The 115,161-nt window shown below is 38.6% G+C and overlaps 4 protein-coding genes across 17 annotated transcripts in view; 1 reads left to right on the plus strand and 3 right to left on the minus strand.

The window, feature by feature from the left end:
- The window catches only part of btbd10b (BTB (POZ) domain containing 10b), a 7,405-nt gene extending 1,615 nt beyond the window's left edge, over nucleotides 1–5,790 (plus strand). For 4 of the 7 annotated variants that reach the window (XM_042486896.1, XM_042487336.1, XM_042486962.1 and 1 more), the window contains 7 exons: nucleotides 690–886; nucleotides 1,349–1,664; nucleotides 1,861–1,963; nucleotides 2,663–2,783; nucleotides 3,100–3,297; nucleotides 3,388–3,498; nucleotides 4,733–5,790. In XM_042486896.1, coding sequence (XP_042342830.1) covers nucleotides 690–886; nucleotides 1,349–1,664; nucleotides 1,861–1,963; nucleotides 2,663–2,783; nucleotides 3,100–3,297; nucleotides 3,388–3,498; nucleotides 4,733–5,064 — 1,378 coding nt within the window. In that variant the 3' untranslated portion in view covers nucleotides 5,065–5,790. The remainder of the gene's footprint in view (nucleotides 1–689; nucleotides 887–1,348; nucleotides 1,665–1,860; nucleotides 1,964–2,662; nucleotides 2,784–3,099; nucleotides 3,298–3,387; nucleotides 3,499–4,732) is intronic. The other 3 variants (XM_042487025.1, XM_042487181.1, XM_042487105.1) reach the window with 1 other exon arrangement.
- Nucleotides 5,791–6,732: 942 nt separating this feature from the next.
- On the minus strand, nucleotides 6,733–13,043 carry arntl1b (aryl hydrocarbon receptor nuclear translocator-like 1b). The gene is made up of 11 exons (XM_042487443.1): nucleotides 12,923–13,043; nucleotides 12,166–12,204; nucleotides 11,924–12,081; nucleotides 11,749–11,831; nucleotides 9,771–9,863; nucleotides 9,531–9,648; nucleotides 8,769–8,909; nucleotides 8,408–8,651; nucleotides 8,189–8,295; nucleotides 7,812–7,962; nucleotides 6,733–7,402 (listed from the first exon to the last, which is right to left on the minus strand). Exons 3-11 carry the CDS (start codon nucleotides 12,075–12,077, stop codon nucleotides 7,195–7,197), a joined length of 1,299 nt encoding a protein of 432 aa, XP_042343377.1. The 5' UTR covers nucleotides 12,078–12,081; nucleotides 12,166–12,204; nucleotides 12,923–13,043; the 3' UTR covers nucleotides 6,733–7,194.
- A 22,782-nt stretch (nucleotides 13,044–35,825) lies between these two features.
- Nucleotides 35,826–37,271, minus strand: rassf10b (Ras association domain family member 10b). The gene has a single exon (XM_042490783.1). The coding sequence runs from the start codon at nucleotides 37,269–37,271 to the stop codon at nucleotides 35,937–35,939; it is 1,335 nt and encodes a 444-aa protein (XP_042346717.1). The 3' UTR covers nucleotides 35,826–35,936.
- A 10,419-nt stretch (nucleotides 37,272–47,690) lies between these two features.
- tead1b (TEA domain family member 1b) lies at nucleotides 47,691–114,035 on the minus strand. 8 transcript variants are annotated; one of them, XM_042487684.1, is made up of 15 exons: nucleotides 113,861–114,035; nucleotides 113,238–113,380; nucleotides 94,215–94,467; nucleotides 67,542–67,606; nucleotides 64,285–64,347; nucleotides 64,132–64,194; nucleotides 61,277–61,288; nucleotides 59,024–59,155; nucleotides 58,688–58,734; nucleotides 58,518–58,576; nucleotides 57,119–57,243; nucleotides 54,749–54,922; nucleotides 53,217–53,357; nucleotides 52,913–53,065; nucleotides 47,691–50,984 (listed from the first exon to the last, which is right to left on the minus strand). In XM_042487684.1, the coding sequence occupies exons 3-15, from the start codon at nucleotides 94,369–94,371 to the stop codon at nucleotides 50,871–50,873; spliced, it is 1,305 nt and encodes a 434-aa protein (XP_042343618.1). In that variant the 5' UTR covers nucleotides 94,372–94,467; nucleotides 113,238–113,380; nucleotides 113,861–114,035; the 3' UTR covers nucleotides 47,691–50,870. The 8 variants fall into 8 exon arrangements, with proteins under 8 accessions (XP_042343618.1, XP_042343771.1, XP_042343852.1 ...); XM_042487837.1 differs by lacking the exon at nucleotides 64,285–64,347; XM_042487918.1 differs by lacking the exon at nucleotides 64,132–64,194.
- Nucleotides 114,036–115,161: the final 1,126 nt, after the last annotated feature.

The raw sequence follows: 115,161 nt of genomic DNA on the forward strand, positions 1-115,161 counted from the left end.
TTAAATTAATTTACACTAAACAGAAAAGTTAATTTTGGTGCTAAAAGTATTTTACTTAACTCCTGCTAACTTATGTTATACCTGATCTAATTTATGGCGTTGGCTCCTCCTTCACACCCCGTTAGATTCCTTTCCTTTATCATTTTTGTATTGTTAGTTTTTCCTGCTGAAGGAACAATAGAAAGGCGGATATGATGACAGAATAGAGAAGGCAGGAAGAGTTGAGACTTGTCGGTTTGGTTTCAGGCCAAGGGGGGTGTGTCCTGTACTTATGATGTTTGCCTGTTGTGAGTGGATGGGTTTCTACTGACTACACTTTATTACCCTGCAGCTGCGCCTATCACTTTCCTTTTGTTACTTTTATGAAATTAATAATTTGTATACTGATCTTTTTTTTCTGTAAACAGATTTGACCTGGAACTAATCTTAAATGAAGAGTTACATAGTGTACTATCCTCTGTCTTCTGGTGCTTTTACAATTTTTTGCCCTTGACTTCATGTGTACTTTTTCTGTCTAACTGTAATTACAAGGTTTGATAAGACATCTTGTGTGATTCAAAGCTCAGGAATGTCTGAAATTTCTTTTGTGTCAGATGTTAGGCATCAAAGATGAGAGCAAAACGACTTTGCTCCTCTGGCATTGAGAAAGAAAGAGAGAGGAATGTTAAGTATGCTTTTGTTTTGAAAAGCAGAAGTCAGGCCCGAACAACTCGATTGGAGGCAGAACAGAGGAAGATGAGCATGCATGGTGCCAGTGGAGGCTGTGACCGCTCACGTGACCGCCGCCGCTCCAGCGATCGCTCTAGGGACTCCTCACATGAGAGAGAAGGCCAGCTCACCCCCTGCATTCGCAACGTCACCTCACCCACCCGCCAACACAACAGTGGTGAGTGTGCGTGGAAAGAACAGAGGGCTTATATGGATATCATATTAGAGGCCTACAGCTTTTGGCAGCTACTGTTGAGAATAGCTAACTGCATTTATCAACGTGCAGCTCAGACATGATTTATAGTCAGCAGTAAATCACCTGTTTGTGTTTAGGCCAAGACAGCTTGTAGTCTAATTGTCTAGATTGAAGACACACATGTTCTGGTCCTTTTCAGTCTGGTTGTTTTAGATCACATATTACTACCATCAGACCACTGTTAAAATGGATGCAAAAGATGGTAACATATCATGATGCTCATTAATGAGAAAATACAAAAGCCTCTTAATCGAGCTGCAAAATGATAGAAAATGCATGTCAGTAATGAAGTAGTTGTATGTTTCTAATGGGATGTTTGCTTTGTCCTAAGTTAAAATGGAAAACTGTCCTTTGTGAGTCATTCCGCTGCCTTTCTGTGCGTAGACCGTGAACGAGATGGTGGCCCGTCATCAAGGCCCAGTAGTCCACGGCCTCAAAGAGTCTCTCCCAGTGGCTCCAGCAGCAGCGGCGTGGTGAGCAGTCGCAACAGCAGCCTGTCCAGTACCGAAGGCACCTTCAAGAGCTTGGGAGTTGGAGAAATGGTTTTTGTCTACGAGAATCCCAAGGAGGGAGGAGTTGGTGCGACTGTGGGAAACCGCAACATAAGAACCTCAGAAAGAGTCACTCTGATTGTTGATAACACACGCTTTGTAGTAGATCCTTCCATCTTCACTGCACAACCCAATACCATGTTGGGCAGGTACAGTATACCTTCACCATCATTCTTATCTGTCATTATTCATTATCGCCACAACTAAATGAAAGTATTTAACTAATTGTCAGTGTATAAATTCAGTATATATATGCATTTAAATGTAGGTATGAAAGTGCTATGGATTTTTTTTATTTCTGTTGTATGTCTTCAAGAGAATAAACCAAAATTATCTTTATTTCAGAATGTTTGGATCTGGAAGAGAACATAATTTCACTCGGCCCAACGAGAAGGGGGAGTATGAGGTGGCCGAGGGCATTAGCTCAACAGTTTTCCGAGCAATTCTGGTCAGTCCCTCTCTGAAATTCACTGTTTTTATCAATGATGATAGACTGAAAATGAAACACCTCACAGTGTAACACAGTACAGTCCGACACCACCACAAACTACAGCCTCCAAAATGATCCTAAAGCAACACCCCTCTAAGATAGTGTCAACAAAAACTGAAATGAAACTGGGATTTGTAGCAGGGCTGTTATATGGTTCCCTGCATTCTATTTAGCTAGGTGCATCAAAGAAGCTGACAACTGATTGTTAGAACTCTTATTTTGAATAAATGCAGGAAATGTAGTTTTACTTTGTGATACAGTAAGTGAGTGATGGCTTGGCATTAAGTATCAGGCATACATACAACAAATTAACAGTCTTAAAGCAGATAACTCGTTCATCCTGTTTCCTGACTAACTGCGTGTCACCCTCAGTCTACTGAGAACTCATCTCGTTACAGTTTAACAGATTGACTAATGAATGAGAAAAGTCTAACCTGTGGTGCTCAAAACCTTATATTAGATGCCAAAAGTATTCACCTAAGTAATGTAGTAATATGTAGTTTTTAAATGAAAACTTTGAGATTTAATCTGGTCACTTCATTACTTTATATATATGTCATACATGAGTTAACAGATTAACCCTATTTTACACAGTCTACAGGATTAACACAGTGTTTTAAATGATGCCCTTCTGTGTGATTTCTGTCTAATTGACAGGATTACTACAAATCTGGGATAATCCGCTGTCCTGATGGAATCTCCATCCCTGAGTTGCGGGAGGCGTGTGACTATCTATGCATCTCCTTTGACTACAGCACCATTAAATGCAGAGACCTTAGTGAGTATTTCCTCTTGGGCACTGACGCTGTTAGTGTTACACATTAACGGTGGCAGTTTGCGTCAGTGTGAATAAGAGACACAGCAAAGCTGCTTTTATGGGTCTACAATCTTATACAACACAAAACATGTCAAGCAGCAAGGGAAATGCATAATCACAAATGTATTCTATTTTTTTTTGTTTGTTTGTTTGTTTTTTTAAGGTTTTTATATATGGCCTCTAAGGCTTTACGCAAGTTTAACTCATGGTTCAAGTTCTGAAGGCCAGTATGAATCTGTTCACATCTTTTAAGCAGTACAATCTGTCTTGTTATCAGGTGCCCTGATGCATGAGCTGTCCAATGATGGAGCTCGGCGGCAGTTTGAGTTTTACCTGGAGGAAATGGTTCTGCCTTTAATGGTGGCCAGTGCCCAGAGTGGAGAGAGGGAATGTCACATTGTAGTCCTTACTGACGATGATGTGGTCGACTGGGATGAAGAATATCCACCACAAATGGGAGAAGAGTATTCACAGAGTAAGTACACACTAATACAGACACACAGGTCTGTGCACATACAGAAGACAGACATCTGACCAAGAAATGTTGTTTTGGTTCTCTTCACAGTTATCTACAGCACTAAACTGTACAGATTTTTCAAGTACATTGAAAACCGAGATGTTGCCAAATCAGTTTTAAAGGAGAGAGGATTAAAGAAAATAAGACTGGGCATTGAAGGTAAGTTTACCTTTCAAATAATAAAGTGACACATTTTTTTAATCCCTTGTCAGCAAAGCCAGCTTTCAGTGAAATGCATATTACAGACACAGAAATCAAAGATATCAAGAATAGCAGCGCATAATGTATGAACAGAAAACTACACTGAATGTTGTACTAATTTGGGGCTGAGGGCTTTCATCCAGACAATCCAAAAAACACAGTAATAAAGAAAAAGGGAAAACAAAAACACTCGACAGACCTGTTAGTTTGTTGCAGATTGGATATAGAAGGAAAAAAAGCTCCAATTAGTTAATGTCTCACCTGACTGACTAAAGGACAGGGATATGGAAGGACCGAAACATTCACATTGATGGTATACTGTGTGACTGAAAACAAAAGAAGCAGAAGTTGTATGATAGAGAAGATACAGATAAGAGGGGATTATTTTGACATTACTGAGAACAATGTCTGCTTAGATGCAAGCTTGTTTTAATTTACTTGTGTGATAGTGCGATTGGTTTTAACATGCCACTTATTATGTGCATTCTATTAACAACAGAAGTGCCAAAACGTTGGTCCAGGCCCCAGACAAAACAAAATAGCTTCATGTATTGCAACATTGAAGGAATTAAGTTTTCAAGGACATTGAAAGCACATTACCAATTCATTGGTCTGGCTCTGCCCCTGTTTTCTGTGCATGTGTGTAATATATTAATAGACAAAATGTTTAGGAAAATGCTTTTAAGTCTTTGCTTATTGGATGTTTACCCATCTGTTTAACCAGTTTCTTCATTTATCAGATTAATGATGTGAAACTGATCAGTGAAAGAAGATTTTCACTGCCAGAAAGATGGTCTTTTACTAAAAATAGGATGTCTATGCAGTAGAGAGATGCAAATACTTTTGAAAGTGGTGCCTCATGACCAGAGAAAAGGGGCCTTGGCATCCGCATTTGCTCAAGAGATAAAAAACCTACAACTACCAGAATGCACTACACCACACTCGATCAATAAATGCTCCTAATGGTAGATGACGTAATGTGAGTTTTCCATTCAGAATCTATATGACAGCTGACTGGTTACAAATGATGTCGTATTACAGTTAAGCACTGAAACATCATTAGTGTGTTTAGTACTTCACCTAATGGGTTTTTAGCTCTCTTCCCATCATTGTGGTGTTTTTGTAATCTATCCGAGGATGACTTGTTAACAAAAACCGAGCTAATGATTTGTCCACATTTCTCCTTTGCCAGGCTACCCCACATATAAAGAGAAGGTCAAAAAACGACCAGGAGGTCGTCCAGAGGTCATTTACAACTATGTACAGAGGCCCTTCATCCGCATGTCCTGGGAAAAGGAAGAGGGTAAAAGCCGCCATGTGGACTTCCAATGTGTCAAGTCTAAGTCCATCACTAACCTGGCGGCAGCAGCAGCAGACATCCCCCAGGACCAGCTGGTGGTGATGCACCCTGGACCCCAAGTGGATGAACTGGACATCCTACCTAATCACCCACCTAGTGGGAATCACTACAGCAACAACTACAGCAACGAGCCTGACCCTGATGCACCTTCACCTGCTGTCTGAGGACACACGAGTCCTCGTTCAATGCCTCTGCCCCTCTCCTACTCCTCTAGTCCCTCTCCCAGCATGCTGCAGCATGGAGCGCCAGGGGCACCATAACCATATTGCCTTGACACCTCCTTTGCAGCCTTAGAGCCTCAAGAACCTGGTTGACTGTAGAAAACGAGACTCGAGTGACATAAGACTGGTGAAAGGAAGAGTTCACTATTATTTTAATTTTGTTTTTTACTTGACCAAAGCAATTTATTTTTCTGTTTGGAAAAAAATCAGTAAAACACTTATTATGATTAACATTATTATTTACAATGTTATTGTACCTTAATTTGATGGGTTTGGCCGAGCACTCTTGTGGTGTCACTGTTTTCTCACAGGTTTTATTTCACTGATAATTTTGATTTTGATTCTCTTGGGTGGCCTAACTACTAAATGTGCTTTGTGGGGAAGAATACAAGACTTGATAAGGAGAAAATATGACTTGCTGGTCATGGAGAAAATCAGTAATCACCGCATCGTGTCATGATCTCCAGTTGAACTCCTCTCGGATGTCTTTGAATCTTGTAATTGGGTATGTAGTCATTGGCTGGATCTGATATGTGATGTTATGCTCCTCCCGCAGCCGAGATATTAAGCAGAGCACAGGCTGTTGTGGTCAGAATCTTTTTGTGCAAAGCTTAAAATTGTTGTTAAAAAAATAAAACGTAAGATCATCAAATAAAGACATCAAAATAACGATTTTTTGTATATTCGCTCCTTAATCATTAAACCTGTTAATATTTTCATAAGCTGTCTCACAGGAACATTGAACGTTGATGTTCACTGAAGGGTGACATCTTACACAGAATGAATCAGGAGCTTTCAGTTATCTTTTTACAATGAATAAAAGATCAAGAGATACAGCAGGAATATTTTAAGCAGCATTTAAATCATACAAGAATAAACCAGAGAGGTCTTTGTAGACATCGTGCACATTTTTAGAGCAGATTCTCAAGTAAAAAAAAAAAGGGCACCCGACTCATAATTATTTATAAAAAATAAAGTTACATAGATTAGTGCATCTTTTACTTATTTAGTTAAATATCTGTTAATTCCAATACCCACAAACCCCTGCAGTAGTTGTGGTTTCATTTCACAACAGTGACAAACGTTGCCACGGCTGAGGGCAAACACTGTCGTTACCTGACTGGCTGTCTTCAATGAAAGCAGGTCAGGAAGATGTGGAATGCTGCTCTGCAGGGCGCGTCATTCCTGTGCGTTACCTGCGGTGGCTGTGACAACTGAAGTCAAAGAGGGAGGGACAGGAGCTCGCAGTCTCCCAGAGTTAGAACTCAAATGCACTGATCAGGCTTTACAACATGCTTTTAGCTGAGTATTGATACCATGGATCAAATGTACAAAAACTAAAATATAGCCTTATCACAATGACTACTTTTGGAACTATACAGTATATAATACAAATAATATGATAATATAAACAAGATTACTGTCATTTTAAGACTACTTTTTTTGCCACTGATATAATAATATAAAAGCAAAACAATGCAAGTATACCCTTTCAGAGAGAAATGACCTTTAATTTCTTAAGAATATCCAGACATTGGAATTAGAATGTGAAACATTTTTTCAAATATCCTAAATAAATAAAACATAAATAACAGCTTTTTTTATTCTGGCATCATATTGGTTAAAATGTTTTCATGACCTTGATCATTTTTGCTGACCTGGAAGTCAATAATGTAGTTATTGTGACATATCTACTGAAATATAAAATTAGGGAAAAAAAGTCTTGCAAAAAGGGCACAACAAATCAAGTTTATTGTTTTTTTTGCTGTTGTTGTTACTCCTTTTCCTTCTTTTATAGCGCTTTATTATGGGATATCCCAATATCTCAGAGCACACAACTATCAAAGATTGATAAGTGACTTTGTCGACATATGAGAGGAGAACAGCTGATCACTACATGGTGCTGGGTTGGATCAGGGTGGTGAGGAAAGTCAGTGTTCATGTCCTCTGTTGCAATGAAAACACTTCCATCCGCCTTTGAGCCATGTCCTTCACTCTTAGGCCTCTTCATCCTCTACTCCAGGTGTGTGTGCAGGTATGGCAGACATGCAGTCGACCTAATCAGACCAATTTCTAGTGTTGATCTCCTTCAGCTCGTCCTTGAGACTGAGGCGTAGAGCCCTTTAGTGCTTCAAAAACACCTTCGTCCTCACCTGATGTTGCAACCTCCTGCCTCTTACCTCTGTCCTTCTCCACCTCTCCCCCCACCATGCTCCCATGAGCTGCAGATGAAACAACCTCTTCAGACCCTTTCTGACCCTCTGAGATCTCAGCGTCCATCCTTTTGTGAAAGTAAGCAAAAATTGTTTTGTTGTTTCATGTTCTACTTGGAGTTACGTTTAAAAATAACTACTGTGCAATATTATTGTTCTCACTTTTTTTATGCACGTCATTGTAAGCATTTTAAGCATACTTCATAGCACTGAGTAAAAGTACTAGAGCATGACTGTACGCTCTTTGTGTTGCTTAACCATAAAGTCTAAATCCATAAAAATACAATAAAAACATATTAAAACATAAAATAATACAGCTATATTATAAAATAATGTCAGCCTGAATATTGATCTAGTGATTAAAAATGATCGTAAATAATGACACTAGAAACAGAAAATATACTTCGAATAATATCATATAATAGATGATACACCATAATATTATATTGTAAGCTCAAAAAGGACAATTTTACCTACGTGACAACAGTATTGGTCGAAACAATGTACTCCACTTCTTTGGTCCAGGGGTTCTTAAAACTGAACCAGCAGCTCCTTAGTGTGATGAATGAGCCATCTTTTATTTTTAACTTGTAGCAGTTTGTATTGATCTTCTCTCTCATCTGCAGCACTTACAGCAGACAGCGACAAAGGGGGACAAGGACAGATAACGGATGAACCGTCCACAGGTAAGATGAACTACAACACTATTTTCACCTATTGCAGGACCGAACTGTAATTCCACCACAGAAGATCAGACTGTACCAGTGTTACAACTATTAATAGACAGCAGACAGAAAGGCATATGCTGTATATGTGTAATATGTCAGTCAATCAAGAGTCTGTAAGATGCATACCTTGTCTGTGACATTCTGCTAAATGAGCAATATCATCTTCATGACAGTACTCAAAAAATGACGTTCCCAGCAGCTCTTGAGGTAAATAAGCCAAAATGGCAGTTGCCCTTTAAAAGGAAAACAGCATATTCACTTTGTTTTTCAGTATAATTTAGTGATATTAGACAATGCATTGATCAAGAAATGAAATCAGCTGTATTGATATGAAACCAGACTCACCCTCCATCTACAAAGACAAACTTTCCGTCAATGGCATGACGTGACACAAACTCCACGGGTTTGACCTTGACATGATGCTGCACCGGCCGAGAAATAGTGTTTTGATGCAACCGACCAACAGCCACCAGACAGCTTAAGTAACATTTATCATTGTCAACCTTATTATTTTCATCCAGATCCACCTGAGTGGGGGGGCAGCTTTTGAGGTAACCGGTGCTGTGAATGGTGCAGAAACCTTTAAGATCTGCCATGAATAAACCAAAAGGGTTAAGGTGTATTCTTTTTAATATAATTCTAATATTGTAAATTGATAAGTAATACTAATGTGTGAGCATCATCACACTCTCATTAATAAGCAGACCATTTTTTTTCAAGCAGCTGGAGGAAAAATCTTCATATTCCATGTTTCGATTGCACTTCATCCTGCAGAAAAATGAACGTCTCAGCCCAGAAAAAAGCCATAAAGAACATGGATTCTTATTTGTTCTTAAGAAAAGACCACCTGAAAAACAAGCAATTACAAAGATGTAACAGCGGAGATGGCAGCCTGTAAATTACAATGTAATTTTATGGTATTGTATTACATCAAACAGGACAGGCAAGGCATGTTTAACCTATTTATGTTTGTAAAGTACATCATTTATGTTCAAACTGTGTTTAAAGTACACACACTATACTTCATAAATTGAGGATATTCTGAGTTGTAATGACAAATACAATACAATATATACATGCCATGTGTTTTAAAGCATCACTTTACTCATTAATATAAGTTAAACATTCATGAAAATTAGATGAACTCAAGATTTTTGTTGAAAAAAGGTCTGTTAAGATTGTTTATTGTCATTTTTACTATTAGGTGGATTCTGCATTCAAAGTCTACGTCAATTGGAATGGGCAGAAAAAATAACATAATGAAATATGACTTATGAGTACATTTATAGAACAAATTAATTAACACAATATTTTTGTGTTTGAAACATTATTGGGTTCTGAACCTGTTAAAGTAAATGCTATGTAAAATGTTTGGATGTATTGTTCCGGGTTTTTTTTTTTTTTTTTGCCATAAATATGAAGTGAAATTATTAAAGACCCTCTTGAAATTATCTTACTGTACTATTACTTTTTGCATTGGTGAGTCCCTCTTGTGGTGCGGTAACCTCTGAGAACAGCTGCTCCTTGACTTTGGAAATATCTTTAGGATGCAGGTGATCAAACAGACTCTGGCCCATCAGGTCATTCTGGAGACAAAGAGATGAAACGCAAAAGGAGCACTGAGGGCCATATTACTCAAACCAATGTCCACAATATGCCATTTGGTCTCAGAATGTACACTAGTAAAGTCAAAATGATCTGCACCTACCTGGCTATAGTTTAGGATCTTGTACACTGATTCTGAAACAAACAAGATTTTCCCTTGACTGCAGTCGACAACAAACAGAAAGTTATCAGCAGCCTGGGGACAACAGAGGAGGTAATGCAGTGAACTGGAGGAGAAGTTTACAGTTTATAATTTTTAATTCATTTGATCTAAAAAGCAGTATTTGTGGTGCGAACACACCTGAACTCTCTATCCACTGATTCTCTTGCTTCTTATTGATGTCAGCATAGTAGTTCGGGAACTTTTTCTTTGTGGACACTTTCCTTCTATTAAAACAGATGCCCTTAAACCTGCATTGATTGATTTTTGGCCACTTGAGGCAACAAACAAAACGTGCATGGACCTATCTCGCAGAAGACTTTCATTAAAGGAAAAGCACAGGTGTTACTAATATAAGTAATGATGTCGCTCCTCTATTTAACATGTGCAGAGTCTGGATCCTGAAATCGAAGCAGCCAAATAAAATTCAGCCATCGTTGAAAAGGCCTGTTATCCCCTATGAGTTGATATAGTGAACATCTATAATATGGAGTCATGATTGTGGCCACCTGATAAATGCAAGTCCAATATTCAGAGTCTTAGTAGCTCTGTTTTACTCTACACCAATTGCTATTTCGGTCACAGAGACAGTTGAAACTGAAAATAGCTGCCTGCTGTGGTTAAAAGAAAACTCTATAAAAGCACTGTGAGTGAACAAAAACAAAAAGGTTGCTGGATGTTAAAATACAACAATGAACTGCAGTCAGGTGATAATTCCACATAGGGTTTTCAGAGCACTATAGGCATGTGTTCTGTTAATATAAAACATATTGATTCCTGCAGCTGACTTATCAGCCTGTTTCCTGGGAGAGAACCAGATCCTCAGACCCCGTCTCCCCTACAAATCACCCCACCAAACATATCAGTCCAGTGGTGGCTCAAATTTACCATTAAGTTTATCTGAAAATGAAAAATACCGCACAAATAATCAATCAGTGACGTGGCATTCATCAGTGGTTGTGGCCCTTACTGACCTTACAGACTGTTTGATCTATGGGTGAATACTGATATTCATTAAATGGCACTATGAACAGAAAAATAACAGTAATGTTGCACTTCTGGTTCCCTTACCTTAAAGTTAGACCTTTTTTTATATATGTTTTTGTTTAGATGCCTGAAATAAGGTCTGTGGTTAACACAAGCTCAAGAGACTTTCAGGTTTTGTTCTATGATGTCAATAAATACCTAATTTGAATTTTTTGTAGCTTTAATGTATTTTTAAAAAGGCTGTTGCTTACAAGGGTCTAAATCAAAACTACACAGCGTCATCACGCTGAACACTGTTTTATAGCTTTGTTGTGGTGGCAACTTTAAGTTGTGCAATCGTGGTGTAGTTCATTTATAGTAACGTTAGCTTTTTACTTCTTACGCCTACATTTATGCTTCAAAATTCATTAAATTGTTTTTTTTATCTGTGAAGATTGTCCTGCTGCATAGAACATGTGTCTGAAACATTTAACTGATGAAGAGCTTAATTTCTGCAATAGTCCAAAATCTTTAAATTTTAAAGGAAGGATTTAAAGGAACTACAGTGACGCTAACTTCTGCATCTGCCTACAAAAAAGTGGCATCCCTGCAGTACTATGTATCTGTACATATCAACTCTGTGCAGGCAAAGCAATACTGACAGAAAATATATTGCAATACTGCAACAAATAGAAACTGGCAGGAATGTAAATACAACAATTAGCCTTATTCATCACCCTTTATTGTCTTAGTCTCAACTCAAATAAAACATTCAAATTAAAAAGGGGACTTGGGCATATTTGCTCCTGTAACTGGCAGTATAGTGGGTGTTTACCTCAACAAAGCTGTTTTTAAGGCTTATTGTAGTAAAACTTGATTTGCATTAATTTGCAACTACTGTAAAAGTGTAAGCAATGCATTCATTTTTCATTTTGTTTAGAAATTGTAGACCTACCCTCAGTATTGAGTGTTTTAGGACCTGATCTGATAAGAACGCAGGTTTTGAATTCACCTCTCTGTATCGGTTGACAGCAGAACCTGATTTTTAGAGACAGAAAATCGGTCAGTTGTTTGAATATATATTAAAATATATACCCTAATTCTTTAACTTTCAAGATCATCATTCTCACCTTGTAATGTTTTCATGTGTTGGACCGCCATTCGCAGGACTGAGAGTTTGTCCAGTTTGCATGATTTAGCATTGCATGTAGGCACTAATGATGCCAGCTCATCTATGAAGCTGTTCATCTTGTCCCTGCGTCTCTTCTCCACCTGACTGTGCATCCTCCTGCAGCACAAAACAGTAAAGAGATTGTTGCCATTCTTGCTTTCCTGTTATATAGTGGTTCATATGAAAAGCATCTGTGGTCACCTTGCATTCTTAGTGAGGAGCTGCTGGTCCCCACAGGCCCTGCACAAATAATAAAGCATGTTAGACCACACTTTGTCCACATTACAAACTAAATAAAACAAAAAAAGTTGGCAAGTTGTTGTTACCTTGGTACCAAAATCTATAAAGAAAAAGTAGCTTCTTTATCTAATTTTGTGCTCAAACATCAGACCTCCCAACAGAAGTCTGAGTTAATTAGTTTTATATAAATTATTAATGTTTATTATTAATTGGGCCTTGGCCTTCTGTTATTTTGAAGAAGTGACCCTAGGCTAAGCCAGGTGAGTATTTCTTATTTAGAAGAATAAAACCATACTATTAAAACCACAAATGTAGTAAACATCATTTTTTTTGTTCAACAAATAATTAAGGTAACAAAATGCTTTTATTTTTCTTTTCCTAATCTTTTCTAAATCTAAATTTATTTATTTTTTAAATAAAAAAAAAATAAAACCCACACACAATCCAATCCAATCAATTGCAATGTGAAATCATAAAAACAAACCCCAGGACCACATGCTATAAGAACTTGGATTTATTTATGAAGAGCATCAATGTTAATATAAGATGTTCAAATTTAATATTGATATATAAATATTAAAATAAATTTAATTCCAAACAATGAATAAACATTCAAACAAACCAGGATATTTTGACATAAAGAAGCCAACAGAAAGGAAACAAACGCAACACATTTTGCTGCAGTGTGCAGTAGGAGTATGTTTATAGACTGACTTACAGGTTTACAGTGGAGCTTCTTATCCTCTTGTTAGAGAATTGGTTGTGCCAGCAGAGCAGCTGATCGGGTTGGCTGTGTTGCGACTGTGGACGTACCCCCTGAAGATTCCCTGGTGTCTTCGTTCGCTGAGCTCCCAGTGCTCCCCTGTCTCTCTTTCTCTCTGTTTATGTTTTGTTTGTGTCCGTGTGGGCGTGGTCTCCCTCCCTCATTCTCCTTGGTTCATCGCCTCTCTCAGCCTGCTTGTCTTCCTTTCCTCAGCTTGCAGTGTATCTACCCCAGCTCCTCAACCATTCTTCATTAGATAGTTGATTGTTAATTCAATTCACTGTGGTTGTTTCGCTTCTGGGTCAACTTAGTTTATATTTCTACATAGTGACTCATTTTCTTCATCTTTTTATCACCCTTATATCCCAGAATCATCACCCACCTGCATGTCTTCATACCTTTCTGCCAAGAGCCTTGCAGGCTACCCCTGCCTGCCTCGCTTTCCTCCTATTTCACACTCACAGATTCCTTTTTCCTGCCATCAGCAACTCACCGTGTGTGTTTTTTACCGTTTTACCATTTACCGAAACTTTTTGTAACCTGGCTGCCATGTTGGATGGATTCAGTTAAATGGGACTACAAAGCCTCGCCCACCAGCTATACTAACTGTCTTATACAGCTACAAGTGCACTAAAATTTGTGTCGGAAACATTTGAGCCGAGGAATAGGCAATGTAGTAACATAATCTTGATTTATAATCAGTGCTGCCTAGTCTGACAGTTTGACCACAGCTCATGAACATTGATTGACATGATTGACAGCTGCATGAGAGACTCCTCTGCTTTTAATTTGGTTGTTTTCTGTCATTTGGAGTAAGGCCATCAGAAGTGCTGCAAGGTTACAGATTAGACAGAAAAGAACTATTTTTGTCACTGATAATCAGTTTCATTTAGAAATAAAGTGAAAGTTTTAGCAAATATGAAAAGGTCAGTGTAGGTTCAAGGCAGCATGATTGACAACAGCTTTAACAGCTGGTGATTACAGCATATGAGACTCAGAGGATTACACTGAGACACAATGTCACATTTAATTTATAGTCAGTACACACCCGAACAAGGCAAGGAACAACAAGGCTAAGAATAGTTTATGGCATATATAATCTACAGTACCTGTGGAACCTGAGATTCAATCAAGATATGGTAAAACCCTTTAAGCTGAGCAATCTTAACTTTGGGATTGAATAACCGACTCAAAAACATGATTTAAGAGGATGTGTGTGTGTGTGTTTCTTAACTGTAGATCAAAATCATCTTGCATAAGACAGGAAACATTTAATACTAAACAGGAACTGATGTAACTGTCCTGTAAAAGGATCCTTGTTGAAGCTGATTACATAAAAGGCTTCATCTCTGCAGCTCAAGTTACAAGTTTTAATTCTGTGATTGATTATTTTATACTTAGAAACTATTTGTTCCCTTAAAGAGGGAACAAAATAGTTTAATCTAAAAACTCAGGCTTTGCAATTTTTCTAACAATAGATTTTTAGCTAAATCCAAAAATAAAGAGATGGCTCAAAGTCAGCCCAAAACTAAAAGTTGAACAGAGTGAACAGATGGCAGGAGTAATCACATTATCAAAGTCGGTAATATAAGCTTTTTGTTGGCTCTGGGGATTAAAGCATCATTTTGTCCTTCTAGTTTCCAACGCAACATCCTCATATTACTAAACATCATAATCCCTGTTTTTTTTTTAGTCCCAAGACAACACTGTTATTAGCCTGTTTCACAGCATTTGCTGTTAACAGCCAGTGGTTTATCAGATAAAACTGAATGTTTCTATAGTATGATTAAATGTTATGGTATTGTTTTTCTTTTGGTGTAGGCTATTTCTAAATAACTCATGCATCAGGAAAGAACTTGACTGTAACTGCTTAAAATTCTTCCAATCAACCATTTGACTGCATGTGGATGAGAGGGCTCAAGAGGTCATGTTGCAAATACATAAATAAAATACAAGCAAAGTCAGAAAAATGTCAGTCAATATATATATATATATATATATATATATATATATATATATATATATTTGGAAGGAATAATAAAAATCCTTTATAAGAAAACTCAAAGCTAGTGAAACAGTAACTAACTAAAGGAAGTGATGGTACCTTAATATTCTGGATCTCTCAACGAACTGAAGATTAAAGGGATAGTTTGGTTTTTTAAGGAGGGGTTGTGTGGGGTACGTATTAATAGAAAGTACATGGCATATAGAAGATGTCAGTTGAACGCTCCCAGTTTGGAGAAGCATGCCTTAGTCTGACACGGAAGCTAAACAATCTACTGCTGTGGGCGCTCTCTTCAAAGCCAGACGCCATTGAGAAAAGCATTGATCTAACATCGCTAAACACATGAGCTGCCGATCTATCGCTGCCTCAATCAGTTATTATGTTTGTGTTATTGTGTGACTCTGGTGTTTAAAAGGGTTAGTTCAGATTTACCAAAGTCACACAGTTACACAAACTAACAAACTGACTGAAGCAGCAGTATCTCAGCAGCTCCTGTCTGCAGCAAGCTAAAATTACTATTTTTGTCAATGGAGTCTGGTGGCTTTGAAGAGAGCATAGACAGACCTGTCTAAGACTTGTCAGAACGGGGGAAAAGGGGAAAAGTTAAACCAGTGAAAATACCTAAACTTTATTGATTTTTGTAAGTGGGACTGTTTCAGGTGGATAAAATCCGTTTTGCTGCTCCCCATCCACAGCAATGCATTGCTCAGCCTCTGTGTTGGACTCCTGCCTGCGTCTCCAAACTGGAGGTTTGCCGATTGACATCTGCTTGAGGTAATATACTGTCCATGGATAAGTACCTCATACAACCCCATTTCAAAAAATCTGAACTATCCCGCTAAACACCAAGGGTAAGTGGGATAAACAATTTCCAGTTATACCTGCTTACAGTGTGAGGATGCGACACAGACTTGGGTTCTTCGCAGTAAAGACAATTCAAAATGGAGACAATGATACATGGATATTGTGAATGTGTGAAACTAGAACAATAAGGGCCTTTCTCAGAAAATATATCTGTTGATATATCACTGCTAGGAGACTTGTACACTCTGCCTTTTGACAAGAGACACAAGACAGGGTTTATTAAAATTGTATTGATGAAAAATAAATGTCCCAGAAGAATGAACCGCCTCCCGCTACTTTCATTTGACTCAAGGAAATTGCTTCTTTAATGGCATTTGAGAAAAATAATCAATTTCAAAAGAAAGCAGTCCATCTTTCATAGTGCGATAAACATTACTTTTTAATCTGCTTTGCACTCTTGCTTTTAATAACATATGGAACTATTGATATGTTTTTGTGAGAGTCTAATGGGTGTGAATGCTGATGATGTTACATATACAAAAATCAGCGTATAATTAAGGTCACATTTCAGATGTGTGACCTTGGAGTTGTTAACAGCTTCACCAAATAGTGATTTTTCCCTTTTAACATAACACAAATAATTGTGCGTCCCCTCATCCCCTCCCTTCCATCCCGACAGCAGACGTTAACAGGAATAACCAGTACTTCTACTTAAAACCTTTAACTACATTTTGCTGCTAATACTTACATACAGTCTTACTTACTTCCGTCTTCCACTGCATAGAAGTAGGCTTATACCAGTAGAAGTTGGTGTTTTTGTTGTTCTGTTGCTGTGAGAAGAAAAGGGGATAAAATAAACAATAGTACAAATATTCAGCACCCTAATAATCAAAGTTACATTAGAAAGTAACTCAAGAATTGTTGTCCTCCAAACTCCAAACATGTATTGACCTCATGAAAAGCAACTATTTCTTCAGCAGAGACTTTTGGGCCATCACCTCATCTCACCACATGCTGGCAGCAGAACGCAACAGACAGACAAAAAAAAAAAAACCTCACACTAACTATCATACTGTAGAGTCAATTTATCTCTCAGGTTTTGAATGTGTCTCAGAATAAGCTAAAGTAAACCATGAATCAAGTTACTGTAATTAAAACTGTTAATTATCAGAAATGATACTTCACAATTAGTATTTGAATAGCAAGGTAACATATTAGGAGAATGATTAATTCTAATTTGAATTTCATTGCACATAGTTTCAGAGAGACTGTTTTGGTATCTGTTACGATCTAAGGATACAATATATTTAAGGTGGAATCTTTAGGCCGAACGATAATTGTTCTGTTCAGAAGATGCTGGAAAAAACATGTTTATAAGTTGTCAATAAATGTCTGTTTCCCCTCTGAGATCAGGGGTTCAAACTGACAAATTCTGTAGCTCTGCCGGCTTAAAAATAGAGTATCAAGCACACATCTATTGCAAGCTGCAGACACACACACACACACACACTTACACATACATATTAACACTGACCTGAGCTCACACCACAGGTCAGGTGGTTAATTTTCATGAGATATTATACAAACGGTTGTATGAGGACACGTTGTACTCATGGCACATCTGCAGATGCATATGACCCTGTATTCTTAACATTTCGTTTCTGTCATTTTATGCATAGTGATATATACACTTAACAATTCTGACAATGCAAAAAGGATTTAGCTACATGTTCAACTGTGTGATGCAAATGATTCAGAAGGAACTAATTTTCAAATGAAATGTCCTCATCTGCTACACAGTTCTGTTATAGGCTTTCCCATTAAAGACAGCAGAGAAAACACTGGCTCAATTTCCCTGTGGCTTTAAACCTGTCCTTTGCTGTTATTGCGTATGTTGCAGTGAGTCCACTGAGGTCTCTGTGCAAAAGCACATGTTGAAGGCCAGTGTCACTGTTGACTTTAGCCAGTCCAGGCTCACTACAGTTTCCTGACACAACCATTGCAACCTGTACAATAAATTTACTTGCTTTTGTGCATGCAATCATCTGATTTATACTGTAGATTCACTTCCTCCCTCTTGTTTGATTTAAAAGATAACAGATAAAGATTTCCTGACTTGGTTGAGTCAGAACTTCACAAGATGTATGAACATGAGTACCGAAAAGAAAACGGATTTTAGACAGGGCAACCTGACAAGACAAAAATCTTTAAATGGACACAGAGTTGATGCCATTAGCACTTTTTTCATATAATATACAAACAGTTGGGAGCATCTGAGACTATGGATTTGTTTTTTAATAACATGGGAAAATACATAACAGACATGCATAACAAAAAATATTCTCATGAAGAGTCAGTTGAATATTTAAATCATCACCATGAACAATCAGTATAAAATGGTAACCAGTCTTTTAGATTAGGCAAAAATATAAAGCTGCAGTTCAGAATATAAGCAACAGATACAGAAGTGACACAAGCTAATTGTTTGGTTTTGCGGCTGTTTTCACCCGTTTTTAACAGCTGGCCGAGGACAGGCTGTGATTTTTCCTAATTTAATATAATCCAGGCAGAAAGATGTGAACATGCAACATTATACCTTATTTGACTCCAGCCCAATCCAACCATCTGCTCCTCCTGTGGGATAAAGTGTCAGTATACCACATTTTGACGTGTGTAAAATCAAATGAAAATGTGTGGTCCTTCTTTAGTGCAGCATTTTCAGAATCCTTAAAATAAGAGGCTTCTGTCATATAAGAACACTGACATGTTGTTATTTATAGTGTTTCCCACAATAAACTGCATTATTCTTGCTTTCATTTCACACGTTATACTCCAGGATGAAGAAGAATATGATCCTGTTAAATCAGTTTAGATTTGCTCAGCAGATGAAACTTGCGTAGGGGGAAATAACAAGAGCAGAACAAATTTAGATACAAAATGCCTAATAATAGCCTTGAGAGTTTGCTCAGCTGTTCATTTTCTCTAAAGTCGTAGACAAGACAAAATAATAATTAATACTTCTGCAGATCAGGGCACACAGTCATGGGCAGATTATTAGACAGTGGGCCCCTAGGCAAAGATATGCAAAAGGCCCTACTACCTCTAGTACATATAGGAGAACGGCTGAATGACATTTTGCAAGGTACAGCATCATTTATTCAGCTCTCCTGTCAGCTTACTGCAACCAAAACATTGCAAAAAACCCCTTTCTATTCTTGTTAAAAAACAAAACAAAAACATAGCAACACAATGTGAAACCAGAGACAAGATAACAACACAAAAGGACTGAGTCAGACAAAAGTAATCTGAGACTAAATGTGTTAATGGGGGATTGTGGGGGGGGGGAGTGTATGAGAATGCCTATCAAATGTAGGCTTGATACCCTGCTGCAGAGGAATATAATTGTGTAAATGTGTTTATAATGTCAGTTTTATACATTAGGTGCATTTTAGCTGTGTGGCGTGTGTGTCTCATAATTATTGCCTCAGTGAAGCACACATACATTTCAAGAAAAGGAATCAGACTCTAGATGTAAAGCTAACAGTGTAAATTCATCATGTGATTACAAGCTGAGCTACATTAAAGGAAGACACTAAATTGTCTTACTTGGTTTTCACTTCCAAACCTGCTCATAAGTATAGTGCTTTGGTGAAAACTCTCTGTCCAGCCCTAAAAAGACTGTAACCACTCCATCTGTCAGGAGTGAGTCTTAAGTCAAAAAAGAAAAAAAGAGAAAAGAAAGTTTTAGTCATGCAGGGGCATGTTGGCATGTTGGGATGTTTGGGTTTCATGTCTCAAAAAGACTTTTGGGGATGAGATGATGACCAAACTTCTGTTGTTGTCTGCTCAGGTCACGCTGGTGAAATCTGTGTCTCTGACGAATTAAATAGATTGGCTCACATGATTTATCTGATCCAAAACTAGTCAAAACACCAATCTAATGACTACATGCTATTGTCTACAGCTACATACTTTTAGTCATCTCACAATTTCCTTATTTATCATCCGACTTGACACATTTGATTCCTTATTTTTGCTCAGATATTTGTTACAATGTTTTCTTTGAAAATGATGATATTTGATGTATGAACATTTTATGTGTATGCCCTGTGCTGGTAATCCAAAGCATGATCAGTGCGCAATTACGCACAAGGAGCAGCGCGTAACTTCTCCAATTTGCCAAATCCGTCATGTAAATAGCGGCGCGCCAGCTGCAAGTAAACCTCCAAAAACGTCTATGATGAATTGGGACCCAGATTTAACCCTTTAAAACCTGGGTTCACGTCAGTTTTGTTGTGCTGCATTCAGACGCCTTTCACAAGCATTTAAACCTCTGAACCGTGAGCTGGTTGGTGCAATTTCTCTCAAAAACAGGAAAAATTGCAACTTGGCAAGAGAGAAAGAGAAAATAATTAGAAAATCATCAAATAATAAGGGGGGATATCAAGAAAACTACATTCAGACAAATTGTACATTTGAATTTAGTTTGAAGACTTTTTTTTTAATCTATAGCACTTTTTAAGTATATTTTCTGTTTCTGTTTACTTCTTTCAGAGAATTTTCGTTTTTTACTAATTTCTTGCTAATATCTGAGGAATTTCTTCTGAAGTTGCCTTTCCATGTTATAAAGAAACCAAACCAATTCGCTCAGATTTCAAAGGGTTAACTATCAAAGCGGAGTGGGACACTCCGTAAGAGCGCATGCGCAGTGCACCTCATACCATGGACCCAGGTGAATCCAGGTGAGACCGATCAAACAGCAGTTATCACACAGTTATGGTCACTGTCATGACGGCGTGAACGGACCGGACTGAAACTGTCGAGTGAATTGTGGCACTTTCCGCTCAGAAACTGAATTTCCGGAGTAACCAACAACTTTTCACTGAAACGAGCCGGCTAGCGTTAGCTGTTTGAAATACCTGTTAGCTAGCCAAGATGGAGTAAGGAGACAGCGCAACATGTGCAGTGGGACTGAAATGTTGGGGACACATTAACTCTGTGAAGAAAAGGAAAGTGGTCTTGGCATCAAATAAGGTGAGTGAGATACACACGTCTGTCTCTGCCATGATGCTTTAGTCTCTTTGTGGCTTCATGTGTTTAACTCTGTTTGTTCACGTTGGTGTTTGGATAATTTAGCCTATTGTGTACTGAGGCCTGTTTGTCTGTACACTGAAGCTGCCCTGTTATTGCTGATGTTTATAAATATTAAGTAAAATGGAAGTTTACATTGGCCTAAACAGCACTTGTTGGTTGTTCGGTCGGCTAGTGATGGTCAGTGATTTGTGAATGAGTGTGTGCAGAAGGCCTGCCAGTTGGTTGTATTTATTTTCAGAATACTGTAATTTAGCTACACCTTGTAAGCTGCCTTTATTTGTCATGCCTAGAGATGAAGGAGTTTAAGTCATGCATCTGATACATACATTAATGACTTTTAAACTAAAATCTGTGAATGATCTCAGTGTTCAATCCTAATTCAGTACCGATCTGCACTTGTATTAGAGTAAAGGCTTGGGCCTACTCTAGGCTATATAACCGACTAACCGACTTCTGTATGGAGCTGGAGGGATTAATCAACCAACACAATAGAAATCAGAAACTTTTCTGATAACTGATCGGTGGCCAAATATTGCTCTTATATTCTAGCAGCTGACGTACTGCAAAGATTTCCTGGTATTTTTTGTGATAAATAGGTGCATAATAGTAATTATTTTAGGGCTTTTGACAGCTGGCCAGTAAGGCTGCTAAATTATTTTTTATAATTGATTAATCTGAAGATTATTTTCACGACTTAAATGTTTTTTCTATGAAATAAAAAAGGTGTTAAATGCTCATCACTGTTTCGCAGAGCTCACAGTGACGTCTTCACGTTACATTTGTCCAACCAACAGGCCAAAACCAAAGATTCTTCATTTACTATCAGAAATAAAAAAGAAAAGCATCAAATTCTCACATGTAAGAAGCTATTCTGGAAGTGGCAAATGTTTGACACTTTTGCTTGTAAATGGACTGAAACAATTAATTGATTCTTATCAAAATAGTATCAATATTAATTGTCTTTCGTTTATTTATTCTGTGGTTTAAATGTGCAACACGGGTTCTTCCCCGGATATGCCCTAAAAGAAAGAATTACAGTACACTTCCAGTGGATAGCATTCTATGAAAATGGAGAACTCATGAATTAATTTAATATTTATTCTTATCAACTGTCTCCCTTTAGCATCTTTAGACTCCAGTCCAGTCTGTGTTTGGGTTCCCACAGATGTCCAGCTGACTGGTTTCCATGACAACTCTCCTTTCACCTCAGAGTAGGCCCCACCTTTTATTGTATCATGGAGGTTTGCACTTGAGTGCCGAGAGCGCTCTCCTGCCTGCATGTATTGATCTGACAGAAACACCTTACTCCTTATTTGCACCCTGAGTAGAATGAGGACCAGTCCTCCAGCATTCAGATTTTGGTTCTTGAAGCAGCAACCTTTGTCTAAACTTTCATTTTAAGTTTTATTCTTTTTATGTGTCTTAAAGTGATCCTGCAAGAAAATGGATATTTGCCTTTTTCATGTACAAACAAAGAATGACCTCAGGAAAAAAAAAAAAAAGGAAACTGAGAGTGTGGCTGCAGTTCTGTATTCACAGCTGTATGTCTCACCAGAGAGCTTGAGAGTTGAGACGTTGCTCCAGAGTCTGGACATGTGATCTTTGATGATGTGTCTTTGATCAGCATCGTCTCAGGAGGTGTTTGCAGAGTGACCTAAAAGGGGGAAAGCTGAGTTGCTGTATATGGCTGTATAGATGGTGTAGCTCCTGAGATAGAGTCAAATTATTTCTGTGCTTCTCTTTTTCTGGAGTAGTGTCCAGCAGCATTACACTCACCTGGGAAAGGCTTGTGGTTAGATTGAGGAAGGAGAGGACTTTGAAAGAAAATTGCTTTTCGGAGTTTTATCCACAAGACTTCATCTGTCTCTTTATGTGCCTAATTTAAGTCACTTTGTAAGACTTTTCTGTAAAGGCCATTGATATAAAGTTTTAAAAATATATACATTGACACTATGCTCATGTTTTTTATTCCCAACGCTTTGCTGCTCATTTTACCATAATATGTGGTTTGCTTGCTGATGGAAATGTTTACTGTTGCTGTGGTGCTAATCCTTCAGGCTTTAAGGCTGTTATTGGGATTGCTGTGGCCTTTAAAACCTGATTTTATGGCACCTAAAAAATTGCAATTTATGCTGCAATTTTTATAGACATGGGTTGTTGTTTTTTTTTTTTTTTGCAATGACATTGCAGGAACAACTGAAAATTGCAAAAATAGTTCAAGTTTAAAAAAAAAAAAATCTATTAAATAGATGGAAACTTGTTCCAGTGAGACTAGGTGCGCTCAATTCAGTGCGCTACCGCTCAGCACATAAATGGCAACGGCCGGGAGAGCTGTTTAAATGGAGTGTAATCTGTCAGCCAGCGGCAGCAAACACATAATAAGACAAACAACAATGTTGGATTACAGGACAAAAACCATGGTAGCTGAGCTCTCCTATTTGACAGATAATTGTCCACATGGACAGTAATGTTCCCAATATCATTTTATTTAAGCCTGACTGCCATTCAGCAGTTCAAACAGTTGTTTTATCTCCCTTTATTTGTTTGTGTTTGTAATGGACGTGTTGTTGTGGTAATGCATACGCTTGTCTCGCTGCTCAGATTTAGATGCGGATCCGGCGTATCTGCCGGCTATGATACCCATCGAATGGTGTGCAGACTGTGCCTATTCAGTGCACCACAGGCATATTGCAGCAGGGAAATGGTGCAGACCCAGCAAAAGTGAACTGCTTGGAGTTGTTATTCTTAGTACTCTTATGTTGCCACTAACCCTGCATATTTCACACATCCTGGTTCTTTAAGCACGTGCAATAGTTCTGTATGCAACCGCCTCTGTCATGGGGATTTGTCTTGTCAAATGTCAGTGCATTTCCTCCATTCTCCGTTTGTTTGGTGGAAAAGTTTTTGTCAATGGAAGACTTTTGTTTGTGTTTCAATTACAATGTTACATGCAGCACGAAACAGTTTCCCCCCACCTTTGTGCAGAACATCATTGAATTTCCTTGGATGGTCTTTCGCAGTTAAATTTGAGACGGTCCTACCACACGTCTGCATCTTCTCAACAAGTTAGTTTTGTGACGTTGATGAAATGCCATTATTGATGAAACTCACAGAAAACTACAACAATTAGTCAAATTTGCAGAAACATTGCAGTAATTAGAAAAAAATGCACGGTCATGTAGATTTCAGTGGGATTTATGAATCCCACTTTCTTGTGGGGCCGGGTAACGCATTGTAACAACACTAGCCTAAACAATCACCGACTGTGTCCTGTCCAGAAAAACATCACTCATCAGTTTCTGATTTTGAAGCCTGAAGAGACCTGTCACCTGTGTTACTGTTATCATGTGTGTCTGAAGCATCCCGTCTACTCACAGACTGAATTGGTTTATGATAGACCACATTTTTTCCTGACCTTATTATGAGATGTGTTTCTAATGGTCAAATGTGTTGTTTGTGAAGGCAGCACCAAACAATATATTCAATCTTTGAGGACTTGTTGAACAATCAGTAATCAGTAATTTGGAAATTCAGAACTTCAGAGATGAGTGATGCAGCAGATGTGTTGTTGTAAATGTGACCTTTCGAGGTCACATATCAATGTCAGTGTCCCCCTTAGTCCGTGCAGATAAAATGTCAAAAGAAATGCATCATTTTTAGGAATTAAACTTGAACTTGTTGGTCAGTTCAAGAATGAACATTACGCATTTCATTTTAAGCAACGATTTTGAGTAAATTCTAAAATAAAGATAAGTGTCCGTGGCTCTCAGGAATGGGTTTGTACAATTTAGGAAGCAAACTGAAAAATAAGCTGATGGGATTTCACGAAATCATTCATGAGAGGAACAAACCAAAATAAATCACATTTGTGTTATTGTTTTTTTTTAGGTGAAATTGATATTATAACAGCCAGTAATTATTGAGTTGATCCACGTGAATCTCATTTAGCATCTATAACTGCAAAAATACCATAAAGCCTATAAATGTACATACAAATTGAAATATGATACTGGGACAAATAAAGTGAAAGCACAAACAAAAATGCTTTACATTTTTGGTGTTAGCTTACAGCAGTTGTTTGTGTTCAGCAATTATTCTTAATGAGCAACCTGCAGCTCCATTTTTTCCCAGCTAGTTAATTCAGGAGGAGAGCGGCTCTGGGATTATGAGGAGAGGCCAAGAAAGAGCACATATGTTCATTATACCCACTAATAAGGGACAAGAGGCCTGGAGCCTCCCAGACATGCAGTATACACTTTAGATGTGACCCTGCTGCTGCTGGAGAGCTTGTTTCTTTAAGACTACACTCAGTTGTGGGCTCCTGTCATCTGTGTCTAAATGCTAATCAGCATGCACGTTATTCAGGCCAGACCATCTGTGGAGCTCCACCAATCACAGCATAATACTTTTTGCCTCTTTGACTATTTTGATGAGGCAGTTGGTACAAAAGAAATTCATAAAGCTCAAGACAAAAAGCTTTAGTCCAAGAGAAATTGCTTTTTACCATCTGTGTTAGAGCTTTCAGCCTCTCAGCGTTACCATGATAATTCATGTGAAGTTTTATCTTGAACCTGAGCTTGAAATTTTGCAATTACAGCAGTTGGCCCGAATAGTTTGTCAGTCTGCACAAAGTTAGTGGGCATTATCTTTAGTGAATATCTGTACTGTCTGAAGAAAGCTATGTGCTGCCTCAATGACGCCAAAGACGAGGATGAGCAGATAAGCAATGATAGAGCTCATGGTGACTTAACTGACTGATAACCTTTAAACTTTCCTGGTGAGTGAGTGTTTGATCAGTGATAAACAGTGCCTCTGTAACAGCATGAGGGTTGCATCAAAGCCAAACAAATTTATGATGATAAAAAACTTGAATACATTATATTTGATCCTGAGTTTATTGGGATAATTGAGAGTGATAAAGGTCATTGAAAACTGTCAGTTCACTTCATTAAATCTTTTACAAGTTGGATTTTTTTTGCATCCAGGCATCTTATAAACCACAAAAGCACACACAAAACCCCCAAAACAATATAGGACATGTAAACCATACACTCAGAATAGAGAATATAGTAAAAAGAAATTGGTACAAGCATGAGGATCTTAGCCTGAGGAAGAGAGTGCAGATAATGTATATATATGATGAACAGATTGGCCGTGTAAATATGAGAGGTACTTTGTGGCGTATTTGAGTTGAGTTTGTAAATTTCACTTGGACTAAACAAGGATGGTCCAGGTTGGCTCACATGGATTTTGTTTTTTGTGTGATTTTGCCGGCCTAAAGTTTCTGACAGAGGAAGGTTGCTGCTTATCAACAATTTTACAATGATGTAACTTCATGAAGATTTCTGTTTGACTACAGAATCAGGACTCCTGCATCTGTTATCTGAACGTGTAAACTGTTAAGATTAAGTGTTCTGTGTCACGTGAGTGAACTATACTGACTGTAAACAGTTTCCAAAGATGTGTAAAGACTTTTTATTGAGCTTAGTGCACCATGGTGCCAAGTGTTAAATATTTTGTTTAGAGATATCTGACAGAAAGGAAGTTCTAGCCAATGGAAAAAGTGGGTGTTGTGACTTCACTTCAGTATATTAGCAAACAAAACCACACATTTATTTGGCTTTGGGTCTTTTTTCCTTTTTTTTTTTTGAGTATGTAAGATTTCAGAGGTTATGGTTAAAAGACTGTACAAGAAGCCCCCCTCCATTTTTAAGCTTTTTGGGATATACTGAGTATTGGCATAACATGTATTGTAATGTAAAGTATGATTTATTACCTTTTTTCAACTGCAAATTAAGGAAAAACTTTGTTAATGTCTGTTTTATCCAATAAAATAAAAATAAGAGTCTGCTTATCTCATTCCAGTCTTTTTTAATGCAGCAAAATAGTAGATTTAAAAGTATCTGCAGTATTACTAATTTATATTTTAAAAAATCTATATTTGGCCATTGTTAAAATATCCCGATTCTATGCTGTATCGATTTTTCCCCGTCGTGCCTAATAGTGAGTGATTGCAGTCACTGCCCTGGTGTGCACACATAACATTGGTTTGGCTTGATTGTCAATGAGCTGTGTAAAAGGAAGGACTTGACTGCTATGTAGCCTTGCATGTAAATGTAGTCGTTAATGTTCTTAGTTACACCTGTGCTTTACCTGCTGTCACATTACAAAATGCTGTATTAGAATAAGGTCTATACGTGTTATTTCAAGGCTTTTTGTTGGGATTTCTTCAGTGATTTAACAGATTTAAGATAATTTAAGCTTTTTCTGAGATTTGAAACCTTTTGTATACTGGCAATCTGAATGATAATGTGCAAATGTACATAAAGTATAAGATAAAAGGTTAAATATAGCTAATGAAATATGGAGATTAATGACTGCTTCCTTGATGTTTAAGTGCCCCTCTCATTAAACGGGAGCAACAAAGTCAGAAACTTGCTGTCTTGATCTTATTCCAGTCTCTGTACACTGTGTATGTGGTTTAAAGGAGAAATGGTGTGACCCACAAAAGTACTGCAACCAAATCCATTCCCATTGTATGTGAAACCAAACATTCCCATTAAGTGATGGGGGGTGTTTTACAGCAATTGTTCTGCAGAAAAGATCTTGGGATTTTTGCCTGGAGCAGAAACCATTCACTTTAACAGAGAGAAAGATAATTCAGTGAATTTCAGAAACACCCAGACATCTTCATGAGTTTCTCTGTAACTGATACACCAAACACACCCATGACGTCCTCTGTTCTGCACGATAAGAGAATGTCTGTGTTGTTGGAGGAGATAACTGTAATATACGAACAGGTTTCTTTTCATTACTGTGGGCGTGGTACCTTTGTGCCACAGACGACCTGAAGCTGTTAAACACTTGTAAGATGTAATGCAGCGTATTATTGTCCAGAACCCTGATACACTTTAATTAAAACTGAACACAGTGCCACCAAGGCAAGTGTAACAAGAGCTGCCGCGGTCAACTGCATACCCACTGACTTAAGTCCAGATTAACATATCAAGACTGTTGGATGGACTGATGAGACATTTTGCATAGAGATACATGGTCTCTTCATGAAGAATGTCAATGACTTTGGTGATCATCTGACTTTTCATCTTGTGCTGTCATCAGGTCATACAATAGCAAACGGACAGTCCTGCCAGCTGCAGCTTTTCTTTACATTGAGCTCAACCATGTTAGCATGCTGAAGTTAACTCTTGGCTGAAAGCACTGCTATCCCTACAGTAAGTGCTTCCTCGCAGAGTCACCAACATGGCTAAACACTCTTGTCATGTTAAAAAGAAGTTTCTTCATGTTGCTTTTTTGCCCAATGCAGATGCATCGCTGCACGCTGTGGTTCAATATTGCAAATGTAGTGATGTGATGATAAAAACTTCCAATGCATGTATTTAACTAAAGATTTCTGGTTCTCGTACAAAATTTTCTTTTCTTTTTGCACAACTATGACATAGAAAACATGGTTTGCAGACTACCTAGTAAATATTTTTCTCCTTACAATCTATGTACCCCTTCAAATTAAAGCTGTTCATTTGTTCTGTTAAAGGAAAGGACAACCAGCCTATTTGAAGAACAAATACTCCAAAGTGAATTACACTTAAAAATAGCTGATTCGTTGTGAAAAACTTTGACTGGCTTATTCTGATTAGATACATAAAGTGACGCCAGTCATGATTTGGTTTTATGAAGTTTGGCTGAGTTGCATAAAATTGCCCCACACACTCCATCCCTCCACAATTTGTGATTTAGCTCCTCTGAAGGAGGTTATTGGAGGGTAATGAGCCTTTTGCTGACAGATTTGGGCTGCGTCAGCTCCTACAGGAGGTGACAGGCCTTGAAGATGCTCGGAAAGAGGTTGTACAGTATCCCACAGGCAAGGTCCCGGGGTCAGCACCCGGCCTTACAGGATTAACACACCTGCCACCAGCACAAAGAGGTCTAATGAGCGCACACTGGCAGCTCCGGTCTCTCAGCAGCAGGCCAAGTGCTCTCTGAGTGGCTCACACCTCCGCGCTGGTATTGAAGTCCTGGCTGAAGTCCTGGCTCTCGAGTCAATACCTTCATTAGTGACTTCATGGCAGATCACTCTATGAGGCTGAACAAAGGCACAACAGGAACACAAAGTGACACATTCCTGGGATTAGAGAACTCCGGCAGGTTGCACCATTAAAAGAAGTTTTTTGTTTTTTTTTCTTGATGTGCAAGGAATTTCCTTTGACAACAGCAAAACTAATAAATTTTAGTGTAATTAATTTGATGAGTTTGATGGAGTTTGAAGTAGCATTGACAGATTTCAACATTTCAGAGACATTTTGTGGCCAACACCTTAAAAGCAGTCTTAAAAGTTGAAAGTTCACATAAAACTGGCAGAAAATGGGAGATTTGCTTTGCTTGCTTTGAATATACTTTTGCAGTTTCTCCAGCACATTGTGCTTTGCTTACAACTATGTTCCCTTCCACAGCAGCGGGTCAGAGGCGTCAGCTAGTCATGTGACTTATAAATCACCATAAACTCTAGATATACTTACAAATTATTCTTAATAGATAAAAATGTTGCAGAAAAACAGGCCCATGATTTAACCTAATTGCTAACCCTTAGTATATATTATGCGTGTAACCACTAGGCTGTCACAATGCCCACACAGTACTGGCACCATAGACTGTAACATGATTGCAACACCCGCAGTGTTCTTCTGTCATTGCAAGCCATGTCTCTGGGTTATTTTTTATTATTATTATTTTTTAGTCCTCCACACAGGCAGTAGCCATGGCCAGAGATAGAGGGTTTACGGGTTCCCTGTTCATCCATCCCATTCTCATGATCGTGATTTTTTTCGAGAACACCTTGAGGGAATTTCTTTAAATTTGGCACAAACGTCCAATTGGACTCAACAGTGAAATGATTGGATGTTTTTCCGGTCATAGGCCACAGGTCAAGGTCACTGTGACCTGTGAGTATTTCAAGAACAGCTTGTGAATTTTTTCAAATTCAGTACAAATGTTCACATGAATTCAATAATGACGTGATTAGATTTTGGTGGTTAAAGGTCTCTGTGACCTCGTCTGTCTCATTGTTGCTAAAAAAAAAATATATATATAGATATATATTTTAAAGGTCTCATATTGTGCCCCTATTTGACAATGTGTATAGGTCAAAGAGGCCCTGAAAACATGCCTGTGAAGTTGTTTTTGTTGAAAACACCACTCGGATCATATGCTTCAGCATACGCCGCTCTGTTTGTGTTGTCGTCTTATAGTGCTGTTTCTGTGCTTGGAGCTTTAAATGCAAATGAGCTGTGGCTGGTCACAGCCTTCTTGGGCAGTAGATTTGACTGCCTGCCTGAGTCAAGCCATGCGTTGATGCATATAGTGCATTTACATAGTGGCCGGAAGTGGAATTACACCGTTTGAGTCGGACACGTGATGCACACTGGCCCAGAAAGACTTTTCCCCATTGACTAACATTGGGAAAGAGATGTCTCTAAACCAGTAAATAATTTTTTGTGAGCATCAAAAATCCAGCGAAACGTCTTCTATTCCTGTCTGGATGTGAACCATCCGGTTAGATAACATTTGGAAAGTCTAAAAGAGCCGCAAGATTACATTTTTTTTTTAGATCGCCATTCAAGCTAGCCAAGGTGCGAATCAATAAGTTAGTCGCTCTGCCGGCAGGAGCTAACCACTCAGCTGCAGACAGCAGCAGACGCCCGCGCTTTGCAGTGTTCGGCTGCCGTTAATCTCTACAACGCATGCTCTATGGGCCAGTAGATCCGGGTATTTTACAAATTTTTAAACCCGGAAAAAGAGCTTTTTCTGCTTCGTGTGCCATTGAGCAGCTCTCATAGGAATGAGCAAGGCCTCGCTTCCATGGCTGTATCCAGCTTTCACTATAATACATCCATGGCCTGAGTCATGTCCCTTTGTTTACAGTAAGCAGACATGGCCGACGTTACCATACCCCCGTAATTCAGCCACAACTTTGTGATCAATATACCAAGCTTACTATTGTCTTTTTTGGCTAAGAGGAATAGAACAGTAAGTTTTTCTTTTTCATTTTCATAACTGTAGTCTTTATGGCTACATGCAATAGTATTTATGAAAATAAATGTAAGATTGGCTGAACTTAAGTGTGCATAGTATTGCAATGGTCACAACACACCAAGAATTACTGTGCATGTTAAACATGAATTCACAGGGGAGAATTTTTACTGATACAATAAAGCATTTGTTGACATCAGTCAATCAAGTTTTTAGTTAAAAAAAAAAAATCAAGGATTTACTGAATCCATTTTTCTTTTTAAAATGTTTGACACACATCAGAGATCAGTGTTTATAAGTCTAAGCTTGTTAACTGAACATCTTTTCTTACTATTTCAGCTGTTCTTCTAGTCTATAGAGGTTTGTGAGCTGGTGCTCGGGCTTCCATGGACAGAGAATTCGAGTCATTGTTCCAGCCTGTGTGGTTGTTCAGATTCGAACAGTTTCTTGACGCCCAGGGCCGCTTTGTAGGATTCAAACCGCCCCTTGGTTGAACTAAGACACATAGTTGGCAAAGACCTGTTCCTTGTCTGGCTGGTCGCGCACTGAGGTCCTCTGGAATGGGGATCTTCAGTACCTCGTCCATGTATGCTGCTGGGTCCATCAGGTCAGCTACAGACCCTGTGTATAACATGGCAGTGTGAAGTAACAAAAAGTGACATGAAAAACAGTTACCTGCATCTAATTTAAGTTATCAATCCATTTAATTATTTGGGTTCAGATACGGCTTAACATCCACAGAGATTGTCTTGACTGACTCTCAATAATAGAACGTTATATAGAGGTTACCATAGCGCCTGAGCCTACAATAGAGGCTACCCATATTAACCATGATGCTAATGCCAGGTTGAACTGGCTAAATACACAGTAAAGCAGCTTAAACATGGCAAAATCTACCGGCCCTGGGACTGAAGTTGAGTCTTGGAGAGTTGGTACTGATCCATTCTTGAGCGCCAGTTTTGAAGTGAAGAGGTGGTGTGGCTTCTCCCCTTCCTGTGTCACAAAGGGACCAAAAAATGACTGTTGCTTCTGGCCAGACAATTTCTGAAAGGTGGAGCAAGCAAGACAGGGAGAGGATATCATTTTCTCATTTTTAGGGGGTGTTCACAACCGGGGGACACATATTTTCATTGGAAAACCATAAAAAAGTGTATTTTGCATAATATAGGACGTGTAAGTGGCACAAATGCTGGGGTAAGAAAGCCTTAGCAGTTATGGTTCGGCAACAAAAGTACTTGGTTAAGGTTAGGAAAACATCTCAGATGTCACTGGAAAGCACCTGGCATTGAGTAGCACTAACCTGGGTGGAAAAACAGTGTCGCTAAAAAAAACATCTGGCTTTTTGTGGCACAAATGCTACAAACGATGTTTTTTGATGTCTCTGTCAATGTCTGGAGTTTGTTGGATTTATCCACCTCCTTTCCCAACCATTCAAAGCAGACCTTAACACTTTTTTTTGTCTCACTTTGTTATAAACTTAGTTATTCTAAAGCCTGTGCGCCTCACAAAGACACTAAAAGGTGCACCAAGCAGTGTATTTCCACGCCTTGGAAGTGAGCGCACACAAATACAAAATTGCATTAAGAAACTCAAGATTTCTTTAGATTTCGATAAATCTGTGCCGAGCAGTAACCCCGGTCTCTTACAGTGCTTCCTTTGATTTTGACCTGCTGCTAACTAAGATAACTCATTGGAGTATTGCACTAATCAGAATGTGATTGAATTAGCAGCATTTGTGCAAACACACCACCTGCTGACATGCAAAAGTCTCTTCTTCAGTATTCTTCAGGATGTCATTTGCTCATTTAGATGGAGTTGAGGCATGGAGAGAGTTCCACAGCTCATAATGGAGATAACTGAGCTGACATAATGATTTAGTGGCCATGCAGAGACCTCTGGTCTCCTGCTCGTACCACCAGATGAAACTCTCTTCCCCGTCCACGAAGAGCCAGAGTTGGGAAGTCTTTCTGCTTAAAGTGTGCTTCCCTCACTGGCTCCTACCTCCCTACTGCTCACCTTCATGACCTCCCAGCAGAAAGAGTCAGATGGCAGCAATGCCTCAGTAACTTTAACCTCTGATAAGCTGACCTGTGAACTCTGCGAGGACCCTAGAACAAAGACTGTGACATTTTCTTTGTTAAGGTCTGGCATGTTTTTGTAAGCGTGCACAGGGAATTTTATGCATATGCCGGGGAACTGAAGTGAAAGGCCAACATTTGGATATACTTGTGTGATAACAGAGACAGAGGCTATCAGACAGCTCTCTCTGTAGAGAGAAACATGTTCAAATCATGACTGACATTTCTCAAAACCTTTTGTCTCTTTAATTATGCCAGCTCAGCGACAAGCTTTAGAGAGTGACACTTCAGATTTCTCTCAAGTGGCTCTGGAGTTCTGGGGGACCCTTTTCCATAAAATCAAAAGTCGACCTTTGTGCAACCCCCCACTCTGCAATGTGGGAAACACGGCGGACTTCACCACAGCTCTGAAACAAAAGACACGGAATGCACTCGTGTTTTCCTCTGAGAGTGCTGTGCGTTGTATTACATTTGCACTTGTCACATATGTGACATAAAGGGCTTTTTTCTTCTATCAGGTCAGGCTAATTTATGTTCTTCTGTTTAACAAAGTGGCAAATGAAAGGAGAGCCACATGAGAGAGGAGAGTGCTGCTGTGTGTCAAGAGGCAGGAAGGCTGCCATTCACAGGGCATGTAATACAGTACTTCCCTTGTTTGACAATGATGCTGTCCTAAATTCAAAGGACAAAGACACTTGAGATGGCTTGTGTCTGTGTGTGTGTCTCTGTGTGTGTGTGTGTGTGTGTGTGCGTGCGCGCGCACTGTGTGTTCATGTTCATTGTATTTCTATCTTTGTGAGGACCAATTTGAGTTTCAGACCCTGACTGTGAGGACATTTTTGGAAAACTGGGGATGTTTGGGTCCCACACATGCAGTTTCAATACTTTTAAGTTATGGATGGCAGATTCAGTGTGTCATTCAGTCTCAAGGTGCCTTACTTTTTAACAACATCTAGTCACTAGGAAAAAACGTTGGCGTATGTTTTTGCAAACCATGGATGAGGTACATTTGCATGTTATTGTGTAGTTAGTACATTTCAGCAACACTGTGGTGGTTAGGTTTAGGCCAATAACCACTTGGTTATGGTTATAAAAAGATCATGTTTTGGCTTAAAATGCCCTATTTGTTGCACAATCCCATCTGTCTTGATAAAAACTGCTTTTTGTGGCACTACTTCTGCCACCGGGTCACTGCAAAACACCCACATTTGAAGCATAAAACCTGCTTGAAAAACACTGACAGGTCGCTACACAATGCCCATGTTTTGAGCCTAAAAAGCTGTAGGGGAAACCATCAGTTGGTCAACACCCTTGTTTTGTGCCTAAAAAACTGCTGGAAACATAACAATGACTCGCTGCAACACAGTTTTGTCCCCTCCAGATTCAAAAATCTTTCTAATTGCTTGTCGAAAGGGATTTAGAAAAGAGATTTACCTTTGTTTGATCTGTCAAAACTCCACTTTGACAGTAGGTGGTTACAAACTGGATGGAGAGATGTGCCTCGCCTTGGAGGTAGTAATGTAATTCCTACTGTGTGGAGCTGTTGGGTTTCTGTCGGTCACAGCTGCTGCTCTGTAGCAGATTAACACAGCGGGTTGTTTGGTCTGTGAGTTATGGACAGTTTCTGTGTCCTTTTGTGAAAACTAAAGACCAAGTTGACAGAGGGAGGCTGCAGAGCATCTTAGAGAATATGCTCAGTAATTTCAAAACATGCATTGTTGCTAAAACCTGAAAGTGAAACTTATCTATGTGCTCTTCAACGCCAGACTCCAATACTGAGGTTTTTAGTGAAAATGCATGCTTTTCAGAAATACTAAGTATCCGACTGGATAAATGAGACTTGGATTATACTGCAGGGTTTGTTTGAAAGTTTATAAACAGATATGTTGATATTTGCTTCTGTTGAATGTGGTCAATGTGGTTAACCTAATTAATCAATAAATTAATGTATGATCGATTGATGAGCAAATTATCATTTTATGGCTGAGGTACTCTCTTAATGTTTTGTTTTGCTAATAACTTTAAAAGGAACTGGAAACACATGACAGGATTGACAGGAAGAAGCTGCCTATCGATACCTTGATGATCAGAAAGTCTCTTGGGAGTGCCAGATTGAAAATTGTGATACTGAACAATGTCAAACCCATGTTGCTGTGTAACACGGTACTCTGGGAGGACAGACTTTAATCCAAATGATCCTCTAGTATTCACTTCTATATAACAGTTATGTAACAGTGTCATTGCTCAGTCATTGTATATACTGAGAAAATACCTTCAACATCTTTTATTCTTCCTATGTTTTTGAATAATTTAATACACCTTTTATGAAGTAGGCACACAATTCCTGGGACACAGGTAGAAATGTATCCTTCAGTGTTATCTTATGTGTCACTGTGTATTCAAATATAATGCAGCACATGGGCGGGTTTATCAAGGGACGAAACTCAATACTGTTTGTAATCCTGTTTTAATGTTTTGTACTCTCTAGCACCAAGCCTAGAAACGTCTTTGGGTGGTATATAAATTCATGAAAAAGCAGTAGTATCATATTTTCTGCGTAAACCCCAGACAGAAGGTGTTTTTCAGAGGCTGCGGCAGAGATGTCACATACTGTACCTCACTGAATATAAACAGAGCATTTGTGTTTATGTGAAAAAAGGCCTTAGACGATGTTTCAAAGCTAATAAGGACAAATAAGGACTTAAGAGTTCTTAAACCAGTTTAAGAAGGTCATCATAGAAATATAGGATTATGTGAGGACTGTTGTGATGCATACAAAGCTTCTTTTAAAAAAGCACAACTTCAGTTTATCATCAGTGTGGAAATATTATTGTGAACTTAAGTTTACTTCAGAGTAATTATGAGCCCTGAGATTGTATAAATGTGTTCTTTTTCTGGTTGAAAAATGATCAACAGTCAGATAAGTGACTTCCAGATAAAATCCCTAAACCAGTGACTCCCACACAGGGTGGCCGTCTGACTCCTGACTGTGCAGAGAACTTAAGCCAGTGTCTGAGTCGTCGTCGTTCAGGCTGTGAGCTTTGGACAGACCCCTGGCCTGCTCCACCCACTCACTCTTCCTCTCCAAACTGCTCATCATCCCCATCTTATCATCTGTCCCGTGGCTGCATCTCTCCTCACTGACCGTCCCTTCCTCTATATCCAAAGTGTTCACTTTCTCCAGCAAATCCCTCATCTCCTTCTCCCTCGCCCCGCAAATCTCCTGGGTCAGCTCTAAATCGCTCCTAATAGCTTCTAAATCCGTGTTGAGGCGCAGACCGATGTACAAACTCGCATCTAGCTGTGTTCTGATCCTCTCTTCTTCCAAAAGCAGCTCGTTTTCTGACGCCGTGTCTGTCGCTGTGCCGGAGAGGGATGCTGCGCCCTCGCTTGGCTCTGCGTCTTTGCCCTGCAGCTCCTCTCTCCTCCGCCGCATCCATCGGTGGTTCAGCTCCTCTTGAATCTGCGCCGCGAAAATGTCTATAAGGGCTTCCTGCTCCCACAGCTCATCTTGTAGTCTCACAATGTCCTCGCACTGCCGGACATACTCTTCAAACTTGGCAAGAGTCTCAGCTGAACATACTGTGTCTCCCCCTCGGCTGCCACCCGCAGCAGCATCCACTAAATACGTGTCCTGTACATAATTAACCCCGTGTCTTTTAATTCTGTCGAAATGCACCTTTGCCTCGCACCTTTCGATGTCTGCGTCCAGCTCTGTAATCCTCTGGATCTGCTGGCGGATCGTATGATCCTGAGAAATCACAAGATGAACCAAAGTTTCCATCTTTTCCGCAGAGCTCGCGTCTCTCTGCGCCCTTTTTTTGTTGATCTTCTCCAACTTTCTGAAAGCTTTCCGGACGATCCGACGCTGTTTCTCAGGTGAGATGCCACCCATGGGAGGTCGCGCGGTCCCCTTGGTGACACAGGGGCTGTGTTTGCTGAGCACCACGCGCGCCTCTGCGCTCCGGGCTCCATGGTTCGCCAAAGAAGCCTCGCTCTTCACCAACACAAACTTCACATTGCTCTGCTCCTCTCCCCAGGCGACCCAAAGCCTCAGTATCTTGGTTTTGTTTGGTAAAATCCTCTCAAAGCCTCTCCATTTCTCCACGATGCAGTAAGACTGGGAGCACGCCGCTGTTGAGAGGCCGTGCTGTGATTTCTGTTCCCCCAGAAGCACTTCGACAACATCAGCGCAGGTTGTGCGCTTTGACAAGCCGAAGACGAGCTTCTCCTCACGGCAGACCCACACTGATATCCTACTCTCCTCCGGCTCCATCATGACCGTCTGTTAAACTCTTGCACACAGAAATAAGACAAAGGTCATTCTTAAAATAGATTTATATCCGCATGTCCGGAGAAAAGCGCAGCCGAGTCCACACTCATCTCTGTGTGCATGCGCGCTGCGTCCAGGACGCATGTGGGAAGTTTCTGATGGAGCTGCAGGTTTCGAGCTCCATGTGTCCTTCTGTTCACTTTAATGAGGCCAAGTCGGGGAAATACTTCTGGTGCGTTTATGCTGCGCCCTCACGAGCCTGTCTATGATCACATGACTGCCACCAGCAAAGAGTCAATAACCAGCTGCAGTATTTTCTGAGGCATGTCGGAGGTTTATGGTGGTTAAGATAAAAAATAAATCCAAAAATTAAATTGCATAATCATTTAAGAATATAGAAAAGGCAAAACTACTAAAACTGAGTATTATTGCATCAAGTGGCAGTGGGAGATGATTGAGATCAAAGTATAGAAAATTATTTTTTAATCTTCATCAAAGTAATTTTATTATTATTATCATTCTTTTTATTTACTGGCATATCAGTTTTGGTTTCATCCACCCCTTGGTGGACAGGCCCGTTAACAAGCTAGCATGATAATAATAAACCTCATATATATCACCTTTTCTAAAAAGTGCTGTATTGAGGGAAAACTAAATGATGGCAAAATTAACACCACAGTTAAATTAAAGCCAGCAAAGTATGGGATAAAGTACAACACAATAAGAAGACAGTCAAAAAAATAATTTAAAAAATGCTTAAAACATAATGAAAATGGACCTTACATAAATAAAAGACAAAAAAAACTTGGTTTTTTTTTCAGAGGTGATTTAACACACTGAGTGTTTGTGTGACAGCTCAAACCTGGCTCCTTCTCTCATTCATCTCTATGCTCTCATGAAATAAGTTATGAAAACATTTTCAACTGACACTTTCACCTCATCTGGCAGCTGTTTGTATCCATACTTATCTTTCTCTTGAAATATATGCCACCTTAAAAAGACACGCCTTCTGAAAACTGCACAGAGACATGACACGTGATAGTGTTAACATGAAAAATATTGCCTAGATTAACATTTTGTATTTAACCCTTATATTTTGACCTTATTTGAGAAAGCCACAGGTTGTGAGTCTATACATTCTAAACTACGAACAGTGGCATATGTTCACATTATGAATAACTTTATAAATTATGAATAAATTCAGACAGAAGCGGGGAAAAAAACAACGGTTTATTGCAGAGCAAACACTTCCTGCAGTCGTCAAGGCTTTGCAGCAGAGACACAAAGAAACTTACAATCAACCCCATTCAGAGATCCGCGTGGAGCAGCTGTTACCTCTCCTTCTGTTGGATTACACTTTGTTCAGTGATCTGAATATTCAGGGTCAGTTTGGTTTTGCTGTTGTGAGGTAGAGGGGAGAGATAGATATTGGATTGTGTTAATGGCATTTTAAGATATAGCGGGAATACTTGGTTGGGAACATTAAAGTACTGAGGAGGAAGCGTGTCGACATTTAAAGGACGTCTGACTCATGTCCACTGAGTTTGGTATGTATGGCCTTGAACTACAGAATACAGAATAGATATTTGGCTTGTATCCCTCTTAGTTCAGGAGTTTTTACTCTTAAGGGTAGAGGGCTTTATAAATGACCACACGGTGGTGCTATACACTGAACTCCACTGGGTATTTCTTAACATTTCTTAACTGCAGAAAAACCTCGGTTTTGAACCCTCTCACGTTTAGTCTGTACCATCAGTATGTTTTGAAAACTTCCTACCTGTGGTGCAACAATCACAACTTTTCTTTTTACTTTTTGGGAAACTATACTGTGACATCTTTATCACATACTACACTATGACATTTTGTATCACTTTTTTAAAAATGACATGTATTATTTAATTTTTTGGTATGCTGTACTATGACATTTTCATGACATACTATGCTATATTTTTATCATTTTTTAATTACAAGCTGTCACATTTTTAACTTAAACTATGAAATTAAGGCTTTTTTAAAAATCCTGAAATACATGAAATGAGTGCATTATTTCTTCAACACGTGAGTAAAACACAGTAACCCAGCTTAATGCCCTGCTTAGGGAAACACAAATGGCACAGAATGAGCCAAATGCAATATGTAAACATTTAACAATACTCTCTCATAACTGATTGTTTTTTGCAATAGTACGTGATCTTAACATCTAATATTGTTCACTGATATTATCCCACACATTTTAGCAAACAAGATGGCAGGCTTATGGGAAACAACAGAAAACTGGCCTCTCACAATGTCACACTCAAGTCTCTAATGCAGGACTATTGTAACCACAATATCTAATAAGAATTTACCAAATGTGTTGACTTATTTTGGTCTGTTTTTACCAAATAAGCAGGAGCTCTTCTATGCAGCAATAGTGGGAGTGCTGCTGGCATCATGTGATTTGACACTCAGTTTACCCTTTGGAAACAGCATATTTTATATAGGTTACAAGTGCATACTACACTATGACATTTTTTATCATTTTTTGTACTGACTGTTTTTTGCACTTTTTTGGCACTTCCTGCAGTGGGGATTTGGGTTAATTGTACAGTTTATCAGTTGTTCTCTACTGATATTGTTATGAATTTATTATCATGTGAAAAACCCTTAAAATATGTCATCGGTTTACTAAACAATGGTTAATAAGTCCATGAAGGAAAAAGGCTGGGAACCACTGTACATGGTCCATCCGTATACCAGGTTTTAACCTTGTCTTGTTCCGCTAAACTTGATCCTGTTGCAGCTGGAGTCCCTCAGTGTCTTCAGGCTGTAGCTGCAGCAGAAAAAGCTGTGGTTGCATCACATGGCGGACCTGCTACATGCCATTTTGCTCCGTGTTTCCATCTCTGTGGTCAAATGTGATGCTCACCTTAACATATCTGACCCCATTTCTACACGAAGCTGTCGCTGTCTATGGATTCAAATTCACCTGATGTTGTCCACTGGTAAAGCACACCCTCTTAACTTAACCCTTACTCTGATGTTTCTGTTCTCCAATCACTCTCTACTCCACAGGAACATGCTCCCTAGTCAAAATCTGGTGCTAAAGTTAGTTATTCAGGGTGGACTGGCGTTTGTCAGCAAAGCGCTTTCTGAAGTGTTGCACTATTTAGTGTGACACTTCATGAGGGATCAGAGATGAAACCCAGATCCTCACGTCTGACCAAATGGAATTCAGCTATAAGCATTTTTACCCGACAGATAGCTCTTAATTACATGAGAGGCATACGTACAAAATGAAATGCCCCACAGGTGAAACTCCTAAACTTGAAATCAGGAACCAACTTCTCATACTGTCTTCAAATAAATGGCAGAGGCGAAAGTGTAGGTAATTTGAACAGTACTCTATGTGGAAACATCACTGTTGCATTACCAACCAAATTTTCTATTAATCAAACTTGTTTTGTCCTTGGCTGTTATTGGTTCTGTGGCAGTCATGGCTACAGTTGTTTGCCACCCCATGCTACAGGAGTTTGTGCTCCTGGTATTGATACGTACATTGATTCTGTTGCGGATGCACCCAGGGGTCCCTTATGAGTTCAAAGCCTGCAACCAACTGGCAGCTGGCTTTTAGACTGTCTTATTCCTGCCCTTAACAAAAACATGCATTTGGTTAATTGTATCTGTTACAGTCAGCAATGCCTTACTAATTGCAGCAGAGATGCTTTTCACAGTATTGGTGAACAAATGCATGCTACTTTGCAAATAGCATGGCATAATAGAGTGGTATTGGACATGTAAGCTAAAAAAGATGGCGTTGACATCATGCCTAGAGATTCATGCTGTGCATTCCTTCCCACTAACATGGCACCAGACTATCCATTCACAAAGGCACTAACAAAATTCAAAACGCTTGCCAACAAACTGAGAGAAAGCTGTAACTGACCCATGGATGATGCACTGGTTTGACTCAATGTTTGGAAAATGGAAATCATTCGTTTTGTACTAATATTGTAGTGCGTGCTCATTATGATGTTGCATTATTCCTTGTGTCAGTGGTCTTGTTATTCAGAGTCACTGACTGGTCAGTCACACATCAGATGACTTTTGTAACTGAAAAACAACAACTGATAACAGACAATTAAGATGTGTTCCCTGCACCTAAATGATTTCCAACTTGCCATGATTATGTCAAACCTGGTCAATACCATGATGCTGGAGTGTAAATAGTCATTTTGCCATGCTGTCTGATGATCCACACGACCTGGAGCCACTCACGCCAAACCATATACTCCTCATGAAAGGAAGGCCATCACTGCCAGCTGGGTTATTCGAACTGCAGGATCTCTACGTAAAACAACAGTAGAGACAAGTTCAGTACATTGCTGATCTCTTTTGGATACGATGGGTACGGGAATACCTACCTTTGCTGCAGGAAAGGCAAAAATGGACTTAAAGAAGAAGAAATCTGATGTGGTCGTAATGGATCCAACTGCCCCAAGAGGATCATGGCCGCTCGGAAGAGTCTTGGAAGCTTTTCATGACAAGAATGGACTTGTACCTTCAGTACATCTTACAAACCAAGTCTAGTGTCATTGAAAGACTGTCACTGAACTTTGCTTAGTTTATGAATGTGCAGAATAGCAGATAATTAATAGTAATGTATATCACATGTGTCTGAGGAAAAAAATGTGGTAGAGCTTATTAGTCATTGTGACTTTGTGAATATGGCTCCAGAGTTTGAAAACTTTTGAATTGTATGTTTGGAACATGACAATTAGGGCCAGTGTATAGGAGCCATTCATAATGTGAATATCCATAGGATGTTACCTGTCCTTTAGGGGTCACTGTCATGGAATTGGGTGTGTGTTCATTTAGGTAGGAACCATCATGCAGGAAGGTGTTGTTGCTAGACGGAGGAGCACATACAGCTTTTTACCGCAACATCGTCTCATGTCATAATGAATGTAATGGTAAGTTGTGCTTCGATTAATGTTTGTGGACACAGAGGGTGAGTTCTTGCGTGATGAGTGAAGGCCACGATGGTGACAATAAACAGCATTTAACATAAGAAAATAGGAGTCTTACTTTCACCAGACCAACAAGTGACAAAAGACTGGCATGGGGTTAATTAATAGCCCATCTAGGCAGCCCACAGTGGCTTTAAGTTTAGTCTTACCTGCTAAAAACGCCATGATATAGCATGTCAAAAAAAACAACTAAAAATGCCATACTAAAGTATGACGAAAAATGTCAAAATATGACATGTCCCAAAAACAACTGAAGACCGCTTAAGACAGTGTGCCAAGACAGGCCATTGAATGGATTGTTGCAAAAACGGCCAAAAACACCATAATATGGGATAAAAACACGACCGAATATGCCATATTGTAGGATGGCATATTCAGTCGTTCGGTCATTCTATGCTACGGGGTGTCATGGCACAGTATTTTATGCGGTTTTCAGCTGTTTTGGGGACAGTATTTTCAGTCAAATTATGGTGTTTTGGCCATTTTTGCAACAGTCTGTGCTATGGTGTGTCTTGGCATGCTATTTTGATGTGTTTTCAGCCATTTTTGGGACATGTCATATTTTGACATTTTTCACTGTAGTATAGTATTGCTTTTTAGATCTTTTTTTTTTTTTACATGCCATGTTATGGCTGTTTTTACAACATTCTATGCCATGGCAAAAAAAGTCAAAAAATTAAATGTCCCGAAAACAGCTGAAAACGGCTAAAAAAAATTAAAATAGCATGCCAAGACACGCCATAGCATAGAATGTTGCAAAAAAAGCCAAAAACACTGGAATTTGGCATGTACAAAAACTGACCCAAAAAGCAAGGCTGTCTGGCGAAAAAAGTCAAAACATGAAATGTCACAAAATAGAGCAAAAAACAGCTTTAAAAAAAATGAAGGGCTTACCAAAACACACTAGCATAGAATGTGGCAAAAGTGGCCCAAAACAACAGAATATGGAATTTCGAAAAAATGAACCAGTGAGCAAGGCTACAGTATGACGAATGAAGGCAAGAAAAAAAAAATGTTACCAAAACAGCTGAAAAACATAATATAACGTGCCAAGAAAGGTCGTAGCATAGAATGTTGCAAAAGTGGCCAGAAACACCATTATTTAGCATGTTGAAAACATGACCGAAAAAGAAAGGCTATAGTATGGGAAAATTGGCAAAATATGTCATGTCCCTAAAATGGCTGAAAACATCTCAAAACAGTATAAAATAGCGTGCCGAGACAAGCCAAAGCATAGAATGTTGCAAAAACTGCCAAAAACACAATATTTTAGCATGTTGAAAAAATGACAGAAGAAGCAAGGCTATAGTATGGGAAAATGGCAAAATATGTCATGTCCCAAAAATGGCTCAAAACAACTCAAAACACTATGAAATAGCGTGCCAAGACAAGACATAGCATAGGATGTTGCAAAACGCGCCAAAAACACAATAATTTAGCGTGTTGAAAAAATGACCGAAGAAGCAAGGCTATAGTATGGCAAAATGGCAAAATATGTCTTGTCCCAAAAATGGCTCAAAACATCTCAAAACAGTATAAAATAGCATGCCGAGACACGCCATAGCAAAGATTATTGCAAAACGCGCCAAAAACACAATAATTTAGCGTGTTGAAAAAATGACCAAAGAAGCAAGGCTATAGTATGGAAAATGGCAAAATATGTCATGTCCCAAAAATGGCTGAAAACAACTCAAAACAGTATAAAATAGCGTGCCGAAACACGCCATAGCAAAGATTATTGCAAAAAACGCCAAAAACACAATAATTTAGCATGTTGAAAAAATGACCAAAGAAGCAAGGCTATAGTATGGCAAAAATGGCAAAATATGACATGTCCCAAAAAATGGCTGAAAAACAACTCAAAACAGCATAAAATAGCGTGCCGAAAAAACATGCCATAGCAAAGATTATTGCAAAAACCGCCAAAAACACAATAATTAGCATGTTGAAAAAATGACCGAAGAAGCAAGGCTATAGTATGGCAAAAATGGCAAAATATGTCATGTCCCAAAAATGGCTCAAAAACAATTCAAAACAGTATAAAATAGCATGCCGAAACGCCATAGCAAAATTATTGCAAAAACCGCCAAAAACACAATAATTTAGCATGTTGAAAAAATTACCAAAAGAAAGCAAGGCTATAGTATGGGAAAAATGACAAAATATCATGTCCCAAAAATGCTCAAAACAACTCAAAAACATTATAAAATAGCGTGCCGAAACATGCCATAGCAAAGACTATTGCAAAAAACCGCCAAAAACACAATAATTTAGCATGTTGAAAAAATGACCAAAGAAGCAAGGCTATAGTATGGAAAAATGGCAAAATATGTCATGTCCCAAAAATGGCTCAAAACAACTCAAAACATTATAAAATAGCGTGCTGAAACACGCCATAGCATAGAATGTTGCAAAAACTGCCAAAAACACAATAATTTAGCCTTTTGAAAAAATGACCAAAGAAGCAAGGCTATAGTATGGAAAAATGGCCAAATATGTCATGTCCCAAAAATGGCTCAAAACAACTCAAAACAGTATAGAATAGCGTGCCGAAACACGCCATAGCAAAGATTATTGCAAAACCCGCCAAAAACACAATAATTTAGCCTTTTGAAAAAATGACCGAAGAAGCAAGGCTATAGTATGGCAAAAATGGCCAAATATGTCATGTCCCAAAAATGGCTCAAAACATCTCAAAACAGTATAAAATAGCGTGCCGAAACACGCCATAGCAAAGATTATTGCAAAAAAACCGCCAAAAACACAATAATTAGCATGTTGAAAAAATGACCAAAGACGCAAGGCTATAGTATGGGAAAATGGCAAAATATGTCATGTCCCAAAAATGGCTCAAAACAACTCAAAACAGTATAAAATAGCATGCCGAAACACGCCATAGCAAAGATTATTGCAAAAACTGCCAAAAACACAATAATTTTGCATGTTGAAAAAATGACCAAAGAAGCAAGGCTATAGTATGGCAAAAATGGCCAAATATGTCATGTCCCAAAAATGGGTCAAAACAGCTCAAAACATTATAAAATTGCATGCCGAAACACGCCATAGCATAGAATGTTGCAAAAACGGCCAAAAACACAATAATTTAGCATGTTGAAAAAATGACCAAAGAAGCAAGGCTATAGTATGGCAAAAATGGCAAAATATGTCATGTCCCAAAAATGTCTGAAAACATCTCAAAACAGTATAAAATAGCGTGCCGAAACACACCATATCTTGGAATGTTGCACAAATGGCCAAAACACCATAATTTATTAAGTCAAAAGAATGACCCAAAAAGCAATATTAAAGTATGGCAAAAAATGTCAATAAGTGATACGTCCCAAAAACAGCTGAAAACAGCCAAAAACTGCATAATATAGCTTGCCAAGACATGCTATGGCATAGAGTGTTGCAAAAATGCACAACAACACCATAATTTGGTATTTAAAAAAAAAAAAGACCCATAAAGCAATACTATAGTATGCCGAAAAAATGTCAAAAATCGTATGTGCCCAAAACAGCTGAAAACTTCATAAAATACCGTGCTGGGATGCGCCATATCAGAGATGCTGCAAAAAACTGCCAAAAATCCATTACAATGCATTTTGAAAAAAATTACCCAAAAATGACATGTCCCAAAAAACAGCTGAAAACCACATAAAATAGTGTGCTGAGACAACCCTTAGCATAGAATGTTTCAACAATGGCCAAAATCACCATAATATAGCATGTCAAAAAAGTGACTGAAACTCCTATGATATAGAATGTCGAGAATGTCAAAATATGACCATTATAATGCATTTTGAAAAGAAATTACCCAAAAATGACATGTCCCAAAAAAACAGCTGAAAACCCACATAAAATAGCATGTTGAGACACGTCATGTCATACAATGTTGGAAAAACAGCCAAAAATAACTCTATGGTTTTGAAAAATTTGATTAATTATAATATATAAGTAAAGCTTGTTTTTTTAATAGTTTAATGTACTTCATTTGCTAATTAAGTCATGGAAACTTGAGACAACACCTTACCATCATGGATGCACCATGACATTTTGGTATTGTGTATTTAGGTGTATATACTGCTCAAGAGCATACTCGTCATCATAATTTTCTTTTTATCTCTACAATTTAACGTACATAAATGTGATGTTACTTGTGTCAGGAAAAACACAGGTGACTAACAGACCAAGACTTTCCCACTCTGAAATCATCACATGGTGCCACTCTGACAGAACCCTCCGCGTCAGCCTGTGATGTTTAAGGTATCCTGTGTGTTATTTTGATGTCAACAAATGCACATGGTGGGATGAAGCAGCATGGCCCTTATGTTTACACAACAATGCAGACTGTCACTATGGTTAGGATTAGGCAGTCACAAATGGTTAGATTTAGGCAAAACAGGCACATGGTAAAGTGTAGAAAAAACAAACACACACACACACAGACATCCACACGGGAAGCAAACTCCTGCACTCCGTATGTTATGTGGTTACCAGCAGCGTTATTATCTGATGCTGTCCTTCAGCATTTCTAGTGCACGCGACCAGTTTCGTCCCGCCGCATTGTGATGTGCCACATTCAGACACTGAGTTTTTGTTTTTCAGTGCTTTCCGGGTGTTTATAAATACATTTTGTTTTATTTTATTTAAATATTTATTTGTATTTGAAATACATTTTTCAAATACCTTACAGTCATGGTACATTGTTGCCTCGAGGCAATGTACCCCACAAAGCTTCCCTTTCTTTATGTTTCTTTGGTCTATTTTATTACCGAAAAACACTCCAAACATTTTTTTCCCAACTGACATCATAATATGTACCACAGATGGTTAAATATGCTCCGAATTGTTTCCTCACTCTTTTAATTGACATGTATTTTTTTTTTTTTTTACTTTTTTGGCATACTATATTATGATTTTTTTTATCCAAAATTTTAATCTGACATGTTTAATCAATTTTTCCATGAGATGTTTTTTTTAATTGATTCCGACATACTTCACTGTGATATTTTCAGTGAATACTATTTTCTGAATTTTTTCTGACATTTTTAAATGATGTATTTTTTTCTGACATTTTTCTCTATGCACACACACACACACACACACACACACACACACACACACACATATTTTGCTATTATATTTAATTTTGCTTAGAATTGAACACTTTCTCCCTCTGGTGATGGTGTGTGTTACTACAGTGCTGTGCATTAAATATGCTTTTGCATGATACAGGACCACAGTTTAATGTAAAGTAAGTGCCAGGCTCCATCTACTGTTGATCTGTTGAGCTGCAGTTAAAGTGTTAAATTATGCCCCACAGAATTATGTTGTATGGCATTCTGATAACTGATTTCTAAAGTGCCATAATTATAATAAATGTTAAACTTAAGGTGAAAGCAGAAGAGGGCAATATATTTTTAGATTTATTTAACTTCAATATTGCATACATACAAAGTATCTAGAAAGCTACAAAATATCTACTATTATCAAGAAGGCATCATAATGTTACGGAGCAAAGACAAGACCATATGCAGAAACACAGAAACATAGCAGAGCTTCTTTTCTCTCCTTTGCTCCAACACTTTGCTGTCATGGATACGAAAAGATATCACACATTTGTACCAAGAAAAGCTAAGATATATAATTTTGTACAAAGCACCTTTTTACAAAAAAAGTCTGCACACAAAACCCAAATGTGTGTATGACAACTAAATGTGAGCTGTGTGAAAAATCACTTTAAAGCCACCATCTGAAAAAAAAAGTCATAAAACAAACAGGTACCAGTACCTACTCTTTTGACAGAATTACAAATAACAAGAGCTAAACTGCTGATATGTTTGTAGCATGATTCCTCAACTCTTTTTTTTAATGTGTCCATTTTCTCTTCAAATGGTCCACCAGACATTCGTGCCATCGAAGGCATCAGTCCTGCTGTTATAGATTTGAAATGACATGTCAAAATGTACCAGCAGTGCAGCAGCAACATCATTACCATCTTATTGGGCTTGCAATATACAGACAATGTCATCACAAAACCAAGTACAACTGTATACAAGTACAATAAGAAAACTTGTCACTAAGTAATCAATAAATGTGAACAGATACACAGGGTAAACATAAAAAAAGCCTATTAAAACTCCACAGCGTCCACAGGACTGTGGCAAAATACTGAATGATTGAACTTTATCTGCATCCACCAGAGACATTGTCTGCAATTATTTAGAGCTTCTTCCATTAAAATACTTTAGATAATTATATTTTTTTGTAAGAAACAGTAAATGTTTGAGTAGCTATGGTCCTCACGGTGAAAAGTATTAACCTCGACGGCCTCGTCCACTCGAGCAGTTGTAAAAAATTAGTTTCTGAAACGGCACCTCAAACAGAGTTTTAGATTCTACCACATTAAAACAGCTGTTTCTATTTGTGGCTTAGAATTACTATTAAATAAACTTTCACTTTTCGTCCTGAAAGATAAATTATAAAAGCTCGTGTCGGTCCCTCGTTGACATCACAGCTATGTCTGCATCATCAAAGGTAATGTTGTGTTGTTTACTGTGGTTTTCACATCACGCGAGTGTTTGGTCGCAGGAAAGAGAAAACCATGTTTCCAAAAACATTACGTTTTAAAAAAAAAAAACACTTGAACCTGCAAGTGTGCACAAAGCAGACAGCTGCGGCGTTCATACGAACTGACATCCTGCGTGCAGTCAGAGGCTGTACGTTATCAGCAGGTCTCTTAGTCTTTGACCTCAAGCAAAGAAATTCTCCAGATACATCATTTGTGAAATCAATTTACAATGTGATAAAAATTAATATATCATTCATTTATTTAACCTGTAACCAGTTTTTCTCCTGCTGTCATTACAATCCTTTAAAAAAAGGCAATGTGGTGATTGGTTTCACTTAGCCTATGTCTCGTTTTTTGGTCTAGCAACATTTAATTTTTAATTTGATCTTTTTGAAGCTGAAAAATTTAAAACCAAAGGCACTTCCTTGCTACCATGAAGGAAAAAAGATTGACTGTATCTCTGTATTTTTGGTCTTTTACGACAGGAAAGGCAGTCAGTCTGTGTTTATAGTACACTCTGAGAAAAAAGGATGATATTTTAGGAACACATTACAGCGAAAAATAAGCCTGTTGGTAACAGTTTCTGAGCTTAAATTTGCGAACTTAATTTAACATAAGTGCACTGCCTCTTCACAACAATAACAAAAACTGTATTTATAGGAGTGTACCAATTATACTAAACATAATTTCTCAGATGTGACAATGCACCAAGTAATATAGCGGTGAGTTATTTTTGCCTGTTTGATCCACAAAACCAATTTTAGACTTAAAACAAAGCAAAGGGTAATGTTAGAGTGTATTCTAAGGCACTGTACATCTACACTTTGGCAGATAGTATTGTGTGTTTCTCACACAATAACGCAAACATATAGAGTCTTCCCGCGTAGAGATCACAGTTTAAGTGGCATCTTTTGGAGTTCTCACAGCTATATCATGTTTAAGGCTCGGGATCGGCGTAGGCCACAGAAACATGTGAACGTAGTGTGAAGGCAGCGACACTCTGGTTTGGAGTTTTCTCCCAGAGGGGAACGATATTCTGAGAGTCTTTCAGGGGGGCAAAGCCACAGCACACTGAACAAGGCCTGCTGTCTACACGATTTATAGTGTTGAGATTATTTAAAGTGTTGTTCTAAAACCACAGATCTAACAGAAAAAAAAGTAGCATCACTAAGGCAAGTCCAGGAAGGGGAACAAAGTGCTTTTGGACAAGACGGGAGTCCGGTTTGAGTCATTTTCGCAGTACTTTTAAACCTAAAACTTCTCCTATCAGTTGAGAAAAGACATGTTTGCAGCACAGAAATGTTTAGCAGATGGTAAGACATCCTACATTTATGGAGCAGATGTAGGCAAAATGTTTGTTTTTCACAGTGCATTCATTCTGTTGTTAGTGTCTAAGACTCGGAGTGCTTCAACAGGGATAATAAATATACTACTGAAAGTTTTCTTTAAAGAAATAGCAGTAATTTTGTAATATACACAACCACCGTCCAACTGTCTATGTAGTGTTGTGTTAGTTTAGTTTCTTTGGAAAATCTATTGGCTGTGGGTGCATGTCTGTATATCTACAGTAATGTACGCTTATGAACTACAGACACACGAAACATACTCAAACATATTACACATACCACGTCAGGCCACTGCAACAAAAGGCCAGCATCCTTTTTTTTCTTAGTCTACATGACAAAGCAGAAGAAGACGACACGCATATTTCCATTTACCAAATGAATCTATTAAATTCCTAAAAAACGGCCACATTTATACCCAACAGAGACCGACTCAACATACTTTAAAACGAGAATTCCCATATTTAAACATAAAACAACTGTACCGCAATTCACAGCTGCAGTCAAATAACGAACACTTTATATTAAAACAAATTTTTAACAACTGACTTCACCTGATACCATGACCAAAAAGCATTGTAGGTGTGACTTTCAGGTAGAGGCACTGCCACTTGTCTTGAGGTTGGTAAGTCCATGAAAAGAGAGGGAGAATTAGGGAAGAGGAGAAGCTCAGAGCCTCTCATTCCTTTACCAGTCTGTAGATATGATGCTGGGCGCCGTGCTCACTGTTTGAAACCTCAAACACACACGCCATACATAACAGCGTCTCCTGGGTGTCCCTGTTCGTCACCACCTGCAACAGAACAGAGACTTTTTTACTGTCGAGTATTGAAGTAGTAGCAAAGAAGAGGCCATATTTTCAAAAACACATTCAGAATCAAAAGCTACGAGTCCTATTTCAATATAACAAGCTATTTTACAGTATCCACAAAGTTCATTTAGGTGCTTTTTCCTCAAAACGTTGACAGTAAAGTGTGTTAGATTTAGAGGCATTTCGGGAGCGTCTTGCTGTAAACTGCGGGTTGCAACCAGCTAAAATTTCTTTCAGCTAGAATTCCTTCGGTGTTTATTATTGACCGACAGCTGCGTTAGAAATTCCTCGGCTCTGATTGGTTGTTTTTGTGTGCCACAGTCTGATTCTAGTGAATGCCACAAGAAGCAGTAGATAAAGGAGAAGGAATGTTAATTTTTTTTTTTTTTTTTTACAAAGTCTTTTGTACTTCTTTCAGCATTTAGTGATAGTTTCAGCAAAAATGACAAAAAGTTATTTTTCAAAAAAGTCACCAACTGTAGCTTAAAGTTTGAAAGAATACTTCACCTGCAAAATTACCATTTGTATATGAATTACTTACCACGTGTTACCTTGAATTCATGTAGTATTTCTCACACGCCTCTGTAGTGAACTGAGAATTTTAAAAAAGCAAACATTCTTCATCAACAGCAAAACTCTATCAAAACATCTGTTTACAAACTCTCACACAACTTGTGCAGTTTCATTCAAGACTCATTTATGGAGTCCTACGCTCAGTATTTCCCAAACCTGTTTTTTTGCTGAGATATTATGATTTAAAACACTTTGGCTTACTAGTCATGTGCCCTGACCTTGTCTGGGACCGTGCTACTCGGTCATGAATTAGACTGTCCTAATGTGTTTCAAAACACATTAGGACAGCAACAACAACTATATATGCTAGGGATGTACTGAGCATATGACCGGTTACAAGAGGCTTGGACTATACTGCCCAAGTTGTGTGAGAGTTTGTGAAAAGTTTTGATATGGTTTTGCTGTTGTTTAACGGGGTCCCCCATTACAAATAATCAAGAATTTTCTCCATGTTTGGATTTGGGTTCACTGTGGAGGCATCCGAGCAAACAGCTTTCTTCACAAACACACGATGAGTAATTGATATATAAATCATCATTTGGCAGGTGAAGTAATATTTTAGGAAAGTAAACTGATTGATTTAGTTTGCTGTTTAGGACATCACTTGTTAAGCACATATAAAACCTAAAATCCAGCAGTGATATACTTGTAATTAAATGAGTAAGCACATCATAATTTCTCTTTATGATAAAATGGCATACACAGCCTCGCATTTAAATGAGAATAAATAAAAACTAAAAATAAATGTGAGAATGGTGCCAATTCAGCCACAAGAGCTTAGTATATTTTAAGTTAGTGGGTAAAAATCCTTTGCTTTGATACTGTTATCACTGTGATCATTGCATAATCATGAAAATCAAATCAACATTTGTTTAATTCAATGGTTCAATCCTCCTTTTTTCAAATTTAACATCTTACATAAAACATAACGCAACAAAAAAAGCAAATTCAGTTTATAAATAAAAAGGCCCTAGCTGCTATTTTGCATGTACATCCCCATGTAAAGCCTATCTTTTTATTTATTTTTTGCTCCCTCAGTGGCGCTGAATGACACTTTAAGACCCCATGTGATGGCTAATAACAGGGTTCCTGCCCCCTCTTATCCTCCCTTTTCCCCTGCAGATAATGAGGCTCCTCACACTGAGTTTCATCCCCTGTGGAATGAGAGCAATGTAAGACCAGTGAGAGGATCTCATCTCAAGGCCCGGTCTCAACTCCCCCACCCCTGTTTTTTATGAAGCCATCTGGAGCCACCAACACACCCTTACGGCAAAGAGAAGAAGGAGAATGAGAGTCCGGAGAGGGAGCTCTCCCACTCAGGTTAATGTGGTGATTACCAATAAGATTGTGAAGTTCTCCAGCACGCTGTTCATCATATATTTCTCTGGCAGATGTTTTAGTTTGTGTATGAAGTTGATCATGTATTCACACATCGGAGACCGGCTTATACGGTACACAAAGCGTCCGTTCTCAAACCGTGCATATTCAGTCTGAGGATAAAGAGAAAAAAAAGAACAACTGAAGCAGTATGTAACCTAAAATACATGGATATAGTGGATTTGGATTAAAATTCACAGCTTTTAAGCACTATTCTAACTACAAGATTAAAAAAAAAAAAAAAAAAAAGATTTGAGTTCATACCTCAACTTTCTCGACCACCTGCTTGCCAAAGGAGCAGACCTTTGTTGAACACGTAATGGTCATGTTCTCCGAGCTCTCGTACTGACTCGTGACTCCGTAGAAAGATCCAGTATCATCTTGGATGTTGCAGTTCAAGTCGGCCTGAGAGCCAGAGAATACACACAACCACAGTAACAAGACACAAATAGTGCATTTAATTGGTGAAATAAAATACTTGTATTGGAAAAGGCAACTGCTAAATATTCTTGCTATTTCATATAAGTGAAGTAAGCTTTGTACACCTGTATACAGACAGGAGAATAAGTGATGAGACAACTAACTGAATAGTTACATTTCAACTCCTGAATTCTGGAATAAAGCTGGAAAAACACAACAAGCATAAAGTTTAGTATACAGTATAGTACTAGTTTGTAGAATGAAATTGAGATATCTGTACTTTTCAGAGTGAGTCAGAATTTGGTTTAAATATATTTTAGGCCTCATCCCCATGTACACGGGTATGTTTAGAAATGTAGCTTTTGCTATCTGCTGTCGCCTTTCATCAACACACAAACTGCAATTTAGAGCACTGACCAAAAGTCCGTCGAAGGGGGAGAATTTCAGAAACTCAGTATTCAGTACTGATGTGTAGACGGGGAAAACACAGTTTTGTTTTGTTTTTTTCAGTTTTTTTAGGGTAGGGTTAGGTATAAAATGCTGTTTTAAAAAATACTTGTGTACATTTGGAATGGGCCTAAAAATGTTAATCAGACTCTACAGAAGACTTTCTTTGTCACTGTCTAATCAAGAGCTGTCGAGATTAAACATGTACAACGAATATCAAATTAGAAGATCTCTGCCACTTCTGAATAAGCATGTAAATGTGTCCATATTGGAAAGAGATTCTAAAGAGGATTAAATGAAGTTACGTTAAAAGACTGATTTACAAGGTTGAACTGGTCTGCTCCCGGAGGGCAGCCTTTCTATGCCCTGAATATCCTGTTCATTATGGATTCAAAAAGAGGAGACATCCTCCTACAACATTCTCCTCCTTCATTAAGCAAAGCAGTTATACATTCATTATTGTGCAGATTCTGTGTTTCATTTGAAATTTAGATTGGTCGGTCACTTCAAAAGGAATTTGAGGGGACTTGGTCCAAGTGCATACGGCCCACTTTGTTGGCTGCCGCTAGTTAGCATTTTGCATCAGGGAGGAAATACATGCAATGTTTAAACAGCCATTAGGAGTGCAACCAGGTCACTCCATTGTTTGGAGATATTAAACTGAATTAGCGAGTGCTTTGATCAAAAGCTCTCCTGCTATGCAAGTCCAAATATAGCAGAGTGCATTCTGCAAACATTAAGAGAGCAATCTTCTCTGTGTAGACTGATTACATCCAATCACTGAAGACGAACCTGAGCACACTGTCACTGATTCTGCCATCAAACATTTCACAGTGATATTAATACTGATGCGCATACAATGTAACCCAACTGCAATTTTTATAAGATACTCATTAATCATATCAATGTTGCTGGTAAATAACACTCACCCAGAATTTTATAAGGAAGAAGGAATTCTGGGGACCTTTTCCATACAGCTCCTTCAGCCCTCCTTTCTTCTCTGGGAATTTGTCATAAATCTGGCGAATGTCCACTGACTCCAGCAGGGCGTCACTGTAGGAATGATTTGTCTGTCCGATATGTACAAATAGGTGCTTGTTGTACTAAAAGAGGAGAAAAAATAGTATTATAAACATACTTGTATACTTATACATATAGTTAGGTGCTCTATTTCAGGTTTTAACAAAAATAATCCATGAGAGTATCATATTAATATCCAGTGAGTCATCAACACAGAAAGGCTTACAGAAAGAAAATAAGCCAGTTCTGATAAATAACTACCAAAACAAACAAAAGTGGCAGCCAAAATTAGATTGGTAACAATGCACCCTTGTGATGATAACCCTATGCATCATTGCTTTGTATTCGGATGTCTGCATGGTTTTATGATGTACAAATTATAAAATATCATTTTGCTCCACAAAAGCCAAAAACACACTGATCCCCCGTTTGTATTAAACCAAGGTGGGAATGCCCGACTGCCTCACCCAAATTCTGTTAGCTTCTAAGTTGTGTCTTTATTACAGAAAACCATGAAACCACAAATCTAGTAGATCCATCTTGGCCAGATAGATATGTGTTATTAGGTAAACCATTGGGCTGCAGGCAAATCCGACTTGTTTCTCAAATCAGATCTTTAAGACAGTCTGCACTGTTGTTTGCGAGTGATCAGATTGGATTTAGGGTGTCCAGACATCACCAACCTATCTCCATGGCTGATATGGTCAATCACTACGTAGCTAGGCTGGAGATGTAGCTTTCAGATCAGGACGCATGAGAAATGGAGGCTAAGAACCCATTTATCTGTTTAACATAAAACTAAACTGTTTATTTGTTTCATTGTATTGTTAACTAATTTAAAGCAATAAAAAAATCCATTATGATAAATCTGACACCAGCTGTCTTGCTCTGAATGCACTGAGTGACACCACAGTTCAAGGCCAGATTACAAAGCTTATGAAAGGGACATGATTGCACCAGAGCTCTCGTTGGAGCAGCACAAAGGTTAGCATTCGCTTCTGGACATAATATGTTTTTCATGCAACATAGGACATTGTCAAGCCCAGTTTACTTATATAGTGTCCACTACATCAGATTTTTCTTGACATTACTGTTAAATGATTGGTGGTGTGACAGGCTTGCGCTTGCAGCTCAGCTGAAAAACTCTGCTTCAGCAGTACAGCAGCAATACACAAAAGACACTTTGGAATCCCATATGAGCGCCCAAACTGAGACGCATATGTAGAAATACGAATTGGATCATCTGAATCTGATTTGCAAAAATCGCATTTCATGTTGGGTTTTTTTTTTTTTTTTTTTTACTGTCCAGACTTTCTTAAATCAACCTGGATACAATCTGGATATGCAAAATAAAAAAAAATAAAAAAGATTTTGGCTGCCAATTGGAACAAGGCATGGTAAAATAATTTATTTTCTCTAAAGCTAATGGTAGATGAGCATAATTCTGTCTTCATTCACATGAAATGCAATATTTCTGCATCAAAGGCAACTAGGATGAGCCTAAATTGACAATACAAAATGAAAGGTGAGTGGTTTATTTTAAAAAAACAAACAAATGAATTTGCTCTATTCCTTCAGCTTTTCAACTGAGAATATTTGGATGGTTTTACAAAGTGGATAAAAATTGTGGTCTGTTAAACCTCAAACCATTGATGAATAGCAAAAAAACACAAAGAGAAGCGAATCAAAGACTAACATTTGATTATCAGAGGTCTGTTGCCCTTGTTGTGAGTGTATGAAACCATGTCATGTGGCGCTGCACTTCAGTTTAAAAAGCTCACAGAGCAGCCTCTACAGCGTGTCGCCTTTGAGGCAAATGCAACAATTTAAAGCATTAAGACAAATGTAAGATTAATGGCTGTTGTAATGCGGTATATATGCCAAAATAAAGAGCACAAGAAAATGTGGGCAAACATTTTTTAAAAATTGTTAAAGCAAACAAGAAATGTGAGATCTGAAGCTGCTGATTTGTCAATCACTCTCAGTGGGTCGTTGATCGTCTTGCTGAGCTCAAGTCTGCAGTGTAAATATAGTTTTGGCATGCCTTTTAAGGAGCTGATTAATATACAGCCCTTCATTATTTCTGCAGGTTTTCATGCTGTGTGTCCCCACAGGCCAGGCTTCTCCCCTCTCAGCTTGTTTTGGCCTCCTCTCAGCTGACTCTCTGCCTGGGAAAATGTCCCAGTGTATTCATAGAGGAAAGGACTGGATGATAAGAGGTGGGAATGAACACCATGAGATAGCGATATTTCATGCTTTAGTATTAACGCTCCACTTACTGAGTCTGGGTCTCTTTGTTGCTCTAGGAAGGCAGAGAACTCCACCAGTCGGAGTTTGGATGTTCCGATGGAGCGGCCCTGCCATGCTGGTGCCGTGGGAGCCGGAGCTGCTGTGGGCTCGTAACCTGCAGTAACAATAATAAAAGATTTACTCCTGTCTGTAGGTTATTTTATTGTACCGCAAGAATATGTTCTTTTTTTATATATCGTAAAGAACCTTTAAGTCATGTTCAAGATGTAGCTGAAGTTGTCCTGCTTCTTTATGTGGCTACAGTCCTCTTTACTTCAAATATAAATTTAAAACAATCAATTTTCAAACTGCACAACCAAAATGTAACATTAATAACTACATGTAAAACTACAGCTTTATCCATCTTCAGCTGATATGTGGGGAGAATATTTGAGCTTCATTCAAGAAACTTTGTATTCACAGATTTGATTTCTCAACTTGTGCATCTTTTTTTTTTTTTTATTAAAATATCTAAGAATAAAATACACAACTGGTTGGAATCTCAATCTGACACAAAAATATTTCTAGGCAAGAGGTTGTACATTGGTGTAATACTGAAAAAAAATAGTCACATGGTGTAAAAAAGTCTGTTTGGTTTCTGATTTAAAACAGATTTTTTTTTTTTACTTTGACACAGGAGCACCTATGGATGATTTACAATCAATCCTAAATCACAAAAAACCCATGATGAAGAAAAAATCAGTGGTCTGTGGACACATCTTTCAAATCAGAAGTAGTTTTTTATATAATTTAATGAGGTGCAATTTTAAAGACAAAAAAGACATAACTGAATGAGGCTAAATATGGCGCATGACAGATGTATCTGCAGTTTCATCGATTTGGTTGAAAACTTGAGCAACATTAATTACTTAAAATCTAACAATTAAAAGCTAAACCTTGGCTGCAAACAAAACTTTAAGAAATTTCAGCGACTGCAATTTTGATCAGTAAATTTTAATATCAAACCAGATCTTCAAATCACAACATTTACTGTCGTTCTCCCTCCTGGAGCTACACTGTAGATAAGGTCATGTGGAGAGAAATGTAGGTGTGTTCAAAGTATCAAAACCTGCCTTCTTTGTTGTTGCTGTCTCCCAAGCACTTTAACCTATCAACACATTTGTTTTACAACGAGAAAATCTGACAGTTGCCACAGTAAGATGAAAGGAACAAATTTAACAGCTCGGGCATTTTTGAAATGCACATGTGGAGATGGAAGGAGCTTGAATACGGTAAATGGCTTGCATATTTTACTATGTGGTGCACGTTATTGGAACTTTGTACAATAAACAAAGGGCTGAGATGTGAAGTTGCATTTCCACTTTTTGAAATTCAGTAACTGTTTGGGTCATTTTTCCTTGATATATTTTTAGTCAGGTAATTTCTTACTTGAAATGGCTGTTGTAACAGGCTGGATGGGATATGCTTGCTGGGTAAAAGGCTTAATACTAGAAAAAAAAAGACGAGAGAATCATTAGGGGAAAAAATACAATCACTCACAATGTTAAATTTGTTGCTTAAAGAGAGTTTTTCTGTGAATTTAAGTTGTCTATACTTACTCCTGTGAAGATCCTGGCTGACCAGCTGATATCATGCCCTGCCATAACTGGAGAATTACATGTATTAATAGGCAGCAAAGAACAAACAACAAAGAGCATACAATTGTAAGCAGCTGTAAGCAACAAGATCAGAATGGATCCGTGCTCCATGTTCAGTGGATGTAGTTATCTTTACTACCACTCCTTTTGATCATGTGCTTATCTGATAGGGGCAGTTGTGCAAAGCTGTGGTGTGTAATGTGATTTGGCCTGGGTGTCTGTGTGGTTGGCCCCATGGCTGCCCTGGGTGAAGCTGGACAGGATGGATCAATAGCAGGGTGCCGACAAGGCTCTTACCCCTGCTCCAGGGAAGGCTGGGCGCGGGATGCCTGGCAGGCCCAGCTTGTTGTGAATAGCTGTGGCAGAGACGATCTGAGCCGAGGACATGGAGGCCATGCTCTGGAGGGCTTTGTCCTTCACGGCTTGGTCCTTTAACAGCAGTCACAAAAGGCTTAGCACTCACACAGAAGGGGGAGGTGGGGCATGTTGCAGAGGTAGCAACAAACAACACACTAAAAGCACCACCGACCTCTCTCACAACAGTAAACAGCAGGCGGGTTAAAATAAGATGCAAGTGCATCACTATTTAAGTGTAGGCTTTTTTGTTACAGGAATGTGCCAATGACTACTGAATTCCAATATACAATGCAATAGCAGTGGTATGCACTTAAACAAAAGTTTGCATGTTTTAAAATACTCTTTCAGGAGCAATTCTACCAAGACTGCATTTGTCTGCATGTCAAAACTCATCTGAACATTGTAAAGAATTTCTCAAGTAAAACTGAAGGACACCAACCCCACTTTAGGAGACTTTCACAGCTCCACTTTGTTTTTTTTCCCTCTAATCTTTGAACACTGGGTGCACAGATTGTAACACAACTTCAAATGTGAGACTATTGCAACTTTCTTGGCTGCCTGTAACAGCCTGTGGATATATTCTATGTAAAAGATTCAGGATGATTTTTTTGGCAAAAATTCAAAGGATTTGACATTTATGGTCGCTTCAAAGTCCCTTGCCTCTCTTCAGCTCTACTAAAGCACTAACAGAGTGCAACACATAGACTGTATGTAAAGACTAACAACATGACAGCTCTCAAAATGTGAAGCCAAAACATCCTGATAGCCCCCTGGTGGCTGGCGGCAGTATAGGTCATAAACCTGCCCGCTCTATGTTAGCAGATGGGACATGGGCCAAACTAAAAACTAAAATGTAAACGTCAAATAGTTTTTTTCCCAAAGATGGTTTCTGTAATTTTAGGTTGTTGTTATAAAGCTGATATATGTTCAATATGGTTCATTTTTCTGATAAGTTTAGTTTTAATTAGTTATTTGATGCTACAAAAGGGAGTTTGACATCAGCTATGTGTGGCAATCACTGTGCTCGCAATCAATGGCTCCATATGACGTCACCAGCATAAGATGGCAGTAGCCGTATCTGGGATATTCTGATTTCGTTTTTGAACAGTAAGAGGAAGTGAGGACTCAATGTCCATCTTTATATACACTCTATGGTGCATCGTTGGTTGACATTAACTAATAAATTGAGACCGCTAATGTCAACAAACAAGCTACATAACATTGAGTCTACAAATGCAGTGTTTGTTATTTACATTTGCAGCCCAGATATGGACCGTCAGTTAGCCACTGGTTAATGTGATCCATGGTGCTCGCCTGTGTATTTTGACAAACGGTTTGATTTAGCTAACAATAAATTATGTAGCAGTACAAAGCACTTTCTATTAGCTAAGCATGATGTAAGGCAGGGGTGGCCACTGGACTAACATAACTTAAGCTAGGGTTAGCCAGCTAGCTGTTGAGCTATGCTGCATGAATCTGCGGTTGGTTGCTTAATAACATAAGCTAACAAAGTAATTTGCAAATGGCAAGCTTGTTAGTATCATGGAGCCACTGGTACAAATGAAATATACATTGCAGATAGTAACAACTTTCTAAATATGATGGGCCCTGCCATGAATATCGTATCCAGTTTCCTTTATACATCCACGACGCCCTTAGAGTGCGGTTGTGAGGAACAGGTTGGGGTCTTGAGTTTATTTAGCGGCCACTGATATGATTAATAACGAGGATTTCCTGGAAGGTACATACAGAAACCTTTCTTGAATAGTAATTCATAGATCCACAAAAGCCTCCAGAAGTGCATTGCACATTGTATGCAGTTTTGCACATAATACTTTGTTAATGTGCATTCACAAAGTCATTAAAAATCACACTGAATTGGCAAAATTCGGCATGAATACTGCAGCAGAGTGCACACTGAAGCAACCAATACAGACTAGCAAACCCATGCAGACTCACTGGTGGCAGAAGCTAAAGGTAAGCATGCTGGCAACAGATGCTGGTGGAGGGAAGTCAAGCTACAGTATGATGATAGTATGATGACACAAAAAGACACCAATAAACAGGGAAAACACTGGGCAGCAGCTACTGTGTCACTATGGCAGGAGCACAAATGCAAAACTAGCAGGTGAGGGACGAGGCAGGCCCTAATAAAAGCAGGAACAGCGTTGCAAACAGAAAATAAACACTTACCATACTTGTAACCTAAATGCAAACAAACAGGGTTTTATTGTAAATTCATTTGTTGTGAGTAATTCAGCATTTTTAAACTGTTAAAGTCTGCATGAAAAACATCAGTAAAAAAACCCCACTCTACTTTAATTTGAGATCGTCCAGCCTTCCTCACACAGAACAACACAAATGTGTAATGAACACTTAATAACAAAGGATTATGAAATTTGTATTTACAAATAATCCTTGGTCCCTGTGGCGAATGTCTTGCTCTCTATAATTTTCACAATCTGATCAGTAGTCATCACTCGAGACAAAACAACAGAACAGTAACGTAATGACTGTAATTTCAGACGAGACCAGAAACAGCAGGTTTTCATTGATGCCCCCTGAAATGAAGGGCACACTTGTATTTCTTTTTGCCCCTGAACTCTAATTTGCTTTAAATGAGAAAAGACAGGGATTCATACAAAAGCTGTCTGTTTTTCTTCACACAGTCGCCTGTGCCCTTGAAAGACCAGGCATTCGTGTGGCTAGCTGCAGTCTGACTCTGTCTCTAAACACACACACACACACACACACACACACACACACACACACACACACACACACACACACACACACACAGATTAATGAGGGGTCATTAATTCGGGTTGAATACTGGGAGTGTGGCAAAGTGTGAAAGTCAAAATATATAGCTGCCTTCCCAAGAAAGAGAAAATGGCACATGGGTGGGCTTTGATATACAAGAATTACTACATAAAATACCTTAAATTACAGGTCAATATTATTCAAGATGACTTCTTTCACAGTGCATTTCTCCCATTTTAATCTGCCATTGTGAAAAGCTTTTTCCAGGGATTTTAACAGAATTCACCACTGCAGAAATAAGTGACAAGAATGTTCTGAAATGACGACATCTGAACTGGGAGGAAGGAAGGAAAGCGACTGACAGCCAAGGCATTGTGAGAGTCTGGAGTTATCAATAGATTGAAGGAGGAACGAGAAGGCAGAGAGAGCATTTAAGAAAGAGTCAGCCATCAGACCGATTTCCTCGGACCTTCAGCTCTCAGCCGCCCACCAACAGCCAGTGCCAGCATGCTTCCAACATTTAGGATTTTACTAAATTATTACAAATGTGCAGAAAGTAAAAATGTGAGCCTGACCAGTAAATAAGCCAGGCCAATATATTGGCTGGTATACGTCAGCTGATAATTAATAAGAAGAAATTGCAGTACAGAAACACTTATTTCGAAACAGCATCATGATTAGAAAGTTTTTACTACCAGAGTACTGACAAAGTGTTTTTTAACTTTATTTTTAGGATTTTCTAAGAATCGCCTTGTCTGACATTCTGTCCACCACAGGGGTCAAGACTGAAATATTTCCACAAACTTTAGAAGGACTGAAATAAAACTTTGTATAAATGTTCAAGGTCCCCAGAGGATGGCTCCTCAGTGTGAGACTTTTCTTCTAGCACCACCTTGAGGTTCAAATTTGTGGTTTTGAGTGAAATGTTTCCAAAACTATCTGAAAGATTGTCATTTAATTTGTTCCAAACATTTATGTCCCTATCAAGATGAATAGATTGCTGCAGGGATGATGTTTGTTTGTTGGTCAACCAAGAAGTTAACATAACTCTTGTTATACTTCACATCCAGAAAAAAAAAAAAAAACGAAATGTCACCTTTGTGGTAATTTAATTAAATATTTACGGGAGCATAGTCTAGAGTGTGGACTCTGTTCCTTCAACAAAAAACCAATGGGATTATTCCTTCGGATTGTGGATTACTGCAGGACATAAACTCTGCAGTAAACAAGCGTTTGACATTTACATCTTTTCTTCAGCCAGATAGTCTTTATAAATGAACATCACTTTTATCATTTTTGAGGTGGGAATAAAATTGTCAGATTGAGCAAGAAGCTAATGTTAGGCTATCAACAAACTATATCATGGTCGCATGTCTTCAACATTATCACCTCATGGTGTCCTGTAATCTCAGTTGTGACTGTGCTCTTGTACAGCCTAATACTTGTAAGGTCTTTAAACACCAAGTCCATATTTCTGTTATGCATTTTTTTAATCCATCCCATAAAAATCATAATGCACAGAAACTGTAATCTAACATTCAAATAAGAACACCAGTTTCCGTAATGCAATTGATCTTTAACAGCTGCTGGCTGTATGTCAGGCAGGCACACAAGCACAGACGGATGAGAGACAAAATGCGGAAAACTGAACCTGATCCAAAAACTTTAACTACAGGTGAAGTTTTGGAAATGTGATTGACAAACCATGAGGTGTTACGTACTTAGTGTGCGAAGGCCTTTTGTCTTGCTTAACTGTGAAAGGTACAAACTGTATCTGGGCTACCATTCTTTCAAAAAGAAAATTAAGGGATGCGGACCAACATTTTTTGTATGTTATATGTTACTATTGTATAGTCATCAGATTCTTTTTTCAGCCTCAAAAATCCTGTATCAGTCAGACTCCTATAAAATTAAAAACAAACATATAGACTACCTGCACAATTTGCTTTAGAGTGCTTGATATTAATATATTTTATATTTTTACTTAAACAAAATGTCTTCAGTGTTTTCAAACTAAGTCAAAGATATGATGAACAAAGGCCTGTAAAGAGAAGTGAATAAATGCAGATGAAACTGTGTCGACAGGACAGTGACAGCATGTCTGAGTGAAGGACAAGAGATGGACTGAGAAGGTGGAGGAGCGTTAGAAAATGTGAACAGACGACAGTCAGCACAAGATTTGGGTTAGGGGAAATCAGAGCACCAGGCATTCACTCTGTCACCACGGGAAACAGGAAGTTAAGACTCACAGCAACCAACAAGCCCAAAAGCAGAAAAGCGCATACCTTTAGCTTGGAATGAAACTCACGAGATTTCCTTCTGGCAAGAACCTGAATGTGACTAGACACCTGCGGGGTAGGGGAGGGGAGGAAAACAAAGGAAGAGCCTGTAACCATGGCAATGAAAAGCCCCCTGCAACTGGGCAAAGCCAGACGTACCTTAATGGCAGCTTGGATTTCTCGAACTTTCTTTCTTGCTAAGACCTGTATGTGACTAGACACCTCCATTAAAAAAAAGAGAAAATGTAAAATAAAAAAAACAAGAAAAAAAGTACAAAGTGGATCATACATTTCTTTGTTTAAATGACACTTGAGGGAGAAAAAGGTGGATAATAGAAGCATCTCAAAACCACACACCAAGCTAACAGCCAATAAAGCATTATGCTGTGTGTTGTCGTCACTTAAGTGAACTGATTAAGGAGGATGCAGGCCCCTTTAGCACACATTAAGAGCACCCAGATGTGATCTGCTGTGTGTTGAATGAGAATTGGTTAGTCTAGTATTCTTACGGGAGCCGGACGAGGCATTTCACCGGCCAAGTTTACCCTCCAATGTTCACACAGTGCAAAATTATTTAATATTCTCACATGAAACATTCAGCAGCACAGGTAGCAGTTAGACAGAGAAGTAATGTGTGTTGATGGCAGGTTTGAGGGGTGTCTCTGACACTATTCACGCAAATCACACCCAAGGTGAGTTTTCTAGCAGAGTGAAGTGGTTTAACAGATTATAATCAAGTGTTTCCTCTGCAGATAAATATTTACATCATTCAATATCTAACATTTTCTCGCTATTCAGGTTGATAAATAAACTAGAGCTGTAACTATTGGTCGATTAATTCATCAACAGAAAATTTGTCAGCTCTATTTTCATTATTTTTCATGCAATAATGTCAAACATTCGCTGGTTCTGGCTTCTCCCATGTGATGCTTTTCTGTTTTTTATCACTATAAATTTAATATCTTTGGTTTTGACTGTTGGTTGAACAAAATAAGGATGTAGGGCTCAATAAAGAGGACTGCCCGATTACTTGGGGCACTTAAATGCCATGCCAGGCAAGTAAATCTAGTAACTTCCAAACGGACAAGTGGTAAAAAGAAATTAAACACATTTTTTCTGGAGCTGACGATGGAAGTATCTAAGGAGTGAGCCTGTCACTTCCTTCTCATCTCTGTTGAGAGCTGCACATGCACAGTGCCAATTGTGCATTCATGAGAAAATGGTGACAGGTGACAACAAAGTTTATAAGCTGAAGCGCAAACGGGCATTTCAATTTTCATTTCTTTAAATAATGATTAAGCATACAATTAACATTAGTCTTTGTTTTAATTGGATAACCGCTAATAAATTAAAAAGAAAAATAAGCATACAGGGGCAAATAAAATTTCACTTTGGGGAAGTTGATTTCTAAACCAAATGTCTGAGTGAATAAGTGGAAAAAAATCATGAACCCTACATTTAAAGACGTCACAATGGGCTTTGGGAAATTATTCTGAGCATTTTTTTTTCCTTTTCCTGGCATTTCATAGATAAAACAATCCCGAAAGAAATCAGCATATTAACTGATAATGAAGATTAGGGCTGCCGTTTACATTTAATTATTTTAATCCTCAGTTAAAATGACAACTGTATTTTTCTTTTTCTTTCTTTCTTTTTTTAAGGTTATTTTTTTTTTGGCTTTTGCCTTTATTGAATGTAGGACAGCTTAAGCATCAAAGGGGGAGAGAGAGGGGCTGACATGCAGCACAGGGCCACAGGTTGGGATTGAACCTGTGGCCACTGCAGCGAGGACACAGCCTCTGTACGGGGGGCGCCCGCTCTACCAGGTGAGCTACTGGGTGCCCCAACAATTGTGTTTTTCATTAATAAGAATAAAAAGCAATGACTGTCCAGCTTGGGGTGGCAGTCTGGCTCTGGAAAGCATCCGAGACACTCAGATTGGAAGTAAAAATCATTTATTAATAAATGGATTAATAGAGGATTTTCACTTACAGACTGCCTCAGATGTAGGAAAGTCATGATTGTTTTTTAATTTGACTACTTGTCCTATCCTTGAATATTACTCTTTTTTTTTCCAACAATCACTTACACCTAGTTTCTTGACCCAGTGCAGCACCCAGTTTTTTTCTCCAGAATCAGTATCCAGTTTTTCATTAACTGATGAATGGTTAGGCAAGAAACTGTCAAAAATACTGAGAAATGTTGCTTAAAGTCCATGTCGACATATTTAAATTGCTTGTTTCATCCAACCAACAGTCCATAAATATACATCTTTGGAAGCTGAACCTGGTGAATCAAATTTGCTTAAAAAACAACACACGATAATTCAATTGTCAAAACTGTTGCTGATTAGTTTAATCTCGATCGACTTACCATTTCAGTTCTAATGAAAACACTAGTTAGTTGCAGCCGTAACAAAAGCAACACAGCAATTACACACAAGCATCATGCATTTAAACTAACAATAGGAACAGATGCGTGTCTCTTGGCGTGGCTGTAAACAACTCCCTCATTCCGATTCTGTGTCGAGGAGACATGTCAGAGAGAAACCACACGGCCTCTCCGCTCCAGACTGATCAATTCACACAGTGATCGAACGTCACTGTAGACACTCATTTGTTTATCATTGTCATTCAAGTCAGTGATCATACAGGGAATTTCCTGCTTAGAGCGAAGATCAGTCTGGGTTTTTAAACAGTTAGTGAAACACCATCAGAGCTGCTCATTATCTGCTAATCGGAAGACAAGAATGAACTATATTCTTGATTTATTTAAATACCATAATTCCTATGAGATGTACATATAAGAGAATGATTCAGTGCCTTGAAATTTACATTATTTATGTTATAGCAGAGACCGATTAATTCATCACAGCTTGAATCAGAAATCTGAGCTGTGGTCAGTCTGCAGTGCACACAGAGTGTTGCAGAGGACAGGATGCACTCTCAGCAAATGCTCTCTTTGATCAGAGATGGCACCAATCTACTAAGAGTCCCACCTTCCTATTAATACAGGCTTCTGCTCTGACCAAGTGCACGACCTCCATGATTTAGTCATGAGGTAGAATACTTGCACTGTTCAGCCAATCTTTTAAAATGCTTTAATTTATTATAGCCGCTTTACTGCACTAAATTAAAAGCTGCATTTTAAAATACAAACTTTTAAAAAAAAAACTACCACAGTTCTTATACAATAGTAGCTGTACTTATAAGTAACAATTCTGGGAGTGTCGTAATGGAGAGACATCTGTTCATACAACTAAGCAGTGACAGGGGACTTGTCAGCCTCAGAAGTCCCCTCGACAGCTAAGCGTTGTGTTATTCTCTGTCTGGAAACAAAGGCAACAGTCTGCACACATTCAGATTTGACAACCCTCTGACACTCATGCAACAGAGACGTCTCCTCTCTTGTCTTACCTGCTTGCGAGTCCTCGTCTTCCCGGTCCGGAGCTTGATGTATCTGGCTATCAGTTCATTTCGACCTGCATGGAGAGGAGTATGAGGAATTTATTTAGTGTTTATAAAAAAAGACAAAATCTCCATCTGCTGGTGGGCTATCACAAAAAGATTATGCATGATATAATTTTAATTCCACTGCAGAAGTTACTTGATGATTACTACAATAGGTGGGAAAAGTGGATACATTGATATTGGTATCGGCTATCAGTCAACGAGTTGTTATATATCAGTCTAATGAATGTCAGCAAAAAATCCAGTAACGTGCATTCCTATTTCATTAGTTTATAATCACTTTAAAATAAGTACCATTGTTAGTTTGAGCTGTTTATATCTATATGTGAAGCAGGTCCTCCTCCATGGAGTCCATTACGTTGTGCTTTCAGAAGCACCGAACAGACAGATCAAACACTGGCTCTGGATAGGGCCATTTGCATTTCTGCAATGACCACCATACTTCTCCAGCACGTTTGGCACAAGTTTCAGGTCTGCAACCTCCCAGCTAGATGTCACTAATTCCCACACACTAGAACTTTAAATTTAGGGACTTTGCAGAATCCTATAGCTCAAATATTTGAAAAAGGCCAAACCTTTAATCACAAGAAGTATTTAACATGGAGCCATGGGATTTTGCAAGGTCTAGTACCATGAACTGGGAGGTCTGAAAAAGTCAGTATGGAATATATTCATTCATAAAACCTCAGGCTGCTCGATTATAGCAAAAATAATAATCACGATTATTTTGATTGGTATTGAAATCGCAGTTATATAACATGATTACTCACTGGCCTCCAGAGCATCATGCAGTTATTGAACATTAACTCTGGTGTTTATTTTTAACACTGGACGTCCTTTAACTTTAAATACAAGTGAACTGAAAAACAATGAAAGCTTTGTGATGCAGCCACGACTGTAACACATCTTGCACATTACTGTAGTTTGTTCACATTCACATAATAATAAAACCTAACCCAACTAATATAATTTTAACAATACAGTTACTGTATCAATAACAGCGAAATACATTTTGAATTGGGATCAATGATTGTTTCACTAACTCAGGAGAGACTCACCAGACAGACATTTCTCCATTATCTGTTTAGAAGCAGCTGGGAGTGTCACTACAATGACAAAAGCTGATCCACCTTAACAGTCCACCTTAAGGGAGCCTGGTCTGTTTCCAGTGGGAAGCTAACTTAGCTTGCTAACTTCGAGGCTAACTTCTGTCACTTTAATCAGCTGCTGGCGAGCTAGACATGGGCACGTGTCTCGGGTCTTCCGGGGTTGTAGCATTTATTCTTTAACAAACAGCCTCAACTGTTTGACACATCACACAGCCGCTTTTCACGTCAAACTCTGCTCCTCTCTGCAGCCTCACTGTCACTATCACCGGCACATGCACGTTTGCTCTCCCCGCTCATGCTCGCTGTCGCTCGCGCTCTCTCTCTCTCTCTCGGCCGTCTGGATCCAAAATAAGACAGCGAAGTTTCAAAACAACCAGAGAGGCAGCGCGCTGGCAGAAAGAATGGATGTACTATTGTGAAACCGGCAGAAAGCAGAAAAACTTATTTTCCGAGTTTAGAAATGCGTAAAATACCCAGATCTATGGGCCCATAGAGCATGCGTAGTAGAGATTAACGGCAGCCGAACGCGGCCGAGTGTGCCCGAGCGGGTAACTTCCGCCGGCGGAGTGACAGACTTCCGGATTAGCGCCTCGCTAGCTTGACGTAGCTTGAATGAGTCATGGATGTATTAATGGCGGTCTAAAAAAATATTGTGTGGCCCTTTTAGACTTTCCAAATGTTATCGAACCGGATGGTTTACATCTAGACTGGGACTCGCTGTTTTCAACCCCTGCTGAAACTTCTGTTTGGACTTTGGAGCACGAGGAAACGGTGCGCTTGTTTTACAAAATAAAAGACAAAATGGGAGCAACAATGTAAGACTCATCATGCTGCACATAATCGTTTTATCTGGAACGATTCTTATTTTGAAAATCAAGGGAAGCCAAAATCATAAGCAAAATTAAAATCCAATTAATTGCCCAGCCCTAATAAAACCACAACTTTCCTAAAAAATAATCATAGAATTAAACACAAAGCTTTCAAGCAAACCATAAGGTATCTAATCATATTTTGAGTGCATGAAAATCAGAAGGTATGTGCATCACCTAAACAAACCAGATGCAGTTTCCCTTTGAGAACACCATGTGACATTAGCATGAAAAACAAACTGGCAGCAGCTCAGCCTTTCAAATTAATCCAATTCAATCTCATTCTGTTCAAAGCCCAACGCTTTGAAAGGAAACAGACCTAGCTGTTCATACTATTACAGAAAATAATGGCAACTCAATATATTGGGTTTAAAACAGTGCTGCTCTGACTAAATTATAATTAAAGCATAGCTTTGTAGGGATTTCCAATTAACAACGGCTCCAAACATTCTTCTGCCCTCAGCTCTGCTCTAATTGCTGTAGCAATGCACATGACCCCTGTTTAGCCCTTTCATATGGTAATAACATGCCGCAAACCAAAACTATTACACAAATTATAGGTAAGGAGGCATTCTAATGATGTGTCCAGCTGAAGCCAACAACTGCCATGGATCTGCTCCGCTCCTCTATGAAATGCACCGAACCCTCAACATAATGAAACATTTTTCTACATTCACATCATTATCAATTAAAGGCCCTACTTTTGTAATGACACAATGGGACCACAATGTACCACACATGTGCTAATGAGCTGTATCTTAGGTAATCAGAAGAAAAGGTATTTTCCATCAATGGCAGCACATTTCGGATTGAGACAGATCACAAGAGAACATCTCAAAAGGTGAAAGAAGAGCAGAATATAGGAGACATGTGGCATAAATAGACCAGACAAGAAAACACTGATAAATGTTTCTCTCTGCTTGGTGTTTGTATAATGGAAACAAAGGGCAGCCGGTGTGAAGCATCATCTTCTGATGTGATGTTCAGGGCTCTTGTGCACTGATCAAGCATTCTAAATGAAAGACGTGGTCGGTGTGGGCATAGCAGCTTCTATTACAACCCCCAAAACCCATTGTGTTCAAACTTCACACATTTCTTTGTTTTGTCCTTATAATGTCAGCAAGTATTTCATAAATGACAAATTCTCAAAGTCAATTATAACTTCAAACCTGAAACTCTAACAAATTTAAATCACCAAAGAAAACCAGAAAATATTAACATTTGAGAATCCAGAATTTTAATGGAGATGTATTTGTCTCAGTATTATTCATCATTAGCAGGCGATCACTTGCCTCTCGATTGTCGATTGACACACGTGAATTTTTGTTGAGGCTGACAGTTTGTCTCAAAAGTCTGTGTGTGAAACGCAAACCCACAAATGAAGAATTCAGATCCACAAATGCCTTTCTGATTCACAAATAAAACCTAGATTCACAAATAGTTATTTGAAAGTTGTTAGAAAGGTATTCAAAAATGCATTTTATTCATTTGTAAATCATTTGAGTGTATTCACTGATGTTTTTTTTATCTGTGGATTTTGTTTGTCTATTTGCTGATCCATTTTATATTTGCAAAATATTTTTGTGAGTTTACAAATTTTTTTGTATTTGTGGAAGGTGCTTTATATTTACAGATTTCCAAGTATCTAATTAAGTAGCTTGATAATGTATGACCTTAATTGCTATAGAGGCCTGCATATTTTAAATACACATCTCCCTGGCATGGACATGTCTTAATAATGGTTTTGCAGCCTTGCCTGAATCTGAGCATATGTGATGACTTAAAATTTTAAGGCTGATCGTTGTCTCGTTACTTTAGTCATTTCAGCGACACTAGAATTTATATACGTAATACAAGGCATATTTGTCGCATAACATGAGACATGTTATTACATTTTCAACATATTTTAAATGATAGTCAAAATAGTATATATTCAAACCTCTCCAATACATGAAGTTAATTCTGCACCATTTCCAAGCCTGGAAAACTATTTTTCAAATTTCACAGCTTTCAATCCTAACTCAATCTAGCAACTGACTGTTTCTGCTTAACCACACAGAATTCCTTCATAATTTTTCTTTTTTGTTTAAACTAAAAGTCAATGGATGCAAAACAAATTTACAAATAAATTCCTTTCAAAAAGGTGCTATTTTTTATCATAGGAAAGTTATTAAAAATGACTTAAGTTAGTCATGTTTTTCATGCTGATGTAGTGTTTTATAGGCTCCTGACCAGTAATAGGTGTTGTTACAGGAAATGGACTCATTCTCTTTCATCAAGCTTTGTAAGTTTAACTTAAAACAGTGTAAAAACTCATCAACAACATGGGATGTTTGATACCTGCAGCACCTGGCTGCACACCACACCTACACATTTTGTTGTTGTTCCACTGAGCGGGGGGGGGGTGGGGCTTTGTTGTCGAGCTGCAGTTTGTTAAAGGTTGACCCCAAAGCTGTTTTCACGCTGAACATTTAGGCAAGGCCAGCCCGAGTGAACCCAGCCACGTGACCTCACAGGACAAATAAACAACATCTGGGGATTTACAATGCCAGCCTGCCTGTCCACAGCGCCTGCAGTGTAAACTTTACCAGATGAAGCGGGGGCCTGCACTATTTTCAATCATTCACACACTCTGTGGAAACATAAGATGACAATACAGGCATTCATGCAAACTCCTGATTCCTAGATCAAAGCACACAAATGGCCAGCTGAAAGCTTGCTTACTGTTGAATTATTCATTCTTTTCACCAGGCTGGAAAAAAAAGCTCAGTGGGTCCTGGCTGGCCTGCATTTCTTTTTTTCTTGCCTGTGTATGCACTGCAAAACAACAATTCCTGAAAAAAATTCAACAGTCCACATTCAGGTATAAAAATGCTGAAGACACAGTTCTGCTTTTCCCACCTGAAATTCAAAACATGCAACATTTTCCTGCAAACTATTATAACATTTTATTTCACTAATAATAAAGAGCAGAGTTGTTGTGGGTTTTTTTTGTTCGTTTGTCATTGTGGCACATAAAACACTGATAGGGCCAGATAAAAACTGATTTTCACATATTATCTGCCTTTTGTACTACTATTAGGATATAGTGACAGTTTCAGCAAATATAGTAAAGACTTGTTTTTATTAGAAAAGTTACACAGCATAGCTTTAAAGGTCTAGTGTGTAGGATTTAGTGGCATTTACCATTGAGGCTGAAACTTCTTGAGCTGAAACTTCTCCCATGTGCCAAGCATTTAGCTAACAAAAACGCAAATTGCCAAACTTAGAGCCGATGTTTGACCTGTCTGTTCTGGGCTGCTGTAAAAACATGGCGGACTCTGTGTTAGAGGACCCGCTCCATATGCAGATATACACCGCTCATTCTAAGGCAATGGAAACATGATGATTGTTATTTACTGGTAATTATAAACTAATGAAAATATAGTTATGAATATTATATAACATTTCTGCCAATACATGCCCCTGAAACCTACACACTGAACCTTTAAGTCATTTTTTACTCCTTCTACATCGGCCTAAAGATTACACTTTTAGGGCCCATCTAAACATGAGTACATTAGAAACAGCCAAAATGTAATGTATGTTAGTGGTGTAAATTTAAAGTTTTTTTCTGTTTTAAATTAAAAAAAAAAACAGAGCAGAGCTAAAGATCTAAACTTTAAATTTGTAATTCTTTTGGTCAGTCCTGTCTACTTTTTGCCTCAGTGTTTTTTTCTTGCATTAGTTTGAATTACAATTGAGTCTGCTTCTGAATGTTAAGTAAAGTCCTGCAGTTGCAGTGAGGTCTGGAGAGGTCTGAGAAAATTAACTCTTTCTGGGGTGTTCCTGTCACTCAAAGCAGCAGGAAAAGGATTAAATATTTATAGTGTGACCCCTGAGCAGACTGGTGCTGTTAAGCAGCTGGAGGAGTCCTCCACCTGGCCGGACTGAACTCTCCTCTGAATCTCAATGACTCTGGAGGATCTGCGACGTATGAAAGGCACTCCAGCAGCAGCCCCACAAAGAATTGGTGGCTCAACCCTCTCTAGACTGTCCCCAAGTAGCTGGTCCCTCATTCAGCCAGAAATCCAATTTGGCCCTCAGCATCCTTCCTCCAAGGAAGCTGGGACAGGCTCCCTCTGTTGTGAATAACAATGGAGGACTGTGGACCAATCTCAGAGATACCACACCCAGTAATAATTTTCCATAACCTTCCTCAAGATCTCGTGAGTCTAAAAAAACTTCTCTGGAACTTAACTATAAAACCATGACGACACATACAACAAGGAGTTGAGAATAAATTTATATTCACACGTTCTGTTTTTTGTTTCTGTAAATATGTCTCTCACAGCAACAACTCATCTATTTAAATATATTTAAACAAGGGCTGGGCATTATATTTATATTATATCGATGTTGTGATATGAGACTAAGGTGTAACTATACAGCAACTTCCAAGGCAGAAAAATGAAGCCAAATGCCAAAACCTGCAGTTTATCAAATGGCCACTTGAGGGTGGCTCCAAAAAATAGTTTTGGTCTCTATAGCTAATTTCAACAGTTTTTACAACTATATAGGAGGTAAATATTTTTATAACTCACCCAATTACATTTTATTACGGTCCAAAGTTATGCATGTCTAAAGGCAGGGCCGCTTGAGTGACAGGCCATCTGCAGATAGATGACAATTGCCAAAATGCAAAATCAAAAACTGTGTTCCACAAACCAATGGGTGACTTCGCAGTTACAACGTCCATTATTGATACAGTCTATGGATGTAACAATACATCAATCTGCACTGATTTACAGATAAAAAAAATCCCAAATCATTGATGCAAAGTGAAAGCATCAATACATTTCATCATCTTTAAGATATGCCTTTATTGTGATATTCTCATGGTATGTCTGTGTCACCATTTCTGTCCAACCACACCATCCTTCCTAAACATCACAAAGTGCCAAGCAGCCAAGTACCAGGGTGATAATGCTCAGCAGTAAAGAAAAAGACAGATATTTACTGATATCGTCTCATATCAGTTATAAGCCCTTGAGTTGAATCGAAATCAAAATCATCATGTAGCAGACCCTCACCCAAAATTTTCACTGAATAGAGCTTAATCGCATCGTAATGTAACTCAATGCAACCTCAATAAGCTGTAGGTTCCTGCCCAAACTGCTAATAGCTAACATTAACTAGCTCTCCTCCTGCCGATTTTGCCATCAATTTGTTGTCCACAACGTAGCATTATCTGGGAAACAATAGTAAGTTTACTGCGTCCTTTTGTCCCAGCATCTTCCTGGAGAAGATCTCGGTCCAAACATTTTTAAAATTGTCTCTGTGACAGCGGGACTCCTTTAAACTCGAGCCTTGCTTTTTAGCCTGCGCTAAATTTGTGACACACAGAAAGACATTGGCTGCTGGCCATGGTGAAAGTCAACTTATCTACAAATAGGCTGATGGCAATCAATACCGGTGTTTGTTTGATAAAATGTGGTGCATCCCTACATAATTTAATAATTGTTGATTGCCTTGGTTTGAAAGGCTGCATTACAGTTAAGAGATGCAATTTATTAACTTTTTAGCTGATCTGTTATTTGCCTTTACCCGCTCAGTCACTAAATCATTACTGATGATTATTCATCAAAAATCTCAGAGTAAATTTTCTATGAAAGCACAAACAGTCAACCCCTTAGTATCCTCACAGTTTCAATGTCGGGGTATTTGGTCAAAAGAATCGCAATTTTATTCATAAGTGCTTTGATGCTTTTTTGAAGTTTTTTTTTTTTTCTCCATATCATCCAGCCCTGACTTTAACATATATTTGCAGAAGTTTCACAGTTGATCACACTGGAAGAAACTCTCTGCCTGATAGTAACTGAGCTGCCAAGTAAGCCAATAAACAGGTTACCACATACGTCGCTATTTACCATTTGGAAGTAACTTCACTTCATAGAGAGCAATCACATTCAGACTATTTTTCAACATTTTGACTGTATGTTATGTCAATTATCATTCACAAATGTGGGCCACTCTAATAACCTGGCGAAATCCAACTAATGATACCACAATTTAGACCATTTATTGAGTTGGTCCACAATGAAGACAGCCATCTGAAACACAGCAACAGGGTCTTTGTCCTTGACTTCTTCTCTTGTTCACGACAAACTCTAGATGGAAAACAGAGTGCAGTCATTTTCTCCTTTCATAGAGGTGTGATTCACTGCAGTTATTTGTAAAATGCATTTATGCCCACAAATTCTGGAACTCTGTTCAAGCAATAGTTAATTCAACTGTAAAAGCTATTAGAGCCACTACAACACTTCTTGTTACAGTGTTTTATTGTTCTTCCTCCATCAGCCTGCAGATGTGAGGAGCCTTGCAGTAGATAAGAAATGCACAAAAGAATGAGAATTTTCCAATAAAAGGAAAGGCAGAGTCACACAACATATTTTAGGTTTACATTCAACTGTGGTTTATAAAGGCTTCTCCCAGTGAAGACACTGGTGTGTATCCTGACATTGCTCAAGTAGATAACAGAAACCTGTATGAAGCCTATTCATTTCTGAGGGATTGACACCAAAAAATGACCATTACAGTTAACTGATAAAAACTTTGTTTTTAAGAATTTTGTTAATTTCATGTGAAATAATTGTATTGTAGATTTGTATAAATGTATTTGTTTTTGTGTTTCTGTTCACTAATAAAGATTAAAACTGTAACTAGTGATTATTTTCATTTTAGAATAATCTGTTGAGGATTTTCAGTTGTTCAGTCTATAAAATGTCAGAAAAAAAACAGTGGTTCCCAAAGTTCAAGATAACGTTCTTAAATGCCTCATCTTGTCCAAAACCCAACACTTTATTTAATTACTAAAACTATTAAATTAACTATCCATTTTGTTGATAAATTAATTAATTGTTACAGCTCTAATCAAGATTTAGAAACATTCGAAGTTTGTGAGTGGCAAATAGTAATAATGAATAATACCATGCCAGAGGTTTTTTACTTTAACTTTGATTGTTGCTCAGTTGGTGATTTATTTTTGGTTACAGAGAAATACTTTTCAGGACTTCAAGGGCTGTAACAATACATGGTAATTTTCATAACCCATTAATCTGCTGATAATTTCCTTGATTACTCTGCTAATCATTTGGTTATATACTTTATCAGAAATAAAAAAAATATATAGTTATATATTGTTATATGTTGTTTTATTTGACCAAAAGTGTAACACCCAAAGATGTTCAGTTCACAGAGTAACTCTCACACATGTAAAGACAGACCCAGTCAATCTTTACTAAAGCAGTTATCAAACAGATTAATTTTCTGCTGATGGATTGATTAACCCCTAAACTAATTGTTGCAGCTCTAAAAAGGATATTTTGAAAAGCTTTTTTAAATCGTGTTAAAAGGTTTAAGAAATTGTGATTATGTTACTGTAATTTACTTTACATTTACTGAAACTTCTCTTAGCTTTTAGATATCCTTAAATGTGCCTAAATTGATAATAAAGATTATAATATCATTTTGCAGCCATCAGACACAGAATAAGAAAAAACAGATCTAGTCTTAATCTTGAGGCGCCACTTATCCAACTACTTCATCTGCGCATTAAAACAGACCTTACAAAATCACATTAGCATAGTCTAAATTTCCATGATAATGGTAAAGCAGCACAGAATCAAACACAAAGGTTTGTCATTGAATTCAAAGCCTTTATGCACCTGTGCAACATAAACACCCAGGCTAATTTAAGTAATGGCATATTAAACAATTTAACTGGCTTGGTTTCGTCCTTTGAGCGGCAAGAACAATACTTTACTGCTCAGCTCTAGTTTTTTTTTCTTTTCCTCTTTTTAAAAGCATCCATTTCCTGTAACAGCACTTTTTACTAATGCAGGCACAACCACAGTCACATCTGGCCCAGCACTCTGCCATGAGACGGCGCTGGGCCTGGCCGAGAATCAGTCGGCAGATTGCCTACATGTGTGTGGCTTCCACCGCTCGGCTGTCTCTCTCGCTGTCTCTCTCTCTCTGTCTCTGTCACTCTGTCTCTGTCACTCTGTCTCTGTCTCTGTCTCTCTGTCTCTCTCTCTGCAGGGCCTGAGAGGGCAGCCTCACAGAACAGAGAGCACACATGTGACGCTGCCCGGACTGTAAGGACAGATCTATCATTAACCCTTCGTTCAGCTCTTCATTTTTTACACTGAGGCCTGGAGAGGTCAACACTTATTGCAATGTAATTATACAGTTCATAGAGTGGAAATGTTTTAAGTGCAACAAGTTGGATTAATATTTATGGCTTGGTAATAGCCATACTTTGCTATGATATGTTATTTAGTCTTTCTTTCCTTGCTAGATTATAGTTTACGATACTTCAGAATCTTTCTTTAAATATTTTGACTTTGCACATTAAAGCTCCTACAATTAGCCTGATTAGTTAAAAATTAATCGGCATCTGTGCTGACAGTCAACTGATCTTTTAAGTTCTTTCTCCAGCAAAGATAATTAATTTGGTTTCAGCTCTTCAAATTTGAGAATTTGCAGCTTTTCCTTGTTTTAACATTATTGTAAACTAAATTTTAGTGGGTAATATTTGCTAGACAATGTGATTTTTTTATGGTAACTTCGAATCTATGGTTAAATAGGCTTAAACTGCACTTGTTTGTGTTGTTGGTCAATTTATAATCGCACTCTTACATTTGCCTTTGCAAGAACTAGTTTACTCCGTAATAATTTAAAGTTTGTACTCAATTATGGAAGTTACTTAAAATGCCTGTCCTTAATTTCTAGACTAAATAATAAATCAATTTATAAAATAGTAATCAACAAATGAATTGATAATAATTTGCAGTCCTCATCAAATCACTTCTAACTGTTCATAACAACCCAAGGAATCTTTTTGTGTGATCATTCCTAAATGTTTCATAAAAATGATGATTTAGTCTGTTGGTACAAACATTTCTATTTGGCTTTTTTTCCACTTTACAGTTACATAGACCAAAGCGCAGTATGTGTTTGTTTCTCTATGTGTGCCTGTGTGTGTGTGTGTGTGTGTGTGTGTGTCTGAGTGTGTGGGCCAACACAATGGCCCCAGCTTTCCTGTCATCCGTGATAGATGACTCAAGGGTCTCAGGCAGCATTAGCATCACAATAGACTAAACCAACAATATGAAGGCATTCGTCCCAGGTTTTGGGAATAGCAGGCAGGGGCAGGAAACCTTTTACTTGCAACATCAATGGGAAACCACCACTTGCCAAGTGGAGGAGAACCTGTGACTTGTGGCTTGAAAGAAAATTGACGGTGCCCTTTTTTAGGGAGGAGGGAACACCATGCTATCAGTTTAGCATTGTGTTAGCCCTGGCTCAGAGGCCAAAGGATACACTGACGACCAGGTTCCTGTGTGGGGAATAATTTCATGGGAATGAATCAAGCCTTACTATTGTGGTGAGAACACAACACGTCAGTCATGTGAGCTTAACAATCACAACCAAATATAAAGAGGCCAGCAGCGAGCCAGACCCTGCAGGTGTTTCCTGAAATGCAGCGCCAATATATTTGTTTTTAGTATGTTTACAAGTCTTTTCTCTCCATCTGGTAATAATGCAGGTCAGAGCGGCAGAGCACCAAGGCCCCTTCAGCAGTGAAACCTCTTGTGGAAGTCAGAAGATAATGTCTGCTGATCATAACATCTGACTTCGGTCCACCACTGTCTTGTTCAAAGTGCTTTTTTGTATTGTTGGACTCTCGTACTGGGAGCATAAGGAAGACTTCAAGGCCAGACGTGTTATGTGTGACGCCACAATGATCACAAACACTTAACCTATTCTCTTAGACACAATAGAAATCCCTCCCCCTAACACACACACACACACACCAATGCCTGCGGGCTAAAATGGAAAACTTGAAGCCCATAAATCTTCTCACTGAACTTGATCTGCATTTATGCATCATGAATTGGATTTAGTCCCCAAATATGTCAATATAATAACCAGGAAGTATAGTATTATACATATAAATATAACTTTTCATCACTGGAGTATGTTTTTTGGCCTTTAAACTTTGGGATTTCACTTCACTTTCTAGATTCAGTGGATGGTTATTATTATGGTAATCTTTTACCATGCTCTAATTTCCACACATAGCGTGTTTTTAATGTCTCGTAAAATTCTCACAGGCTCCTTCAGATCTGGCCTCACATGTACATGGGTGTTCCTCCCATATCCACAGGAAACAACTCCATTCAGTCCTCATTTAGACAAGAAAAGCAGGGACATATAAACAAGAAAGCCTACAATTAAGAGCAGTCCATTTATTCCCAAGCCTGAGAATTTCTGAACCAAAGACAGATAGAGGCAAGACAGTGAGTGGGGTTTTCTGCTGTTGTGTGAATCTGTTTTTTTACTTTGACAATCCAATTTCTATACACTGTGATTTAAAAAAAAAAAAAAGTCTCTATTTTTCGTAACCTTGAAAATACTGCCGAGGGATTTTATTCTTTGTCATATGTGCTTTTATTTGCACAGAAGGCCACTGTGTTTCAGTCTAATAAACATCTTTGTGGTGAACAAAGATCTTTTTCAATTGCATCAGCTTAAATCAGTGGTTAAATATAAAATGGCATTACAGAGCCCAAAATCTGTAAATTAATTAAACAAGTCATTTCAGTATGCTCTCATTACGAGGATGTCGCATACTGCCACTTTGTCACACCCCTTGGTGTGTGATATTGACGCCAAAAACACCCTTTCCCATCTTTATGAGACACATCGGGCATTCAAGTAACTCAAATGTAATCCCATTAGTGGCAATACTTGACACTGCGAGCAGCTGACATAGTATAAAGAGAGAAAGATGTGGGGCAGGAGGGGAAGGCAGATAGATGGATAAAACAAAACTGGACTTTCATCCAGGAGACCACAGTTTGTGTCCCACGTGAAACCAAAAGTCAAAGTTGTAGTAACTAGTAACTTTACACAATTTACACACATTAGTTATCACGTTACACTACATAACAGTTATTTTAACCCAAAACATGTTTTTTTTCTCATTTTTGTTCTAGTTTTGTTGCCTTAACCTAACCGCAGCTAGTGTTTTTAAAAGGCATCAGTTTGTCAGTGCATATCTATACTGAATACTTGAAACAGTTTTAATACTTATTATCCACAGTATCGATACACTGGCACCAGCTGCGTCTTCTTACTCTCTTACTGTTAATGTTAATTACAGTAGTTCTGCTGCTTTCTGCTATGAATCAAGAAATGAAACGTCATTGTTGTGTTATAGCCTTGTTCAATTTATCTTTAACTTAAAATAATAATAATGATAAATTAGATGCCCACAGTGTCAATTTCCCCCATGGTATTAAGTATCCTAAATCGATATTTTTTCAAGTATCATGATTACACTGTTCACAACACTGACTACGTGTTACAATGTATTTCTGCTGTGAGTCACATAGATATATGTTAAAGGTTGCCTTGTGCGTCATGAGACTCCGAGGGGCGTGACTGAGCATAAGTATCTGAGGACAGGCTGCTCAATTTGTTTCACTGACAAATTCTCAAGTCAAATCTATCAAAAAAGTTGAAAAGAATTTCCAGAAAATCAGCAAAAGAAAATGCAAATTAATGCGTCATGTCCCTCCTCCACTGTTCTTAGGAGTTGGGTGAATTGAGATTAACAGTTGGTGGCGCTAATTCTTTACTTAGGTGTCTTGAGAGTGCTTTGATGAATTAAAAGAATTGAATAAAAAAGTGTCAACAAAACCCAAAACAGTGTAAAAACCATGATGGAAATATATAAGTTTGTGTGAATTCAAGCAACATTTTTGTCTTACTCTTTTAGTTAATATTTACCTCTCGTGGTTGAAAAATCGAGCCATGGCGCATTTAAGTTCTCTACATAATGCACTGTGCAACTGTAATTAACAGCTCTTTAAAAATCCATTTTTTTTTCTCTGGACACCAAAAGAAATCAATACTTAACTTCAAATGACCTTATTGAGCTGGATAAAAGGCTTTATTGCAGGGGCTGGATCAGAAGCGGTTGAGCTAATGTGTTAGTTGAACAGTGGGGGATTAAAGGTGAGGTGTTCTCTCAAAATCTTACAAGACATCACAAAGCAGCAGGTCACTAACCTGAGCTTTCCTGGAGACACTGAGAGGATTACAGCAGCCAACCTCTGCTGAACTGTGCTTGTATTCAGACGGGGCTGAGGAGGCAAAGACAGCCTCTTTATCACTCAGCAGGTCCAGCCCATTCTATTTCCTCTCTCCCCACTCTACGGCTCTCAAACGAGGCCAGAGCTGAAACACGCTAGTCCCAACTCTGTGCAATATACTCACAGGGGACCAATTTGCACAGGCAGCCCTTGTCTGAATCACTCTATCAATTAGAAGCCACTGTGTTTATCATCACATACATTATTGTAGAGGCCGGCCTGGCCATTGTGTTGAGGTGTGCCTCTCAGGAGAGGGAGAGGGATGAAATAAACGACCAGGGAGTGAAGCCACAGTTGGACAGGCTGCTGGACTAATCTGAAAGGACGGCTGTAATTATGAGTCTCCCGAGGAACTGGCTGTGTGGCGAGTCCAATGTGTGAACATGGCGCTAACAGTCAGGAAGGTGCACTGCCCCCCTTCTCCACAACAAAGTAAGACACTGAGTCAAATCAATATTTTCAATCTCTCAGGATCAATTCAGCATCTGAGCACAAAGGAAGACATGTCGGCTGTGACCAATATGTATGAATGAAAAGTCAAACTTTGTGGTCATGATGGGCTCTTCTGTCTCATGTTCTTTTGTGGCCACAAGCGCAGGCCGAGGGAGTCTGGGCTGAAAGTTGTAATTGAATCCAAGTTTGGAAAGAGGCAAGGCCCCAAACAGTTAATGGAAATACCTCTGATGGTCACGACATGATAAACACACACTTACTCTTACATTACAAGGATAATACAGCATTGAGTATGATAATTTTATGGCTATGGTTACAGTCTTTCTTTGTTTCCAGGGATGCTGTTCAGTGTTGAGAGACCTTTCTCTATTTCACAAACAGCGGAGAAAGAGATGACTGTCTCTGTTAGCTGTGGAGTGTAGTCCCTGCGCTCTAGATGAGAGAATAACACTGGCATTCAGATTCCATTCATATGTTGATTACACAAAATGGTCCCATCAGTATGAGATGATCTCATCAGAATAAAAGTGTTTCATCAATGCAATATGATGTAATCAGCACAAAACAGATGATTTCTTGAAGAGAGCACTGAAGTGACACTGCATCTTTAAGAAGCCCGGAGTCTCACTGTGTTTTAGTCAAACAAAGGCAGCCAATTGGGAACGTGCAACCTGAAACCAGAAGCCCGCCTCAGAGGGCCTCACACAGACCTCAGAGCAGGGACACACCCCATGTACTCCTGATTCAGGCAGGCAGAGAGCCACGGCCTGCTATCAACTATTCAGAGTAAACACTTACATACAGACAGTGAGAAAATCACAAACTCAATGATCATTTTGCACGATCTTTATCCAGCAAGGCATTTCTGGACATTCAGTATACACAGTAAAAATACATCAAAAGTAGTGAAACATAATCAAAAATGTATTCAGCTTCATTTTTGGGATGATCTAACATACTGTGTCAACTTAAATGCTGCGTTCACATGAAATCAGGCAGATGGCAAACCAGATATCACTTTAGTAGAAAAGAGCCGGACGGACAAATTAGGTAAGGCAGACAGAAAAACCTTTACCACTAATGGTTAAGTTTAAATATTTTAACTTTTTGCCAACCTCCATGTCGAAATTTACAACCGGATGTTATATAGCTCCTTCATATTAGGAGCTAATACAACGCATTCTCATCCAAACTCATAACATATCGCCACTTGGTCAGTGCAGTTCACATCCACATATGAGGCACTACATATCCTTCTGTGTCTGACTTTCTGGGATGGCGTGTCATTCTACACCTGTCAAATGCTCTGTGTCTTTTCAAAACACACTTCCATTTTTATAATCAATGGACAGTTTCTGCTCGTTAGATGCATACAGTCTTTTCAAACTTAAAACGTAGGTAACACGCCGTGTATTTACCTTTACTTCTTTGTGCAACAAAAGCACATGGTTAAAAATCATGGTTTGGTTTGGCTGAACATTCATACAGGAAGCAAACAGCAAGCTCATGGGTGAAAGTCTTGGGTTTGTTGGACACATCCACCGCCCACCAGACCCTATAGCGACTTTCCAGATCCTTATGCTACGTCGTTACCAGCATGCAGCCTGGTGGCGCATCACACAAACTGGTCGAATGTGAGTGTGCAATACCGCTGTAACTTTTGGTAGCTTTCGGCATCAGTGTCTGACATGGAAATCACTGACCAAGTGGCGGTATTTTAATATTTCTGGAATGAGAACAGGCTGGAAAACACAGGCAATCTGGACTATTACTGGACATTATTAGAAAAATTACATAAAATAATGAACATAAAATTATTATACTTAATGTATTTTATTTCAATCTTTGTAAACATTTCAACATCACCATGACAACATATCGTCATGGATGTTTTGTTTTACCATCTTGCCATGACTGTTGCCATCCAGAACGTGCTGTCCATGTGCCATCTACTGTCTGCCTTGTTCCATAGCTTGAACATAGCATAAGTCTATAAACTTGCCACTTCGGATAATGTTGCATTGCAAATTTGGTACATGTGATAAATATTACACAGCATATTTGCTATGCAAAGCAAAATACAGAATCTCTGCCTCAGCATGTCGTCTCTTTTGTACCAACAATCCTTTTCCAGTGACATCTCTTCACAGTCTGGTCAGCATCGGCCCTGTATACACCTTGAGCCCCTCCATCACCACTGTGCATGGTAAGCGGCCCTGTGAGGCTGTGGGCAGGATCGTAAGCCTCAACATGTTATGCTTGGTCACCACAACATGGACATGAGTAAGAGCTGAAGTCTGGCCCCCTGAACAGACTGCCATGAAATAATATGCACTTCAAAATCAATTCTGCTGCTCAGCAACAGGGGAGCCTCTAAATGTATTTCCATTTTGGGGCAGAGTCTCATTAATTGCACATTATCGGAGCCACGGAAACACACATGGGTCATAAGCTAAGGATACGATGTACGAATCAAAACAAGCATGGTGATACCACCAGATCTCAAATGTTCTACTACCTGGTTGTTTCTGTCGGCTGTTGTCCAAACATCCTGACTAGTGTCCACTGGGCATTTTAGACCCATGTGTGCAACTCATTTGCAGTGCAAAACAACAGGTGCAGAAGGACTGTCAACAAAAAGGTTTGTCCATAGAGATCTGTCCATATAGTCCATAGGTCGGCTGTTGTGCTTGCCTTTGAGCCCTGAATAATGCATAACTCCAAATTAAAGAGTGGTTTACACCACTGGAGAGAAAGGGTGAAAAGCAGATGCACCTTTCATATTTTGTGTATGACGCTCCCTAGTGAACATGCTTTCAAAGGATGTGGGCCATTCATGAGACAGCTGTCACTGGTTAATCTCTGGAAGTCTGTAGTTTCCATACGCATTGCTGCTGAATGGCTGAATTAAATAAAATCAGGCCAAACAAAATTGAGTTTTTGTTTAGTTTCTATCTCAGGCTTGTGCTCACTCACAGGGTCTTTGTCTCTCCTTAACAATGTATTAACATCAGTAGCATTAACCAAAAGTCCTATCTGTAATCAACACAATCGCCAGAAAAAAATGTTGGCTTTGAATGTTTCTGCAAACCACAGACAGGTTACATTTACATGTTATTATGTAGCGGATAATCAGCCTTGCCTCCAGTTTTTTCCAGTGGCCATTGATGGTACTGCAGCCAAGAAAATCCCTTGCGGCCCAAATAGCAATTTTCCCCAATAGATCCCCATGGTAAAAGAGACATCTGTAAAACTGTTTACATGACAGCCCAAACTTCAAACAAGGTCAATTATGACTCTTTCTGGTATGAATTTTTGAGCACAAGTGGTTTTATATTTGCAAAACTCTCCTCAAGCCCTGAAAAACTATATATAAAAATCTGTGATGTCATCAAAATACAAAGTCCTTGAGTCGAGGAGGAACTTGCAGGCGGGGCCAATGGGAAAAACACATACCACAAAAGTAAAGCTGGAAACTATATAAAACAAAACCGGATTGTTGTTAATTGATTTGGAACAGTAATCTACAGTTTGGCAGCCATCTTGCCTAGGTAACATGCCTCATATATAACATCACTTAAGAAACGTTTATGTGATATGTATGAAGCAAGCAAATGTAACGTGTTCTTGGTTTGCAGAAAGGTGTAATACCAAAATTTTCTTCTGGCGATGGACCTGCTGTAGCAGAAACACCAGACAAGTGTCAGACGTATGTTCCACCTTGGTCACCAGAAGAGTCACAAAACCAGGTTGATTCACACTTGTTGACCCTTTCACTTCAACTGTAGTTGCATGTTCGATCCCTACCATTGTGTCAGGTTGAAAGACATTTCCATAGCGACCCACGATGAATACATAACCAGTTTCACACAACCCAATCCTTAAAATCCTAATTCAAAATGACGTCTTCCCTTCCTCATCATACCTGCATCAATACTATTTACACTTTCGACAGTTACTCCTTTTGAGGAAGACATAAAATAATTGGACTTTTTGCACTACCATGTGTGTGAAAACACGGTCGTCTTACACTGACAATGGCAGGGGAACAAATGAGGGATTATTCTGGAGGTGTGTGATGCCTCTCCTGCAATGAAGTTCCTCACACTCCATTCTGCGTGAATGTAGGTGACTCGGAGAGCCTGAGCTGATCCCAGAATTCCTCATTATCTGCCCAGCAGGGAGGATCAGGTCCGCTCGCTCTGTCTCAGAGCATGCTCGGCCCGGTGAGACGAGCCCCAGAGGAGCACAATGCTGGGCCATCGGGGGCAAGCCAGGTCTGCTCATTATATCTAACTCATCCTTGGCATCTCTGCAAACCAAGTGCCACTTAGTTCCCACAGGAGGGGTCTGAGCTGGATCACTGACGAGATGGCAGAGCAAACAGCAGAGTGGTAATAGGAAAAGCTTTACATCAAACGACGATTCGTGCGGACTAACACATAGTGTCCAGCAGTCCATCTGCGAGGTGAATATTAAAGATCGTTGTGATCGTAAGTGGTGTCTCACTTATTTGATGACAGCGTTTCATTTTGTCAAGATAAATATGCACTATAAGCTCATACAATTGCATCACCAGAGCAAGCTTTATGTCATGCAGTGTTTCTTGTGTTAATGGCAAAATAGCAAGAAGCTCATTTTTCTATGTTGGGATCTCCCTATGGAACAATCTCCCCCTGCATATGAATCAATGTCAAACAAAGGCAAATTAAAAAAAAAAAAAAATGTAGGGAGGAGTAGTGGGCCACGTTCATTGTTCATCTTTAAGGGAGGTAATTTGAACCATGGGTGTGGGATTGAGAAGGAAAGACTAGGTTTATACCGTAGTTTGTTTGCAATTATGCGTATGTTTCCATGTATTGTTTGCTGTTACCACCATGGACCACATTGGACCACACACAGGTGTTTTAAGACATGTTTTTAAGTGCTATCCTTTGGGATTTTTATGTCATAATACTCCTTTGAGTCGTTGTGCTTTTAAAATTCCAAACATAAACCAAATCAAATCAAATAATGGTATGATTGTTGTTGCTGTTTATCAGATTTATACCAGATACAATGACACAGGCCTGAAAGCTAAACCAAGATTTCCATGAAAGGTGAATACGTCTCCACCGTAAGTGTTTAAAAAGAAAGCTGGTGGCATAACATACAACTGGTGGACGTGCCTCTTCAGCAACAAAAACAAGAAAAACACTACATGGGTGTGGTATGGCCTACAAGTAGAGTCCATATTTACATATTTATTTGTCAGTAGATGGAATAAAAATCAGTTCTTCCCTTTTTTTCTAACAGTAACTGAGAAAAATTCACCAATGTCATTTAGCTTGCGGGGCAAGTGCAAATACATAACTCAATGAATAAACATACAATGTGAGTGAAGCGTGTTGTTTCATTTATCAACTCTATTTCTGGGATAAATGAATGCAGCCCAGCACAGCAGGTGGATTATGCAAGTGCAGAGTCTTAGGCCTTCGGCTAGGGGCCAGTGCCCTCTATTTCCCTTTACTTTTTAAAAAATATTCTCCCAAGTCGGCTCTGGGGCGATAGCAAGTGTCGACTCTGGATCTGGTGTCTTCCTGTGCAGTTACAATTAGCTTTAGAAAACGGGCACAGCGCCAGCCAACACTGGTCTCAGCACATCCAAAACACTTCAGGTAAACACCACAATAAGCTAAGAAGCAGAAATTAGAAATTGTTTTGTACCGCAACACAGTTGCTATAGAGACTGTTGCTAATTAACTGCACTCTACCCCAGGATAACAAAGGGCTTAAGGGCACTCAGGGCGGCTCCTCTTGTGATGAGCTCTGTGTATGGAACACTATGCCATCCCCAGGGTCTCTCAAATACAAAATACCTGTCTCCTTGTAGCCAACTTTCATTTCAGATGCCTTGAGAGGTTTTGTGTGGTGTCAGTCTGTGGCTGTTTTAAACCCAATGGACCTGGATTACAGCCCCATATCAGCCTTGCCATGATTAGCCAAACCCTTCCTTTCTTAAAAGACAAATCACTGGGATGTTTTAGACAAATCAATCCCTTGTAGCAGCATGGAGGACCACTTCATTGGACTTATCATCTCTGATGGCATTGCAAAGTAGTGCACTGTTACTTAGGAGCACCGCAGAAATGGAAATCTGAGGCGTCCTACAAAGAAAACATTCACGTGGCAAACAGAGCATCTTTGTTTTTCCTGGGGGCATGCAGCCAGGGTTTGGGTTTCATTTAATATTTTTCCTCATGACTTCTCTAAATAGTAAAGCTGCCTTCATACATATGGCTATTGTTTTTTTTCTTTCAACAATACATCTTCTGGTTTTGCACCCCATAGTGAACAGTGAGATCTGTATTGGCTAACATGTCGGACATGGCGTATCAGATGAGGCAATGTACTTAAATCCACAACACTGAGCGTTTAAATGCAAATATCTTCTATCCTATGTCATGAATACTGTGCACAACAAAATTTATGTTTGCTTTAATACTTTTTCTGATTTTTTTTACTTTTAAAATATTTTCACACACTTGATCAATCTCATGCTGCAGTGAGAGATGCTATATTTTTACATCCTTACAGGGAGGTACTCATGGGTTAAACCATCTGTATTGGACCAAACATGTAAAAATGCCTTCACAGAAAATTATCTAACATAAAGAGGAATAAGGAATTTGACAGCTGAGTCAAAAGCAACAGTAGAGCGCTTTTTCCAAGATTTGCTCACAAAAAAACCTCATATATATTTATATATATATATATATATATATATATATATATATATATATATATATATATATATATATATTATATATAGGTATATTTTATAGGTCTTTTGGAATGACCACCGATCACTAGGTCTATTTGAAGCCTTCTATATATCATGTAGGATTACTTATTCAAATATTTTTAACAACATTTTATATGCGGGTTGGGCGATTACACCTTAAATCAATATCACAAACATTTTAAATAATTTTCCTCAGTGTCATGAGAGCGTGAGACAGAGCCCGACAGAAAGTGAGGCTCACGCCAGAAGCATGGGAGTTGGCTACCCCGGTGGGAAAAGGATTAAAAGAATTTTAAAAATAACCAAAATAACCAGCATGGCCAAGATTACGACAGTTAGAGGTTCTGAATGTCGGTGTTGCCCAGCCCTATTATATATGGTTCAAATACTGCAAAATGTGCCTTTAATACGTTTTATATTAAAATTCCTTTGTTCAATACTTTGAACATCAGCAACATTATATTCACCTTCATTTTGTTGGGAATGGAGATAAAAATTTCACAACATGGCCACATTAAATATGCAGTGTTTAGATACAATAAGAGGTACATCAGAAAAATAGATTTTTTGGTAATTTGGGTGAATGAAACCTGTAGATATGACACTTTCCAATTCTATAATTCTACCATGCAGGTCTGGGCAATTAATCAAAAAATAACCAACCAAATTTCCGTGTGGTTTCAAGTTCAATAAATTAATTCCTACCTACCTACACCTATGTACAACAAAGAATAAAAGTGTACAGGGCTAAATAAACAACAAGTTTTCCGTGTGGGTTAATTTCATAAGTTGAGTCAGCGCTGTTCCACCAAGCAGTTTAAAGGAATGTTATCAACCCTGCCAGTCAGACGACTGCCAGACAAAACGACTCAAATGGTGGAAAAATCTAGATGAGAAAGAGCTGGTATACAAAAAGATGCTGTGTTGAGTTGTGTGGGAACAATACAGGACAAAACAAAGTGTAAAACACCGCCAGAAAAAAGTGAAGTGTTTCGTCTGGCGTGTGTGTGTGTGTGTGTGTGTGTGTGTTTGTGTGTGTGGTGAACAAGGAGAGAGACACTGGGGTCTGTACTCAGGACGGGCAGGTGAGCTTGGCATCAGGTTAGCAGTAAATCGTGAATGTAACTGTGAATATTCAGTGTGAGCCACAGTTTGTTAGAACCACCAGACCAGCAAAGCTATTTTGGCGGATCTGGGTATTACTGTTATTTGAAGGTATCGACCAAAATAACAAAGTCCCAAGTAGTATTGAAAACTCTCCAGTCAAACAATACCTACATTTGATCGTTTTTGTACCCAGATCTCTTAAAAATTACTAAGTGAATGTTTTTGTTTGAAAGCAACATTTGTGGTGAGGTTAAGTCAAGCATCGTGCATTTCACAGAGGTGGCGTTATAGTATATAGAAATGTAGCTATACTACACACCTGAAGTAGAAAAAAAGTATGAGATGAAGTACTCTCTTGATATCAGTATCTCTTTAAGGCTACTCATATCGTAATATTTCTTTAAAACAAACCCAACCCTAGCAACACATAGAGAAGTTGTCTCGCCTATTTTGTATCATTTGATGTGCTCTTCTGATCGGACTTTATAGCCACCACCAATCAAACTATTCAGCACAAATACTGGCCACTAATGATGGCCAGTCAATCCAAGTACCATTAATACAGAGGTAATTCATGCAGTTGACCACAACTGGGACAACAATATGCAAAAACAATCATAGTTTTAGCAATTTCTTTGACAGATATAGTAATCGCCATATCAGTCACTATTTTAGTGGGAATGGTCACTTTATTTTTTTTTTAAATGATGATTTGATTTTTGCTAGGGTCTGCACCAAACAAGCATGTCTGGTTACATCTGAAATAGGATTTGTAGGCCAGGGTATCCCTATCACACCACATTACTTAATTTAGAAAAGTATGTTGTGACACATTTTACCTTCATCAGAAATTGCAGCTCTTGGGATTTGGACACTGCACTCAGCCAAATTGCAATTTCAACAATACTTCCATTACTTGTGCAGCCCTAGTGTCTGTGATTGACTGGATACAAAACATTTCCAACTTCTGAATGAATGAACGCATCAGCACTGATTGTCCTAATGCTATAGCACTAAAGACCAAAACACCATACAAAATACATTGTATTGTTCCTGCTCTAATTTTATATTGTGCTCTAAGAAAAAAAAACAGACTAAATCTATTTAAAATAAAATATGACTGCTGTCTTTTTTTTTTTTTTCCTAAAAAAAATCCATGGCACCTTCAACGCCTGTCCCTCTTTTGGGGACTGTCACAGTTCATGGCAGGATGGGATTGGCACCAGGTTGCAGCAACAGTTGCAGGGCAGAACAACAAGCCCTGTCCCGAGAAAAAGCTCCCATACGTCAGACTGATACCAATCTGTCTTGTAACAAAAACACAGCTAAACTCTGATATGTTACGAAAGAGGACTGCAACCATAATACTGCCTTTAATCCAAAATAAAAACATCATAACCTCCTGTGTCACAGATAACTGCTGAACACCGGCAGTCAGCAGTATTGTTATCATTAAATAATGCATTAGGTTTCTCCGACTGTATCCTTTCAGTTTACCCGAAGATGTGAGAAAATAATTTTGCTCTTGTATCAGACAGTAGTGATTTAGTAACAGTAGGACAGACAGCCCAGTGATTCTGCTACTGGTGAAACGTGTAACCAGATACAGAGAACATCTGGCAGGACCAAACTCTATTCAACTCTACAGTTGTCTCTTCAGCACATTTTACGGTAGATTCAGCACCACAAAAACTAAACTTTTCTTTGGGTTTGTTATTGAGGTATTGAAACTATCTTAAACAACAATCTTTGTCTAGGTAAAGAAAACTTGACTGTTTCACTAAGTGAGTTTATCTTGTAGTCTTTTGTCTGTTTATGTTAAATCAGTGCCAGGTACAATAACTCTTATCAAATTTAACTTGTAGGATTTTTAAAAGAAGCATCTACAACTTTCAATAAGGTCTTGCATTTTGATATTTGGTGCAGTATATGCAAGTCAAAAAGTAAAAAGTCACAATGAATTTCTATTTGTAACTTTTCAAAAATTATATATATATATATGGAAGAATATGTAATATTCTTAATGTTTACCAGAAAGCTGTACATTGCATCATGTTAAGGATGTCCGCTGACAAACAGCGAGGCTTGCACTTAGCACTGCTCATTTTTAACTCTAGGAAAAAAAAAAAAAAAAAAAACTGCCACGCTTTAATCCAAAGCAGAGGGACAGCTTCTCTGGCAGCCTCGCTCTGTGTGGGGACGAGGGAATTGGAGGAAGAGACAGTGGGGAGGGTCCTGTTGTCTGAGCCCACATCTTTGTAGTAGCAGCTGAGGGGTTTCACTGCAACTCCTACAATTTACATTTCGTTTGGCCGGAGCGGGTCACATGACAGCTGCAAGCGAATGCTCTGAGGGGCTTTCTGCTTTCACTTGACACTGACTGACTGGCTGTGAGACGGTCCAACACCACAGAGAGAAAATATTCCCTCTTTCCATGACATCACCCAGCCAGGAATGGGGGAAATGGAGGGAGGAGAGGGGGCACAGCTGGTGGCAGCCGCAGTACCATCTGCTACTGACTAATAGTTCATGCTGCTTTACTTATAAACTTGCACTTCTGTGAACCAGTATAGTGGCTGTATGGTCACCATCACAGCACACATCACAGATGAATCTGACAGTCTTATAATATTACATTACTGGGCACAGACATGTAGTGGATCCTTTTTTTTTTTTTTTTAAAGAAACAGTTTGGAAATAATCATTTTATTTGCCACTTTTTAAATGACAATATTGATACCACTCTTACGTCCGCCCGTTAAATAAAAAAAATACAACAAGCAGAAAAAAGCAACCACCTGCAAAACCACAATTTTTCATTTTTAGTTTTAATGAAATAAAGAGATACTGCTTGTTAATTAGTAGCCTTAGAGGTCCTGGTAGACGGATTTTGTTACCTTTGGGCAGAGCAAGGCTAGCTGTTTCCCCCTGTTTCTAGCCTTTATGATGAGCTAAGCTAATGAGCTGCTGTGTGTGACATGAGTGGCAGTGCTGAGCATGAATGTGCTCATGTTTTTGGTGAATAGTAAACTAAACAAACATATCCATGGTCTGATATTAACACCCGCCAAGCACCAAATGACGGTAGATTTTTCTTTAAGGCTATCCACCACACTGGCGAATAAATGTTCCCATCAAAACAGTCATGTAATAAAAAAAACTATGCTGACACTCTGTACCGCGATTTGGTGTCATTTACAGATGCAGTGCTTCTTTCCTCTCCTATCCGTGTCGGAGTTTGACACAAACACATGACCAGATGTCTTTTAACACAAATCTAAACAGTGTAGTGAAACTCCAAGTTACACAGTACAGTGTACAATTAGAGCCTCATTGCTAAATTTTCACTTGCCGCCGGGCTGCTGCTAGCTACGAGTATTTTGGCCAGTAAAAAATATGATTGGTCGGTGTACTTTTTCATCTACCAGTCCCGTGATGGCTGAGTCAAAAAATGTTATGTTGGAAACTGAATGTTTCTGTTCCCACTTAATAAATGTGAATGTGAGCAATGTTAACTCTCATAACAGGCTTTGACCCGATACTGACATGGCTAGCGCAACCGACTCAGACAACGCAGCTACTGATACTGGTGAAGCCAGTTTATATGAATATTTGAGGGACATTTATGAAAAAATCAGTATAGATTCCAGTAGGAAAAGTTCTCACATATTTATGCAAATCCAGCCTGCCAGGTCTGAAAAAAAACAAGTCACCCACATCAGCAGAGAATTTGAAACAATACGACGAATTGAAGCATATGTCAGACTAATTTTTTTTTTTTTCCTTAGCTGAAGAAATCAACATAGCCAGTTCATTCTTTGGGATTGTGAACTTAATTCAAAATTCAAATTGTAAACTATGAACCTAAACTAGTTCACTTTAATCTGTGGAAGTGGACTTTGACCTAGCTCTTGTGAAGTGTAAATATGCTCAACACTAATATGTGCCATCAATCTTATTTTTTCGCTGTAAGCAAAAAAAAAGTGTATACCCCTAAATATGTCAAACTATTCCTTTAAGCTCCCTCAGTTTTTCAACATGCATCTACACAGACAACTCTTGGTTTAAAAATCACACACATGTGCACTCACCATACATCTTTCCCTCATCAGAGAGGATGATCTTCCTGCGTCCACAAGGAGGATATATGGCCAGGGCCTCCTGGAAGCTCTGTTCAATATCAGGGCTCCACACCCCCTCGGCATCATTGTCTATGGGCTTGTCTGTCGAGTCGCTCATCCTCTCCATGTCCTCGGCAGGGCTCTCGCTACCGCTCCAGCTGCTGGGATCAATTGTGGCGGTTGGGCTCTCCAAGCTGACGCCTGGAGCAGACTAGGGAGAGACCTGGAATTCCCAAATAAACAAGAAAAAGCAAACGGTCACTCTCCACAACACAACAGCAGACATCTGCTTCCAAAAACACGCACACAAATAGGACACAGTACACGCTGTTAGTTGAAAGCACAATATGGTGCAGAAGCAGCCAAACAAGCTCGGATAACGCCAAGAATGTTGTTGACTTGATTTACACTGGATTTTATGGGTTTAAACAACTGAACGGTTTCTTTTGATACTTATTTGACAGAGCGCAGAGTGAACGGTCACATTTAAAAGTCATTTAGAGATAAAAGAAATTCTCTGCAACCAGTACCAGAGTTGAGGTGAGTCAATAAAACACTTCCCAGTTTTAAAACACCATGAGATGTCTGAACTTCACCCGCGTTCAGTACTTGTGCAGTTGCTTTATGTATTTCAAAAAAACGTAACAAGTATCACATCAGAATTGTCACCTTAAAGTAGCTGAGCTGCATTTGAGACTCCCCCAACAGTAAGACCACGGTTGTGGTCGTTCATGCAGATTTAAATGTGTGAAACTCCGTGGCACCTTTCACACCAGCACTGCAAACTTCAAATTATTTCGACCAGTGGTTCCCAACTGGTACTGCCACGGGCTCCAGATTTCTCCTGAGTCATTAGTTTAGAATCCTCATAGTTTAATATATTCAGCATCATACATGTCAGCATGATGGTTAATTTGTTGTTTCTGTTAAGTACCTGTCCATTATTCACTCACTCTACAGCAGGAAACAGCATTTCAAAATAAAAGCTCTGTGCCGGAAATTCATTGTACTCAAAAATTAAGTGTATTCTTTACAGACTTGGCATGTTTGCATGTCACTTGCAGCCCATTCAGAATCAACCCACCACCCACTTTTGGACCGCAACCCACCCGTAGTTAACAACAGATCTAGACATTACCCAAAGGAGCTGCATGTGAGTGCGCAAATGTCCTAATTAGCTGGACTGGATTAAACAGACGTTACCCCGCCAGCTCCCGAGTACAATGTCCATGTAATGTCCGAATGAGGCCATGTGTGAATTGAGCGGGTATTGTCCAGAGAATTCACAGCGAGCGACATTTCTATCATGAGGTTCGCGCAAAACCGACAAAAGACATACATCTAAAGGTGAAAGAGAAGAGTCATTTACACACTGACGTCAACAAAAATGTCCAACTGTTGAAATGACCTAGATTTGAGAACTTCTGTTGTTAAGGGCCGAAGCCAAAATCAACAAATTCAAGGAACAAGAGAATCTATTGTTTGTGACCAAATTATGAACCAGCTACATGAACGGGGTGTAATCTGCTTCCTGCATGCTCTACGCCATCCCTCACCTAAACAAACTGCAGTACCTAAGAATGATACGGACAGTCTCCTGCTGTGTGCTATACGTGTGAAAGAGAAACTCATATGAGAAAACGACTCTTGATTGTGAAGAAAGACATTTCTTTAAAAAAAACAAAAAAACATTAATTTTCAGGAAGCCAATGCTGCAAAAGCAAAGGTAAAAACAACATTGTGGCTCATGTCACCAATCAGCCACAGTTAATGACAATATATAGAAATTAGAGGTGCAATGAGACTTATCGATTAATCGATTAGTCAATCATTAGTCAGTTAAATGGCAACTACTTTGATACCTGAATTACTGTTTTTGCAACTTTTTAAGCAAAAAATACAAACGTTCACTGGTTTCCTGCTTCTTACATGTGAGAGTTTGATGTTTTCTTTTTTCATGGCATTATAAACTAAATAGCTTTTGATTTTCAGGCTGCTGGTCTGTTTAAAAAAAATGAAGACATCACCCTGGACTCTGGAAAATTACACAGGGCAGGTGTATTTAGTGTATAGATATTTTTGATATTTTATTGATAAATCAATTAACAAATTAACCAGGGAAACAATGGGCAGATTATTTGATAATGAAAATAATCATTGGTGCAGCCCTAATAGAAACCAGACACTCGAGTCACACAGAGAAGCCAGAGGAGTTTTTTTTTTTTTTTTTTGTTTTGAAGAAAACAAGGCTGGAGACCTGCAGGCATCACAAGAAAACTACCGTTTACAGACTGTGGCTCAATCCAAGAACCGGCCCCCTTTGTGCATTTTACCAAGCTGCTCACACAGCTGGAGAAAGTCTCATCTCACCAGCGGCTATTGACAAGACCAACAAGCTCCTGGGTGAATCTGCAGCTAATAAACAAGCACTGCATCATTATGCGGTGACAGCATCTGGAGCAGAATGAGTTGCGTGTCCAGTAACATAAAACAGCAGAATATCCCACATTTTATGGGAAATGACTATTACACACTACAGCCTCATGAATGCTGGGCACCAGAGAAGCATGTGTGTGGTAAAATGAGATTCAGCAGTGTTGCGGTCAGTATAAACTGTGTGGCCTTCATGAACGGAGAGCATTCTGCACATAATAGCTTAAGCTGCCGCAGAGTCTGACCCAGGACTTTAAGAGACTTTGACAGAGTTTATTAAGGAGGTTAAATAATTGTTTCAAATGCTTTTTGTCGAGTGTGCAGTGAGACGAACACGTCTCAGTTATCGCGAGGTTGATTTTATATTTGTACGACTTGTAAAAGCAGAGGTGTGCTGGCTCAACGGGTGGATAAACCCCAAAAAGGGACCCAGCAGACATGCATGCAGTTCTATTTATAGTTTATTGGGTCTGTGCATTGGTTGCCATGTTCATACATTTCTGTGCGCATGCACAGTCAAACATTTTGGGCCGCACATGGACCGTCTGGATGGATCCTCATAGTTGGGTCCCAACATTTGTAGGACACAGGCATTTGCAGCCATTCATGTGCGGAAACTATAAATTTGACTTTACGAGATGCTTTGATACTATAAATAAAAAAAATAGTAAGAATGTACAAGTTTTTTCTGAGAACTTGCCAAGTTTTGTCAGATGATCTTGCAAATGCAGATGAACAGACTAGCATCTTGAATGTGTCCATGCAAGCAAAAAGGAAACAAACTTAAACATGTAAGACAAAACTGTCTTAATTACGGTTAAATAAATAATGCATGCAGGGCAAAGAATGTTTGAAAAAGTTTGCTCTGGGGCACAGCAACTGAACACGAAAACATGGAAGAATACAATGGAAGCTCATTGTTTGAAAGGCAGGTTGCCAGAGGGAAAAGTCAAAGCAAGAAGTGGGTAAGACGTCCATGAGTAAAATTAAATTCATACTTTGCACTCATTTCAGCTGGTTTTTATTGTCCAGTTTAGCTGTCTACTGTAACTGCTCCTGCTTCACTCTCACTGAAAACCTGAAATGTTATTTTAGGCTTCACATTTATAAGCACAATAAGTGCATCATGACTGTATATTGCTGCTACAGCCACTGCTGGCTCCCTCTCTTGTGCATAACCTTTTAGTGTTTTCTTTGCATTTGCCAAGAAGGATGTGAGGTTCCCTGTTTGAGATTGGTTACAGCCAGGCACTGCCCACACTTCCTGCTCAGATATGTGGAGATCCTGATTGGAGCAGCGCTGGTCCAGCCCTCAAATCCAGAAAAAGCGATTCAGGAGAACTGTTATAAATACTTGGCCAGATTGTCAGTTGCTGCGGCTGAGATTTCACTTGAAAGGACCACCTCTAAATTTCTATGTGTGTCCTGTTAAGCCAAATATATGCATTTGAAGCTTTTGTGGTTTAGAACTGAGGGACTTGATTATCTGGAGACTGGGGCAGGTAGAGTTTACAGTTATATCTTTCTTGCTTTTGTCATGCAAGTTGTTTTAGCTTTTTCACTTTTCCCCTGCTATCTCTGTATTATTGTTTTATTGTATTACATTATCTATTTCTGCTTTTATGCACACTTTACTTCTTCAATCAAGTTAACTTGTGTTTGGACAGGTCCTTCCCCATCTGTCTCGACTGGAAAGCACTTTGGTTGTTTTTCAGTGTGCTATATAAATAAAAGTGACTTGACTAGTTTCGACTGTTGAGTGCTGATTGCTCACACCATTAGTATTCCTGTGTTCAGAAACACTGGATGCAAGGGTCCTTTTACTTGTGTCTTGATTGTGAATCCGCTAAGGTCACACCGAGGTTGAAGTTCTATATTTGTTTGCTTTTGAGAAATTCAGTGGTCGCACCCTTTGTAGTTTGCCTCTTCATTTGTGTTTACAGATTCCTAAGTTCATTATCAATAAATTATTCTATTTTACAAATTCAAACTAGTTACCAGCCACAACAATGTCGCAACAGCTGGTACTGTTTACCATGAAAGCGTGTCATTATGGCAACGTGTGATCCTGGTGACACCCATTGTAACAGAAGCTACCAATGAATCAGTCTCGAGTATTTTGGCAGGTGTTCATAAGTTTATGTCTGTCTCGCTGTCTGTGGACGGATATTATCACTGCGATAGTTTCACAACCACACAAGATGCAGTCATGAAAGGTGTGTTGATGTGATTAGGGATGCATCAATATTAAATTAAAACTACTGATATAGATATTTAAAATAACCATTTGGCCGATTAGCCAAAACCATTTCTTTTAATTGGATTTTTTTTCCAGCTTTTGTTGGTACTTATTTCCCCTTTTGCGCCAGGGAAAACAATTTATGATGATTTAAATCACATGAAAAACATCTTTTTTCCTTTTTTTTTTTAAATAACTGCTTCAAAAGCCTCTTTAGTCTATATAAATATCAGTATTCCCTCTCTATATATTTTTTTATATTACTATAAAAATATTTGGACATTTCTTCTTCAAACAACTGTATTTATTCAAGTTTCTTACCAAAAACTAAATAAGCTAAATAATTTCCTCTCACCCCATACTCATTTTTACTGAAAAGAGCTTGAACGCATCATAATGTAACTCGACGCAGCATCAATGAGCAGTTAGTTGAATCCCAAAGAAGATCTCTGTTTGTCCCAAACATGTTTTCTATTGTCCCCAGGATGACGGGATGCCAGCTGCTAGTCATCTTTTAACACAACAGTAAGATCACAGAACCCAAAAAGTCATTGAATTCTTCTTTTACCTGCTCATTTAATTTAGTTTTATTTTGCAGGCGTTAAATTTAAAGAAATACTTTGATGGTATAAAGACAGTCCTCACATAAAACTGGGCTGTTTCTGCAATAGAAAAATACAAATTCTTTTGAAACTGATGCTGCATGACCAGAGAAAGAAAGAAAAGGGACGCTTTTGCTCAAAGGTAGAAAAACTACCAGAATGCATCATGCCTACCAGACGCTCCCGCTAGTGGGTGACATAATGTGGACTCACCTTTGAGAAACGATGGCAGCCTACAATCTCGTATTACAGACAAAAGATAAGCTAAAACATGTTTCTGAAAAAAGCGAGAAATATACAACTCTGTTTTATGTGCAGGAAGCAGTATGGCACTATGGGGCCCACTTCCTGTTCACAAACTCTCACTATTACAAGGTGTTAAACATATTAGGAGACAAACAGGCAGTGCAGTAATATAATCTTGATTTATATTTGATCAGCGCTGCTTAGATTTACCGTTTGGTCGGACTTTGGTCCGAGTTTCAGAGAGACAGAGAGAGAGGGACGGGTAACGCTCTCGATCAGATGTATACTCTCTGTGAACGTGTTGGCAGTGGCGTGGTCGGCAGGCAATATAAAAATGCAGAAGTACAGCCCATATTTTGAGCAACAGCACCCAGAGCTAGCGAGCTGGTGAGGTAGCAAGGAGTTTCACAGTAGGGAAAAGAGGGATATCTAGGCTCTGGTTAAATTAAGGGAAGTTTACCACAGTTCATCGGCACATACTAGCCACATCGTGATATGAAGCTGGTTGAAAATCAGCAAAATATCCCTTTAACACAACAGAAAAACACTGGCTACTGCCATCTGTGAATATAATCTTATTTGCCAACAGGCTGTTGAGAGCCAAAAAGGTGAATATCAGCTGATACTGATGTTCAGGGGATAAATTGGTGCATCCCTAGTAAAGATCACAATGAAAACAGGGTTAAAAGATGGGTGTGATCTGAGCAAAGGGGCCTGAAGTAAAAGGAGTAGAGTAACCACTTTCCGCCTTTGGCTCACATTTGTTTTAAGTCGTGGATCACTGGCAAGATGGTCTCTAGTCTTTTGTTGCTTCACCTTCCCCTAGCGAGCTGGATCATAACAACTGGGCTGTGAGCTCAGTAATCGTTTCTGAGTGCAGGACAGTACTGTGGCTGAACAAATCCAGCGTGCACAGTGTGTGACGGGATGTGTGAGCTCAACACGTCTGGTGTAAAATTAAGTGACACTGTCCTCCGATTTGCTTACATGCAAATCAAAGTCACTCTAACATTCAGTAACATGTCAACTACATGTTAGAGTGACCTTTTATCTACAGCCTAGCTCAAGACAAACAGAAACAGATTGGACTTTGAATGTTTCAAGAAGTCTCAGTTTGTGTCTGCTGTCTAATTGTTACTGCCTTAATTCAGGATCCAAAATCCTCTCTATGTTTTACTTCCTTTACTAACAATTCACTGAGGTTTTCCTCTTTTCTCAATCTCTCCCGTCTTTCCAGACAACTGCTTCCTCCCTGAGCAAGATCCTATTCAAGCAGCACAAGCTGTCAGGAAGTGGGAATAGTAGCATATGTTTCTTCCACCATGTCAGTTCATAAGGGGGAAAGGGGGGATGGGAGCAAGCTGTTGGGGAAAAAAAACTCCCAGAGAGCGGAGAGAGCTTTTACTGAATTCCGTTTTTGTGTGCCGACTGCTGACACAGCAGAACTAACTCACAAACTGATGAGGGAGGGGGAAAAAATTCCCATTTCAACCACTAACAGGCTGGGACTCTTTCTAGATGTGCTCCTCTCATCCCGACTAAATGATGAACTGCGCTCATATAATGACTTCCAGCTTACATTTTCACAGCAAGAAAAAAAAATATTTGTTTCTATTCTCATCAAGTCCAAACATTGAGTTAGTGACATTTGTAAAAGCTGAAGTACTGTTTAAAATGCCATGACACTGCATGGATATTTTCCCCTACAGTTGTTCCAGTATGTTTCAGTCAAGATTTATTCTGTCTGTTCTACAAAAAAATCTCCTGCACATTTCAGCAACTTAACCAAAACAACCCAAGGGAAAAAAAATGTTATAGCTAACCGATTAGCTAACTGTAAGTTGCAACACATTTTTTTGTGTATCCTTCTAAATATATAAATATATACACCAGCAGGCGTATGTATATATATCTATATATATATATATATATTTGTTGTTTTCTATGAGCACTAGTCCTTTGTTTTGTTGTTGTGGTAAATGCAATGAATTATAATGTCTCAACTGCAACTTCTGCCCTTTAAATAAAGGATGTAGCTACAAATGCTGTGCAACACCTCAACATAATTATTTTTCAAAAAACAAAATGTGTTTCGGGGAGTCTAAAGAAGAAAGTAAAATATCAAGAATCTTGGAGTTCTTTTATCACTGAGCATCTCCCAAATCACTCTGCAACAGATAAACATTAATACTTCTCTTCTACAAAAATTACACTGTAAAAAAAAAAGTTTCTCCAGAGGGCTTTTCTATGACATGAGATCAAATGTGTCTTCAGGATTCTGATCATTATCTGAGGGAAAATAAATAAGTCAACCAGCACGAGTAACAAACCTGACAACACTTGATATTTCGCCTTCCACCCCGCCTTTCTGCAAAGCAACAACTGTGTGTCTTCTTTTATTTTCATGTGCAACTGATGGGGTATCAATGCAAAGCAGAGCAACAAGCCTGAAGACCACAAGGGATTTAAATTTTCCAGACTTAAAAAAAAAAAAATCAAAAGAATAACAATGAGTTTCACTCAGAAGTGAAGTAATAAAATTTGTACCTACAAGCCACACAGGTTCTAAAAACAAGTGTAGATTTCACATCCTCCTCAATATTTAAAACTATTGTTACTACTTAAACTACTATTTAAGTGCTATTGTTCCCCGCTCAAACAAAATCATCATTAAAATGATAATCATAATTAACAGCGGTTGACTTTTATTTTGACAAAATTGAAGACATTTACTTCATAAATTGATGCAGAAAAGGCAAAAATTTTGTGCATAGAAATTCACCAGAATGCAGGAAGTTAAGTGTTTAACGCTCAAAAATTTCTGGCAGAGGACCCCCAAAACCCTTGTTATATATGTGACCCCCCCATGTTAAAAAAAAAAATACATCCTTGTCTTAAACTTCATGTCACTTCTAAATTTGGCCATGAACTACACCGCTGTATGTTGCATGTACCTTAGCATCTACTTTATCCCTCAAGACATCCAGAATCCCTGCATGTTTCCACCCAAATAGATTTCCTGCAATTACTAAGTATTGTAAGATAAAAATTCGGAAACTTGAACTCTTGAATTCAAATATGGTGGAATTAAACAAATTGCCTTGGTATCTTATTTTAACATTTTGGGAATATATTTACAAAGAATTAAAGTGTGCACAGTTTGAACTGAAACAAACTTCAGCTTTAGCTGAAAGTGGCTGCAAATTATGTGCAAGTCATTTCCATGAACATGACTAAGATGGGTGCAACAATTTAGCATTTATGCATAACTTTGTGTATAAACTGAAGGATTTAGCATTACTTGTGAAATTGTATTATAAAAATTTAAACTGTTAGCAACTTTTCCAACAAAAGGTTATGTACTGCTGATGCAACGATGATGTTCAAATGAATGCTAATGCAAGTGACCCACTATATTCTGTGCTGTAGAACTAGTTCTTATCTGGTGTATGTGGATGTTTGGAAGATCTTTGCAATTATTATTCTGCCCTTTTTCATTAATTCACTCTTGTTCCTCAAAGTTGCCCTGTCCGAACTACAATGTTGTTTATAAAATGTCAAATTATTACGATGATGTAGGATGCGGAGGCGGAAATGAGTGTTTGCAGTGAAGGAGGAAAAGGATGTGGGGTAGGGTTATTTATGTGTGCACAGAAAATGGCAAGTGCATACTTTTGCTATTGTATACCAGTATCAGTAAACAGAAAATCAACATATTAACATATTAATCTAAATATTTAACGGGCTAACCCGGTTATCCAAATTTGCTCATGTCAAATGAAATTGGGGGTTGTTCACTTGTCCTCATACAAACATTGAAATAATCCAAATTCGTTTCTTTGCATCCCTTGACATCAATTGGATGTTTTTGCGAGTGCAACATGGTGTTGCCACACCGTGGCGGGGTTGTCAATGAAAAGTGTCTCTTAGCGCCTTAGAATTTGCAGACTAATTATGTCCATCAAAAGAAAGTATGAATGTCATCCACTTGTGGCTTACACATAATTGCATACTTCTGTCTTTGCAGGATGTACACCATAGAAATGGCCTTATTTGTGAGACGCACAGTGGAGATGCAATAAGTGAATGTAGCAGCTAAGCAGAGTAGTAGCTGTGACATGGCATTATGGGAAATTACACTTACCGTGAGATTACATAAACCACTCACCAAGCTGGAATCCAGCTTCTTAAATTAAGAGAACCCATTTCACCCATCAGACAGAGCAAGGTAATGAAATAGCAGATGAGAGGTCTCAAATGTAATTTTCCATGTGGAGCTTTTGTGCCGTTATCTCAGAGGGTGCAATAATGATTCTGTGAATGACTTTTGTGCACCCCATAATGGCCCACAGTAGTTAAGGCCACAGTGTGTAAAACTATAATTACCATGTGATTTCAAAACTCAACATTTTGAGCTTGCTGTAAAGACGAATCACAGCCTTTACATAATTATTAAAAATATTCAGTTCTGATTAACCATGAACATTTGCAAAGACTGAAATTCCATTTAGATTTGGTCATTAAAACAAATTAATTACCTCAAGAAAAGCATGTTTATGGAATGAAGTCTTTGACAGCAGGTCTTTGAGGACCTTGAGATGCAGTTACAGGGCAAAATAAAATTAATCAAAAATCTATGGAAATACTCTTTGAATTTAATTTATTTGGAAAGCTTTATCACACAAGGCTGAGTTGAGGCATGCAGCAGCTGTTTAAAATAAATCAACAAAACAGGTGAATATGACTTCTAGCCTTTAATTAAAATAAAATAATTTTTGGAGGACACACTTAACCAGCCATAATTTCATTTCAAGAAAAATAACGGGGTGGATTTAATTACTGTAATTATGTCGAAAACCTTTCCAAACAGACTAAAGTATGTCACCAAAATGCGCAAGAATGTCAGGACAAAACTATTGATTTTGTATTGGATTTTTCCTTTAGGTTTCATGAATAAATCTACAGGTTTGGAGAGCAGATGAATGAATAAACAAGGCTTTCAATACCAATTTCCGCAGGTCCACTGGAGAGGCTAGAAAGCTTACTTATGCCGCCTCTGTTATTGGCAATGGCCTAGTGTTTATTTCATGCCTCTTTGAACCTGCAGGCTGAGATGCCGTGAATCTGTCTGATATCATCCCACTCAAATCTGAGGCCTGGATCCCACCGCCCAGCAACCATCAGGCCACTGTGGGATCAATCTTTGTTTGCCAGAGAATAGGATTGATTTACAGGTTCTGTCAAAGCAGCCTGCTCTACCTGCCTCAGACTGAGAAACAGGTAGCAACAACACGACCTGGACAACATCAGATATGTCGGCTAAAGGTCTTCCACTCTGAACAACAGAGGGAAAATTGGAGACACAAAAATTTCTCCTTCTGAGGATACATCCTGCCACAGTATAAAAAAAACCACACAATTCACCATTCAAACATGAAATGTAATGAAAGCTCAGAAGACATTTGCCTATCAAAAATTTGCAGTGCATTCCAGACAGCATACGCCCATGTCACCGTGGTGCGGAGTGCGAGCGGAACACATAAAGCTCAGGAAATTAAAGCTGTAAATAAAGGTCCGTCAGATAAAGGATCTCCTGACAGTTATGAGAGCAGAGCAGGCCGAGAGCTGGCCGCTGGCTCATTCAGGACGCGTGCGGATGGGCATGAAAAAACAAATCACAGTGATGAGCATGAAGGCCACCATTTGCATTTAGCTCTGCCAATTCACACCGACTTTCATCTCTTTTCTTCTTCTTCTCTAGCCATCATTTATCCCCTTATATACTTCTTTCTTTCTCTCCGCATCCATCTTTTCTTCTCCTGTCTTTTTTCTCTTGGCAACTCCTGCATATCACACTGGCCTCATCAGTCATAAAACAGCCTCCTGAGAGGTGCTGTGCAGACAGCTGAAAGCGACAAAATCAAATGTGACTCAAATGATCAAATGTTTTTTTTGTTTTGTTTTGTTGTTTTTTTTTTATAACCAACCAATTACGTATAAGGTGACTGCATTTTGGGAAAGACCGTGCATGCGAATATATTTTGAGATATGATATCAAATAAGTCAAGGTATTTATTATTTTCATACTAAACATATTAAGTTTTGGAAATTGAGCATTTTTTGTCAGTTATCTGTTTGTACGTAAATGGCTGAGTGGAAAAAAATCTGTCATGTTTAACTTAAATACTACAAAGCTGTGATTCTAATTCTTTGTTAGCGTAGTCAGTAAAGACTATGTGCCCTTTTGAACTTTTTAGCAAGTATTCTGAAAATAACTATGGGAAGTGTTACTATTAACTGATAACACAGAATACAAAAATCTGATGGAAATGAATTATGTCTGCACACATTATAACTATTCTGTAATAAAATTAATTACTTCTTTGCCTTTTAAACTTTGTGGCCATGCACAGTTACAAACATACCTGAATGTTTTCTATGTCAATTGTTTGGCAGTGAAAGAAGATCAATTTGGCTTCCTAAAAAGTAATCAAAAACCTGAGACTTACAGGTATTAAAGCTGTGCCATTCACCATTCATGAATACACACCTACAATATACCAAGCTAAAGCTAAATTAAAAATCTTTTGCCTAAAAAAAAACTCTTTAACAGGTTCAACAGTGGTATGAAGACTCCGGAAACACAAATGAGAGGATACAAAGATTTTGCAACACTGACAAAAATACAAATTACTTTTAGATTCTCTGACATCCTCTAGTTCATTTAAGTCAAGTCAATTTTGAGATCAATGCACATGAAAACCAAACACCAACAGTAAAGTTAACTTGACTTGTAAAGTCTACCATAATTGGATTTTTTGGGGGCTTTCATCTGCTGGGTACTGAAAAATAAAGATCCAAGGCTGAGATATTAAGCAGGTAGTTATTAAGTTAGGCACTATACTAAGGCACTATGTGCAGTCCCAGCGTAACCAAATCTGAAGAAACAATCTTGTAATCCTTTGGCGATCGTCTGATAAAGATAAAGCCAGGCAACTGCCAATATTTCGTGGTATCAAACATAGCCAGAGGACATATGGGCCCAGATGTGTGCATCGACCATTGTCTACAGTGCGATTAGCAACTTGAAACAGCTCCCGACAACATTTCAACTGACTCTATAAAAAAAATATCTGCAACCAAATCCAGATAAATTCGAAAAATGCAAACTAGATGCTAAATCATGAGAGATGTCATTTTCGGCCAATGTGTTCTGCCTCTTTACTATCTACACAGACTGTTTACCTGCAGGCAATGTGATTGGTCATATTGCTAGGACGAAAAATGTAAGTAGGAACAATTTTGATAGTAAAAACTTGCAATGTGTACTCCTGATTCTGCATACATGTGAAAATATTTGTTTATAGAAATGACTGAACATCTAACATAAGACATGTTTCCTGGAATATTCGTCCATCAGGGACCAAAACAAATTTAAAAAAAAATACATATATATATATATATATATATATATATATATATATATATATATAAATAAAAATCAACACATCTGAGCAATTGGAAGCTTGAAACTGTAACATGAAGATCATTTAATACTGTTTTAAGAAAAAAGTCTGGCTCTATTCATATCGTCAACAAATCCAAGACCAAAATCAATCAACAATGAGTATTCACACTACGTGACTATATTGTTTGTGTAGCCACAGCCTGATAATACTTACACCTCAGTGCTATAAAACTCTGTTAAAAACATATTGGTGACATGTTCCTTTAATAACTTTGAACATGGGCACTGTAGTTTTGACTTAAACATTCATGCGAGCACCATGTGTGCTCACATGAATGTGTATTAATGTGTAATGTGTATTAATTTGCCACTGAAAATAGTCCCCAACAAATGCTCTTTTCACTCCTGTTTGAAGAACGTTTGCTATAAACCACAGTGCCCAGTGGTTCAAAAAAATTAATTATCCTTTTTAAAAAATGAAAAAAATATATTTGTGACCTAAAGATTTACATCTTTGGTCGGATCAAATGGACTGAGTGCCACAGACAGGAAGTCAGAAACTTTAGCCCCTTTTCCACTGCACAAAAAGCCAACAACACCTGCTACCATCTGGCTTTCATATTTAAAGGTAAAGGTAACAAGCAGCATTCATTCCCCGGACAAATGACCCTGCAGTATTCACGGGTACTTCTCAGCTTCAGCCTCAATTTGCTTCGACTGGTAGGGATGGAAATATGACATTCGGGTTGATATAATAATTTCAGCCCATTTGCTGACGCATTGCAATGACCGACTGCCACAAAATACCATCCATCTCCGTCCAAGTAGGCCTTGAGCATCCTTCCAAATCAATTCAGCACTGAGTCTGAGAGAGGTACTAAATTAAGTAAGAGATATATTTACAAAGAAGAAGTAACCACCATAGCATTTTTACTGGCCTCTGTGCTGCTTTCTACTGTTTAATAACATGTTTCAGTCCCACTGTGACGTCAAACATAAAACACCAGAAAAAAAGGCATACTTGTCTATCTGACTGGCAATGAGAAAGCAGACTATTTCCAATTTTTAACAGGTTTTCCAGCATTAAATAACCTGTAGACGTGCTATTTTTTTGTGGAAAAGGGATATATGACACATGGATTGAAGTGCCTTTAGTTTTGTTCTCTTCAAGCTTTTTGTTGACAATAGCAAAAATATAGAATTTCATCAACTTTTCTTTTTTTAATTTGATCAAAAAATTGTGTAAATAAACATTGGGTAATGAAGATGTTTGTTGACAGAACAGCGAACCTCTGTTGATGTAATTAGAAACCAACAAGACTCCTTGTTGAAAATGTCTATTTGGGTCCATTAAACAGACTAAACAGCGAAAGAAAAAGTTTGGACAATACAGCTCTCCATTGCTGTGTCCCGGCTCGGATTCCAAACTAATTTACCGGGCACAGCCTGCATATTAATGTTGGAGGCTTACCCTCCAGTCTATCTGTGCCTCCACTGAATCCAGGGCACCTTCAGGGCAGAGAGAGAGCCTGCCTGATCTGTGTCAGCCATGATAACAATACAGCGACCATTGATGAAAGGTCTTGTGGAAATTTATTACATGCAACGACTGGGGAACACAGTGCCAGAGAGACTAAATAACCCACATTTGAATACAAGCCACAAATTATACACAGTTTCAGTAAATGAAGTGACTGAGCGCCTTTGTTCCATGGGTTTCCTTTCACTAGTGGAAAGCTGAACACCACTATGGCCAGCACTGAGAAAGGAAGTTGTTGAAGCAGAGATTTCCTGCTTTCATTGTGGTTAAGAACTCAAAATGTTTATAGTGGTTTTAGAAAACTGACTCATCTAATGATTAATGGGGTATATATTGCTTTTCATCTGCGTGTGATCATGAGGCAGCTCATTTATTTGTATTTTTACTCCAAATAGGTAAAAAAATAAATAAATACATGTCCCCAGCTTCTTAATAACTTCTGAGGAACAGCATGTTGATAATGAGTGGTTAAGACATTACGTTGTCTAAATGATTGCCATATGGCAAAAATTACAAGGCTGTAATATTAAAGTGGTAAGCCTTCAAAGGGGTCAGAGACGCTCAATCATTTGATGCTTTACATAAAACTAGAAAGGCTCCAACACGACTTGTTCCTTTTGAATGAATAGGAAAAATCGGCTACAACTCCAGCAAAATGAAAGTAAACACAGTCTGTTTTCTGTAAGTATGCACAAAGAGAAAAAAAAAACTGTTGCACTCACTAAGGTGGTTGACAGGGCCAAAGTGCATTCGGTAGCTGGCAGTCATTTTATGGCTGCAGTACTGAAGCAGATTTACTAAGATGACGTCAGTGGCTTTGAGCCAGCTTTTCCTTTTTGGTGGCACTCTCCACTGGCCTCAGTGGGCCCTGCTCAAACTGCTGAGCAGCAGCGCATACTCTAAAATTCCCTTTCTAGACCAGGGTTTACCTCAGGGCACACACGGTCTGGAAGCCTGCAGGAGTGTCCTCTTTTTAAAGCGGCGTGCTTTGACCGCAGAGAACACTGATGTTTTGATGTGACTCTACCCCTGCCACGCACCACATCTAATTACACAATTAATGACTTTGTGTCCAGATTCAATCACTGATCTTTTTCTAAATGGAATATTTACAGCAACAAAAAAATAAATACTGTGTATTATCATTTCAATTAAAATGTGGGGCACACGATGCATTGAAATTCCCATGAGGAATTTCACAGGCCCCTTACTACAGATAGAAAGCATGCTTTGTTGTCCGTATGTTACTATTTTCAATCAGGTGAACGCTTTATTTCCAAAAAAATCAATATCCTCTTCATACATGTACAGCATGAGATGCAACCCAAATGTAAAAGCTGAGAACTACTAAAGCTGAGAACTGTTGACAATAACAAAGTATAATTTGAGACATGAAAACATCTTGTCAACAACTAATTATGTGTTAACAAAGATGCAATCAACAAACCAAAACCCAACATGGAGAAATAAGACATCTACTCATCTGCGCACCCAAACAGGAGTAAATACTAAAAGGCTGCTAAAAGTTATAATAAGACTGATCACTATTAAAGTGTGTCGAATTCATTGATAACTGTCATTTAGGAATTATCTCAAATGGAATTTAAATTTTAAGACTTGTATAAAATGTAGACATTTCAATGTTAGCTCAACCTCTGTTCACATTAGAACTGCAAGAGGACCAAAAAGATAATCAGTCTTAAACTAATACTTCTGAAATTAAAATGCTGTTTTATTGAGATGCCATTGTGAGAGAATAAATACATCACTGCTCTAGGGCACCTGTTGCATGGAGCACGGACGACACAGGTGCTTCTCTGCAGCAGCCAGTTATGACTCTCGCACACAGACTGCATCTCTTAATGTGCTATAATTAAAAACAGCCAGGGACCATTTGGGGTTATTCTAAAAATTAAGATAATGATGATCATTTTAGGGGCTAAAGGGATAGTTGAGATTCCTTCTTCAGTGTTGTTCTGAGATTTGAACCTCATTGGGAGTGTCTGTGTTTGATTGTCAGTCCAGGTTAACTGTGGTTATATGTTGCAAACAGGGTTGTAGCACTGTAATGATTTGAAGGTATACCGTGGTTTGAACACAGACAGTTATCACACCATCTGCTTATCGACTGCGTTGAAAAAGAGTACAACCAAAAAAAAGGGGGGAGATTTTTTTTTTACACATACTTCTATTAAGAACAACTGGTTTAAAGTTTCAATTATAACAAAGTCTTTGTTTGACCATTTAAAAGTCCTTATAATTGATAATAAGATTGTTTTATACCGCAACAGTGATATTTTCTGAGATGGCTATCGTACCTTGAAAATTTCATTCTGTTGCAACCCTAGTTTCAAACAGGCTTCTGGCTTCATCCCTAAACTGCACTAGTATACACTAGCAGTATATCTGAGTGTCATACCGGTCACATTGTGTCACTATTGCATGTAAATACAATGTAATTATGAGTTATTGCACAAGCATGGTAAGAGCTTTAGATAATTTTTAATTTATGAGAATGTATACGTTAAGGAGACTGATGTGACTGATGCTCACAGGACAAACACAAGCAAGAATTGATATTTGCCATGTAAAGCAGAAAATGAGCTAAGATACTGGACAAATGTTTGACCAAAATATGTTTTTCTAAAAGTCAACAATCCTCAAACAGTATTCAGTATGGATAACTGAAAGAAAATAAGAGTCTCACTTTGCCCCAGTTCATTTTGTGCCTCACACAAGCAGATTATTCTGTCCACACCTCACAACAGGTATACTACACTCTCTATAGCTCTGTCCTCAGACCTCAACACGGCGGCAAAACCTGAACAAACAATGCATTAAAGTTACTCCTCACCAGTGCAGCCTATGACACAATATATCCACATTCAGTATCTGCTAAAATGTCACCTGATGTTATTTTTTGCTCATGACTAATTCCAAACTATTTAAAGACTAATCATAACATAGAGAAAGGCACAGGCTCCGTGTCATCATAGCTGTGAACATATTCTCTCTAACAAACTGCAGGTTATGCTTAATGCCCTGCATTATGCTCCGTCAAAAAGCAGAGGGAGTTTAGTAACTCCTTCTTTCAAGGGTAAAGTCTCATTCAGTCAAACAAAGACAACATCCTATTCTTGCACAAATGTTATGCAGGCTTCCATCCAACAGGTCCACTGGTTGCATAAGCTGAAAACAAAGCATCTATTTCTACCCCTAATTTTTTTTTCCCTTCCAGGCAAGCAGATTTACACTGTGACATGTCTGGGGTTACGCCTCACTGCAATTCAGTCTGTTTCCTGGAAATGATATGAGCCCTTTCACTTTAATTAAATAAAAAATGTTGCATCTTTTCCAGGTTGTACTTGGCTTATAAGTTTAATAAAATTATTAATAGCCGTTAACTGTCAGAAAAAGCATGTTTCACACTGTAAGAGCAGAGAGCTTGTGTATTCGCCATAACCAGCTGCTTAAAAACAAAAAGAGGTGGGAGGCTGTGTTTGCTGCAGCCAAAAACTTGTTGTAGTAGTAGTAGGGACAGAAAGTGGATTCTGTTCAAACTTGTGCAGGTTTTCTTTCACCCCATTACTTAACTGTTACTTTCACAATCGTATTATTTTCCTGAACACGACTGAAGCCATGACATGTCAAGATCAGTGCAGCTGACTGAGATATTCCTTTTTTTTAAAAAAAAAAAAAAGGAAAAAAGCATGACTGGAGAGCTCACAAGAGAGTGGATGGGGTTAAATCATAATTCTCAGCTAAATTAATGAAAGACACCTTGATTGAATCACAGCAGCATATCTGAGCTGTTTAAACTGGAGCCTCATGACCTGACTGGGCTGTTTGTTCAAAGCAAACCAAATTTAAAGCAGCATATCCAGTAAGTGTCAGGGGTAAAAACAAGTGGAGACGAACCGAAGTCTGGCACAAAGACAAGATCCTTCAGTGTTTGCTGCAACAGGGTGTACACCCACTTTTTTAAGCTAACTTTTCTGTTGCAAATGAAAGCTTTTCGCCTCATCCTCATCCCTGCCTTTGCACAAGAGTGTGTGTAATTTTCCCAAAGTCCAGAAAAAAAGTTATTGGGATGATATCACTGTAAGGAGTGAGACTTTGTGACATGCACAGCTGGCATAGAGTTGGAGGGAGTTTTAGCTGAGCAGGCATTTCCCAAAGTAGAGGAAGGAACGGGAAAACAATGAGGGAAACCCCAAATAAAAGCTGCAAAAACACGAATTAATGCTACATTTCCTACTTAAACATAATCAAAGACTTCTATTTTCAGCAGGGTGTTTTTATATTATTTTAAACCACCAAACTAACACAAAACATGCTTAAAATAAAACAATTTACAACATTGTTTTTGTTAAGGACACAGAGTATCCCTCCAGAGTTACAGCAACAACATGGAGCACACACACTGCTGAGAGCGCTAACAAACAAACATAAAAAATGTACTTACACAAAACTTCGATGGCGATTTTTTTTTTTTAAAGCGCCGTCAAAACGTGTTGAAGCAACAAGTCTCTCTCCACCGTGCTTTCTTCTTCGAGGTGGTCCGAAAATGCTCCGGTGAAATCTCCCAACAACTCCCGGCTGAGCCAACTACAGAGAGGAAAACAGCAACGTTTTCAATCGTCATCTTGTCCAAAAAAATCGTTATTCGTGCGGTATATATTATTTTTTACTTCATCCCGAATCCCGCTGGGACTTTATGGGGATCCGAAACAGGACAAAACGGCCTCTGGGGCTCTTTACAGGGGCGTATGATCGGGCTTCTTTTCAAAAAATGTGAAAAATGTCAAAGATTTTCGCTGCTATGTCAAAGCCATAGGCTACAACAGTGAGTGTTCAAAGTGAGCACCCTGTTGCAAACAGCGACCAGAATCGGCCATCTATCTCCGCGGTGGAAACAGGCGACTAAACGTTACTTCACGCCATGGGATAAATAGTAAACACCTACATTAGCCGACGTTTATTTTTTTTAAAAATAAACTGTCCAATATTTCCAAACACGTCAACTAACACCTCACGAACAGAAGTCTACAACCAGTTTGGATACCTGCAACTACCATCGAAACTTACCTCGTTATTGATATCTCATATAAAAATGTCCCTTTTTTGAGTAATGGGATGTTACGGGGTATTTTTTTTTACTATGTCAAGTTATTCTGGTGTTTCTGGGCCAGCCAGGAAGGTGTAGGTGAATCGCTTCGCGCACTGACAGAGATGCGAAGAATGCTCGGAATGAGAAGAGGAATGAAATGAACGCAAAGAGCGAGTTTGCGCCGGGGCGGAGCGAGAGGTGGCGTCATCCCGAGCCCAGCAGCCAGCCTGGGCAGCGGGCAGCAGCAGGAGGGACAGGGAGGGTACAAAACATCCCGAGAACTGACGCCTTCAGGGACACCGCCAGGCTCAGATTTTACAGCATCGGAAATTCGGAGATGTGGATAGAAATTAGGCCTCATGCACGAAATTGGCTAATACACGGGCAAATTTTCTCTTGTTTTTGTTTGTATCCATTTTTTTTTTCGTTTTTCTGTTCGTACCAATTGATCTTGGGGATTCACCAATGTGTTCTTATTTTTCTAGAATCGGGGTTTTATTGCGTGCATTTACACATACAAAGGATTTGACCTGGTGTTTTGGTGCAAAACAATTAATATGGAGGAAGAATAAAAATAGTAACTTTTTTTAGTGTATGATTTATTTATGAAGTTTTCGACACAATGAGCACAATACAAAAAACTGGGCATGAATATTTGTAATTAACTAAGAGAACATCTGTAGCTATAGGAATATATATATATAATATATATATATATATATATATATATATACTGAGACAAAAATAAATAAATCAGCAACAACATGACAATAAATTATATAAATAAATACCAAAAATAAGAGACAAAAAAGAAACAAAAGGGGAAAAAATAACCAAGCAAGCACAGAACTACATCCAAATATACAAGACACTTTAAAGACAGTAACATACTAAACATAATGTGTGCTACAGACATGAGAGAAAACAAGATTTGACCTCAAAGTGCAAAATGTTAGTGTAATACGGGGGGGTTCTCAGTTAGTTTGGACAGCATCCAGTTGAAGGGACCTGACATACTCTAAGAAAGGTAGACAGATTTTAGAAAATTTTAATGTTGGAGCCACGAAGAGAGTTTAATTTAACATCCTTTATCCAGCAAGTATGAGAAGCGGGCAAGGGCTCTTACAGTGCATCAGAATAACACACCTTGCTAACATTGTTGGAAATGCTACAAGTTCAACAAAATAAGATGGCAGAGAAAGGTCAGTGGGTAGGACACAAAATTGTAACTTTAAATAGAATAAGATATCAGATAAAATCAAAGAGGCAATATAAAAAT

Source organism: Plectropomus leopardus, chromosome 1, assembly GCF_008729295.1.
Source record: "Plectropomus leopardus isolate mb chromosome 1, YSFRI_Pleo_2.0, whole genome shotgun sequence".
Taxonomy (NCBI): domain Eukaryota; kingdom Metazoa; phylum Chordata; class Actinopteri; order Perciformes; family Serranidae; genus Plectropomus; species Plectropomus leopardus.

What these genes read in the sequence shown, in the direction of transcription:
- arntl1b (XM_042487443.1), bottom strand. Translation starts at nt 12,077, where the DNA reads ATGCACAGTCAGGTGGAGAAGAGACGCAGGGACAAGATGAACAGCTTC. An exon ending in ACACATGAAAACATTACAAG is followed by an intron (nt 11,832 to 11,923) that starts GTGAGAATGATG and finishes TCTAAAAATCAG; the next exon opens with GTTCTGCTGTCAACCGATAC. An exon ending in AGATCCTAAACTATAGCCAG is followed by an intron (nt 9,649 to 9,770) that starts GTAGGTGCAGAT and finishes CTTTGTCTCCAG; the next exon opens with AATGACCTGATGGGCCAGAG.
- rassf10b (XM_042490783.1), bottom strand. Translation starts at nt 37,271, where the DNA reads ATGATGGAGCCGGAGGAGAGTAGGATATCAGTGTGGGTCTGCCGTGAG.
- tead1b (XM_042487533.1), bottom strand. Translation starts at nt 94,371, where the DNA reads ATGGAGAGGATGAGCGACTCGACAGACAAGCCCATAGACAATGATGCC. An exon ending in CAGCCTTCCCTGGAGCAGGG is followed by an intron (nt 58,735 to 59,023) that starts GTAAGAGCCTTG and finishes GTAATTCTCCAG; the next exon opens with TTATGGCAGGGCATGATATC. An exon ending in TGTTACAACAGCCATTTCAA is followed by an intron (nt 57,244 to 58,517) that starts GTAAGAAATTAC and finishes TTGTTACTGCAG; the next exon opens with GTTACGAGCCCACAGCAGCT.